The sequence below is a fragment of the Megalobrama amblycephala genome, linkage group LG1 (genome assembly GCF_018812025.1).
Source record: "Megalobrama amblycephala isolate DHTTF-2021 linkage group LG1, ASM1881202v1, whole genome shotgun sequence".
Taxonomy (NCBI): domain Eukaryota; kingdom Metazoa; phylum Chordata; class Actinopteri; order Cypriniformes; family Xenocyprididae; genus Megalobrama; species Megalobrama amblycephala.
This window is the reverse complement of record NC_063044.1, coordinates 32,999,513-33,143,691: the sequence shown is the minus strand read 5'-3', so window position 1 is coordinate 33,143,691 and position 144,179 is coordinate 32,999,513. Positions and strand designations below refer to the sequence as shown.

The window sequence follows — 144,179 nt, the reverse complement described above, 5'->3', positions numbered from 1 at the left end:
GACTAGTCTAGACTCTGGGCTCCTCTGTTGAAAATAGGGCTGCACAACGATTAATCGTTTGCAAAATAAAAGTCTGTGTTACGTAATATATGTGCGTGTTCTGTGTATAATAATTCTGTATATATAAATACATGCACATACATGTATAGATTTAAAAAAATATATATTTATATATAAAATATTTATATTTATATGTAATATAAAATATATATAAATATGTATATTTATTTATACATGTATATATTTCTTAAATCTATACATGTATGTGCATGTATTTATATATACAGAATTATTATACACAGAACACGCACATATATTACGTAACACAGACTTTTATTTTGCAAATGATTAATCGCGATTAATCGTTGTGTAGCCCTAGTTGAAAATAATGATAATTGAATTCAATGCATTCAATTCTAGTGAAATTCTGTAAGCTCCAATCTTGGATCCCCAATACTGATATTGGTATACTGACAAATTTCACAAGTGTCTATAACAGGGCTTGATCCGTTGCAGTATTGATTGTTCTGTAATACTACTGTGGGAGTCCTGAAACACAGACATAAACAGTTATGCAACATCTTATTTACAACATGAATTAAATAACATATTAGGTAAAACAGGGCAACTGACATTATTTTCCATGTGAGTAGTACATCTAAAACTCTAAAAAACATATTTAGTATTGAGTATTTGTATTATATGTTTCACCATCTCAACTGAAATCAATGGACCCTTAGCAAAATAACTACCCACTTTCACATTCAACATGTTACAGTGCACCTGATGCGATATCACATTATTTGATTAATAGATATTAAATAACACATGCATAACAATTGCTGCAATACTTATTTTACATGTTTACTAAATGTAACTAATATACAGGGCTCTACAGTGCAAGCATTTTACTCACATTTGCACCTGAAAATAACTGTGTGCGAGTGTGAAAAAATATTTAGGTGCACTGGTGCGAGTGACCCTATGGATTCTCATGAATAGAACAATAATACAATCGGAACAAAATATACGCCTCCTAAAATGCATCAACCCTGAACAACAGTTACGTTTCACACTGCAATTGGCTGCTTTTCATGCCTTTATTCAAAGACTTCACTTCAGTCAGTAGAGCAAACTGTGCAAAAGACGTGTGCAATGGACTAACATTACACTTCCAAAATTGTTTACATGGTGAAACGGGTGATGCGCAGTTATAAGACAGTCTTATGCTGCTGATGTTTCAGCCAAATTAACAAGAAATACTACATTTGGATTATCAAATTCACAAACCACGAGTGCGATTGCTGCTTTCACACTTGCCCAAACGACCCGCACCAAAGGAGATAACAAACTCTAGTACGATTCAACCAAACTAAATGAGGCAGGTGTGAAAGCACCCTTACTGCAGTGTCTGTATTCTCTAACTTAGTAAATTAATAATAATAAATAATTTAGTTAATTATTTTAATTACTATGAAAAATTAAAACGACAGTAGGGGTGGTGTTGGGGTCGCGGTAGGCAAGTGAAGTGTTGAATTAATATAAGTCAATCGCAGAAAGCCTAATATATAGCCTAAGTTAAGTAATATCACATGAGTATATTCCTGTTTCTCTGAGTATTGGCATGATTGCAAATGTGACACTTACTGATCTTATTGAAGGCCAATAAACAAGGAGATATTAAGTGATTTATCATTAGACACAATAATGTCTGTTTTTGCTCTACTTGGTAAAAACAGTTTCAAGCAAAGCCACACCAGAACTATTGCGCATCTCCAAGCAACGGTGATTACTGAATTAATCTTCTTTTGAATGACTGAATGAATGACTAACACATTAAGATTTACTGCCACCTACTGGCAGTAAATGTAAATATGTTTATTTTCATATACACACTTTACATAGATTGTTTTTACTTAAAATATCAAACTTTTAATTTTTACATATTTCTAAATTCCAAAAATTATATTTAAAAACATTTGTACAACATTATTTACCAATGAGCTGCATTAAAGGTGCACTATGTAGTTTTTCCATCCGCTAGGGGGCGCCTATTCAAAACAAAGGTGTAGCTTGATGATGCCAAGTTTAAGCGCGGAATCTTGGGACATGTGGTCTTCACCTCACAGCAGGTGGAAAAGAATAGAGATAAGACTCGGGAAGAAATCACGTTCATGGATGCTGAACTTTTATTATGCCACAGTCGCCGGCGCCGCTTCCCCTTTTCCGGTCATGAGTATGAGGTAACACAGCTCCGTTTATCATATTAGATACATTTGAGTGTGTTGAAAATGATGTTATAACGTTGCTCTGTGCGTTCGCTCGGCGGCTGCTGTAAGACACTGTTGCACACTGCAGTATAGATCGATTTTAGAATATCATATTAAATGCTGTATGGCTTGTGTTGATAAATGACATGCAATTAATTTTAAAACGTATTGTATGATGGAGAAAATGCTGTTACTAAAAATAAAGCTGAATCTGATTATGCTATGTTAGCTACTTCACAAAATAGTGTTTTTCTCTGAGGCATGGTAAAGCATGGTACTCGCAAAAAAATCAAGAAAATTAGATTTAAACAATAAGACTAAACGTGTTGAGCTATATAACAATAATTAGTTTTCTGTCTATAAAAATAACCAAACAGTTGTTCCCTTCTCTATTAAAACATGTATAATATTAAAGCGTCTTTGGTGTTTCCATGGTTTCTAAATAAAACCGGAAACCGAGGGTAACGCGGGTATGACGCAATTGACAGGATAAAATTGCAATTTTCTCACGATTTACAAATAGTTGGAAACATTTGGGATATTGTAAATACTCAAGTGAACAAAATATATAACACTGGCCTAGTGGTTTTTGGATATTTTACTGCAAAATTCTTACATACTGCACCTTTAAGCAACCTATGTAAATGTGTTTAAATAAAACCACTTCAGATGGAGCTTCTGTGCCACTTCTGCAGTGCAAAGATTCATTTTTTGATAATTTATTTTGATAGGTAACAGCCTGATAGGGTCTTATTATTCTAACTGAATTTATTGTTTAACATTTAAAAACAAATGTTCTATCTTAATTTAAGAAATTGATGAAATATGATGCATACACTTAATGAGATTAGAAAGAAAAATGCTCTTATAATGGTAAAAAAAACCCAGTGGAAATTAATTCAAAGGGGCAAATATTGTCTTGTAATCGGAAAGTTAGTGTCTGTTATTGATCCTAATTTTTTTTATTACATTTACATTTTTGGCCACTGAACATTGTAAACAAAAGTGAATTGATGCATATATAGAAACATATACAGGCAGAAAAGCAGTATGTATGTCAAACAAAGTTGAATACTGATCAAGTTTTGCTGTGTGTGTGAGATGAGATTCATAATGAGAAGCAGCATCTACAGTGCTGTGGTATAAGTGTACTTAATATCTGCCTGGTAAATAAAGCAATTACTCAAGAAAACATTTAGCTGTTTGATTTAGCTACACTTGGCTGAATAAATATTTGAAATGGAGGCATGTTCAGAGCTAGTGTCTGTTTAACTGTGTCGAGAGACTATTAAAAATATACTGTACATAAGGGTCATCAGACATTGGGATCACAGGTACCTTCTCTTAGAGGAACTCCAGCACTCTCATCTCGATTATGTTCCCGTGTGTTTCTGCTTCTGGAAGCTAATTTTCCAAAATTAGTACATTTTTTTTGTAATGTACAAATATGTTAAGTCCAAATTCTAATCTTATCAAAGTTTAAGCTTATTTTAGTCAAACATTATTAAAAGCTCATGGAAGGACACAACACTATAGAAATGCTCTGTGGGTCAGTGGGGTCACACTACTCACCAATAATCTTTTTCTTCATTAAGATTACTGACACTAAAACAACAACTGCCAGCAGAAGCACAACTCCAATCAAACCTCCAATCATGAACAGGACAGACTCTGATGGGCAGTCCTGGCACCTTCCATCTAATCAAATGCAAAAAGATATTGATTAATAAGGATATCATAAACAAAAAAAGGGATAACTGAAGTTTATAATTTTTTTTATTCCAATAGTCTATCAGTTGATCTCTCTATGTAACTTTTTTAATTACCCCATTTAATGATAACTGGTTCTTTGAAGGTACTGTGGGACACAAAACAATCATAATCTGCTCTTTCATCCTTCTTGATCTCCACACTCTTCCTCATCTGGAAGGATCCATCATGGTTTGGTCTGACTCCTGTGGATTCAATCTCATCTTCAGGCACAGATGTGTGATATTTCCTAATGTTCATCATCATGTCTTTGGGGTAGAAGTCAGTGGCCATACAGGTGAGTTTCAGCTTGCTTTTGTCACTGAGAGACCTTATTGCAGACATATGAACATCTGGAGGAGCTGAAAACACAGGTATTAGGTTATCAATCAGCTGCAGATCATCAACAAATACAAATACTGCTCATTTACTCACAGGTGTTTCTGAGCTCCTCGTCTCTATATTCTCTGAAATAGTTGAGCCAGTTCACACACTCTTTCTCCAGGTATCCTTTGGTGTATTGGTTTAGGATCGGCACATTGTCCCATTTTCTCTTGGTTGGTAGAGCTTCATCAACTACAGCAATCCATTGAGACTCTCTATCATCAAAAGACAAGAAGTTTTCTCCATCATAGCTGTACTCATCAATGCCTTTGAGAAACTTCACTTCATCTCCCTGCTGCTCAACTTCACAACCGTGTCTCCACTGAAGAACATGAAGATCTGAAATGGACACAAATCAAAATGTTTGTGAGATAACAAAAATAAAATGATTGTATGTATATACAAGTTAAACTGTATGAATGTTTCTCACCTGATTCATTGTGTCTCATGCGGTACATCAGAATATGGACGTTCACATTAAACCATTGTTCTTTACTCTTTCTGGACTGAGTGCCTTTTTCCCAGTAATCCTCCTGCATTTTCTCTTTCATCCAGGGCTGTGTGGGAATCTTTCTCCTTTCTTTACTATTGTAATAGTCAATCTGTGTGTCGTCCAGCAGACCCATAGCACTGAATTCATAGATGCCCGGCAGATCCACAGGTTTAGACAAGGCTGTGTAAATGTAATACAGCGAGTGTCTCTCTGAAATGAAGAGGGATAAAATATGCATGAAATAACTGTTTACTGAAGTGTGAATGTGATGAAAGTTGTACATTATTGAAGGAGAAAACAGTTAAAACTAGGGCTGCACGATATATCGCATGAGGTTGTCACGCGCATTTCGTCAGTAAAGCCGGCTCCCTGATTACCGCTAAATCGCCATCACCTGCTTTCAAATGGAGCGGCATTTAATAGACAGAACCGTAGTTCACTGAAAAGCCACGCAATATCGCGTTCATTATCGAAGGCGATTCATCTGCGATAATGAACCCGATATTGCGTGGCTTTTCAGTGATCTACGGTTCTGTCTATTAAATGCCGCTCCATTTGAAAGCAGGTGATGGCGATTTAGAGGTAATCAGGGAACCGGCTTTACTGACGAAATGCGCGTGACAATCTCATGCGATATATCGTGCAGCCCTAGTTAAAACATCAAAACACTTAGGATAGTCTCAATACATTTTTAGTTACAAAAAGGCACAAATAGATTAAATATATTATAATAGTATGCCTATATAAAGCTAGGCCTGTAAATCTCTGAGCAAGACATTAGTCAAAATCTCAAATCTGAAAGCATTTCTAATGTGATTAAACAAGATCCTGTTGGATAAACTAAAATTAAACATTTTCAGTTTATTTGGTCAGTATCTTGTAGGACATTAATCTTTAGATAAATTAAAAGCTGCTAAAAATACTGTTGATCCTGTAAATTAGCAAACATGTTTGACGTTTACCAAAATACACATAGGCTACTTCATTTATGTATTTCACTTAAAATGTTAGTAATAAAATTTCAGTTCTGTCGTTACAAACTCTGATCAGCAAGAGTAAACGTGTGAGTCATTCTATGAAACGGGTGCCATTTGGGTCCGCAACATTTGATCAGATGCATAAGGCACAAAAAAATGTCCCAAAGTCTGTTTCCAAAGCTTAAGGTCATTAATTCAAGTGTTCTTTTTAACATGATATATGATAAAATGCTTTTTTTTGAAGATTAGCATACTATTTTTAATGAATTTTCATTATTATATAGCCAATTTCACATGTCCTTGTTAACCAACATGACATTTGCATCTAAAATATCACCAAATAAGTCATATTTTTTTCAAACATATACTATTTTCAGGATTATGTGTGTCCCTGTTTACACAATATATATTTATTCACAATAAACCTTATTTTTTTGTAAATATTTTATGATTTGTGCGTGTCCCTCAGTTTGGCTTACCACCCTGTCACACTAACTTGTTTTATCTATAAATAATGCTCTGTTCCTTTAAATGACATCACAAAGCCTAAGTGACATCATTTGAGCCTTATAGCCACCAAGAACAAAAGAAGGCAACTATGTAATTTTTTTTTTATACATTGTTTATTTGTTGCTTTTTCATGTTAGGCAGGGCCCGTCAAGCTTAAACTTACCACCCCGTCACGCAAAATAGATAGGGGAAACTGTTTTTTATTCATTTTTTCACATTATTAATACAAAGAAAATTCAATTTCAGATTGAATGCATGTATGCTAGGTGAGAAACTTGACCACATGGGAGATTTGCGGACATTTTGTGATGAAATTTACCACCCCGTCACATACCACCCTGTCACGTTTTTGTGACGGGGTGGTAAATTTCATCCCAAAATGTCCCTCAATAAAAATCACATTCTTGGGGGTAAAACTTTTTCTTTTTGGCAAGGTTCCCTTGGTAAAATGTGTATTCCAAGGGCTAAATAGCATGTTTTTTGGGCTCACTTCAACCCGTGGACATGAAAAACAACCCACGGCAACAGTGTAAAAGTAGCCTAGCCCAATTTCGTGGGAAAACCGCAGACTTGGCAACACTGTTTGGTTCATTAATTCACTCACTCACTATATCACTCACACACTTTTTACTCAATTTGAATGTCTCCCCTCCCCCAGTTTTTAAAGTTTAACACCAGCAGATCATATAGAGAAACACTTTGTCCATACCACCCCGTCACATTTACCACCCCGTCACAGGGTCATTTTGTTAAAAGTTTATGGAAAGAAAATGAAATAGTACATAAATTAATGTTGAATTATGTTCGTGTTGTGTTGACTAATCAGATAAATTTAACTTTATTTGTATTTTTTCATTGTATTAATTATTTCAGTACAAACAATGAGGCCATTGAAAGGTCAAATTCATATTTCAAGACTAAAAATCTAAGAATAAAAAAAAAAAAAAAAAAAAATTACAGACTTTCTATTGATGGTTTCCAAAAAAGGGACATTTTACTATTAGGAAAACATTAGATTTAAAAAATCTATTTCTTGTTTTACTACTCCAATGGCATACATATTGTCAGTGACGGGGTGGTACAAGAATGGCTTCCTTGCCTGAATAAAAAGGATAATATTAATAAAGATTATGCCTGAGGTGGGAAAATGTGTTTTTTGGAGGATTAACATATCTTTCAAGTTGTAGGTTTGTTTAAAAAAAAGTTTGCTCTTAATGAAAATTTTGAAAAGTGCAAAGTGGAAATGGCACCCGTTTCGTAGAATGACTCGTTTTACTTTCACTTTGTTCTCTGATAAACGCAGCAATTTATTCATTTACCTGCTTGACGTGAACGCCGAAGGTTTATAAAGAAGAAAAATACAAAGCAGAGCGAAGATTTTCGCAAAACCAGTAAACATAATTGAAAATCCATGTGTGATATTTACTGAAGTTTACGTCGTTTCTTCTTCTTCTTCTTCTGCTTCTTCTTCTTCTTCTTGTGTAATTTTGCGGTAGCTTAGACGCTTCAAAGGCGTATTGCTGCCCTCCTCGGGTCATCTGAAGAACTTCATCTTATATTAAATCCTCAAATAAAGTCCAGTGTGAAGTAAAAAGTTTATAACAATCTTTGTTCTCTCATAATCCTTATTTTCAAGAACTGACTTAAAAGATATAGATGGGAATCCAGACTCCAACAGATCAGAAAACATGCAGATTCTTGCATCACAATGAATTACACACTCCATTACTACATGCTTCACAGACTCCAGCTCTCCACACAAACATCTGCCATCTGGATGCTTGCCAACCATTGCCAGCCCATAATTCAGTGCACAATGTCCCAATCTTAATCTTGTGAAAATCACACTATCCCTTCTCTCTAATCTTGTGAATGATGTGTGCATTAATGTAGGCTGAACTGAAAAATAATGCCTGCCCTTATTCCCTTCCTTCCATAGTTGTGATGTTTTTGCTGTACAATACTCTTGCACTCAACTCTTCCATATATTACATTCAAGTCAACTTCCTCTTGTGTGTAGCTTTTTTTATTGCCCTTTTTCTTTATTGCCATTAGCAGTCCCGGCGCCAGGACATTTTAACAGGGCGGTCTACCCCTTCTGCCCGGGGGTGCACACTGTGAGTGTCAGTGGGTGTTTGGTATTGACAATTTAATTTTTCCTATAAAACAAAGTGATTAGTATTACTAATTATGTCACTATTTGCAAAGAAGAAAAATGTATTATGATTTTGCACTGGCCCGATGCACATCAGAACTGGTTCAAACTTTAAACAAACATTTTTTAAAAAGTCAGGATTAAATAAGATGACATTATAAACAAACATTATAAACGCATTCTATAATAAACTATCAGTGAATATCTGCACACAATCTGACCAGTTTCCTTTTAAATGTACATAGACCAAGGCTACAGGATCACCATTATCTTCCTTCATTTGATCTAGCAATGAAAAATCAACTGTAGGCTCCAGCAGAATCCTTGGTGGGACTGGAGACCAGCAAACTGCAGGTACAATTATAAAATCTTTCATACACAATTCTTAAGCTTTTCATGAGCATCAATGTGGAGGGGCAAAATTACAGAGAGAGCGCCAAAATAAATAAATAAACAAAACTAAATTATTTTAATGTTGCCTTTATAAAGTCTAGTAACATCTTGAAAACTTGCAGGGAATTTCTTAATAAGAAAAATACTGAAGTGATAAACCGATTACACAATGATTTGATTTGATTTTCTAATAACCCCTTTGATTATTATATGATGCACTGACATAAAGCATGTTCAACTGTCTCTGGGTGTCCAGATATATTACAGAGGCTTGTATCTTGTAAAGTATACCTAAAGAATGATTGAGTGCAGTATGTCCTACGTGGAGATGAGAAATAACTGTATCTTCCCTTCTATTTCCACAAACCATTAAATGCCCTACTTCTGTAAAACTTATTTAAATTTAGTGGTTTCTTTAATTTGACGATAATGATTTAATGATGCACACATACACATAATTTATAGGTAAAATGCAGATTTTTTTTTTTTTTACAATTATTACAACAAAATAGATTAAAAATTACACAAACTAACTCTTTGCTCATTTTTCAGTTGTTTCATAATGTGATAGTATTACACGTATCCTTGTGTAATATGTATTGAAATAATACTGTTAAATAAATGTATTGTTTAGTAGAATTCACACAAAAATACCTAGGTCATGGGTCAACCCACATGGAAAGAACCTATATGTGGATATATGCGCATATATGAAACCTATATTCAGTGTATATGCACATATATGCTGCATATATGCACATATATGATAATATATATACTGCATATATGCTGCATATATGTGTATATATGCCACATATAGGCAAAATTGAGGTGCATATATGTGCATATACAGGAAATATAGGTCTCCTGTATTGCTTCTTCATATCCACATATAAGCCCTATACATACAAGATATGTCTTCTATATAGCTAATGGCAGGATCTGGTCATTTTGTAGCTCATATCTCATTTTTGACTGTCATACATGATGCCTAGCTCATATTTTCTATTATCAAGGCAAAAACTAAGAATTAATGAGAAAAATTATGCAAGAACTTATGTATGTGCGAACACGTGAAATTGGTATCACATGTAATTGGCATGTTATGAAATTTCACGCAATTCTAGATCAGGCCTGTGGGAGGAGCTGATCTGGCAAAATCAAAAAAAAAATCAGTTTGAGTTTGTTTTATAATAAATGACACTTCTAAGCATTTATGTTTTCTGTCTATTTATTATAAAGTAACTGATGCTAATAAACGTTTTTATTGCTAATAAACACAGTTTGTATATTTATGTTATTCTCTGATTCTTACCCTGCGCACCCGGATGCTCCTCAATAGCCTGGCATTTGCAAGTATCATTTGAACACTAAACGGCAATTTAGTATTAAGATTGTGAACCACTTTTTTAACAAAGGTGATTTATAGTACTGAAACTGATGGTTCGTCCAGCTTGTTGATTTACTCTTTTCATAGCTTCATTGCCCTGTTATGATATGGTTCAAATTAATAAATATCAGATGCATAAATATGCATATGCTACTAAAACAACACCAGTAGCAGCAATGGAGGTGGAGATTTCAGAAATACCTTTAAATTTGCTCCGTCAAAAACTATCTATGGCATATTGGATAAGTTTAAAGGGCCATAATAATAGTCATTTAGCTAGAATTCACTAATACTGTTTAATCAGCATTTATTCAGGTGTACATTGATGGTTCAAAAAACCCTGAGATAGGACGAACAGGTGCAGCATTTTATGTACCAGAATTTAAAAGTGGGAACAAAGCAAGACTATGGATCTTCAGTGTATACAGCAGAATTAGTCACCATTCAGATGGCACTTGAATGGTTTGAGGAGGAGAGGCCAAACTCTAAAATGAAAATTTTCATTTGTTCAGATTTATTGCAAACCTTTCAATCATCTAGGAAAGACATATTGACGGAAATACTGATGATTTTATTTCGATTCAGACAACTGTGAATTGTAGGATACAAGGAAACGAAACGGCAGATAAAATGGCCAAGGAAGCACTCAAAGTGGATAATATTAACAAAGCAGTCACTTTAAAGGTGCCCTAGAATTAAAAATTGAATTTACATTGGCATAGTTGAATAAAAAGAGTTCAGTACATGGAAAAGACATACATTGAGTTTCAAACATGGCAAATTCCTCCTTCTTATATAAATCTCATTTGTTTAAAAGACCTCAGAAGAACAGGCGAATCTCAACATAACACTGACTGTTACATAACAGTCGGGATCATTAATATGTACGCCCCCAATATTTGCATATGCCAGCTCATGTTTCCAACATTATGAAAGGCATTACACAAGGGCAGCCAGTATTTAACGTCTGGATCTGCACAGCTGAATCATCAGACTAGGTAAGCAAGCAACAACAACAGTGAAAAATGGCAGATGGAGCAATAATAACTGACATGATAACATGATATTTTTAGTGATATTTGTAAATTGTCTTTCTAAATATTTCGTTAGCATGTTGTACTGTTAAATGTGGTTAAAGTTAGCATTGTTTCTTACTGTATTCACGGAGACAAGAGCCGTCGCTATTTTCATTTTTTAAACACTTGCAGTCTGTATAATTCATAAACGCAACTTCATTCTTTATAAATCTCTCCAACAGTGTGTAATGTTAGCTTTAGCCATGGAGCACAATCAAACTCATTCAGAATCAAATGTAAACATCCAAATAAATACTTTACTCACATGACCCGAAGCATGCATGCAGCATGCATGACGAACATCTTGTAAAGATCCATTTGAGGGTTATATTAGCTGTGTGAACTTTGTAAATGCACTGTATTATAGAGTCGCGAGCTCTGTGGGCAGGGAGCACAAGATTTAAAGGGCCAGCAGCCCCTGAATTGGTGCATAGTTAATGATGCCCCAAAATCTGGCAGTTAAAAAAATTAATTTAAAAAAATCTATGGGGTATTTTGAGCTGAAACTTCACAGACACAAAAAAAAAAACGTTCAATGGCACCTTTAAGCAGGGCAGAAGGGAAGTCTTTGATTCAACAAGCTTGTGGGAGTAAATGGCAGAAATACTGGAACTAATGTAAGAAAGAAAGATATTTCTATAGAATACAAAATAATATAAAACAAAGTCAAATTAATCATAATATAAACAGAAAGGAATTTATTATATTTACAAGATTAAGAATGGGTCACACCAATCTTAATGCAACACTACATATCATCGGCAAACACAACTCTGGTTTTTGTAATGTATGTCAGGAAATGGAAACTGTAGAACAGGTTTTGATTAGATGTAAAAAATTTGAAAAGGAAAGAATTGAGCTTATAAGAGAAATGCAAGCTTTGGGTATTACAGATTTCACCATATAATATTTTAAAGACAGGAATAGAGTCTGGTAGAAAAATTACAGCATTAATTACGTTCTTGAGGAATAGTGGCCTGAAATACAGAGTAAATCTTTCATGTTTCATCTTCATCATACTCCAGCACAGTAGGTGGCAGTATGCACCTTTCCAGTTGGTTTGCAACCCACCAATAAATCCACAGAAGAAGACACATTTACTTAATGGAGTAGGATTTTTCTTAATCTCTGGTAAGATAGCAATCGTGATGATAAGTGTATTCTTTCAGTATTAGGTGTGCAATGGATCACAGTTAATCCGTGATACAGATAATATCCAATATGGTTTGGCACACGTGATTCGCGGATTAACTGCTAAATTTAACATGTTTTGTCTCGCCAACTATTACATTCAAATGATTTTAAAAGCGGAAGAAAAGGCGAAAATAGAGAGAGAGTCAGACAGCGCTCAAACACCAAATTAATTCCTCTTCCGTGTTTACTTGCGCTTGAACATTGAAAATTATGTCTCGGCAAGTATTCTCTCGGTTATGTCATAAGTGAACAGTCGAGAAAGAAACCGGATGTGTGTCAGTTATGCTGTGTTATGAAAATGTGCAGATATAGTATGTGAATTACTATTCTTATAAGAGGATTACAAAATCATGCAAATATATTTACAAATGGATTTACAAAATTTACTCCTGTGGGTCATGTGATCACTTTTTTGTACTTTCATTGATTAGCATTTGAGTTCTTGAGATTGGTGTCTTATTTAAAAACAAACTAATAGACTATGTTGCCTGATGGGAACGAGTGACATATTTCAATAATATACTTTCATAATGGCAATTTCTTCCCCAAACCTCAGACCTTTTTCAATCACATAATTTTTTTTTTAAATTAACGTTGCAGGAACAGATCTTAAGAATACTAGACACTAGCTACCAGAAAAATCCCAGAACGAATATCTATAATACTAATAAACTAATAAACTATAATACAAGGAACAGTACAAACAGCCAGTGAGTTATTACTCTTGAATAACATGATTCAGTGTAAACAGGACCCTGAATGACAAAAGAAAGTTAGTTAACATGTAGTGCATGTTGAGCTTAAACAATCAAAACATGTCTATATAACAGAGAGCCCAATACAAAACAGAACAGACAAGAGACAGAAAAACACATGGGTCACACTTATTTTGCCAGCATGACAATAAAAACTAAATGCTTGAGAGCAAAGTCATCATCACCTCCATTGATGCCAAGTATTTGTCCACTTCATATGGATGCTGGGACATGTTGGTTGTTACCCAGAGTTTGACTTTGAGAGAGGCAGGATAAAGCTGTGCAAAAGTGGTGACATCCGCCCTCAAGAAGTTACTTGACCTTCTCTGTACAAAATGACAGCAGTGAAATCCTGGATAATTTTCGCCTTAGAGTTTTCCAAGCCTTCGTCTCTCTAGCGTCTCCAGATTGTTGATTGTTGTCGTCTGTGATTTGTTTTTCATGGTTATAGAGTTTTTCATTTGGCTGATGCAGAAGTAGTGACAGCAGACTCAACTTTTCGTCAGTCAGTTTCTAAATGTTATCTGTGATTCCTGTAATAACCTGTGTTATTAGTGTTAGCATCCGAACTGACAGCAGCACTGTCCTCACCCTGACGGTTATGCTCCAGCTCTGATTTACTTGAGGTTTTAGTGTTTCTTTGATCTAGACAACTAATCAACTAACTAAGCAACTAATCTAGCCTCTGGCCTCCTCTGTTGAAAAAATACAACTGAATGCAATGGTTCTGCATTCAATTATAGTGATATTCTTTAGGTCGCCATCTTGGATCCCCAATACTGATATTGGTATATTGACAAATTTCACAAGTGTCTATAACAGGGCTTGATCTGTTGCAGTATTGATTGTGCTGTAATACTAGTGTGGGAGTCCTGAAACACAGACATAAACAGTTATTTAATTTATGTTGTAAATGAGATGTTGCATATCAGATTTAGGCTTGAGTATTTGCATTACATGATACACCATTTCACGTCAATGGACCCTTAGCAAAAACCCACTTTCACATACGACAAGTTTCTTTGCACTTGATGCGATATCACAAAATTTGATTTAAAGATATTTATATAGCGCTTTTCACAATACATATTGTTTCAAAGCAGCTTCACAGTGATGATAGGAAAATTACTTGACAGATATTGTTTTGGATTTATAGCAGCGCTAAGAAAAAAAATTGTGAATTGGTAAGTTTCGTCAGGGCGCAAAGAAATAGAGCTGAGTATCATCAGCGTAACAGTGAAATCTAACGCCATGCTTCCTAATATCTCCCAAGGGTAGCATGTAAAGAGTGAATATAAGTGTACTTAATGTTTGCCTGGTAAATAACAAACCAGTTGCTTGAGAAAGTATTTAGTGGTTTGATTTAGCTAGAATTAGCTGAATGAATATCTAAAAAGCAGGCATGTTCAGAGCTAAATGAGCTGGTATCTGTTTGACTGTGTCCTTGAGTCACTAGTAAAGAAATCTGAATGTACTAAGACTGATTAGATATTGGGATCACTGGTACCTTCTTGAAGTGGATCTCCAGCATTCTCATCTTCGTTAGGATTTGTGCATCTGAAAGCTAAACAGCATGGCAGATAAAGTCATTTTGATCATTCTTTGCACTCCAAATTGTTTGTAATGTACAAATACGGTATCCAAAACAAGTCCATATTCTGATCTTATATTTGTCCAAGCTTATTATAGTCAAGTATTATGAAATACTCATTAATCAGTCACTACTCACCAATAATGTTTGTCTTCCATAAGATGCAAATCACTACAACAGAAACTGCCAGGATAAACACACCGCCATACACTCCTCCATTTAAACCTGCTCTGACAGAATCTGACCTGCACTCTGGACATTTTCCATCTGATCAAGGCAAAATAAATAAATAAATACTAATAATACTAATAATAATTGATTTTGAATTAATACATTGATTGATAATCAACTGAACTGATTAATGAAGTATATAAAACAAAACAGGGAATACATGGAATTTTACAATTCTTTATTTTTATTCTGACAGCCTGTGGCGATATTTCTGTCTCTGTGTGTAACTGCTTTAATTACCCCATTTGACGACGATTGGTTCTTTGACGGTACTGTGGGACAAAAAACATTCATATTCTGCTTCATCATCCTTCTTGATCTCCACACTCTTCCTCATCTGGAAGGATCCATCATGGTTTGGTCTGACTCCTGTGGATTCAATCTCATCTTCAGGCACAGATGTGCGATATTTCCTAATGTTCATTATCACATCTTTGGGGTAGAAGCCAGTGGCCAGACAGGTGAGTTTCAGCATGTTTTTATCTTTGATACACTTTCTTGCAAAGAAATGAACATCTGGAAGAGCTGAAAACACAGGAATGAGTTCATCAATCAGTTTCATCAGCTGCAGATCATCAAAAAAATACAAATACTGCTCATTTACTCACAGCCGTTTATGAGCGTCTTGTCTCCATATTCTCTGAATTTGTTGAGCCAGTCCACACACTCTTTCTCCAGGTATCCTTTGGTGTAATGGTTTAGGATCGGCACATTGTCCCATTTTCTCTTGGTTGGTAGAGCTTCATCAACTGGAGCGACCCATTGAGACTCTTTAACATCAAAAGACAAGAAGTCCTCTCCATCATAGCCATACTCAAAAATGCCTTTGAGAAACTTCACTTCATCTCCCATCTGCTCAGTTTCACAACCAGTTATCCACTGAAAAACATGAAGATCTGAAATGGACAAAAAAAAATGTTTGTGAGATGATATCAAAAATAAAATGATAATTAAAATAAAATGACTGTTTCTCACCTGATTCACTTTGATTCATGCGCTTCATCAGAACATTGACGCTCACATTAAACCACTCTGCTTTTCTCTTTCTAGACTGAGTGCCTTTTTCCCAGTAATCCTCTGTCAATTTCTCTTTCATCCAGGACTGTGTGGGAATCTTTGTCTGTTCTTTACTATTGTAATAGTCGATCTGTGTGTCGTTCAGCAGACCCATAGCACTGAATTCATAGATGCCCGGCAGATCCACAGGTTTAGACAAGGCTGTGTAAATGTAATACAGCGAGTGTTTCTCTGAAATGAAGAGGAATAAAATATGCATCAAATAACTGATATATGTACAATCACCTAAAGGATTATTAGGAACACCATACTAATACTGTGTTTGACCCCCTTTCGCCTTCAGAACTGCCTTAATTCTATGTGGCATTGATTCAACAAGGTGCTGAAAGCATTCTTTAGAAATGTTGGCCCATATTGATAGGATAGCATCTTGCAGTTGATGGAGATTTGTGGGATGCACATCCAGGGCACGAAGCTCCCGTTCCACCACATCCCAAAGATGCTCTATTGGGTTGAGATCTGGTGACTGTGCGGGCCATTTTAGTACAGTGAACTCATTGTCTTGTTCAAGAAACCAATTTGAAATGATTCGAGCTTTGTGACATGGTGCATTATCCTGCTGGAAGTAGCCATCAGAGGATGGGTACATGGTGGTCATAAAGGGATGGACATGGTCAGAAACAATGCTCAGGTAGGCCGTGGCATTTAAACGATGCCCAATTGGCACTAAGGGGCCTAAAGTGTGCCAAGAAAACATCCCCCACACCATTACACCACCACCACCAGCCTTCACAGTGGAAACAAGGCATGATGGATCCATGTTCTCATTCTGTTTACGCCAAATTCTGACTCTACCATCTGAATGTCTCAACAGAAATCAAGACTCATCAGACCAGGCAACATTTTTCCAGTCTTCAACTGTCCAATTTTGGTGAGCTCGTGCAAATTGTAGCCTCTTTTGTCCTATTTGTAGTGGAGATGAGTGGTACCTGGTGGGGTCTTCTGCTGTTGTAGCCCATCCGCCTCAAGGTTGTGCGTGTTGTGGCTTCACAAATGCTTTGCTGCATACCTCGGTTGTAACGAGTGGTTATTTCAGTCAAAGTTGCTCTTCTATCAGCTTGAATCAGTCGCTAGAAATGGTTGTGTGTGAAAATCCCAGTAATTGAGCAGATTGTGAAATACTCAGACCAACAACCATGCCACGCTCAAAATTGCTTAAATCACCTTTCTTTCCCATTCTGACATTCAGTTTGGAGTTCAGGAGATTGTCTTGACCAGGACCACACCCCTAAATGCATTGAAGCAACTGCCATGTGATTGGCTGATTAGATAATTGCATTAATGAGAAATTGAACAGGTGTTCCTAATAATCCTTTAGGTGAGTGTATATTATAATAGTAGGCCTCAGGGGTGTTGCTAAACCCTTTTTACTGGAGCACCAGCAACATTTTCCTGATAAATAATTTTCTGATGAGGTAAATTACAGTAGATTAAAGTCTGAAAATAGGCTTTCCTTTTCACTGAATGTTCCCTTTCAGTCCGCCACGTTCAATATACGTCAGAAGTGAACCAACGAATTAGGATATCGCAAGAGAGCCCTGTCACCTTCGAGTGTAAACTAAACAAGCCAATGGATATTGCCGTGCGTGATTAATAGCACCTGCTCTGTCCTGCAGCGCAGGTATAAATACGGATGCAGAAACACGCACACTTTGTCTTTGTCTTCACTCATGAGAGCATGCTAAGATTGGCCCTGGTTTTTCAACTAAAATATCTTAATTTGTGTTCCTAAGATTAACAAAGGTCTTACGGGTGTGGAACGGCATGAGGGTGAGTAATAAATGACAGAGTTTTCATTTTTGGGTGAACTAACCCTTTAATGGTTCTCATTGTAGGACTAACACGCTTGGCAACCTGCTTATATTTGGGAAATAAAAACAAAGAGAGATGGTCTGACTGACCCAGGTGGGGTAGGAGAATAACCTTATAAGCATCAGGAACATTAGTGTAGACATGGTCCAAAATTGTATGTCCTCTTGTAGAATATAAGACATTCTGATGGAATTTAGGAAGCATACTACAATGTAGTATCAAGTTACAATGATTAATGTCCCCAACAACAATAAAGGCCCCATCTGGATATAATGTCTGCAGCCGACAAATGGCAGTATAAGATCTTTCATAGCTATTTTAGTGTTTTCATCAGGTGGAACATATACAGCAGCAATTATAAGTAGGAGGGTCTGTACTTGATAAACAAATATTTCAAGTCCATGGAACAGGGGGTATCAATGATAGAAGAGTCAGAACACCAGAATTTTGCAATTCTTCCAGCCCTGAAGACTGTTCACTCATTCAGTTCCAACTAGATTTGTGCCAATATTCAGTAATGCGATATATTACAATATTTTTATTGTGCGCACTTCAAAATACCTTAAATAACAATTTATAACCAATTATTAAAATATTTAAAATGCATTTAAAAACACTTTCTCAATCAACATTGTATTCTGCGTCAAAGGGACACGCGCTCAGAAGCACCATGTGGAATGAGTGAAAGAGACGCGCTGAATGAAATGCGCTGAATGACGTGCTGAATGAAATGCGCTGAATGACGTGCTGAATGAAAGTGCGCGTTCACTATCTGACAGCAGAGGGTGCTGATGGAACAGCAGAAATGTAGCGGTTACCCCGGAAACCCCGCAAACAAAGCAACCGTGCTAGTAAAGTTTTTAAAATGCTTCAAACAGCCATTTATTTTTTGTAATCTCAATGCAATCTCAATGTAAAACATGTTTATATTTTAATCTGAACTACAACATCCCCTAATGATTAGAAATGTTCTGATTATTTGTTATTGTTCAGTAATAACAAGGCTTCATTAGTTAACATGTTAATTCAGTATTACTAAACTGACAATGAAAAATACTAATAAATCATTTATAAATCTTAGTTAATGTTAATTTCTTAGTTACTGTTTAATAACATTACTAAAATCAAAAGAACTTATTTAATGGACCTGAGATAAAACTAACAATGATCAGGTGTGTTTCTTTACTAACATTAACAAAAAATAATACTTTCTGTAACAAATGTAGCTATTGCTTAGTTAAAGTACACATGAAATCAAAACTGACCTTATTTATTTTGTTAGCTCAAATTGCTAGTTTTGTGGTGAACAATTCATCCATGCAAGTCAATCCAAAAAAAAATAAAAAAAATAAAAAATAATCACAACATGAAAATTTGATACCATCACATGCCTAGTTCCAACACACTGTTTGGAGTGTCTCTATTCAGCCATGTCTCTGTAAAAACATTAAATTACAGTCCGCAAGCCTTCCCTGTATTGAAATCCAAGACTAATTCATCCAGCTTGTTCATCAGAGACCTCACGTTGGAAAAAAAATACTACGGCAATGCTGGTGTAGCCCCTCCAGTTCGCACCTGCCTGCTCCAAGCGGGGCACAAACCCGGGCCCATCCCCATGGGATTCAGATGCTCTAAAATGGAGGCTAAAGGCTGCAACCTCTAGCATCAGTCGCTAGAGCATCTATTAAGATCAGAGGAGTGAGGTTTACTTGCACAGCAAATACCAGCTGGCCGTCGTTACACTGGCCAGTGAGGATTTAGCCTTGGCCTAGCGCATAGTCCTCCATGCCTCCCCCGTCTCTGTTTACGTTCCAGACGCCGGGTCCCTCCGCGCAGGTTAAGTTTTCTGCCAGTCTGTCGCTTAAGTTGAGTGAGTAGCCCAAAACTGCGTTGCTATAACCGTATTTAATGTCCAAAAGTGACTATAAAACAAATTTGTGACTGAATTGTGCAAACACAAAAGCAACTACTAGGTAAATTACCACTATTTTTATCTACATTTCAGAGGGCCTTTATTAACCCCCCAGAGCCGTGTGAAGTACATTTATGATGGATGGATGCACTTGAGTTTCATACTCACTGGACCCGATCACTGCCATTATAAAGCTTGGATGCGTCAGGATATTTATTAATATAACTCCGATTGTGTTCATCAGAAAAAAGAAAGTCTTGGCTTGAGGGTGAGTAAATCATGGGGTAATTTTCATTAAGCTAAGCAATCACTAGATTTAATCAACATTGGTTGCGCGATTTATTTTAGGACTAATGCTTTTCCCCTCAGTTGGTCAGAACAAAAGTAGCAGACATGTTACTTGTTCAGATGACATTTTCCGGTGAAAATTCCTACTTTAGTCATACATCAAGACAATCTGTCATTCCACTCGACAAGCTGTGCCGATGTACAATGCACGTACAGATAATAATACCGCATATAGGCTTACTGCAATTGCAGGTTTCAAACAGAGATGGCGACTAAGAGGCAAATCTTATGGACAGCAGCTTTAAATATGGATATTTTTTTTTTACACAAACGCATCACTTAACTTCAGAAGGCCTCTATTAACCCTCCGGAGTCGTGTGGAATATGTTTATGATGGATGGATGTGGATGGAGTCATCTCATACCCTTTTCACTGCCATTATAAATCTCAGATACATCAAGGGGCCAGTTGTTCAAAAGTAATCTGATCGGATTTCGGCCATTGGATTGGATCAAATCTTGAAAATGGGTTGTTCAAAAGGAAAAAGGGATTCTGAAATCAGATGAGATCACGGAATCCAATCCTAGTTTTAATCTGGATCAAACCTTCAGTTTGTGTTGTTCAAAACTTGTCAGTAGGATTTGGATAACTTTGATCCAAAAAAACAGGATTATCCTGATCCCAACAGGGGGTAGGATTTCAAGGTGGATTCCAGGAGGAAAATTTTAAAACTGGTCAAAAAATACAACATTTATATCATGTAATATACATACACATTTTTTCATTTTGCTCTTGATTAGTTTAACTGTTAAATAAATTAGAAATAGACATTAGCCTACATATTTAGCCTTTTTGGTAACCTACTGTAAAGTAAAAAAGCCTTTTGGTGCCATAAAACAATTCCCAAACAGCTGTAAATATCCAACAAAAATAATATATTTAATTCAAAACCCATATTCTTTCTATCACCATGTCCCTTTAGGGGCTCCGTAGAGCACTTGAAATCCAGATTTGGTAATCTGGAAAAGTGTGTATCTGGAACACAGTGATTCAATCCCATTTTTCTTTGAAAAACCAGCACAAAAGTAAGATGGATTACCTGATCCTGGATAGCAAAATATGGGATTTCCAAATCCAGATCATTCTGATCCAGATTAAACTTTTTGAACAACTGGCCCCAGGATATTTATTAAAATATCTCTGGAAGTGTTTAGCCTATCAGAACATAAAAAGTAATACTCATAGGATGGCTTAAGAGAGAGTAAAGATTGGGCTAATTTTCATTTGAAAGTAAACTAATCCTTTAACATTTGCTAAAAAATAGAACTTTTTTGTTGTTATTAAAAACAAACAATCAAACAAAAAAACAAAAACAAAAAACAAAAAAAAAAAAAAACAAGCAAGCCCAGCCCAGCCCAGGTGAGAAAAAGCAATATAACACATTGCTTTTCTAAAAAAGTAACTTATGCAATTAGCCACTTTTTATGGAGTAACACATTATTATAATGCATTACTTTTAAAAGTTACTTTCCCCAATAATGTCAATAAATGACACATTTTGGCTGCAAAACGCCTGCTAATTACGATCTAATTATTCCGATCACTTATATTGGGCACTTTTGACACTTAAATTGTTTTATTCTTACTGCTGACAAAGAATATGATGCATATGTTGTTGTTGTTGTTGATTTTTTCTAGGGTTAGAAAGGCATAAGCAGGCCTATATAACGCCAGGCCTGTAATTCTCAGAGCAACACATTAGTCAAAATCTCAAATCTGAAAGCAATCTTAACAGGATCAAACAAGATAGGCTACGTTATATATACTTTCATAATTCATATACAAAGTTTGTAATCAAATTTCAGTCTGTCGTTAAAAAGTGTGCGCAGGAAGAGTAAACGTGTTACTTTCACTTTCGTTCTCCGATAAACGCTGCAAAAGTTAATGATTTACCTGCTTGAAGTGAATCCGGCGTCCCAAAAAAGAAGAACAGAGCAGAACAAAGATGTGGCCATAACTGAAAATCCATGTGGGATTTTTACTGATGTTTACATCGTTGATCGTTCCTTCCTTGTCAAGGTCTAAACGCCAAAACTTCCCAACGCCGACTAAAAGTTTTAACCAATAAGATAACATAACTATGACGTCATCAGTACCTGGCCAGGTGACACAAAACTAAACCAACCTAAATAGAGTCACACCCTTACCCTTACATAAACAAGGCAACAATGATGGACAATTCAGTGTTTAATGAAGTAGCATTTATATTTTCAATAATAATAAAAAAAATCTTCCACAGTTCGTTTGATGTTGGTTTATATACTGTCTTTAATATGTTCACAAAGACATAGGTAGTGTGTATTCATCAGATTGCTCAGTTTTCAAAGCATTTGAAACCCTGAGAGATACAGTATTTGTCAGATATTCATTAGCATTCAGCAAGTTTTAGCAAACAGCACCAAAACCTTTCATGAGGTTCAATTAATGACTCAAATAAACAAGACAATCCATAATTTTTTTATTTTTATTTTTTTTGTAAAAACTAACAGCTGTAATACTCATTGACTGTTTAGTCTCTTAAAAAGGTAAAAGTACTGTAAATGAAATCTGTAAAATTAGTCCAATGTACTAATAATTAGATCAGGCATGAATAACAGGCAGACATCCATTGATACCATAAATAATTGCTGCATACTTATACATAGTTTAACAAAACTGAATGAATAGAAAGCAAGAGTAAGATATTCAAGTGTAACATAACATAATTGTTCAATGATAGTCAGATATTACATGAAATAGATCCGCTTTTTTTAAATCAACCCCCTGAAATATGGTGATTATTAGTGAATATAGTGTCAAGACTGATAGTGACAACACCACAAATCTTTGCTCCAGGGTTCGTATTGTTGTTGTAGTAGTGATAGTAGTGTAATACTAGGAGTCCTGGCATTGAAACACAGACATAAATAGTTCTGTAATTTAATTCATTACTGGGAGAGGTTATCAGGTAAAACAGGACAACTGTCATTATTTTCCAGATGAGTAGCACATCTAAAGCACCGCTACAAGTACAAGAGCTTTTCTTACTCTAGCTTCAGAGGGCAGCATTGAGTCGTGTCATATACAAGACATTCGCTCAGACGGATAGAAGAAAAAAAAGTAGTGGATCCACCTTTGAGTTTAAAACAAGATGCAAAACAAAAATGCTGTTGAAGAATATGATGCTTTGCTTACTGTTCTCACGTTCACGTTTATCACGTTCTGTTGTTCTCACAAGATCTGTAACACATGATATTTAAGTTAAACAGCAATACAATTCACATGAGAGATTCTGAACTGATTCTGATGTAGTGAAATGTTCAATCTCTTTTGCATACAGTGTCTGGACAATATATGTCTGTTAAACATTTGAGTCCAGATTCAGTTTTAACTAAATGTGAACATTTGTTCATAACTTAGAGAGAACCTTGACCACAATGTTAGCCAAATTATGAGAATGTTCCCAGCTATCTAGGTAGCTATGCAAACAGTTACCTTCAGATGCACTTCAAAACTGGAAAACATCTCAGTTTTTAAGGGCCGACAACAGAAGCTGCTTTTGTGGACGGATGCTAACCCGCCACCCCTTCCAGTAGATTTTGGAGAGTTTATAAAAGTACAGTTTGAAGGCACAAGATCAGAAAAGGGACTCAAATCACCCACAGTCAGCCAAGTCTCAGTCACGAACAAGAAATCCAGATCGTTTGAAGTGAAAAAATAATGTAGAATAAGCGTCTTGTTTACCACAGATCGAGTGTTTACCAGTGCCATCTTGATTCGCGTTGGATCACCAACTGGCTGTACTGCATGTCTCAGTGGACGGAGATTGCCATGGTTAATTCCTCCTTATCGTAAACGAACAGAAGGCCTGCACCGATGAGAGTCATGTAAAGCATTCGGCATCACAGGCTGAAGACAGTGCTGGATACACTCCAGTGAATACACTTCTGGATACACTTCTGCATTCCTCTAGTGAAACTGAGGCTTCTGAAGCATTTGAGGCTTTCATCAAATTGTGCTATTACAAAATTACATTTTACTATATATTCACATAGAAAGCAGTTCTTTTAAATGATGATAATAGTTTACTGTTTGTCCTGTATTTTTGATTAAATAAACACAGCTTTGTCATTTAGTGTGTATTTGGCTGGAGCTTTTGAAGTGGTGTGACAGTGAGTTCAGTTATGATGGAGAAAACTACTTGTGTTTAGATATTAAAGTCTCAATGGGGTCACTCCAGTTGATGCAGCTCAAAAAACCAAGAGAAAATTGGACAATGTGTAGATCCAATACACCAAAGTCTATCTGGAGAGAGAGTGAGCGAACTGACTTAACAAATTCAGAGAATATGGAGACGAAACACTCAGAAACACCCGTGAGTAAATTTAATAGTTTTATAATCTTCAGCTGTTATAGAGAGAGAACTGATTGCTTAACTGATTCCTGTGTTTTCAGCTCCTTCAGATGTTCATGTGTTTGCAAAGAAAAGTCTATCAGACCAAGCTGAAACCTGTCTGGCCACTGGCTTCTACCCCAAAGATGTGAAGGTGATCATTAGGAAATATCACACATCTCTGCCTGAAGATGAGATTGAATCTTCAGGAATCAGACCCAAACCATGATGGATCCAGATAGAGAAGAGTTTGGAGATCAAGGGGGAGGAAAAGATGAATATGATTGTTTTGTGTCTCACCAATTGTATATGAAAGTAGGTTATTAGGGCTTAAACACTGAATGATTTTTTTACTATTATTTTTCAAATTTTAAATCATTTACATGGTTTTGAGCCCTGAGTTTTGCAGAGAAACCTAAAGAAACTAGTGGATTTGTTGGCTCTTGGGTCATAAACTAAAAGGGATTTACTTCATTGAAGGTGCCCTAGATTCAAAAATTGAATTTATCTTGGCATAGTTGAATAACAAGAGTTCAGTACATGGAAATGACATACAATGAGTCTCAAACTCCATTGTTTCCTCCTCCTTATATAAATCTCATTTGTTTAAAAGACCTCAGAAGAACAGGCGAATCTCAACATAACACCGACTGTTACGTAACAGTCAGGGTGTACGCCCCCAATATTTGCATATGCCAGCCCACATTCCCAACATTATCATTATGAAAGGCATTAGACAAGGGCAGCCAGTATAAATGTCTGGATCTGTGCACAGCTGAATCATCAGACTAGGTAAGCAAGCAAGGACAATAGCGAAAAATAACAGATGGAGCAATAATAACTGACATGATCCATGATAACATGATATTTTTAGTGATATTTGTAAATTGTCTTTCTAAATGTTTCGTTAGCATGTTGCTAATGTGCTGTTAAATGAGGTTAAAGTTACCATCGTTTCTTACTGTATTCACGGAGACAAGAGCCGTCGCTATTTTCATTATTAAACACTTGCAGTCTGTATAATTCATAAACACAACTTCATTCTTTATAAATCTCTCCAACAGTGTAGCATTAGCCGTTAGCCATGGAGCACAATCAAACTCATGCAGAATCAAAAGTAAACATCCAAATAAATACTCTACTTACGCGATTAGACATGTTGCATGACGAACACTTTGTAAAGATCCATTTTGAGGGTTATATTAGCTGTGTGAACTTTGTTTATAGCTGTTTAATGCAAGCACAAGCTCCGTGGGCAGAGAGCACGAGATTTAAAGGGGCCGCGCTGCATAAATCGGCGCGTTTATAATGATGTCCCAAAATAGGCAGTTAAAAAAATTTATAAAAAAAAAACGGTGGGGTATTTTGAGCTGAAACTTCACAGACACATTCAGGGGACACCTAAGACTTATATTACATCTTTTGAAAACATGTTCTTGGGCACCTTTAAAATGATACCTGGCAGATATGATATGTTAACATTTAATTTTAAAATATGTAATATTCCAATATTAAGTCAAAAGCATGGCACCCCTGATCATCATCAAATGATGAACTCCCATTTTCCCTTATTTGTTGTTGATATTCTAAATTAAAACAATTTATCTTTTTGCATGACAATTACAACCCGCCTGTCACAGGTTTGATTGGAGCATTGTGTCAGGGTTCTGTGTTTGTTTTCTGTGTCACATGTTCTTTATTCTCAGTTTTCCTGCCACTAGTTGGTTCCCTTAGTTACCCTGATTTGACTTCATTAGTCCCAGCTGTGTCTTATTAATTACCCTTGTTTGCCCCTGTTTGCCCTGTATATATTCCCTGTGTTCTCCCTCAGTCTTGGTCAGTTCTTGTCTGTATTATACGTCACTATTGTATGTTTGTGTTTGATGGTGTTTCCCTTGTTTCCTGGATTACCATTAAAGCTGCAGTACTGTAGGTAACTTTTGTAAAAATGTATTTTTTACATATTTGTTAAACCTGTCATTATGTCCTGACAGTAGAATATGAGACAGACAATCTGTGAAAAAATCAAGCTCCTCTGGCTCCTCCCAGTAGTCCTATTGCCATTTGCAGAAATACACCGCTCCCGGTAAGAAACAACCAATCAGAGCCAAGAGGAATGTCTTAGCAGTGTCAATCAAGCTCGTGTGCGCGCTGATCTCACCCCTCTCATGCACAGTGCGTACAGGCATTCAAATTCAAGATTGCCGGTGTGCCGCAGTTTTTATCCACCATGGCAGGTGACCGAAGAACCAACCATTACAACACCATCCTGGCTGAGGACCACTTCTGGGGATCCATCCATTGCTATCCTCCAGCAAGTCCTTAGTGCAGTGATGAGGCTGGCCGCCATTCCAGAACCTCGTCGCAAGATGGCCACCACTCCAGATCCTCATCACAAGGTGGCCGCCACTCCAGAGCCTCATCACAAGATGGCTGCCACTCCAGAGCCTCATCACAAGGTGGCCGCCACTCCAGAGCCTCATCACAAGATGGCCGCCACTCCAGAGCCTCATCACAAGATGGCTGCCACTCCAGAGCCTCATCACAAGATGGCTGCCACTTCAGAGCCTCATCACAAGGTGGCCGCCACTCCAGAGCCTCATCACAAGATGGCTGCCACATCAGAGCCTCATCACAAGGTGGCCGCCATTCCAGAGCCTCGTTGCAAGATGGCCACCACTCCAGAGCCTCATCACAAGATGGCCGCCACTTCAGAGCCTCGTCACAAGGTGGCTGCCACTCCAGAGCCTCATCACAAGATGGCTGCCACTTCAGAGCCTCGTCACAAGGTGGCCGCCACTCCAGAGCCTCATCACAAGATGGCTGCCACATCAGAGCCTCATCACAAGGTGGCCGCCATTCCAGAGCCTCGTTGCAAGATGGCCACCACTCCAGAGCCTCATCACAAGGTGGCCGCCACTCCAGAGCCTCATCACAAGGTGGCCGCCACTCCAGAGCCTCATCACAAGATGGCCGCCACTCCAGAGCCTCATCACAAGGTGGCCGCCACTCCAGAGCCTCATCACAAGATGGCCGCCACTCCAGAGCTTCATCACAAGATGGCTGCCACTTCAGAGCCTCATCACAAGGTGGCCGCCACTCCAGAGCCTCATCACAAGATGGCCGCCACATCAGAGCCTCATCACAAGGTGGCCGCCATTCCAGAGCCTCGTTGCAAGATGGCCACCACTCCAGAGCCTCATCACAAGGTGGCCGCCACTCCAGAGCCTCATCACAAGGTGGCCGCCACTCCAGAGCCTTATCACAAGATGGCTGCCACTCCAGAGCCTCATCACAAGATGGCTGCTACTTCAGAGAAGCAGAGTGACAATAGCAACTTTAAGAGTAGCAGGAACAGTGCCAGTTAAAAGGCACTTATTGAAAAAAGACAACATAACTGGCCCGGCAGTGTCAGCAATTAATTAAAAAAAATAAGTTTAGCAATGATGTCTTTGAGTGATTGTGAGGAGATGGATTCAAAAACATCACAAGAAACAGGATGCAGAAAAAAGGAGGGGGTTCAATATGGAGAATGGACTTTGGGTCTTTCAATTAGAGATTTTATCAATGAAGTGTCTCAATAAGCTTTCACATAGAGCATTGAAGGCAACAGGCACAGTGTTAAGGCCCCGATATACTTCACTTGAAATCGAAGAACGAACTGATGACGTCATTTCGAACAAAATCAAGCCAAAACGAAGTTCGTTTTGTTTTCTTTTTGGAAGTTTGAAATGACTTGCCAAAGCGAACCTTCAGGAAAAGTTCACTTCAGCTGCAAAACACCTTCGTACTACCATTGGTCTGTGACGATAACGTAATAGGAGGTGTGTGCAGAAACTCTGCCTTCATTAGCGTCAAAGTCTTCGGAGTCATTTGATCTGTTGAGTTCGTTGAGGCAAGAACTTTGTTTTACCCCTAAACAAAGAATGGAAAAAAAAAAAATTGTTTGAAGTACATCGGGGCCAGAAGGATTAACAACAGAATTAATAACTGAGAACAGAACTTTAGGAGTAAAATGTCTTTTTTAAAATTAAGGCGAGACACTACAGGTGAATAGGGATTTTTTTTAAATTAAAAGATATCACTGTGAAACTTCTCCAGTTTATTACTGGCATAAACATAAGAAAAAAATGTATTACAAATTTTGTGTAAATTTATGTTTTAATATGCAAATGAGGCCTTATATACTTAAATATATGCTCATTTGCATACATTTCCAAAAACAAAATCTGAAAATTGGAATGGTCCAGGTTTAAAATTTTTGGTTATATTTGTTGACATATTAGATGAAAGGGCTTTTACAGAAGGGATTCTGGATATCTTATTTTGTGCTTTAGTAAATTAGAGAATACTGACAATAGCCTTAAAAAAACCTATTTTCGCCATGTTTTTTTGAGTAAAATGACCCATAATTCAGGATAGGAATGATATATCAACAAATCCCTCTGCCTTCAGAATATAGTTAAGTATAAGTCTGGAAAAGTTGGTGCTTGTAGGTGCTACTGAAGTGGATATATCTGACTCTGAGAGTGAGAAAAAACTCATTTTGAGAAAACGGCCTTTAAAGTTTTTATATTGTATAAGTTCATTTATTTCTATTGAAACCCCCAACCTACAAACAAAATATATATTCAGTTTATTAATATCAGTATTATGTAATATTTAAAACACATGGAAATTGATAAATGAATAAATTATTAATAACAATAGCCTTAAGCTGAAGAGAACTACCATAACAAACACACATAACAGCAGTCACAAAAACTGCAAACTTCTGCAGTAGGCCTACCTATCTCTCTCACACAGACTACACTCCAGCAACACACTACTACAGAACCCATGATTCTGTGGATCGATGTTAATTTTCAGCCCTGATCCAGCACAGTTAGGACAACACAAACACATGACTACAGTAATTCATACAATCGTGTGACGTGAATTATGAGCCATATTCCTGTGTGGCGCGGATGTCATTCCCAATCCCTCCAACACACTCTTTCCCTTTCCAAACAATAGGTTACGCGATGAGACACTCGCTGATGGGGTTTCATCGTCTAATCTGTTGTTTACTTTCATTTTACTAGCTCTTGCAAGTGACAGCTGTTGCCGTATTTTGATTTCGGTGTTGTCGGCATTTTCTCTCAGGTGCAGAATAAACAAGGAAGCGTGACGCCTGAGAACCAATCACGTAGTCGGAAATTCACAGCGATCAATCAGATGTGGTTTTCGGCTGTAGATTCCCCGGCAAACTTTCACGGTTGGTTATTTCTACAAAGGAAATGTCCATATTTGGATTAGACAGCGCTGTTAATGAGACTGAGAGCTTTACAATGATACGAAGCATGACATGTTTCTGTGAATGGAGACGGCACGGGAGCTCGCGTTAGAATGCTAACTTTTGGTGATTTCCGATAGAAATCTAAAGGCGCAAGTTGACAAAATATAATGAAATAACCACCTTAATGTGTAATGTTGACATATTTTTTATTTTGACATGAAAGCTTACATGTTAAGGGAGCAAACTGGCCCAAAATCTCAAAAGTGACCACTGCATGAAAAAACAATGTTTTCACCTGCCGTGTCTTGCCTTAAATCAGAAAAATAAGTAGCCTTAGCAGACTTAGCAGCAGACTGATAGGCTGATAGACGTCTTTAAACAACAATCGAGCCAGGCAGAATTTAGAAGACTAAGATGTTGGTCAGCATCCAGACCAGGTAGCGGTAGATCCAGAGATAGATGAGAACAAGACTCCATAAAACACTCCATAAAACTCCCAATTGACCCAAACTTAGAAGAATAGGACAATTTGCATGGAAGACCAATTGGCAGAGGATTCACCCTCCACAGAAAGCAAAATATCTCTAAACTCTTAAAACCTTTATTACCTTTGGGTTAACCTCTGTGGGAATGAGACCTCTTACCAGTCACACTGAGACATTTCAAATTATACCAAACATGTATATGAATTTCAGATGATCTCAGCGTGGGGGGAGAAGAGATGGGGGAAGAGGCGACAAAGGGAAAGAAATGTAAATTAAGACAATATTGAGGTGATTGCGTCTTGGGTTGGGGATGCTAATTTTACAAGAGAGTTCAAATGTTAATTTACTTTGTTTTCTCAGAGAGTAGCCCTATCTTCCAGTTTCTCCAGTCTTATGTGTGTGGCGTCTTTCTGCTGTGTATCTTCTCATGTCTTTTCAGAATTTGACACACTGAATCTCTTGTCACACTGTGAACACTTGTAAGGTTTTTCTCCAGTGTAGATCCTCTCATGTCTTTTCAGAATTTCTGACACACTGAATCTCTTGTCACACTGTGAACACTTGTAAGGTTTTTCTCCAGTGTGGATCCTCTCATGTATTTTAAGAGGTGATGACAGACTGAATCTCTTGTCACAGTGTGAACACTTGTAAGGTTTTTCTCCAATGTGGATCCTCTCATGTCTTTTCAGAGATGCTGAACAATTGAATCTCTTGTCACAGTGTGAACACTTGTAAGGTTTTTCTCCAGTGTGGATCCTCTTGTGTCTTTTCAGATGTGCTGACAGACTGAATCTCTTGTCACAATGTAAACACTCATAAGGTTTTTCTCCAGTGTGAATTCTCTGGTGTTGTTTTAAATCACTCCCTCTAATAAAAGTCTTCTCACACTCAAAGCACATGTACTCTCTCACACCGGTGTGTGTTTTCTGATGTGCTTGTAAAGTTTGCAGCCGTGAAAAACTCTTTTCACACACAAAACATAAATATGGCTTCTGCTTCATATGAACTGACATGTGTGTCTTCAGGTTTGATAAGGTAAAAAATGTTTTGCCACATTGATCACACTTGAACAGCTTCTCTCCAGTGTGGATCTTCATGTGAATCTCAAGACTACGTTTGTATTGGAAGCTCTTTTCACATTGATCACACATGAACGGCCTCTCTCCGGTGTGGATCTTCATGTGTCTTTTCAGTTGTTGTGATAGCATGAAACTCTTCCCACACTGATCACATGTGAACGGCTTCTCTCCGGTGTGGATCTTCATGTGAACACCAAGACTTCGTTTGGTTGATAAACTCTTCCCACACTGAGTGCAGGTTGTAGATTTCTTGGCTCTTCTTTTGTTTAAAAGTGTCTTTTTAGTCTTTGAGTGACTCAAAGGTTTTTCTCCAGGTTTGTCATGATGTTTCTCCTCTACTTCACTCAGTTCTTCACTCTCCTCGCTCTCTTCCATCAGGTCTGAAATGAAAGAAAAAATAATTAATTTCATTTTCAGTACATCAAAATAATCCAAAGAGAGAAATATACATATATACATAACAAGCGAGCCCTGGCATAATAGCATAAACTACAAAATACTATATAGATATAAAATACTTTTTTTTATATATAAATATATGAATGTTAGGTAATGTCCCTGAAACTTTCTATGAATGAGGAAATTGATCTTCAATTATTTTTTTTTAAAACTTTATAGACAAATCCCATGTTTCTGCAATGAGAACTTAAATATATTTAATCAACGGCATGTAACGGTTACACGCCTAAACAAAAGGAGCTTAATTGAAATGTAGTTGAATTTTAGTTAATTTGGGTGCCAAGTAGAATTAGGTCTACCATTAAACAAACATTTAAGCCAGGATAACTCTTCAGCCACCGGTTACACAAATGTGAATTCATAAATTCAACTCATTCACACAAAAATAATTTGGTGTAAATCTCTATATTGTTATTTTAGGAAAGTTACAACACAACATAAGATAAACAATAGAACCGACAAGGGAGTGCAGTGAGTGAGTCCATTATAAGGGAGAGATGATGAGGTGATCCAGGTGTGGGGAACCCATGATGATGGTGAGCTGATAGGGAAGTACGTGCAGGTGTGAGACAGGGAGGATGATGGGAGTTGGAGTCCGGAATGGAAGGGAACTGTGACATTACCTCCCTGTAGATGGAACAACCGGGAAGGGGGGGTGGGCGCCCTGAAGACCTAACTGTGACTGAGGGGAGTGCAGGCAGATGCGGAGGTCTCAAGGGCAGATCCGAAGCCTTGGGCACCCATGGCGAGTCAGTGGCCAAAGGCGGCCATGGCGGGTCAGGGACCGTGGGCGGCTATGGCGAGTTAGAGTCTGTAGGCGGCCATGGATGAGCTGGAAACCCACCCACAGGTATATGGCCCCCCAAAAAATATTCTTGGGGGATTCTGTGCTGGCAGGTAGGGATTTGTGGACTGAAATATGTTGGGGGGGCAGGAGCTGGTTTGTCAAGGGCCGGAGAGGGCTCGTCGAAGGACAGAGAGGGCTCGTCGAAGGCTGGAGGAGCAGGCTCGTAGGCTGAGGGAGCGGGCTCATGGACAGGATTCACTGGAGACTTGGGCTGCTTGGTGGCAGGCTGAACTGGAGGCTCTGGTCAGGCAGCGACCATCTTTTTCGGCTGTCTGGGCCTCGCGGTGGACTTCTTCTTGGGTGGTTTGGGCTTAGGGCCTGGCAGAACCACAGGGGAATACCCACTGGAGGGGTAGGTGGAGGAAATCGGCGGCTAGGATATGGCTAGGAACTATACTTTAATTCCGGCATAATCAAGGAACTTTGCTATATATCGATTTCACAATTTTAATCAGTTCTAATTTTTACAAACTTATATCAATTTTTAAATCCCAAGAATCGATTAGTCAGGCATTGATGAATGAACAGAACATTGTAGCGCTCCTCCAATCCAATAAATGGCAAATCCTGTCCATTTTATTATGAAATTCAAAAATAACCGTTTTGGCGCTGTTTAATGTGGCATGACAGATCGCTGTAGTGCCTCAGTTCAAGAGAGGTGGCAACACGAACCGCACATGAACAGATAATATCCTCTGATTTAATACGGTTACAGCGTGAAATAAACCTGAATGAACACCCAAAGGTATGTTGCAAGATACAGTACAACTTAACAAAATCCGTATCCTGTCTCATGGAATCACTCAATCCGTGTTTCAACAGCAAAAGACGTCAATAAGCAATGTCATGTGATGTCACATTTACCTCAAAAAAACCATATTCAGTGACCATAACTCATTAATCTGCAATAAAACTCAACTCCAGAGAGGAGCGTTTTGCTAAATATATGCACAATATTACACATTCATTATAATTTTTAATGTTCTTCAATATGTAATGTAATGTTTTTATAACAACCACCATTTAAATAATGTATTTCAAAAAACGAATTGGAGTAGAAATATAATTACATTGTAATTGTAAAGTTAGTATTTTAACTTTATTAGTATAAAAACTTCCTTAACTTCAACTTTTGTATACAAATCAGTTAATTTTAACCTTCAATAGTAATGTAGAACTGATTCACATATAGGCTATATTTTACAGCATTAGTTTAGCTTGAGCTGTTCCTTATATATCCAAAATAATCATTATTAAATCGTAAATTAATGAAAATCAAATCAAATTGCAAGCTTGTGAATCAATGGAATTTTGAAATTTGTTAGAAGACTAGTTAGAAAGCTGCAAGTAAGTGTTTACAGGGAAATAACATTATGATTAGCATCTAAACAGCCTTGATAAAAACTCACATGACATGGTCTTACAATATGCTTCGTAAAATGCATAGTTGTAGAGATATCTTCCTCAGATTTGAAATGAAGCATGACCACACTTGTGGCTTTACTTTAGTTGTGGTTATAAGATGTTGTACTTCATTCACATAATATTTATACATTTAAAAATATATTATTAATTTATTTATTTTTATGCTTGAACTTATATATCTCCATATTAATAACAGTCTGAGTCTAGAACTGTAAACTCTCAAGTGTTGGCTTTAGTGTTGTCAAAAGTGAAAGCACTGAAATTTTGAAAAAGTGACAAAACCAGCATTTCTGTGGTATTGGGAGTACCGGGTTCATTTGGTACTGCTGATAGGGCTGTGCCAGTATTTACGTAAATATGACACAAGTGAAGCACAAATCTTTGTTTACAAAATAAATAATAGATTAGCAATTAAATGTGACATCACCATGGAAACATTTGGATTCATGCCGCATGACTCCATACATGAGTCCATAAATTTAAGCTTTGTCAGCTTTGTATTCTGTTTTGTGAACCGCAATCTAGTCACCCGATTATCAAAGAATTTATTCCATTAGTTATTCCACTGAACATGGAATCTCTTGTTTCCTTTTCCAAACCTTCACTCATGCTGGGGATTATAAACGTTTCTTCTTTTGGTTTGAAATAGGCCTATAATATTTGCATTCTTTACTGTGGCAAAGTAGAAAAAAACACTGTTGGACAGAAACCTTTTTGCTTGCAAATTCTATTTAACACAGTTTGTACTTATTATTAGACAGCAAGAGAGATTTAACAAAAGACTAATGAAACCTGTGAAAGGATCGGTTGCTCAAACTGGTTTTGAGGTCAAGCTGGGAAATGCCACAGGCAAGGTTGAGACTCTTACTATAGAGCCTCAGCGCTGTAACTGCAACTGACATCCTGTGGGTTCCAAAACAATGAGGCAAAAAAAGGGAACCAGTGCCTCTAGCTAGTTAAAATAAGTCCAAACGGCAAACTGCCATCAAAAGATGTATTTTATGCTTTGCAGCAAAGACTTATCCCTGTCCAAATACCCACACTTGCAGTCTTGGCAGTTGACCACTTGTCTACTTACATGACGTATTTCATGTATTTGGCTCTAGTTTTCAAATAGGTGTAAAGACTGCAAGTGTGTGTAGAACTTTTGATTACCCGATGGGACACATTTATAGTCTTGCAAATTATTTTTATTATTTTCAATACTATGCATTTTAAAATACACTTCTAAATATCTGTTCAGAAGACACAATTTTAAAAATGTGAGCATTTGCAAATGTTGTACACAATGCTCATAGCCTACTCATCTTTGCATTAATAAAAAGTTCAATACTTTATATATTACTACCAAATTATATGTACTATATAATTAATTTCAATGACACCTCATGATTTCGGGGCATGTGAGTTCCCAAACATAATGCATGATGGGATATGCTTAGCCTTGAACACTCAGAAGCAGAAGCAGTAATGTGTAATGTTTCTTCCTGGCGCTCTCAAGTGGCCAAGACCACAAGTGTGGTTATTTGGACAAGGCATTAATATAGAACACCAGAAAGAAATGACCTAAGATGAATATGTCTAAAGAGCAACTGGAATCTGGGGATGTAAAGTTTGATTTCTATACTCAAATAAGGAAAGCCTGTACTAAGTGAAACACTCTGTAACCCATGCAAACTATAAAATGTAAAGATTGTAACAGAACATTGTGGTGAAGACTTCTTGCTTGATCCGTTTTTTTTTTTTTTTTTTTTAAATGCAGGTATTGTATTTGGCGTAAAACTCTGAGTAAATTATTTCTTCATATATATATATATATTATGAGTGAGCAGAAGATACTGTAGATGAACAGTAGTGCATATGCATGTAAAACTGTGCATGTTCCACACGTTGTTCATGTATGTTTATGTTCCTCTTTCATCCAGTGCTGTTTGGAAATCTTTTCATAGATGATCCACAGTAGCCCGTGTAAATGTAATACAGCAATAAAATAATCATGTAATAACTGTTAACTTAAAATTGGTATGCTTCTGAAGGAGAAAGCAGTAAAAGATAAATATTTAACAGACCTGTAATTAAACTCTACTCAAAATCCCAAAACCTCTAATAACCTCTAATAGAAATCTTACAGTGTTGGTGTAACACCAAACTTCTATGACTCACTGGACAGACGAAGAATTAATATTAACAAACTTCATCATCTTTGGCTCTGTGAGCCACCGGACATCATCATCTCAGTTTAGTTTAGCGTGAACTGTTATTTTATGTAAGAACATTTATGAAACTTCACATGCTCAGGGTAGAAAACAGCTTTTAAAAAAAAACGGCACATCGGTGTAATCCCACATTGTAAATGAAGTTAAAACACCCCAAAGAACAGTTTTTAACATAAACATCAACTAATATGTAGAAATATTGTTACCTTTGGGCTTTGGCTCTGACCAACCGGACAATCCTCACCTCAGTTTAGTTCAGCGTGATCTGACTGACTGAGAGGAAAGAGCGCGCCTAAAGCAGTGTTTCCAGATCTCGCGAGACAAATAAGCAAAAAGGCCTGTGAAAACAAGCCCAAAACAAGCGACTTTTTCTACGGACCCCCCCAACCCCCATTGTTTATTAAAACTAATTTTGATGTCACCTACAGTATTCTGTTTGAACCTGTGTATCTTTAAGACGCTATTTTAATCATCGCAGTTTCAGTGTTCGTTTACCTAAAAATGTCACTCAATGTATAGGAAATATGATTTATAGCATATGTCATTTAATTCAGTGATAGTGTGTAACCTATTGTACTTTCTACATTTGTAGGAAACAACACACATAAACACCGTACATTTATTGAACAATGATTGATTAGCCTATATGTATTTATTTATTGTAAACTTTATAATTAAGTGAAGTAAATATTTAGCTGGCAAGATATATGAGCGCATGTTTTATCCGCCGATCAGATGCGCGTCAAAGTTGTGTTCGTTACTATAGCAACAGTAGAATCCGGGTACAGTGTGTTTCAGAATCAATCATTGTAAAAAGAACTTTTATGTCGTGATCACGAGAAAAAAAATGCTGTCTCCTGTGTGTATGGGGAAAGGGGAGGACAGAGAGAACAGGCTAGACAAACTCCTACATTTAAATAACATATAGAAAATATCTGCTTGACAACTTATTATGGAGCTGGGGATCAAGCCCAAATAAGCAACTACACTTTAGAAACAAGCCCAAAAAAAACGCGACCCGCGACTACCAATATTTGTAAGCGACTTTACAGAAAAACAAGCCCAAAGTCGCTTATAATAAGCGGACTTGGCAACACTGGCCTAAAGTTAACCGTCTCTTAAAGGGCCAGTACACTTCATTACCAATCGTATATAAACTCCAAAACTATGCATACCAGTGTAACTAAATCAAAAAGACAGTAGCTACAATGAAATCAAACAATCTATTTAAAATAATAGAATCATTCATATATATATATATATATATATATATATATATATATATATATATATATATATCATATATATATATATATATATATATATATACACACACAGAACAATTGAGGATTTTGAGTGAAAATAATAATGCTGTTTTTACACTCGTTACACTGGCATATAGGTAGGGTTGCCAACCGTCCCGTATAATATGGAATCATACCGTATGAAGCGTTCCATATGAAAGGCATACGGAATGCAGTTTGTCCTGTATTCTCATGCATATGCTCTAAATTGAGACTTAATCATTTCATTGCGACAAATTTGCGAACATAGCCATTCGCAGAAAGCTTTAAAGCCTGGGATACACTGCATGATTTTTGGCTGTCCCAGACAAAAGATTGCCATCGTGAAACAATCGTGGAGATTTCTGTTATCGTGGCTCTTAATTGGTGGTTCTATGTTGTACAGTGAGAGAGGTTCAAAGACGGCCGTTTTCCTGGTCTTTTGACCAAAGATAGCCTATGATCATGTCAGAAATTCAGCATGATCAACGCCCAGCGTGTTTGGTGCTACAACCTACGTCTACTGACCAGCCAATAAAAATGCGACACAAAATCAACACGACATGGTACTAAAATTTAAAACTGCTTACCTCAAACTCTTTTCCCTTCTTCTTTCGCTGCTTCCTTTTTTTTCAGCACACATACAAACTACTACCAAAGTGTGATTCAACATGGCCTTTTGTTTACCACTAGCACATGCTGATGACGTTTTATTCTTCTACAGAAACCTGCATCGTAGCTCACGAGTCAATAGGTGTCATCATCGTACAGTCTACATGCATGTCGTACCCAAGTTTATTAGATCCATGTCACACGGTGTGATTTGTAATGATCTTATAGGATTGCTAAAATCGTGCTGTGTATCCCAGGCTTAAGACCAAACTCTGCCGGCTGGTCGCTCCTGCATCACAGTGAGCGGGTCTAGTGCTAACGGCAAATCCCTTTCACTAGTCTGTACAATTTTTTGTCATTCCGATTAAAATCATTTTGATTGAAAGATTTGGTGGACTGTTCACATGAGACTTTATCTAATTTCAATCAAAGTGTGCACATTATGTCCTTGCTGCCTTGTAATTCTGTCAACATGGAGCTCCATTATTTCTTATGTGCGCTATTTTTATGTAAAGTGTTGCTCTTAATCAAGCAACAGCATGAATTTGTAGCATAGCCTATTACTGCTGGAAAGCTACAAAGCTACTAAAGCTACTAAAAACAGTTCATGTGACTACAGATGGTTCAACCTTTATATTATAAAGTGACAAGAAAACTTTTTGTGTGCCAAAACTAACAAAATAGCAACTTTATTCAACAATATCTAGTGATGGGCGATTTCAAAACACTGCTTCATAAAGCTTTGAAGCTTTATGAATCATTTGTTTCGAATCAGTGGTTCAGAGTGCCAAAGTCACATGATTTCAGTAAACGAGGCTTCGTTACATCATAAGTGTTTTCAAACTTCAATAGTTCACGGGACTTTGGCAGTTTGATACGTGCTCTGAATCACTGATTCAAAACAAAAGATTCGTAAACCTTCAAAGCTTCATGAAGCAGTGTTTTGAAATCGTCCGTTGAATTCTTAGGATATAATGCACACCCGAGGTGGAAATGCGGCCATTCATGTGGCCATTACACCTCGGTTGTGCGTTATTTTCTAAGAATTCAAAGGACCAGAGTCAATTATTCTGCTTATACTATGGTTACCACACCTCAAGACACTGTTCCAGTATTTCAAGACATTTGTCCTTAAAACACTCTTGTGTGTGGAACTAATTTCTTAAGCATCTCATCCCAAGCCTCTGTTGCTAATTTTAAAATGTAATTTCAGATCTTGTAACGGAGGCTTGAGCCTTGATAGCAGAATTATACCATTGATACAGTTATTAACACAGTTAAGAGAGAGAGAGAATAAGCAGCATACAGTATGTGAATTAGCCTACCAGAGTATAGCCTATGCATCTCTCACGGCAGCAGTGTCTCTACTAATAGCAATTATCTCAAGAAGTGTACAGTTATTACCTCACTGGTGAGTCATGTATCTGACGTTGCTAAACTATTTTACTGATTAATTTATCAGAGCAGGGCTTACCAAATGATCTGTGCGAGTGTGTGTACTATACAGTACGTGTGTACGTTTGAAAGAGAGAGAGAGAGAGAGAGAGAGAGTATGCGCTTTCAGGACACACACACAAAAATATTTTGTTGCAAAAAACATGGAAATAATTTGTATAATAATCTTTTGCGGTTGTAGGCTGTAAGGACCTATTGAGATAACTGAAATCATTTGGCGAAGTGATATGGAACTGTAATGCGGTCAAGACCTGCTAGAACTACTTTACCCGTGTTTTTCCCTGAAAATAACTGCACATCTTAGAACGTTGGTCAACCAGTCAGATTTGAGCATTCAACAGCCCTGTATACATATATATATATATATATATATATATATATATATATATATATATATATATATATATATATATATATCATAGCTTCTGCACACGTCTATATAAAGCCATGTACACTCATGTTGAGAAATTGCTAGCAGGAAGTAGTTTTATTTTAGAAGTGTTGTTGCCGTGGAGATAAAACCACAACTAAACCACACTAAACTAACCATCTGAAACGTACAAATGAGCAAATGAAACCGATTGCGCATTCATTTGTATTTTTTTCTTGCGCAGGTACCCCGTGCTGCCACCGGCAAGATGCCGCACTGGGCCGTTGCCCATGTCGTCCAGGCCTAAATACGTTACTGACTGGTTTTGAGGAAAAAGTTAGGCTACTCAGCTTAGTACATCTGGCCACGTCCAGAAATTTTACAATTTTATGCACAAAATGAGCTCATTTCAAATTTGATGCCTGCTATGGGTCTCAAAATAGTTGGGACGGGGTGTGTTTACTATGGTGTAGCATCTCCTCTTCTTTTCAAAACAGTATGAAGACGCCTGGGCATCAAGGTAATGAGTTTCTGGGATTTGATGTTGGAACTTGGTCCCATTTTTGCCTGATATAGGTTTCCAGCTACTGAAGAGATTGTGGTCATCTTTGGCGTATTTTTCGTTTAATGATTCTATAGGTGATCTGGACTGCAGGCAGGCCAATTCAGCACCCAGACTCTTCTACGACGAAGCCATGCTGTTGAAATAGCTGCAGTATGTGGTTGCATTGTCCTGCTGAAATACACTGCCTTCCCTGAAATAGACACCATCTGGAAAACGTTTATATACCTTTCGGCATTCATAGTGCCTACCAAAACATGCAAGCTGCCCATACCGTATGCACTTATGCACTCTCATACCATCAGAGATGCTGGCTTTTGAACTGAATGCTGATAACATGCAGGAAGGTCTTCCTCCTCTTTAACCCGGAGGACATGGCATCCGTGATTTCCATCAAGAATGAACCATGTTCACATATGGCTTCTTTTCTGCATGATAGAGCTTTAGTTGGTGTAACCCACCTATAGGTAAATACACAACTCTAGGTTTGTAAGAGGTTCAGACATTGCAACACAAATGAATGGACAGATTCACTGTAACAGTTTCAATGTAACTTTAGTAAGAAAATTATATTGTACAAAGTCACAACAGAATGTAGTCGGCTTACAAATAAAAATGAAATAAAACCCCCTTTTTAAACTAATGTTGGTGTGTGTGTTTATCAGTGTATGTGTATCATGCACGACCAGTGCACGATCAGTCTTTCAAAAATGGTCAAAATCAAAAATGTCCTCCGATGTCTGTAAGACTCTTTGTTGGTAACAGTCCTACCACGTAATGTTCCTCACGGTTTGAAGTTCAAGTTCACATAGACTCTAGAAGATCCGGTTTGGGTGACTTGCCATCTAAGGTTTCACATCCCTCACGATCAACGAACAGAATCCTCTCGTTACTAAAGACCCGACCTGAATTTACAAAACAGGTGACCGTAAAACATTTGTTTAAACATTAACATCAATTAGGCCTAATGACAATCATTTCTATGAAGATAACTTATATATGTTACATATATGAACATTGTATATGAAAACATCAATTAAATACTGATGCATTTCAATGAATTGGTCCGATAAAATAATCAAACGACATCATCTTAACTGAAAACATTGTACTATAGATCCCACAGTACAAAAGAATAAGAAATAAAACACTCAATATGTATTATTTTCAATATACACTTGCAAAAACTAGAAAAAATATTTTGCAGCCTCATTTAGAACATCAGTCTGCATAAATGCATACTTAAATCCAAATATTACAAATAATGAACATTCTAGAGCTTCATATAGAACAAAAAAAACATTTCACTGAAATTAGAGTAGTTGTTATGATTTCGAATGATTATGATGCAATAGCGCATGTTGCGCAATAACATAGCACATGGTTTAGCCTCGTAGGCTAATCAGATCAAAATCACTTAATATGACAAAATAATTAACAAAACTCACCAAGATATGCAGGAAACCTGATTGATTAAACTGATGAACAATCAATGCCGCTCCACTGCGATCTCTCTACAATATATTTAACTTTTTTCTGATCAGCAGTAAAATGTGCTCTCACTCTTTCTATCAGACGTGATCTGTTTTTGTACATGGATCGGCACTGAGCTGATTCAACCAATGGACAATGCAGCAGGGTGGGACAAAGGCAATACAACATTTTGATTGGCTTAGAAAGGGAAAGAGAGAAATAAAAGTGTTTATTTTACTTCTTAAAAATATTTTGTAACTGGGTTACACCGGCATCTGCAGATGGCACGGCGGATTGTGTTTAACGACAGTGGTTTCTGGAAGTATTCCTGGGCCCATTTAGTAATGTCATTGACACAATCATGCCGATGATTTGATGCAGGGCCCGAAGACCATGGGCATCTAGTAAAGGTCTTCGGTCTTGTCCCTTACGCACAGATATTTATACATTTCTCTGAATCTTTTGATGATGTTATGCACTGTAGATGATGAGATTTGCAAAGCCTTTGCAATTTGATGATGAGGAACATTGTTTTCCACAACCTTTTTATGCACTCTTTCACAGATTGGACAGCTTATGCCCATCTTTACTTTTGAGAGATTCTGCCTCTCTAAGACATCCCTTTTATAGCTAATCATGTTACAGACCTGATAACAATAAACTTATTAAGTTGCTAGATGTTCTCCCAGGTGAATCTTTTCAAAATTTCTTGGTTTTTCAGTCATTTGTTGCCCCCCAACTTTTTTGAGACCTGTAGCAGGCATCAAATTTGAAATGAGCTCATTTTGTGGATAAAACTGTAAAAAAAATTCAGTTTAAACATTTGTTATATGTTCTATTGTGAATAAAATATTGGCTCATGTGATTTGAAAGTCTTTTAGATTTCATTTTATTCAAATTTAAAAAAATGTCCCAACTTTTCTGGAATTCGGGTTGTATTTGCAAAGTACTACAGAAAAAGGGAATATATTTAAAAGACAATAAAGTATACTTTTTTTCACTAGGGTTTACAACCCACAGCTTCACAATTAATAGAGACGGTATGACTAATTCACACACGCAATCGCTCTCATTATGTACTGGTATTGTGTGCTAATTTATCTTTATCTGATTTACAATGAGCAGAAATCTGTAAGAAATGTTAATAAACAAAGATACAATAACTGAAACACAGTAATTGTTCATTAATCGTAATTGAGGCAAAATGTTCAATTAATTGAGGTTTTGATTTTAGGTCATAATCGTCCAGCCCTAACTTAAGTGTGCATCTTCTCTCTGCTGTGGATCCTCTCATGCGTTTTCAGATGTGATGACCGATTGAATCTCTTGTCACAGTGTGAACACTTGTAAGGTTTTTCTCCAGTGTGGATCCTCTCATGTGTTTTCCGATTTGTTGACCGATTGAATCTCTTGTCACAGTGTGAACACTTGTAAGGTTTTTCTCCAGTGTGGACCCTCTCATGTGTTTTCAGAGATGATGAACGACTGAATTTCTTGTCACAGTGTGAACACTTGTAAGGTTTTTCTCCAGTGTGAATTCTCTGGTGTTTTGTTAATTCGCTCCCTGTAGTAAAAGTCTTCTCACACACAAAGCACACAAACTCTCACCAGTGTGTATTTTCTGATGTACTTTTAAATTTGCCAGATGTGAAAAACTCTTTCCACACACAGAACATGAATATGGTTTCTCCTTCATATGAACTGTCAGGTGTATCTTCAGGCTTGATGCCCTATTAAATGTTTTCCCACACTGATCACATGTGAACGGCTTCTCTCCAGTGTGAATCCTCATGTGAATCTTAAGACTTTGTTTGGCTATGAAATTGTTTCCACATTGTCTGCATACATACGGTTTCACTCCAGTGTGGATCCTCATGTGAACATCAAGATGTTGTTTGGTTGTGAAACTCTTTCCACACTGAGTGCATGTGAACGGTCTCTCTCCAGTGTGGATCCTCATGTGAACATCAAGATGTTGTTTGGTTGTGAAATTCTTTCCACACTTATCACATGTGAATGGCTTCTCTCCAGTGTGGATCCTCATGTGACTCTTAAGATCATATTTAATTGTGAAACTCTTTCCACACTGATCACATGTGAACAGCTTCTCTCCATTGTGAGTCTTCATGTGACGCTCAAGATATTTAGCTGTGAAACTCTTTCCACACTGAGTGCAGGTTGTAGATTTCTTGGCTCTTCTTTTCTTTAAAAACGTCTTTTTAGTCTTTGAGCGACTCAAAGGTTTTTCTCCAGGTTTGACATGATGTTTCTCCTCCACTTCACTCAGTTCTTCACTTTCCTCCTCCTCTTTAATCATATCTAAAATGTAAGAAAAAAATCCTTTATTTTCAGTACATCAAAATAATCCAAAGAAAGAAATATACATATACAGGTGCTGGTCATATAATTAGAATATCATGAAAAAGTTCATTTTTTTATTGTAAATTATTTTTAAAAATGAAACTTTCATATATTCTAGATTCCCTACATGTACAGTAAAACATTTCAAAAGTTTTTTTTTTTTTTTTTTTTAATTTTGATGATTAGAGCGTACATCTTATGAAAGTCCAAAATCCAGTATCTCAAAATATTAGAATATTTCCTAAGATCAATCAAAAAATGGATTTTCAAAACAGAAAAGTTCAAGTTCTTTAAAGTATGTTCATTTGTGCACTCAATACTTGTTCGGCAGCACATATTACAGCAAAAGACTTGCTCCTAGCACAAATTACAGCATCGTTGAAGTGTGGCATGGAAGTGATCAGCCTGTGGCACTGCTGAGGCACTATTGAGCCTTCAGATTATCTGTATATTGTTGGATCGACTGTTTCTCATCTTTCTCTTGAAAGGCCAATAAAACAGTAATAATCATGGTCAGCAAACCACTTGGAAGTGGTTTTTGCACTGTGGGCAGGTGCTAAAGTCCTGCTGGAAAAGGAAATCAGCATCTCCATAAAGCTTGTCAGCAGATGGAAGCATAAAGTGCTCCAAAATATCCTGGAAGATGGCTGCATTGACTTTGCACTTGATAAAACACAATGGACCAACACGAGCAGACGTCACGGCCCCCCAAATCATTACTGACTTCAGAAACTTCCCACTAGACTTTAAGCAGCTTGGATTTTGTGCCTCTCCAGTCTTTCCTTCAGACTCTGGGACCATGATTTCAACATGAAATGCAAAATTTACTTTTATCTGAAAAGAGGACTTTCGACCACTGTTCACTGTCCAGTTCTTTTTCTCCTTAGCCCAGGTAAGATGCTTCTGACGTTGTTTCTGTTTCAGAAGTGGCTTGGTAGTCCTTTTCCTGAAGATGTCTGAGTGTGGTGACTCTTGATGCGCTGACTCTGGCTTCATTCTACTCATTGTGAAGCTCTCCCAAGTGTTTGAATCGGCTTTACTTGACAGTATTCTCAAGCTTGTGGTCATCCCTGTTGCTTGTGCACCTTTGCCTACCCAATTTCTTCCTTCTAGTCAACTTTGCATTTAATATGCTTTGATATTTCACTCTGTAAACAGCCACCACATTCAGTAATGACCATCTGTGACTTACTCTCTTTGTGGAGGGTGTCAATGATTGTCTCCTGGACCATTGCCAAGTCAGCAGTCTTCCCCATTAGTGTGGTTTCAAAGAACAAGAGATACCCAGAATTTATACTGTAGGGATGGTCATTTAATGAAACTCAAATGTAAATATTCTAATATTTTGAGATACTGGATTTTGGACTTTCATTAGCTGTACGCTCTAATCAACAAATTAAAAAAAAAAAAATAAATAAATAAACTTTTGAAATGTTTTACTTTACATGTAGGGATTCTAATATAAATGAAAGTTTCATTTTTTAAAATAATTTACAATAAAAAAATGAACTTTTTCACAATATTCTAATTATATGACCAGCACCTGTATACATAAAAGTGAGCCCTGATGTAATAGCAGAAACTAGATAACTGCTATATAATCACTTTGATGCCTTTTTATAAATTAATGAATGTTAAGTAATGTCCCTGAAACTTTCTATGAATGAGGATCATTGATCTTCAATTATTATTTTGAAAACATTATAGACAAATATCATGTTTCTGTAGTGAGAACTTCAAGGTGGAGTAAGTAGATTTTGAAAAACACAGTTTGGAAGTTAGTCGGGTGACACCAACAACAATCTCGTAACCAATCAGCATTAGGGGGCGTGGCTATAACATAGAGGAGAGAGAATGAGTAAGAGGGAGATTTGAGGAAAAAAAACAATACAAAAGAGCTCAAACGAACATCACTAGAATCCTGCATTTATATTATAAAAGATTTCCAGCGCTGTGTAAAAAAATATTAAATTAATAAAATAATAAAAACTGGGTTGGGCTTTCTGGGATGGTCCTTAAATGGTTCAGGTCTTACTTAGAAGGGAGAGGTTATTATGTGAGTATCGGTGACCATAAGTCTGAGTGGACATCCATGACATGCGGAGTCCCTCAAGGTTCAATACTTGCACCCCTCCTGTTCAACCTATATATGCTGCCACTGAGCCAAATAATGAGAAAGAACCAAATTGCATATCACAGCTATGCAGATGATACCCAGATTTACCTAGCCCTATCACCTAACGACTACAGCCCCATTGACTCTCTGTGCCAATGCATTGATGAAGTTAAAAACTGGATGTGCCTAAACTTCCTTCAGTTAAACAAAGACAAAACTGAAGTCATTGCATTTGGAAACAAAGATGAAGTTCTCAAAGTGAACACATACCTTCACTCTAGGGGTCAAACAACTAAAAATCAAGTCAGGAATCTTGGTGTGATTTTGGAGTCAGACCTGAGTTTCAGTAGCCATGTAAAGACAATAACTAAATCAGCATCAACAACTAAATCATCTTTTATGTATCATCTTGTTATTCTAACTTTTAATGCATTTTAAATATTGCTTTCTGGTTGAAAGAGATGGGAGAATTAGGAAGAAAGCATTTGTGATTAGGTTAAAATTTGTTAATTTGGATAAGGGAAAAAACCATGGGGAAATTTGAGCTGTGGTGCATGATTAAGATATCTCTGGATTACAGTCAGGACACTTTCCAAAGGGGAAATTTGAACTGCGTTGCATAGATAAGCTATCTCCGGAAGGGGGATTAGGGCTGTGTGGTGCAGTTTGAGGTGTCTTGGCAAAAGGGGAGATTGAAACTTTGTTTATCATTTTGAAGTGCCTTAACAGGTAGCAGTCCTGTCGTGTCAGGAAGATCCATTCAGATCTGCTCCGATGGATAGATCTGTTTAGATCCACTCTGATGGACAACAACAACAACAAAAAAAACTCCCTGAGATTTCCTAGGTCATCCATCCAGATAGCAAAATTCTCTGTTTTTACTGTTATTTCTATTCCTTATGTTCTATTTTTATTCTTCTTCTTTATGTAAAGCACTTTGAATTACCATTGTGTACGAAATGTGCTATACAAATAAAATTGCCTTGCCTTGCTTTGCCTAAATTAAATCATTATTTTGTTGTGCGTGAGCTGTGATAAACAGACAGACAGACCAGTGTTTTTTGCTGCTCAAAAGGTATTCTCAATATGCGTTCTTGTGTTTGTGAAACGTCATCAGTCGCTAATAAAAATAGTTATGAAGAGCTTAAATATTATTAGAAATGTAATTTATGAAACATCTTTATGAAAAAAATTAGCCTTGTTTCAGTCAAGAAATGCACTGCAGCTAAAGCAATATTCTATTTCAAATCTGAAGATAATTTTGAGAAAACATCTAAAATGCTAACTGATGTTTATTGTCATCCTCTAAGCATCTATTCAGTGTCTCTATTGTTTTGTGGTGCAAACTGCCCCATTCAGTTTCAGTCTCTCCTGCACACATTCACAGCTCTCCGTCTTGGTTATGGCTCTAATTATAATTCTTTTGTCATTATTGTAATTACTGATGACTCTCTATTCACACTGTTTTTTTGTTTCTTCTCACTTCACCTTCTTTCAAACATTCAAATGAGCTTTACTATTCAAACTGCTGCATAAGGGCTAGCTAGCATGTTAGCTTAGCACACCATCAAAACACGACAATTTTTATGAGATTAAAACCATGTTTTTGCTCCAAATTAACTCACTCTAATGCAAGTCAAGTGTTTTAAACCACCTTCTGTGATCAGATGTGGCTTCAGAACAAAAAAATATAATATAAAAATTTCTGCAATGTCATATAAATAATGAAAGTCTCACTCTCTGACTTTCTGCTCAAGGGTTCCCTCTGGCTTCCAGTATGAATGGAACAGACATAATAGCGCTCCATAATGCTCACATCGCCACATTTAAGAGTAAAAAATTGAATAACAGAAATTTGATGTAAACATATGAGAATATATCAATATTTCTCAAAATGTACATGCTTTTGAACTAAAAGCCACGAGGGACATTGTTTAGTCAATCGCTTTCATTAAGACCATTAGTTTTTTTCTCAGTGGATGCAGCTGAGGTTCATAATTCATATTAAAATATCGACTCACTTGGTGTTTCATTTTCATAACTCCTGACACACATTACTGTGAGACACTACTGTCACTATAAGATTTTCAGACTAAAACAGAAGCCAAAAACTGAAGCTTGAGGTAATTACAATATTTTATACTAAAACTAACTTTAAAACATTAAAACAAAGAACAAATTATTGTGCCAATTTCCTCCTGCTGTTATTATTGTTAATATTGACAATTAATATGAAAGTTTCTGAAACTCTCTTTACTGACCATTTGTTGAAAACAAACATTTGTACCCATTTCAGTTTGACTGTTTATCTAAATGTGCAGAAGTTCTTGAATCTTTCTAACATGAATGTTGTTCAGCATCATGAATGAATGAAGAATAAACACCAACCTCTTTGTTCTTCAGTATCTTCAGTGTGTTTCATTCTGCAGGGTTCTGGATCACTCATGTTCTCACTGTCCTCTTTAATAAACTCAGTCTTTGCAGATTTCAGCTCTTCCTGATGCTGGTCTGATGGGAATATCCCAGCATTTATTGGGGAATTACAGTGGGAGGAGCTTTGCTGATGACACGATTGCAGTGGGAGGGGCTTAACTGATGACATGGTTGCAGTGGGAGGGGCTTAATTGACTGTGAAGCCCAGTGTGGGAGGAGCATCACTGATGATGTGACTGTGATGGGAGGAGTCGATCTGCCAAAATCAAACATCAGTTTCAGTTTGTTTTAATAATAAATGACACTTGTTAGCATTTATGCATGTCTGTCTGTTTATTGTAAAGTAACTGATTATACTGTTGCAAATTATATTTATTGATGATCCTAACATTATTCTGCTTCTTTATTCAACAGTCAGATATCAAGAAATACAAAAAAAAAAAAAAAAAGAATACAAGTAATGTAATGTCACTTCTTGCAATTATAAATAATGGTAAGAAAAACAGTGGAAAGCATACCCTAGTGAAAAAAAAAAGTATGCTAAGTATACTTGCAGCAAGACTAATTATTAGTATATTTCAAGTGTGTTACTGATTAGTTAACTTAAAGTGTGCTATTTTGAAACAACCAATTATATTTTAGTTGTAATTAAGTTATATTAAAACACAACTTTAAGTATATTTAGTGTACTTTTGTGTGCTAAATTGGAACAACTTCAAGTATACTTAGTACACTTTAAGTATATGCCTGTGTAGGAACTAATTACATGCTTGATTAGTGATATTAAAGTCTATTTAATTTGTGTTATAACGCATAAAAGTATATGTGGCGAGGGGGGCGTGGTTCAGCGAGGTCTGCAACTGGAGAGAGTGTCGGGAGACGCGTGGTAAGCGAGTGGGTTAAATGTAAATTAAGAACACCTGTTTCTCATTCCAGTAATTGGCGCGGAGACAGGATAAAACGCCAGGAGAAGCAGGAGTGTGCGAGAGAGAGAGGGAGACGTTTTATCCTGTCTCCGCGCCAATTACTGGAATGAGAAACAGGTGTTCTTAATTTACATTTAACCCACTCGCTTACCACGCGTCTCCCGACACTCTCTCCAGTTGCAGACCTCGCTGAACCACGCCCCCCTCGCCACAGTATACTTATAAGTACACTTTATTTGTGATTTAAGTACATTATAAATTAAATACGAGTGTCTTCCGAACACACAAGCAATATACAATGAATAGATTATTTTACAGTAGTACTTTATGCTCAGTCCTTTGGCTTACTCCAAATACTAAAAAATACACACTTTGCAGTCAATAACAATACACTTTGTTATTACTTATATTTTGTTTAATATAGTCAACATCAAAGTTGTCCTAAAACCTTCTTATGACAACTTTGCTGAACTTTTTTGATCCACTTCAAATGTTGACTACTGTACTTTGAATTACATAATCTCACACAATACAGTATTATAATTGTGCTACTATTTAAATATAGTTTAACACATTCTCCCAAAGTTGAATGCATTTTTTTCCAAGGCCATTGAAATAAAATGTAACAGCATCACTAATGAAGAGTCATATTTTATTGACAAATCCAATGGTTTTTATTTAAACTTAACATAGATTCAGCAAAACTTACCATGTTTTTCATTAAAGAAAAAAAAATATTGGACCAATGGTGACCCTCTATACACAAATACAAATTACACATTATTTTTAATTTTCTGATGATCTTCTCATTATTGTGTTTGATGGCTGCTTACACAGTGACTGCAGAAGCTCATGAAGAACAGCATCTGTTAACAGAATATAGCCTACCAAAGATAGAAGACAGCATGTTCAACTTTTTATTCACGTATTCACATTGAACCAATACCATTTCTGAACAGTAAATGAGGATTAGCAGCAGGGAATTGTATCAGTACGGCATGTCGATATTGTTTTCCGTACATAGTCAAGCATACAACACTTTCTGAATTAATATCGTACAGAATACGGGCCGATTTGGCCAATCATACAAACATGTGCATAAACCACCGCACACAAACTCAAAAAGGAGATATCAAGCCGAAATCTCACTCTCCGATTGTTATAGAAAAAAAAACAAAAATTTTTTTGTTAACTGGTAGACTACAACTTACCTCCAACTAGCAGCACTTTTCTCCGGTTCTTTCAGGATCGTGTAGGACATTAAATTCCTAGCCGGTTGTTGTCGCCACCCAGCTAACACAGTTACGTTGTGATGACGTAACTGGACCGGACCATATTCGTAGCGATGTACCAAATAACGTTCTAGGGACGTACCTTTGTGATTCCCATATTCGTCGTGGCGACGTTATAGTGGTACGTCTCTGTAACGTGAGGAGTACTTAGTACTTACGATCTACTTGCCTGTCTCCAACATCTCCTGTATTGCTTCTCCATCTGTGTGTTCCCCGTCTCCTATGTCCAGATTCTCCAGTGTGGTTCAAAATCTTCATTCCTGTGTTAACAAGAAGGACAGTATTATCTATCTGCATTACTTCTGCCATTCAGACTTCACGTCATACTCACCTGCACAACTGTTTAACTCTGCTGGTATCAATAAACATCACTGTTTGTTTTACTCCTGCCTCCGACCCTTCTGTGTTGTAACAAAATACAGTAAGGGCATATTTCACGTAGCCTCAATGAATTGCGATTATGAAGTTTTTTTTTTCAAATTTTGATAGCATTTTGAAATCATTAAAATATCATGTACAGTATATATTATAAGATACAACATTATTTGTTTTTATCATGACATGAATTCATGTCGTTCCAAACCTGTTAAGACTTTCGTTCATCTTCAAAACACAAATAAAGATAAATTAATGAAATCTGAGAGCTTTCTGTCCCTCCATTGACAGTCTATGCAACTGCCACTTTGATGTTTAAAACAAAAGTTCATACAGATCGTAAATCTAATCTAATGAATTGAGAAGTTTAGTCCAAATTTTCTGAATAAACTCGATCACTTTATATAATGAACAAATTTAATACACAAGTGCATATACAAACAAGTACAGTTGAGCTTCCATTTACTGTATATTGCATTAAGCAAACAAGTCTCTTCAGAAAATTTGGACTAAACTGCTCCATTCATATGGATCAGTTTTACAATCTCTTTATGAACTTTTTGAAGTGTCAAAGTGTTAGTTGCATGGTCTGTAAATTGAGGGACAGAAAACTCTCAGATTTCATTAAAATATCTTCACTTATGTTTCGAAGATGAACAACACATTCTTGCATGTTTGGAATGACATAAAGGCGAGTCTTTTTTTTTTTTTTTTCATTTTTGTATGAATTAATCCTTTAGGCAGGCGTACACTGTGTAAGTTCGAACACTCAGTAGTTTGTTAACCCGATAATCATGTCAAAGCAGTTGGTACATTGCACGACTGCACTACACAGGCTTTTCTTTATTTTACAAACAGACTTTTATATATTATGGATCCAAATTAGGAGACGATGAGCACATTAAGCTTTGTGCCATGCTGTTTGTATTTATCAAGCAGTAAAAATGCCCCTTTCAACGCCCAAAACAAGAAGCTTGCGGATGAGATGATGAGTGGAAGGAGATTTTGGATTGTATTTGATAGTATCGAACAGATTTTAAAAAAGTTTTAAACATGCCCTTTCAATCCAAATGAAATGTCAATTGGACCCGGCCAATTCATTTCAACTAACGTTGTTACATGTGACTTTTTATTCCATCTGTGCTACTAGTCTGATTAAAGTCTGATTATTAGAGCCCATGTAAACACAGCTAATGTTGTTGTTATAGCTTCAGATTTAAAAAAGTTATAGGGTTGCCAAGCAGCCTATGTGATGTGATTGTGTATAATTTGGGACTATACAATAGCTGCATTTACATGGACCCTAATAATTAATTTGTAATCAGACTAGTTGTAGTCGAATTAAAGGGATAGTTCACCAAAAAATGAAAATTCTATCATCATTTACTCACCCTCAGCTTGTTCCAAAGCTATATAAAATAAGATATTTTAAAGAAAGTTTGTTACCAGGCTGCTTTGGGCCAACATTGACTTCCATAGTAGAAAAAAAACCTATGGAAGTCAATGGTGGTTTTTAACAGAAGAAATTTATACAGCTTTGGAACAAGCTGAGTGTGAGTAAATGATGACAGAATTTTCATTTTTGGGTGAACTATTCCTGTAAGTCACATGCAAAAATGTCATTCAGAATAAATTTGCCAAATCAGATTTTAAAATTTCATTCTGATTGTAAGGGGTGGTTTAAACCTTTTCTAATCTGTTTGATAGGACATGTAAACACTTGATCAGATTAAAAACTGAAATTTGAAAGCATGTGGAATGATGTAGAAATGACGCACGAAACTAACCATTGTTCCCATTCAGTCGGTCACGTTCGACGTACGTCGGACAGACCGACGAATAGGAATCTCGCTAGAGAGGCCAATCTACTTCGAGTGTAACTAAAACGAGCCAATGCACATTGGCATGCAATCATATGCATCAGCTGCTCGCCTCGCAGCGCGGGTATAGAATGAGCAGCAGGTGCGTTGCATCTTCAGCTTTTCGCTTCGGAGCCGAACGGTGTTTGTTCCTGTTCTCTGCAAGCGAGTGTCTGCTAGAAGACGAGTCAAGCTTTTTGGTTGAACTTCTCTTTTTTTTCCGAGTGCAGGCGAACAGCACAGCAGCGGGGTTGAAGTCCTCTCTTTTTCTGTTTTTTGTTTCGTTTGCCGTTTTTGAGCAAATAGCTGTTTTGAAAGCGTCGGAAGGCTGTTCTCACGGCCGGTACGGTGCGCTTTTGAGCGCTGAAAAGCCGTTTTTACGGCTGGTAAGAGTGAGCGCCTTCAAAGAGAGAGAGAGAGAGCACACGACAGGCTGCACACAATCCCTGTCTGTGTTGCGGCGGCCGTTCCCCTGCGTGCTTCAGCACTTTTAAAAGAGTAAAGTCCCTGAAAGAGCTTACACAAGTAGATTTGTGTCTTTTTAAAGATGACATCCTACTTGTGTTTCTGGATGCGGTCGTTCCTGTCCTCACTGACGGCCACGATCACTGTTTCACATGTCTGGGCGCGTGTTGAAATGATGTTCGTGGGTGTTTCATGTTTTCATATGAGAACATGATCACGTCGACACGCCGGTCGTGACTCTTCTTTCTCCGGGAAGCTTGAGTCCCCTCTGTTGTTGGCCAGCTGCCGCTTGTGTGTAAAAGCACAGCCGCGGGTCTGCCCGACACTCTGGGAAGACCGTGGAGATCAGCGAGAGCAAACCTCTCGCTCCTCTGCGTGTCGTGTGCCGTCGAGCTGCCGGGCTGCAGCGCGGGTTGTCACGGCAACCCAGCGCTCGCTCGGCGCTCTAGATGCGCGGTTCCCTTGCATAATCTCCATTGTAGCGCCCTCTCTGGTGCACCAGAAGAGGTCTACTTTGCTGATATGGCTTGGGTGACATGAGGTTGAGGGGTTCCTTCGGGGAACCAACCCCCTAGGGCCCCTCCCTCTCTAGCGCATTGCAAACTGTGCAGTTTCTGGAGTGGATTGCTGGTCCTTCTCATAGGGGAACCTAGCATTTCATTCAGAGCTCCAGCTGAGGGACAGACGTCGATTGCAGCATCGGAGAGAGTGCTGTTATGCTCTGGAAATGAGGGTGACGCTGCCCACTGTAATGGTGTGTGCTTATGCTGACTCAGATTCGGAGTTTACAGCCATGCTTTCCTGGGTCTTCCAGATGTGCATGGAAAACTTGGCAGTATGGGGGTATGTTGGTGCCATAAATATGGAATGCCAAAAGTGCCAAAATCTGCATAAGTTTTTCCTCTCTCACTACCCTCTTGGTTGGGGTGGCTGTACACAGACCACACCCACCCTGCATGTGAGGCCAAGGCACTCTTTTTGCATGAGGGTAGTTCTGTGCTGGGGTTGAGCTGCGCTTGTTGACTAACCGTGATCAAAGTCACGGCGCAGGCCCTCAGCCAGACGATGTCCACCTCAGTGGTCCAGAAGTGCCCCCTGGCTTACCTTGTGAGGTGCGAGAGGTTGTCAAGCTAAATGCTTTCTCAATGCTCCCATCTTACGAGGTGGCCTTTTCGGTGACACTGTCGAGGACTGAGCCCAGCGGTTCTCCTCAGTTAGTAGCGGATCGGGGAGCTTCCCATGACAAACCATTGAGTTCCTCTTGGGCCGCCCCTCGGTCTGCTCGTCGCCAAGGGTGTCGTCCCCTGCAAGAAACTCTGGCCCAGCAGGCTCTGCTGTGTCCATTGCGGGGAGATGACGCCTCCCGTCTCTGCAGCTGTTTAAGTGGTTGGTGAGAATCACCCCTGAGACGGGCGACCCAGAGATGGGTGGGGCTGCTCTTCCACCCCTGGAGGAGAGCCGGGTGGTAAATCCTTTTATTGGGTTTGTTTCTGTTCCGCCACTGACCCAAGAGGCAGTGGTACCCAAAATTAAAAGAGCAGTTCCTCCATTTCCAGGTCTGAAGAGGGTTTGGAGAGCAGTGGGAGGAGAAAAACCTCACCACTCTCATCCCCCTCTTCTGTCGCCAGCGGACAGCAGCGAGCAGCGGGCAGCCAAAGCCTCGACTGCTCCCTCTGTCCATCCGTGGAACCAGGTAAGTGTTGCCTAGCACACTGTGATGCCGCTTCGGGCCGCCTCACAAAGAGAGCCCCCCGAGCCGCGTCCCTGTGTTCCACCTCGCTGCCCCGCTGCGGGTACGCCGGTGGTCTCTTTGGTCCCGCTTGTACGGTCTCTGCGAGCCTGGTTAGCGCTTCCCAGTCCGTCTCGCTGGCTCATTCGGACCATCAGGCTCGGCTATGCGATTCAGTTCGCCCGGCATCCCCCCAAGTTCAGGGACGTCCTCTTCACTACAGTGAAAGATGTCGTTGCCCCTGTCTTGCGTGCGGAGATCGCAGTCCTACTGGCGGAGGACGCGATGGAGCCGGCCCCTCCAGCCGATATGAGGTCAGGGTTCTACAGTCCCTACTTCATTGTACCCAAAAAGAGCGGTGGGTTACGACCGATCTTGGACCTGCGAGTTTTGAATCGGAGCCTGTACAAGCTACCGTTCAAAATGCTGACGCAGAAGCGCATTTTTGAGTGCATCCGTCCCCGAGATTGGTTTGCAGCGATCGACCTGAAGGACGCGTACTTCCATGTCTCGTTTCTTCCGCGACACAGGCCATTCCTGCGCTTTGCGTTCGAAGGTCGAGCATATCAGTACAGAGTCCTACCCTTCGGGCTGGCCCTGTCTCCCCGCGTCTTTACGAAAGTCGTAGGGGGAGCCCTTGTTCCCATGAGAGAACAGGGTGTTCGCATTCTCAACTACCTCGACGACTGGCTCATTCTAGCACAGTCCCGGGGTTAGTTGTGCGAACACAAGGATTTGGTGCTCAGACACCTCAGCCAGTTGGGTCTTCAGGTCAACTGGGAAAAGAGCAAACTCTCCCCTGTGCAGAGAATCTCTTTTCTCGGTATGGAGCTGGATTCGGTCGAACAGATAGCACGCCTCACAGAGGAACGTGCTCAGTCGGTGTTGAACTGCCTGAATACATTCAATGGCAGGACAGCGGTCCCACTGAAATTCTTTCAGAGGCTCCTGGGGCATATGGCGGCCGCGGCGGCAGTAACCCCGCTTGGTCTGCTTCATATGAGACTGCTTCAACACTGGCTTCACGGCCGAGTCCCGAGATGGGCGTGGCAACGCGGCACGTTCCGGGTGCTAATCACTCAGGAGTGCCGCCAAGCCTTCAGTCCGTGGTCGGACCCTTTGTTTCTCCGGGCAGGAGTGCCCCTAGAACAAGTGTCCCGGCATGCTGTGGTATTCACAGATGCTCCTGCCACCGGCTGGGGTGCCACGTACAACGGGCATGCGGTGTCAGGGGTTTGGACGGGACCCCATCTGCATTGGCACATTAATTGCCTCGAGTTGCTAGCAGTACGTCTTGCTCTGAGCCGCCTCAAAGGGCCGCTACGGGGCAAGCATGTACTGGTCCGTACGGACAACACTGCGACCGTTGCGTACATCAACCATCAAGGTGGTCTACGCTCCCGTCGCATGTCGCAACTCGCCCGCCATCTCCTCCTCTGGAGTCAGAAGCGTCTGAGGTCGCTTCATGCCATTCTTGTCCCTGGTGTGCACAGCCATGTGGCCGACGAGCTATCACGAGCTGAGCTGCCAGGAGAGTGACGACTCCACCCCCAGGTGGTCCAGCTGATCTGGAGAGAGTTTGGAGAGGCTCAGGTAGACCTGTTTGCCTCACCGGAAACCTCCCACTGCCAGTTGTTTTACCCCGTCCGAGGGAACACTCGGGACAGACGCACTGGCACTCAGCTGGCCCCGGGGCCTTCGCAAATATGCGTTTCCCCCAGTGAGCCTACTTGCACGGACCCTGTGCAAAGTCAGGGAGGACGAGGAGCAGGTCCTCTTAGTTGCGCCCTATTGGCCCGACCAGACCTGGTTCCCAGAACTTTCACTTCTTGCGACAGCCCTCCCTGGCCCATTCCTCTGAGGAAGGACCTTCTTCTCAGAGACGGGGCACTCTTTGGCACCTGCATCCAGACCTCGGAAACTCCATGTCTGGTCCCTGGACGGGACGCGGAGGTTCTAGGTGACTTACCCCCTGAGGTACTTAACACCATCACTTCGGCACTTGCACTGTCTACGAGACGTGCTTACGCCTCGAAGTGGAACCTGTTCGTCGAGTGGTGCTCTTCTCGCCGAGAAGACCCCCGAGGATGCTCGATCGGAGTCGTGCTTTCCTTCTTGCAGCAAGGGTTGGAGCGTAGGCTGTCCCCCTCCACCCTCAAAGTCATACTGCTGCTATCTCCGCTTACCACGACCACATAGATGGCAAATCTGTTGGTCAGCACGACCTGGTCGTCAGGTTCCTTAGGGGGGCGAGACGGTTAAATCCTCCTTGTCCCCCCTCCATACCCTCTTGGGACCTCACTCTGGTGCTAAGAGCACTTCAGATTGCTCCCTTTGAGCCTTTGCAATCGGCAGACTTAAAGATTATGTCTATGAAGACTTTGCTGCTGGTTGCATTGGCCTCCATCAAGAGGGTAGGGGACCTGCAGTCATTTTTAGTCGACGTATCGTGCCTGGAGTTCGGGCCGGGTGATAGCCACGTGGTACTAAGACCCCGGCCTGGCTATGTGCCCAAGGTTCCTACCACTCCCTTCAGGGACCAGGTGGTGAGCCTGCAAGCGCTGCCCTCGGAGGAGGCAGACCCAGCCCTGGCTTTGCTCTGTCCAGTTCGCAATAAATGACTGTTGTCATAAAATTTCAAAATGCTTCTGTTTAGTTTTAAGCATTTTTACTGCTTGATAAATATAAGCAGCACGGCACATAGCTTCATGTTCTCTGCGTCTCCTAATCAGGACCTGGAATGATAAATATAAAGTCTGCTTTTTGAAACAGAAAAGAAGCAATGACAGGATGATGGTTAATATGCACCAACAGCGGGAAAGTCTGTAATTTTGGACAGAGAATGCATTTTAAAATATCAAATCCGATTTCTAAATAAATGTACACATCAACTATATTCAGATTCATCAATCACAATGATTTCATTCTATTAAATAAAAAGTGTAAATGTATCAAATAGTAAAATTGCTGACCCCTCAAATTCAGAATTATTAACATCTCTTTGTCTCTGTGAGTAATTGAATTGTGAAATTCAACCCTGTGAATTACCTGTTTGTCCTCCTGAGCCTTTTAACGAGAAGGCTGCTTTTATGGCTGGATGCTGATTGACACACCTTTTGACCATGTTCTGATGGAGTATTTTATCCATCCTATAGAAAACAATTGTAGAATTTGTTTGCTTACTATAAAAGCTAGAAGTGTTTTGAGGCCTCTTGGCCTTTGAAACTGTAAGGGTCAGACAAGTTTACTTGGCCACTAAGCATATTTTGTTGGTAATTTTCCACCAGACTACAGGTGGCTGTGAAATGAAAAAGACCATTATTAAAGGGTGTCACGTGAAGGCTTCTTGCCTCCTGGGAATATTGACTGTTTTGATACAATGTTTCATTTGGCCAATGGGAAAAGGGTTGACCATCAATTGGCAGAAGGCCCATGAGAAATGAAGTCAAAAGATGTACAGTAGTTGGAAGCTGGTCACCCTTACTAAGAAAATTGCCTCTTACATAAGCAACACCTGCAATTATATTAGTGAAGTGTCTATGGCAGAAAGGTCGGGGAGTACATGGGAAGGAGGTGTGGGAGAAGAGCCCCCGTAGATGATATCATGGAAAATAACTGTTAGGGTGAATATTACCAGCCAGTGATATTACTTTGGTGTATTTTAAGAGATAAGAAAAAGCCAATGATATTAATTTGCTGTGTTTTTAAGAGATAAGAAAAATGTATAAAAACTGTGCCCCGGCTTATGGAGCCTCAGACGTGAAGCTGGCATCTCACTTTATTGTTTGACAATAAAGTTAAATACTTCTGAGACCTGGAACTTCGACTCTGTGAGTTTTTCTGAGACCTGAAACTTCGACTCTGCGAGTTTTTCTTCGAGACCAGATCTGAAGGGACAAAGAAACATAGAATCTGCCACGACAGTTCTCACATCCAGGACAACAAAATGATCAAGCAGACCTGAAACAAATGACCCATGATTGAAATCACTTTAAATCCATTTAGTCTTACCTAAGTGATATTGGAAAAATGAGGCATAGTTGTTCGCCCATTATACGCTGCTTCTCCTGGAACATTGTCTGCATGATGAATGATCTCTTGATCCTGGACCCCTGCAGTCCACCTGGAGATTATATGAATGATATGTGGTTGTATATAAAGGGTAATTAATGACTGAATGTTACATACATACCGATAGCAGCACCATTAGTCCAGGACCTTATATCTATTGGTACTGAACAAGTCATAAACGAATTTAATACCCACCCCTGCTTATAATCATTGTTGTCTTGTTGTTGCTGCACAGGCTTTCTCTTCTCCAGCTGCTGAAAATAAAAAGTATGTTAGATTTATAGGAATGAATAGACTCACACATAACGTTAACGTTAAACCAGTAAGTGGCGACAAGCGAGAATATTTTGTTATAAACGACTCTAAATAGTTGATTTGGCTGGTTCATTGCCATTACAAAGAATTAAAGTAAACAAATCATGAAGTAATTAGCCGTGTCTGATTAACCGTTTTATACAGGTTTTACTGAATTTTCAATATGGTTCATGTGAGCTTCAGGGAGGCCAGGCAGAGTCTAAAATTAACAAACACTCTACTACAGTTGCCGTTTAACGAATATAAGTGATTATTCTGCCATTTATATAGCATTAAACAGTTAACGTTACATTTAAAATAAATAAAATAAAAATATAAAAATGTGTCTCAGCTTTTAATGTTACCTCAGACCACCTCACGGGGACAGCACTCATGCGCACATTAACGGAATTTATTTATGAAATAAATTTAGAAAACCAAAAACACTGCTCTAACATTACTCATCACAAGTGATATTTAGTGTCACATGGGCAAAAACGATAAATAAAAGCAGATTTGTAGGGCTTACCTTTTACTGCGTGTCCGTCTGCTGGAAGTCGACAGTTACAAAACAAAATGATGCGCATGTGCAGTACTCAGATTCTCCGAAAGTCCGTCTGACTTGTTTGTTTAAAATTTCGAATTTGTCTCGTGCGGGCCCCATCCAATAAATCTCCTTAATTCAAAAACACAACATATAATATATAAACAAGTCCGTAACTTTTTGCGCTCTAACGGTTAAACAGAACATCTTGCGGAAGAACATTGTAGCCAGTGCTACTTCTCTCTGTTTATGTCTATGACGAGTCACGCAGGTACTGTGATACTCCGCAGCGGTTCCTACTACCAGACCGGTCTAAAATAGTCAGAATATAAACACTTATTATAGGTGTACCATAATGATTCAGAGTAAGACAAAAACAAGGTTTGGAAAATGTATTCATGTTGTACATTCCCAATGTATAATTTTTGTACATTTTGAACACAAAAAGTTACATATCTGGAAAGATATCAGGAGACCAATGGACCACATCACTACAACGTTCTCTATGGGATTAACCAGCGACGTCTTTTGAGGACGTGCCCGCGACGTTTCTGGAACGTGAGCCAAGATTCTTATGGTTGATTCTTATGTGAAATCTATCTGGTTTAATGTGAACAATCATCAAAGAATGCTATACAATGTTTGGTATCGTTTGAAATGTCTCAGTGCAACTGGTACAATGGTCTCATCTACATGGAAGTAAACCAAAGGTATTAAAGGTTTTAAGAGTTTACAGATACTTTGGTTGCAATTGTGGATGTGCCCCTTTCCCAGGGTCTTTCATCCAAACTACCTCCTGTTCCACAGCAAGGTGTGAACCCCCTAGGTCTGTGGCCCTAGTAAATGCAAATTCTGATTGTAAGTTCATGCCCCACATTGGGGGTTGGTCTGAGTATTTAAAGAAATGTTGCAAAAGGCTCGGGGCGACTCCGTATTCAGATGACATTTTTTTAAATTTGAATAAAATGAAAACTAATAGACTTTCAAATCACATGAGCCAATATTTTATTCACAATAGAACATAGATAACATAACAAAATGGAGTTTAAATGGAGAAATTTTACAATTTTATGCACAAAATGAGCTCATTTGAAAATTTGATGCCTGCTACAGGTCTCAAAATAGTTGGGACAGGGTGTGTTTACTATGGTGTAGCATCTCCTCTTCTTTTCAAAACAGCGTGAAGACGTCTGGGCATTGAGGTAATGAGTTTCTGGAGATTTGATGTTGGAATTTGGTCCCATTTTTGCCTGATATAGGTTTCCAGCTGCTGAAGAGTTCATGGTCGTCTTTGACATATTTTTCGATTAATGATAACGCCAAATGTTCTCTATAGGTGAAAGATCTGGACTGCAGGCAGGCCAATTCAGCACCCAGACTCTTCTACGATGAAGCCATGCTGTTGAAATAGCTGCAGTATGTGGTTTTGCATTGTCCTGCTGAAATACACAAGGTCTTCCCTGAAATAGACACCATCTGGAAACCTTTATATACCTTTCGGCATTCACAGTGCCTTCCAAAACATGCAGGCTACCCATACCGTATGCACTTATGCACCCCCAAACCATCAGACATGCTGGCTTTTGAACTGAATGCTGATAACACGCAGGAAGGTCTTCCTCCTCTTTAACCCGGAGGACATGGCATCCGTGATTTCCAACAAGAATGGACCACGTTTACATATGGCTTCCTTTTTGCATGATAGAGCTTTAGTTGGCATCTGCAGATGGCACGGCGGATTATGTTTACCGACAGTGGTTTCTGGAAGTATTCCTGGGCCCATTTAGTAATGTCATTGACACAATCATGCCAATGAGTGATGCTGTGTCGTCTGAGGGCTCGAAGACCATGGGCATCCAATAAAGGTCTTCAAACTTGTCCCTTACGCACAAAGATTTCTCCAGTTTCTCTGAATATTTTGATGATGGTATGCACTGTAGATGATGAGATTTGCAAAGCCTTTGTAATTTGATGTTGAGGAACATTGTTTTCCACAATCTTTTTATGCACTCTTTCACAGATTGGACAGCTTATGCCCATCTTTACTTTTGAGAGACTCTGCCTCTCTAAGACATCCCTTTTTATAGCTAATCATGTTACAGAGCTGATATCAATCAACTTATTAATTTGCTAGATGTTCTCCCAGGTGAATCTTTTCAAAATTGTTTGGTTTTTCAGCCATTTGTTGCCCCCCAACTTTTTGAGACCTGTAGCAGGCATCAAATTTGAAATGAGCTCATTTAGTGGATAAAACTGTAAAAAATCTCAGTTTAAACATTTGTTATCTATGTTCTATTGTGAATAAAATATTGGCTCATGTGATTTGAAAGTCTTTTAGCTTTCATTTTATTCAAATTTAAAAAAATGTCCCAACTTTTCTGGAATTCGGGTTGTATTTGCAAAGTACTACAGAAAAAGGGAATATATTTAAAAGACAATAAAGTATACTTTTTTTCACTAGGGTTTACAACCCACAGCTTCACAATTAATAGAGATGGTATGACTAATTCACACACGCAATCGCTCTCATTATGTACTGGTACTGTGCGCTAATTTATCTTTATCTGATTTACAACGAGCCGAAATCTGTAAGAAATGTTACTAAACAGAGATACAATAACTGCTGAAAGTTTTATTAGTCAAGCATATTTACAGTACAAACCTTGAAAGTGAACTGAGGGCAAAAAACAAAACAAAACAAAAAAAACAAAACAAAACTCAGAAACACAATAATCGTTCATTAATCATAATCAAGGTAAAATGTTAAATTAATTGAGGTTTTGATTTTAGGTCATAATTGTCCATCCCTAACTTAAGTGTGCAGCTTCTCTCTGCTGTGGATCCTCTCGTGTGTTTTCAGATGTTCTGACCGGTTGAATCTCTTGTCACAGTGTGAACACTTGTAAGGTTTTTCTCCAGTGTGGATCCTCTCATGTGTTTTCAGATTTGTTGACCGATTGAATCTCTTGTCACAGTGTGAACACTTGTAAGGTTTTTCTCCAGTGTGGATCATCTCATGTGTTTTCAGAGATGATGAACGACTGAATCTCTTGTCACAGTGTGAACACTTGTAAGGTTTTTCTCCAGTGTGAATTCTCTGGTGTTTTTTTAATTCGCTCCCTGTAGTAAAAGTCTTCTCACACTCAAAGCACACAAACTCTCTCACACCAGTGTGTATTTTCTGATGTGCTTTTAAATTTGCCAGCTGTAAAAAACTCTTTCCACACACAGAACATGAATATGGCTTCTCCTTCATATGAACTGTCAGGTGTATCTTCAGGCTTGATGCCCTATTAAATTTTTTTCCACACTGATCACATGTGAATGGCTTCTCACCAGTATGAACACTCATGTGAACATCAAGATTTCTTTTTGTTGTGAAGCTCTTTCCACACTGATTACATGTGAACGGCTTCTCTCCCGTGTGGATCCTCATGTGAATCTTAAGACTTTGTTTGGCTATGAAATTGTTTCCACATTGTCTGCATGCATACGGCTTCTCTCCAGTGTGGATCCTCATGTGACGCTCAAGACGTTGTTTGGTTGTGAAACTCTTTCCACACTGATCACATGTGAACGGTCTATCTCCAGTGTGGATCCTCATGTGAACCTTAAGATCATATTTAATTGTGAAACTCTTCCCACACTGAGTGCATGTGAACGGTCTCTCTCCAGTGTGGATCCTCATGTGAATCTTAAGATCATATTTAATTGTGAAACTCTTTCCACACTGATCACATGTGAATGGCTTCTCTCCAGTGTGAGTCTTCATGTGACGCTCAAGATATTTAGCTGTGAAACTCTTTCCACACTGAGTGCAGGTTGTAGATTTCTTGGCTCTTCTTTTCTTTAAAAATGTCTTTTTAGTCTTTGAGCGACTCAAAGTTTTTTCTCCAGGTTTGTCATGATGTTTCTCCTCCACTTCACTCAGTTCTTCACTCTCCTCCTCCTCTTTAATCATATCTATAATGGAAGAAAAAAAATCATTTTATTTTCAGTACATCAAAATAATCCAAAGAAAGAAATATACATATATACATAAAAGTGAGCCCTGATGTAATAGCAGAAACTAGACAACTGCTATAAAATATTATCATCACTTTGATGCCTTTTTATAAATTAAAGGTGCCCTCGAATGAAAAATTGAATTTATCTTGGCATAGTTAAATAACAAGAGTTCAGTACATGGAAATGACATACAGTGAGTCTCAAACTCCATTGTTTCCTCCTTCTTATATAAATCTCATTTGTTTAAAAGACCTCCGAAGAACAGGCGAATCTCAACATAACACCGACTGTTACGTAACAGTCGGGGTGTACACCCCAATATTTGCATATGCCAGCCCATGATCGAGACATTACACAAGGGCAGCCAGTAATGTCTGGATCTGCACAGGTGAATCAACAGACTAGGTAAGCAAGCAAGAACAATAGCGAAAAATGGCAGATGGAGCAATAATAACTGACATGATCCATGATATCATGATATTTTTAGTGATATTTGTAAATTGTCTTTCTAAATGTTTCGTTAGCATGTTGCTAATGTACTGTTAAATGTGGTTAAAGTGACCATTGTTTCTTACTGTATTCACGGAGACAAGAGCCGTCGCTATTTTCATTTAAACACTTGCAGTCTGTATAATGCATAAACACAACTTCATTCTTTATAAATCTCTCCAACAGTGTAGCATTAGCCGTTAGCCACGGAGCATAGCCTCAAACTCATTCAGAATCAAATGTAAACAATATAACAGTATACAATACTCACATAATCCGACGCATGCATGCCGCATGCATGACGAACACTTTGTAAAGATCCATTTGATGGTTATATCAGCTGTGTAAACTTTGTTTATGCACTGTTCAAGGCAAGCGCGAGCTCCGTGGGCGTGGAGCACGAGAATTAAAGGGCCAGTAGCCCTGAATCGGCTCATTTATAATGATGCCCCAAAATAGGCAGTTAAAAAAATGAATTTAAAAAAATCTATGGGGTATTTTGAGCTGAAACTTCACAGACACATTCAGGGGACACCTTAGACTTATATTACATCTTTTTAAAAAAAAGTTCTAGGGCACCTTTAATGAATGTTAAGTAATGTCCCTGAAACTTTCTATGAATGAGGATCATTGATCTTTAATTATTATTTTGAAAACATTATAGACAAATCCCATGTTTCTATAGTAAGAACTTCAAGGTGGAGTAAGTAGATTTTGAAAAACACGGTTTGGAAGTTAGTCCACCGACACCAACAATCGCGTAACCAATCAGCATTAGGGGTCGTGGCTATAACATCGAGGACAGAGAACGAGTAAGAGGGAGTTTTGAGGGGAAAAAAAACAACACAAAAGAGCTCAAATGAACATCACTAGAATCCTGCATTTATATGATTAAAACTTTTCCAGCGCTGGGTAAAAAAATATTAAATGAAATCATTATTTTGTTGTGCGTCAGCTGTGATAAACAGACATCCACTCTCATTACCTGTGTAACAGTGGCCAGATAGAGTTGAGCAGGTAAACCACTTCACACTGACGACTGCTAGAGAATGAGGTGTTTAGCGTCATTGTTAGTGCTCTCAATAATCTAATCTAATATAAACATTTAAAAAAATATACAATAGTTCTATAATTTTAATTAGGGTGACCATATTTTGATTACCAAAAACCAGGACACTTGGCCCGGCAATACTCAAATGATACCTCAAAGTTTACTCAAAGATGCCTTATAATTTCAATACATTTAAAATATGCCTCCTCTGTATGGATATAAAATTGTTATATTACAAAACACTATCTATAACCAAATACACAAATTCAGATAGGCTTCTCAGAGGTTACTCAACATATTTTATTATGACAAGTTAATATCTCTTCTGTATTAGAAAAATAAATAAATAATAAATAACTAAAAAATACCTCAGCTATATTAGCAATACAAATTTAACAAAAATAGCTCTCACAAACGTACAAAAACTAACAAAAAGTGTCTATATATTTGGTTTTCTTCATCCTGTTTTTCTTCTTCTTGCTTGCCCTTCTATATTTTGCTGTAGAGCTGATCTTTCCCAGCATTTTTTTGTTTCTTATCAAATAGGCATGAAAGTTATAAAGAAATTTATATAGGCCTATCAGCTGTTACATCGCAAGGTACAAAGGAAGAGCCCAACGAGCTGAACTCATTGTAGACGATAGCTGTAGGTTGCTCTGCTGTTACACGAAGTATCTGTTATTCAGTTACAGATGACTGCACAAATCATGCATACTAATGAAAACATTATAAACTGTTACCTAGAAGTAACCAACTGTAGTTTAAGCATAAGTCAGCCGCGACGCTGAGAATATAGTTACTTTTATGGAATAATCCTGTCTTGGGATACAATGTGAACTAATATTCTCAGTTGCACGTGCAATCGCGCATGTCTGCGAAACTCATTAATATTAATGTATGCTCCACCTTCGGAAACCGAAAATCTCAGAAACCGAAAATCTGGTAACACTGGTCAATTTAATGGCCCAATGAAAAGTAATGAAAACCAGGACATTTTCATCACTTTATAAAAAAAACAACCAGGGGTGCATTTCCCGAAAGCATCGTTAGCCAACTATGGTCGTAAGTCCCATTGAACTCTATTGGTAACGACGGAACTTGCGACCATAGTTCGCTTTGGGAAACGCACCCCAGGACGGCCAGGACAGGATGTGAAAACAGGACATGTCCTGGGAAAAAAGGACGTTTGGTCACCCTAATTTTAATACCAATTTTTAGTTCAGCGTTTTTTGCTGCACAAAAGGTATTCTCAATATGCGTTCTTGTGTTTGTGAAACGTCATCAGTCGCTAATAAAAATAGTTATGAAGAGCTTAAATATTATTAGAAATGTATTTTATGAACCCTAGTGAAAAAAAAGTATACTTTATTGTATTTTAAATATATTCCCTTTTTCTATAGTACACTGAAAATATACTAACAAAAAATGTACTATCATTAAATATATAAAAAGTATATTAGTATCATATTTTCACAATGCAACTTTTAACACACTTTAAAATAATTGTACTTTAGTATATTTTCTAAAAAATATATTTTAGAAAAATATACTTGAAGTGTAAGTTCAGTTCATTTTTTAAAAGTGTATTTATTTGCACTTTATAAAAATATATTTGAGGTATATTTTAACAGTGTGCTGAACATGATCATTGTAACAATGCACTGAAAGTATATTTAAAAAATACATTATTTAATATCCTGAAGTTGTAGTGTATCTAATGTTAAATTTGAGTGTATTTTTAAGTTTACTTCTTCATCCTTGGAATTCATTATATTACTTGTGCTATTTATTTCAGTATGACTAATGCCTTACAAGCCCATTTAGTATATGCAGTGTAGCTTATACAATTTCCAAATATGTGTAAATGTTTATTAAGTTTACACTGGCAGAATCATTTTACAATCATACACAAATCTATATTAATCAACACACCAGCAGCTCAAGTAATGCGAAAAAATATGTCGAGTGGTTAAACTTATCGGAATTCAAATGTCTCTTCAACTTGGTCTGTGACCAATCAGATTTTGTTGCTCACTGCCTTCAGCCAATCAGAGCTGCTGACGTCACGGTCCTCGTCTGAATCCCCTCGTTCAGTCACTCAGGTGAAGTATAATGTCGCAATGTATAATTTATTTAATAAAACACTGAAAGCGCAATACATCGCTCAATCTTGGGGATTCTGACCAGTTCAATCAAGTGACATCGCAGCCTGACCGTGATGGCGACGACAACCGGCTAATCTAATGGCCTACGCGATCCTGAAAGAACCGGAGAAAAGTGCTGCTATTGGGAGGTGAGTTGTAGTCTACCAGTTAACAAACTTTATTTTATTTTCTTTAACAAACGGAGAGCGATATTTCGGCTTGATATCTCCTTTTTGAGTTTTTGTGTGGTGGTTTATGGCACATGTTTGTATGCAGCACCAAAACATTCATATGATTGGTCAAATCGGCCCGTATTCTGTACGATATTAATTCATAAAGTGTTTTATGCTTGACTATGTACCGAAAACAATATCGACATGCCATTCTGATACAGTTCCTGCTGCTAATCCTCATTTACTGTTCAGAAATAGTATTGGTTCAATGTAGGATTTAGACAGACTATTGTAAACGTGAATAAAGAGTTGAACATGCTGTCTTATATCTTTGGTATATTCTGTCAACAGATGCTGTTCTTCACGAGTCTCTGCGGTCATCATTGTGCCATCAGACACAATGAGAAGCTCATCAGAACATGGAATATAATGTGTAATTTGTATTTGTGTATAGAGGGTCACCATGGTCCAATATTTTATTTTCTTTAATGAAAAACATGGTAAGTTTTGCTGAATCTAAGTTTAAATAAAAACTATTGGATTTGTCAATGAAATATGTCTCTTCATTAGTGATGTTGTTACATTTTATTTATTTTAATGGCCTTGAAAACAAATGCATTCAACTTTGGGAAAATGTGTTAAACTGTATTTAAATAGTAGCACAACTGTATTGTGTGAGATTATGTAATTCAAAGTACAGTAGTCAACATTTGAAGTGGATCAAAAAAGTTAGGACAACTTTGATTAAAGGTTTTGATCCGCTTCAAATGTTGACTATATTATACAAAAGTACAAAGTGTATTGTTATTGACTGCAAAGTGTGTAATGTTTAATATTTGGAATAAGCCAAGGTACTGAGCATACAGTATATACTATTACCTGTAAAATAATATATTCAGTGTATATTGCTTGTGTTTTCTGAAGACACTCGTAATTATTTTGTAATGTACTTAAATCACAAATAAAGTGTACTTATAACACAAAGTGTACTCATAACAGAAATAAAGTATACCTATAACACAAATAAAAGTATACTTATAACAGAAATAAAGTATACTTATAATACAACGTATATTATAACAAAAAATATACTTTTAACACAAATAAAGTATACTTATAACCCAACTTAAGTACACTTTAATATCACTAATCAAGCATGTAATTAGTCCCTACACAGACATATACTTAAAGTGTACTAAGTATACTTGAAGTTGTTCCAATTTAGCACACATAAGTATACTAAATATACTTAAAGTTGTATTTTAATACTACTTAATTTCAACTTAAATATACTTAGTACAAAATTAGTTGTTTCAAAATAGCACACTTTAAATGAACTAATCATTAATACACTTGAAATATACTAATAATTAGTCTTGCTGCAAGTATACTTAGTATACTTTTTTTTCACTAGGGAAACATCTTTATGAAAATAAAATTAGCCTTGTTTCAGTCTAGAAATGCACTGCAGCTAAAGCCATATTCTATTTCAAATCTGAAGATAATTTTGAGAAAACATCTAAAATGCTAACTGATGTTTACTGTCATCCTCTAAGCATCTATTCAGTGTCTCTATTGTTTTGTGGTGCAAACTGCCCCATTCAGTTTCAGTCTCTCCTGCACACATTCACAGCTCTCCGGCTTGGTTATGGCTCTAATTATAATTCTTTTGTCATTATTGTAATTACTGATGACTCTCTATTCACACTGTTTTTGTGAGCTTTACTATTCAAACAGCTGCATAAGGGCTAGCTAGCATGTTAGCACCCCATCAAAACATGACAATTTTGATTATGAGATTAAAACCATGTTTTTGCTCCAAATTAACTCACTCTAATGCAAGCCGAGTGTTTTAAACAACGTTCTGTGATCAGATGTGGCTTCAGAACAAAAAATTATAAAATAAAAATTTCTGAAATGTCATATAATTAATGAAAGTCTCACTCTCTGACTTTCTGCTCAAGGGTGCCCTCTGGCTTCCAGTATGAATGGAACAGACATAATAGCGCTCCATAATGCTCACATCACCACATTTAAGAGTAAAAAAATCGAATAATAGAAATTTGATGTAAACATATGTGAATATATCAATATTTCTCAAAATGTACATGCTTTTGAACCAAAAGCCACGGGGGACATTGTTTAGTCAATCGCTTTCATGAAGACCATCAGTTTTTTTTTTAAGTGTATGCAGCTGAGGTTCATAATTCATATTAAAATATCGACTCACTTGGCGTTTCATTTTCATAACTTTCAAGACATTACTGTCACTATAACATTTTCAGAGTAAAACAGAAGACAAAAACTGAAGCTTGAGGTAATTACAATCTTTTATACTAAATCTAACTTTAAAACATGACCTGATGTTGACAATATGAAAGTTTCTGAAACTCTCTTTACTGACCATTTGTTGAAAACAAACATTTGTACCCATTTCAGTTTGACTGTTTATATAACTGTGATGAAATGTTTGAATCTTTCTAACATGAATGTTGTTCAGCATCATGAATGAATGAAGAATAAACACCAACCTCTTTGTTCTTCAGTATCTTCAGTGTGTTTCATTCTGCAGGGTTCTGGATCACTCATGTTCTCACTGTCCTCTTTAATAAACTCAGTCTTGGGAATATTCTAGCATTTATTGGGGAATTACAGTGGGAGGAGCTTCGGTGATGACATGATTGCAGTGGGAGGAGCTTCGTTGATGACATGATTGTAGTGGGAGGAGCTTCATTGACTGTGAAGTCCAGTGTAGGAGGAGCATCACTGATGATGTGACTGTGATGGGAGGGGTCGATCTGCCAAAATCAAACATATATCAGTTTGAGTTTGTTTTATAATAAATGACACTTGTAAGCATTTATGCATGTCTGTCTGTTTATTGTAAAGTAACTGATTATAATGTTGTAAATTATGTTTATTGATGATCCTAACATTATTCTGCTTCTTTATTCAACAGTCAGATATCAAGAAATACAAAAAAAATAAATAAAAATAAAAAAATACAAGTAATGTAATGTCACTTCTTGCAATTATAAATAATGGTAAGAAAAACAGTGGAAAGCATACCCTAGTGGAAAAAGTATACTAAGTATACTTGCAGCAAGACTAATTATTAGTATATTTCAAGTGTGTTACTGATTAGTTAACTTAAAGTGTGCTATTTTGAAACAACTAATTATATTTTAGTTGTAATACAGTTGTGTTTTAATACAACTTAAAGTATATTTAGTGTACTTTTGTGTGCTAAATTGGAACAACTTCAAGTATACTTAGTACACTTTAAGTATATGCCTGTGTAGGGACTAATTACATGCTTGATTAGTGATAATAAAGTGTACTTAATTTGTGTTATAAGTATACTTTTATGTGTTATAAGTACACTTTATTTGTGATTTAAGTACACTATAAATTAAATACAAGTGTCTTCTGAACACACAAGCAATATACAATGAATATTATTTTACAGTAGTACTGTATGCTCAGTACCTTTGGCTTACTCCAAAGACAAAAAAATACACACTTTGAAGTCAATATCAATATACTTTGGTATTACTTATATTTTGTTTAATATAATCAACATATAAAGTGGATCAAAAATCATCTTTTATCAAAGTTGTCCTAAATCCTTCTTCTTATGACAACTTTGCTGAACTTTTTTGATCCACTTCAAATGTTGACTACTGTACTTTGAATTACATAATCTCACACAATACAGTATTATAATTGTGCTACTATTTAAATATAGTTTAACACATTTTCCCAAAGTTGAATGTATTTGTTTTGCTTTGGTAAAGTTGGTTTTATTTTCGCACATTCGGATTCAGTATTCAATAGCCTTGTTAATCACACTACATTGGACATTCAGTGGACATTCACAAGTAAATATGCCATTAAAACAATATTTGCCTATTTTGATCGACTGTGAAAAATGTTGTAAGTTGACAATCGTTGGTTGTCAATATCATGTCGCTGCTTAAAATCCGCAAACATTAATTTATTGCACATTTATTGGAAAGTCTGAATGCATCAGAAGTCCGAATGTGCGAATATAAAACCAACTTTACCCAAGTATTTGTTTTCAAGGCCATTCAAATAAAATGTAACAACATCAGTAATGAAGAGACATATTTCATTGACAAATCCAATGTTTTTTATTTCTTAACATAGATTCAGCAAAACTTATCATGTTTTTCATTAAAGAAAAAAAAAATATTGGACCAATGGTGACCCTCTATACACAAATACAAATTACACATATTTCATTTTCTGATGATCTTCTCATTTGTCTGATGGCCGCTTACACAGTGACCGCAGAAACTCGTGAAGAACAGCATCTGTTAACAGAATATAGCCTACCAAAGATAGAAGACAGCATGTTCAACTTTTTATTCACGTTTCACGTATTAACATTGAACCAATAATATTTCTAAACAGTATAGGATTAGCAGCAGAGAACTGTATCAGTACGGCATGTCGATATTGTTTTCCGTACATAGTCAAGTTTGTTAACTGGTAGACTACAGCTTACCTCCAAATAGCAGCACTTTTCTCCGGTTCTTTCAGGATCGTGTAGGACATTAAATTCCTAGCCGGTTGTCGTCGCCATCTGTCAGTCTGCGATGTCACTTGATTGAACTGGTCAGAATTCCCAAGATTGAGCGATGTATTGCGCTTTCACTGTTTTATTAAATAAATTATACATTGCGACAAACAATATAATTCACCTGAAAACCCCTGAGTGACTGAGCGAGTGGGATTCAGACGAGGACCGTGACGTCAGCAGCTCTGATTGGATGAAGGAAGTGAGCAACAAAATCTGATTGGTCACAGACCAAGTTGAGACTTTTGAATTCCGAACGAAGTCTCAAGTTTAACCATAGACTGTAAAAAAAGATGGACGACGCGACGCCGCTTCCTTCCATTGTATTGAACTGAAGCCAAAATGGGCCATTGAATGGGCGCTGACACGTTACGCAATACGTCAAAAAAAAAAAAAGTTTGGAGCCTGGGCATGCGCAGAAGGAATCGTCAGTGGAGCCGGAGGCGGAGTCGCGGTATCAAACTTCCGCCCAGACGACTGCGTCATCATTCATGTATTTTAAATAGACTATAAAAATTATATACAATTTAAAATTCTACCTATAAAATAATAGGCTATTCTGTTTCTAGAGCAATAATATTTTTGAAACAGCGAATTCAGAAGATAAAATCAATATAATATGCCACTAGAAACAACTCTAAATCGTCAGAAATGGTCCTGCCATTTTAAATCAAGTTCAACTAACGTTACAGGAGATCGATTGCTGTAATTAGAGTAAGATGTCATTAGTTTTGTCCTGCTAATTATTATTTTATACCCATAAAAATAATAAGTAACTGCCAGATAACGATCACCTGCTTTTTCCCGACATGGTTAACATTAGGTGTGTTATCTTAACTAATAACATTTATTAATTAGCTTATAACGCCCACATTTAATGTGACTGAGAAAAGTTCAGTGATCCGTCAGATCCTGTAGGTCGGTTAGTACAGTTTACTGCTGAACAACTCATTTTGTTGGTGTTAAATAACAAAGAAATCGAAAAATAATAGTTAGTTAATACATCTTCAATCTCCCCTCGAAGCTCCGACAGTCCTCAGACAAGCTGTCAATCAACTTCGAATCATGACGACACGCCCCGTTTTTATAGCATCAAATTGCTAGCTAAAATCTAAATCATCACAAAAACGAACAATTGAATATATATCAGCGTGATAACAACTACCTTAAATGACCAAAACCATCTTTCAGAAAGTTTTATTTGAAACAGAATTTATTTTTAAGTTTTCACTGAAGTCTCATTCGACTGCATTGAGAGGGCGGGGTTTATGACCTGTACTGCATCCAGCCTCCAGGGGGCGATCAAAGAGCCCGCGGCTTCACTTTTCAGGACGTATGAGACACACCCGAGTTTAACCACTCAACAACATATTTTTTTTGCATGTAACGTTACTTGTGCTGCTGGTGTGTTGTTCAATATAGATTTGTGTGTACGATTGTGAAATGATTCTGCCAGTGTAAACTTATTAAACATTTACACATATTTGGAAATTGTATAGGCTACACTGCATATACTAAATGGGCTTTTAATGCATTAATCATACTGAAATAAATAAGCACAAGTAATATAATGAATTCCAAGGATGAATAAGTAAACTTAAAAAATATAATCAAATTTAACTTTAAATACAATACAACTTCAGGATATTAAATAATGTATTTAAAATAAATAAATAAATACTTTCAGTGCATTGTTACAACGATAATTTTCAGCACACTGTTAAAATATACTTCAAATATATTTTTATAAAGTGCAAATATACACACTTTTAAAAAATAAACTGACTTTCACTTCAAGTATATTTTTGTAAAATATATTTTTCTAAAATACACTAAAGTACAATCATTTAAAAGTGTGGTAAAAGTTGTATTGTGAAAATATGATTCTAATATACTTTTTATATATTTAAAGATAGTACATTTTTGTTAGTGCATTTGCAATGTACTATAGAAAAAGGGAATATATTTAAAATACAATAAAGTATACTTTTTTTTCACTAGGGTTTACAACCCACAGCTTCACAATTAATAGAGACGGTATAACTAATTCACACATGCAGTCGCTCTCATTATGTACTGGTACTGTGCACTTATTTATGATTTACAACGAGCAGAAATCTGTAAGAAATGTTACTAAACAAAGATACAATAACTGCTGAAAGTAAGCTGTTATGTCAGAGCACTCTTTCAATAGGAAACAATATCCCAACTTTATTAGTCAAGCATATTTACAGTACAAACCTTGAAAGTGAACTGAGGGCAAAAACAAAACAAAACTCAGAAACACAATAATCGTTCATTAATCATAATCGAGGTAAAATGTTCAATTAATTGAGGTTTTGATTTTAGGTCATAATCATCCAGCCCTAACTTAAGGCTACGTCCACACGAAGCCGGATCTTACCCTAAACCTATCTTTTTTTTCCCTCGTCTCAAAAAATATCTGCGTCCACACGAAACCACTGAAATGACTCAAAGTGATGTAGTATACATGCCAGACCAGTATGTGGCGCTGTAATTCTGCCGCAGAAATGCACTTAAAGCAGCGAAGAAGACTTGGAGCATGCTCATAAACCTTGCGCGCTGAATACAAACTTTAGCTAAGCTTAGAAATAACGTTTTATTTTGGTTCAGTAGCTTCTGCAGCACGAACGCAAGCATCCAGAGTCTGCTATTGCTGTTGTTGGTGCTGTTTTGTGCTGTTAGCGCGTCTGACTAGGGTCAACACGTGGGATGATGACATCATCGTTTCAGAAAATATACGGATTGCCCCGTCCACACGAAAACGCAAAGACGGCGTTTTCAAATTTTTCCACTCTGGGACCCGGTTTCAAAAAATAGCGGTTTCACCTTTTGAAAACGCCGGATCCTTGTGGACGAAACGCCTATCCGATAAAAAAAATTGTGCGGATTCACAGAAACGCGTCTCCGTGTGGACGGGGCCTAAATGTGCAGCTTCTCTCTGCTGTGGATCCTCTCATGTGTTTTCAGATGTGATGACCGGTTGAATCTCTTGTCACACTGTGAACACTTGTAAGGTTTCTCTCCAGTGTGGATCTTCTCATGTGTTTTCAGATTTGCTGACACATTGAATCTCTTGTCACAGTGTGAACACTTGTAATGTTTTTCTCCAGTGTGGATCATCTCATGCGTTTTCAGAGATGATGAACAACTGAATCTCTTGTCACAGTGTGAACACTTGTAAGGTTTTTCTCCAGTGTGGCTCCTCTCATGTGTTTTCAGAGATGATGAACGACTGAATCTCTTGTCACAGTGTGAACACTTGTAAGGTTTTTCTCCAGTGTGGATTCTCTGGTGTTTTTTTAATTCGCTCCCTGTAGTAAAAGTCTTCTCACACTCAAAGCACATGAACTCTCTCACACCAGTGTGTATTTTCTGATGCGCATGTAAATATTGCAGCAGTGAAAATCTCTTTCCACACACAGAACATGAATACGGTTTCTCCTTCATATGAACTGTCAGGTGTTTCTTCAGGCTTGATGCCCTATTAAATGTTTTCCCACACTGATCACATGTGAATGGTTTCTCTCCAGTGTGGATCCTCATGTGAATCTCAAGATTATAATTCTTTGTGAAATCTTTCCCACACTGATCACACTTGAACGGCTTCTCTCCAGTATGAACTCTCATGTGAACATCAAGGCTTTGTTTGGTTGTGAAATTGTTTCCACATTGTCTGCATACATACGGCTTCTCTCCAGTGTGGATCCTCTTGTGAATCTTAAGATCATATTTAGTTGTGAAACACTTTCCACACTGAGTGCAGGTTGTAGATTTCTTTGCTCTTCTTTTCTTTAAAAACGTCTTTTTAGTCTTTGAGTGACTCAAAGGTTTTTCTCCAGGTTTGACATGATGTTTCTCCTCCACTTCACTCAGTTCTTCACTTTCCTCCTCCTCTTTAATCATATCTGAAATGGAAGAAATAAAATAATTTTATTTTCAGTACATCAAAATAATCCAAAGAAAGAAATATACATATATACATAAAAGTGAGCCCTGATGTAATAGCAGAAACTAGACAACTGCTATAAAATATTATCATCACCTTGATGCCTTTTTATAAATTAATGAATGTTAAGTAATGTCCCTGAAACTTTTTATGAATGAGGATCATTGATCTTCAATTATTGTTTTTAAAACATTATAGACAAATCTCATGTTTCTGTAGTGAGAACTTCAAGATGGAGTAAGTAGATTTTAAAAAACACAGTTTGGAAGTTAGTTGGGTGACCCCAACATTAATCGCGTAACCAATCAGCATTAGGGGGCGTGGCTATAACATTGAGGAGAGAGAACGAGTAAGAGGGAGATTTGAGGGAAAAAAGCAATACAAAAGAGCTCAAACGAACATCACTAGAATCCTGCATTTATATGATAAAAGCTTTCCAGTGCTGGGTAAAAAAATATTAAATTAAATCATTATTTTGTTGTGCGTCAGCTGAGAGATCGCCTCTTATTTATCACAGACCAACGAATTTCTTATCAAACTGAGATGTTTCTTTCTTTTAGGTACGTCCGTGCGTGCCGCGAGATCGAGACACGTCCCACCCGCAAATGAAGCCAATACAATAAGCCTAGCCTACTTTGAGGAAACTATTCAATATTCCACAGAATGAATAGTCTTGTTTTATTTGTTATATATCATTATGTCGTTATATTAGAAACACCCTCGCAGCATTAACATTCTCAACATGAGTCAGGAGAAACTGTGCTTCTCTTTAGTTTACAGATTACATTGCAGGAGAATATTTGTTTTAAATGTGAATTGTTTGATTTAAAAAGTAGACATTTCATGTTTTCTTTAGACCTATGTTTTTTGTGTGATAATTATTCGCTGAGTTTCAGTTTACTTTTTAGACGTTTCAGACAGATTTAAAGACAAGATGAAAGCGCATTCTGTTTTTTTGGTTGTTTTTTCATTTTACAAAAGCAGAAGGTTTCGTTTTTACTGTGAGCATGCACACATAAAAGTAGACCATTTGTAGTTTGTGATGATGTCTTGCACTAATCTGTATCGCCAAAAATGACGGAGTAGGCCTATTTTAAGTTTCAGCTGTCATGAGGAAAAATCCACCAGAAAGCGCCGGCGCGATCGTCGGCCCGAGGGTCAAAAAACATAGTTTCATATTTATGTTTAAATATTAGACTATAGCCTAATATTAGTTTTTAATTTTCATTTATGTTGATTATGAAAAGTGAACAGTATGTTTAAGATAGGCTAATATGATGAGCAGTATGTCAGGAGACATGCAGTGGGTCAGACGTGATTTTCACCACTTCATTTTATAATAAGCCTTTCTTTAAAGTGAATTTCGTTTTGTATAAATTGTATCTTATTTTTAATCAATGTTTTATCAACCAATTGCCTGGATTTACTAAATAGGAAGAAAACCAAGAACGTCATAATTAATTGATAAGATATTGTTGGTCGAACAATATGTTTTAGTTGAACATTATCTGTAGACATACTGGAAACTAGCTGGAACCTTAAAATGGTCATTAATACCTTAATAGTCATTAAATGTTATACTGTTTAAGGTACTGAAGACTTTTATGCCCTTAAATTTATCTGAGCATGAGCGGAGTAAAATAATGAAAGTGATCAGCATGATTGATATTCAAAACGGTAATGCTGCATTGTACGGAAGAGGATTAGGGCCAAGCAATAATAAAAAAATAAAACCATTTTGAGAAAAAAAATCGTTAAATTTCGAGAAAAAAGTCGAAATAAAATGTTGAGAATAAAGTCATTAAATTACGAGAAAAAACTCGTTAAATTTCGAGAAAAAAAGTCGAGGTAAAATGTTGAGAATAAAGTCATTAAATTTGTTTTCGTAATTTAACGACTTTTTTCTCGTAATTTAATGACTTAATGGCTCAGTGAGGCCTCTAATGCCAGCAGGTTAATTTACACTTTCATAGCCCAGCATTTTTTTGCTGCACAAAAGGTATTCATAATATGCATTCTTGTGTTTGTGAAACATCAGTCACTAATAAAAAAAAATAGTTATGAAGAGCTTAAATATTATTAGAAATGTATTTTATGAAACATGAAAATAAAATTAGCCTTGTTTCAGTCTAGAAATGCACTAGAGCTAAAGCCATATTCTATTTCAAATCTGAAGATAATTTTGAGAAAACATCTAAAATGCTAACTGATGTTTATTGTCATCCTCTAAGCATCTATTCAGTGTCTCTATTGTTTTGGGGTTCAAACTGCCCCATTCAGTTTCAGTCTCTCCTGCACACATTCACAGCTCTCCGGCTTGGTTATGGCTCTAATTATAATTCTTTTGTCATTATTGAAATTACTGATGACTCTCTATTCACACTGTTTTTGTTTCTTCTCACTTCACCTTCTTTCAAACATTCAAATGAGCTTTACTATTCAAACAGATACATAAGGGCTAGCTAGCATGTTAGCACCCCATCAAAACACGACAATTTATGATTAAAACCATGTTTTTGCTTCAAACTCACTGTAACGCAAGTCGCGTGTTTAAAACAATCTTCTGTGATAATTTTTTGGCTTCAAAACAAAAAAAATGAGACAGAAAATATATTATTTTATATTATTCTGCACAGTGATACAGGCTATGTTGATTAGCATTGTGTTATAAATATAGACTATTATACTAAATATACTCTAATAAACTCTACCTGACATGGCTTGAAAACACAGATAATCTCTCTCTGCATTTTATTATCAAAGGGATTTCTGTCATATAATTAATGAAAGTATCACTCTTGCACTTTCTGCTCGAGGGTGCCCCCTCTGGCTTTTAGTATGAATGAAACAGACATAATACACGAGAGTGGTTAGAGCTCCATAATACTCACATCGCCACATGTAAGAGTAAAAATTGAATAAATATTACTGACAAAACATATGAGAATCTATAAATAATTCTCCAAATGTACACACTTTTGAACTAAAAGCCACGGGGGACATTGTTTAGTCAATCGCTTTCATGAAGACCGTCAGTATTTTTATCGTTGAATGCAGCTGAGGTTCATAATTCATATTAAAATATCGACTCACTTGGTGTTTCATTTTCATAACTTTCAAGACATTACTGTCACTATAAAGATTTTCAGACTAAAACAGACTCAAACCTGCCTTTTTTGTTGAAAACAAACATTTGTACTCATTTCAGTCTGACTGTTTAGAAATGTGCAGAAGTGTTTGAATCTTTCTAACATGAATGTTGTTCAGCATCATGACTGAATGAAGAATAAACACCAACCTCTTTGTTCTTCAGTATCTTCAGTGTGTTTCATTCTGCAGGGTTCTGGATCACTCATGTTCTCACTGTCCTCTTTAATAAACTCAGTCTTTGCAGATTTCAGCTCTTCCTGATGCTCTGATGGGAATATTCCAGCATTTATTGGGGAATTACAGTGGGAGGAGCTTCACTGATGATGTGATTATAGTGGGAGGAGTTTCATTGACTGTGAAACTAAGTGTGGGAGGAGCATCACTGATGATGTGACTGTGATGGGAGGAGCTGATCTGCCAAAATCAAACATATATCAGTTTGAGTTTGTTTTATAATAAATGACACTTGTAAGCATTTATGCATGTCTGTCTATTTATTGTAAAGTAACTGATGATAATTCGTAAATTATATTTATTGCTGATCCTAACATTATTCTGCTTCTTCATTCAACAGTCAGATATCAAGAAATACAAAAAAAGAATACAAGTAATGTAATGTCACTTCTTGCAATAATAAATAATGGTAAGAAAAACAGCTGAAAGCATAAAGTCTGTTGACAGCAATGAAATGAGCTTGAAGTGTCAATTTACAGCAGATCTGAAGACATCAGCATAATAAATGAGGTGAAAACAGGAACTATTGACATGAAATAAAGAGTGTTTTCAGCAGTTTCTCTGTTAATATTGATGATCCTCATACTATCAACACTCATTCAACAAAACATTCAGATCATCAGCTGAGCATCTCACTATAATATATTAAAATATATATTTTGTAGTACTTCATCTTTCAATCACTATGGCAAAAACTAACTTAATTTAGATTTTTTTTCTCCAGAAAAGAAGAAAAAGGATCTTATGTCATTTTACTTATCTAGCAAAAGCATCTAAGATTTTTCATATATATTTAGACTGAAAGCAAGACAAAAAATACTAAATAAGAAAAGCTTTTTTGTGTTTTTTTTTAGAAGGCAGCTGTCTGACACTGAGATGGTGAACGGGAGCAGATATCTTTCTTGGTGTGAACAGGCTTTAACAACAGAAAACTGGTTGCAGAAAATTAGCAGAAGTGGAACAGCTTAGAGTAATTTATTGATTTTAAAAACAACATGTTTAAAGAAACTTCCCTGTTCTATATATAATTACAATTAATTATATTTTTCATGATATACAACTCTCTGGTCAAGAGAGATTCTTGGATGTTGGTTTTATTGATCATTCTTAAAATTCTTAAAATCAGGCAGGATTGATTTGTTGGTTTGACTCTTTAAAGGTCAAACAGAAGAATTCACTATCAAAGGTTGGAAATGACTGCAGTAAAGTATTGGGTGTGAAATTGCCTGGGTTGCCAGATTTGTTTTTATATTCAGTAATCTGTTGCATGAAGCTGAACAAACTCTGAGTTTCACAATAGGTTTGGAGTTGACAAATCCAGATAAATCCAACCTGGTTTAGATCAGGATCAGATGTTTCACAACGCTCAGTATAAACCTTCTCTGTCAACTCAGGTTTAATCCAGAGTTTGCAAAGCGTGTGCATCTGAAAGAGTGATGAACAGCCAATCACACGGAACAAGGAGAACGTCAGTTTGATACACTTCTCGAGAGAGAGTCGCGCAATTCATGTCTCTTCTGAAGATTAAGAGATCTTTATGAAAAATATGAAATTAAACACATTTACAAAGCAGGAATAAACACTAGTGAAAATTTGAGAAAGAAAATATCTGACTATATCAATGCATGTGCATCAAACAAATATACTGAATAATTAATATAGTTTCACAAAAGAGCTCAAAAAAATACTTGTAAGCTTTATCTGTTTGAAAGATTTATATAATATGCATGTATTATATTTATTTTAATTTCAAAGCAAAGTTTAATATTGTCAATTACTATAATAGGCCTAATTATCATTTTTATTCCTGTTTCTATAAAAGTATGAATATGTAGGCTATCTTACAGCGACAATGATTTTGTCCTCCATTGTTGTTTTGGATTTCTGCCTCCTTCACTACTAAAGCAAGCTCCTGACTGGTTAAGGCAGTGCGAATTTGCGCCAAATTTACTAAAATATTTTTTAACTAAAATTTCAACTAAAATATCAATTTAAGTCTAGATTAAAGACACATCTCTTTAGTCTCTCTAAAATGTTTTCACTATAAACAGATTTAATTTGGAGATACAGGGGGAGTGGCTTTATTGCATCAGACACATGTCACTTACTCACAGCTGATTGGTCGAGTTTGGGTTTGTGATCTCTAACCCAGAATAAATCCTGCTCTGGAGCAGGTTAGCCGTGTGGCATAAGTTACCATAGCAATGAACCTCGCTAAAAACCAATCCACCTTCATGAGCCCGAAAAACCAGAGTTTGCTCAAACTAATCTTGAACTTACCTGGGTAGAAACTGAAACCGGCTTTGTGCAACAGGCCACAGGTGATAAAGAAAGCGACATATTCATTTCAGACCCTCCCCTCAGGATCTTTGTATAGGGTCCCTTTAGCTAAGACAAACAGATTTAATTTTTCAGTTGTACCATGTGCTATCCATTTGCTTAATTCAAAAAGGAAGAGGTAGGTTTTTTTTTATTATTATTATTATTTATTTCTAGGATATAGAAATTGGGCAATGTGCATGTTGATCCAGATGTTGCATCTTCTGAAGTCCTCGCAGGAGTTGGCGCCGTCTCTTCACAGGTGTTGGTCATCTGAGGTCTTCTTAAGAGGTTGGATCCAAACTGAAGCTGATGTACTCTCTAGTCACGGGCATCCCGAGATAAATCAGGAAAGCAAATGGAGAATAATTGTAGCTGCTGTTCATAACATTAAGTAAATATAGTCACTTGCAATTGATCTGATATTATTATGAGAATGCTTGGCTAAAGAGATGCGTCTTTAATCTAGATTTAAACTGATATTTTAGTTGAAATTTTAGTAAAAAAAAAAAAAAAAAAAAATTCGCACCGCATTAGCCAATCAGGAGCTTGCTTTAGTAGGCCTACTGACGGAGGCAGAAATCCGAAACAACAATGCTGTAAGATACATATTCATACTTTTATAGAAACAGGAATAAAAAATGATCTTGCTTGGAAGAAAGTGAGTGAGGAGGTCGGACAATCTGTTAAATAGTAAAAACGGTCTTTACTCGAGCTATAGGCTATATAAATATTGAGACTACACGCTTTTAATTGAGCTTATTCGCCGTATTTTACAACTACTTTCCCGCTGGCGAGTTGTGTATTTATTCAGAGGAAGTGTGTGGAAGAGTCTGGGACACATAAAGGAGCGGGAGAGCCCCTCTAGTGATGCGAATTCGCGTCTGTTGTGAAGTGAATTTCACGCGCGAATGAAGCGAGTAAACTCAAAATGTTCAAGCGTCCTACACGCGAATAGCGTGATTTATTCACGCATGTCGCGTCTGGTGTGAACAACTCATTAGCGGTTTGTTGTCACCATCAAGCTCAGGCTGCGATGCCACTTGATTGAACTGGTCAGAATTCCCAAGATTGAGCGATGAATTGAGCTTTCAGTGTTTTATTAAATTAATTAAATTAAGACTTTATACTTCACCTGAGTGAAGGGGATTCAGACGAGTGCCGTATTATGTAATATGTAATGTTACTTGTGCTGCTGGTGTGTTGTTTAATTTAGATTTGTGTGTGTGATTGTAACATGATTCTGCCAGAGTAAACTTATTAGATTTACACGTATTTTCAAAATGTAGACTGCACTGCATATATTAAAAAATTGGTTTTTAATGCATTAGTCACACATTTGAACACTTTCTGAAATAATTAAGCACAAGTAATAAAATGAATTCCAAGGATGAAGAGGTTGTTTGCAATCACGTGGTTCTGGTGACGCGCGAAATTCCGGTGGAGGGCAAGCAGTGAAAATTATAATGGAAGAGATGGAGAAAAGTCCTTTCTGTGCTGGTTTAGAAAGTTTTAAACAGAAAATCACAACATACGTTGGACATGATTCTTATGTTATGAAGAGGAGCGACTTTTTTACTGAATTGAAAGACTTGATTGCCATTGAGGAGGTAGATATAGAGAATGTGAAGCTGCCGTCACACCGTGTTCAGTTCTAGATTTGATTTGTTTATATCGCACTGCCTTTCTACTAGTGAAGTTATGGCAGTATTTTAATTTTCTGTCATGATTGTGAAAAATGTCACCATTGTTGGTCATTTATGCTGAATCGAGAATTGCAATAGGAACTCACTATCATTCGGGGAAAAAGACTGGACGGTGTAATAGCTACAATTTTAGTCTTGGTTGAGGAGACTAGGGTAAAGTTGGTTTTATATTCGTACATTCGGACATCCGTATTCAATAGCCTTGTTAATCACACTACATTGGACATTCAGTGGACATTCACAAGTAAATATGCCATTAAAACAATACTTGCCTATTTTTATCGACTGTGAAAAATGATGTAAGTTGACAATCGTTGGTTGTCAATATCATGTCGCTGCTTAAAATTCGCAAACATTAATTTATTGCATATTTATTGGAAAGTCTGAATTTATCAGAAGTCTGAATGTGCGAATATAAAACTAACTTTACCGAAGTGTTGAGGAGGTGAGGGAAGACGACTAGCAAATGTAATAATGTCACTAAATAAACACACTGCCTTTCACTCAAAATAATCACATACTTAGCTGAGTTTTGTATTTGGTTTTTGTGTAATAATTAACGTTAACGTTAACGTTTGCGAGTATGACTCACTTGCTTGTGAATGATTATAACTTGCACACAGCCACTTCAAACTGTTCACAAGCTTCTATGGGTTTAATTTTGGTTGTCAATTGTTGAGATTAATACAAAAATACAGCATGTCACTGTCTGTCCCCTGATCATGACCCTCCGATTCTCCTTCGTGGCCATATGGGAAAGTGAATATTTACAAAGACAACATTAAAACTACAGTTACATTTACACGCTTCCAACAAATAAATGCATCGACTTCTGTCAGCTTGTTAAACACATTTATTTTATTTGGACATTGAAGCAGCAGTGCGTGACTGTTTTCATGGTAACCACATCAACATGAACTGAGTTCTACAAAACTGAAGTGAAAACACAAAATTATCATTCAATAGGATAAAATAACTTCTCCTCCCTGCAAACGACAGCATAAAGAATGTGAATATTTAATCAAGTCAAAAACAAAAGGTAAGCAGGTATCCATATTCATTTCAGTATCAGCAGACGCAAAACGCTATAAAAGGCGACAACTTTTAAAGTAAAAAAAAAAAAATGAGTTATAAAAAACGGTATATGTTATGTAAACGATATAAACACTTTCTGGGTTCTCGATTTTATCGATTTGAGCAACCATAAACAACATGCGAATTTTGAGTTTTTATTAGGATATAGTAACATCACTCCCTGCCCTCCAGACTCATTCGCGCTGCTGCTGTGACATCATGTGCAAACAACCTATAAGTAAACAAAAAATGTAACTTTAGATACACTTAAGGATATTAAATAATGTGTTTTTAAAAAATCCTTTCAGTGCATTGTTAAAATGATCATTTTCAGCACACAGTGGATGTGCTGTGGTTCCTCTCATGTGTTTTCAGGGGATGTGACAGATTGAATCTCTTGTCACAGTGTGAACACTTGTAAGGTTTTTCTCCAGTGTGGATCCTCTCATGTCTTTTCAGATGTGATGAATCACTGAATTTCTTGTCACAGTGTGAACACTTGTAAGGTTTTTCTCCAGTGTGAATTCTCTGGTGTTTTTTTAAATCGCTCACTGTAATAAAAGTGTTCTCACACTCAAAGCACATGAACTCTATTACACCAGTGTGTATTTTCTGATGTGCTTTTAAATTTGCCAGCTGTGAAAAACTCTTTCCACACACAGAACATGAATGTGGCTTCACCTTTGTATGAACTCTCAGGTGTCTCTTCAGGTTTGATGCCCTATTAAATGTTTTCCCACATTGATCACATGTGAACGGTTTCTCTCCAGTGTGGATCCTCATGTGAATCTCTAGACTAGAATTGGTTGTGAAACTCTTTCCACACTGATCACATGTGAACGGTTTCTCTCCAGTATGAACTCTCATGTGACGCTCAAGATATTTAGCTGTGAAACTCTTTCCACACTGAGTGCAGGTTGCAGATTTCTTGGCTCTTCTTTTCTTTAAAAACGTCTTTTTAGTCTTTGAACGACTCAAAGGTTTTTCTCCAGGTTTGACATGATGTTTCTCCCCCACTTCACTCAATTCTTCACTCTCCTCCTCCTCTTTAATCATATCTAAAATGGAAAAAAAAAAAAAAAAAATATATATATATATATATATATATATATATATTTTTTTTTTTTTTTTTTCAGTACATCAAAATAATCCAAAGAGAGAAATATACATAAAAGTGAGCCCTGATGTAATAGCAGAAACTAGACAACTGCTACAAAATATTATCGTCACTTTGATGTCTTTTTATAAATTAATGAATGTTAAGTAATGTCCCTGAAACTTTCTATGAATGAGGATCATTGATCTTCAATTATTATTTTAAAAACATTATAGACAAATCTCATGTTTCTGTAGTGAGAACTTCAAGGTGGAGTAAGTAGATTTTGAAAATCACAGTTTGGAAGTTATCTCATTTAATCTCATTCATTTAATTACGTCAACGCAGCAAATTATGTGATAGGCTACTGGTCACAGAACATGCAAATAACTGCAAATTCACAGTCATAAAGTGCGAATTTGTATGCAATAATATCACTCGCAAATTTACATTTTTAGTCACCAATGTGACAGTTTCAGGCGCAGTCTGGAGCCCTGGCTTAGTTCACCCAAAAATGAAAATTCTGTCATTAATTAACCGTAAGACCCTCGTTCATCTTTGGATTATAAATTAAAATGTTTTTGATGAAATCTGATGGCTCAGTGAGGCCTCTAATGCCAGCGAGTTAATTTACATTTTCAGAGCCCAGTGTTTTTTTTTTTTTTGGTGCACAAAAGGTATTCTTAATATGCGTTCTTGTGTTTGTGAAACATCATCAGTCACTAAAATATTATTTTATTAGAATATTATTAGCTTAAATATTATTAGAAATGTATTTTATGAAACATCTTCATGAAAATATAATTAGCCTTGTTTCAGTCTAGAAATGCACTGCAGCTAAAGCCATATTCTATTTCAAATCTGAAGATAATTTTGAGAAAACATCTAAAATGTTAACTGATGTTTATTATCATCCTCTAAGCATCTATTCAGTGTCTCTATTGTTTTGTGGTGCAAACTGCCCCATTCAGTTTCAGTCTCTCCTGCACACATTCACAGCTCTCCGGTTTGGTTATGGCTCTAATTATAATTCTTTTGTCATTATTGAAATTACTGATGACTCTCTGTTCACACTGTTTTTTTTTTGTTTCTTCTCACTTCACCTTCTTTCAAACATTCAAATGAGCTTTACTATTCAAACAGCTACATAAGGACTAGCTAGCATGTTAGCTTAGCACACCATCAAAACACGACAGTTTATGAGATTAAAAAAGTTACTTAGTTCTGCTTTAACTCACTGTAACGCAAGTCGAGTGTTTTAAACAACCTTCTGTGATCTGATGTGGCTTCAGAATAATAGAGTTACTTCAGAATAATAAATGAGACAGAAAATACATTTTTTATAGTATTCTGCACAGTGATACAGGCTATGTTTCTGTCATTTAATTAATGAAAGTCTCTTTCTGCCCTCTGGCTTCCAGTATGAAAGTGCTCCATAATGCTCACATCGCAACATTTGAGGATAAAAATTGAATAAATATTACTTCTCTATATAGAAAACTGACAAAACATATGAGAATATATAAATATTTCTCCAAATGTACACTATTGAGTATTTTATACCGTCAGTATATTTTATACCGTCAGTATTTTTCTCAGTGCAGCTGAGGTTCATAATTCATATTAAAATATCGACTCACTTGGTGTTTCATTTTCATAACTTTCAAGATATTACTGTCACTATAAGATTTTCAGACTAAAACAGGAATTAAATACTGAAACTTCAAGTTTAGACCTTTTTAATGATGTAGTTTAGGTAATTACAATATTTTACACTAAAACTAACTTTGAACTAATGTAAACAAAGGACAAATTAGTGCGCCAACTTCCTCCTGCTGGTTAATATTTAGTTTGACCTGATGTTGACAATTAATATGAAAGTTTCTCAAACCTCCCTTTACTGACCATTTGTTGAAAACAAACATTTGTACTCATTTCAGTTTGACTGTTTATCTAAATGTGCAGAAGTGTTTGAATCTTTCTAACATGAATGTTGTTCAGCATCATGAATGAATGAAGAATAAACACCAACCTCTTTGTTCTTCAGTATCTTCAGTGTGTTTCATTCTGCAGGGTTCTGGATCACTCATGTTCTCACTGTCCTCTTTAATAAACTCAGTCTTTGCAGATTTCAGCTCTTCCTGATGCTCTGATGCTCATCTGATGGGAATATTCCAGCATTTATTGGAGAATTGCAGTGGGAGGGGCTTCGCTGATGACATGCTTGCAGTGGGAGGAGCTTCATTGACTGTGAAGTCCAGTGTGGGAGGAGCATCACTGATGATGTGATTGTGATGGGAGGAGCTGATCTGCCAAACATATATCAGTTTGAGTTTGTTTTATAATAAATGACACTTGTAAGCATTTATGTATGGAGAACCAAATCACTCAAAATGAAATAATTAAATAAATAATGAATTCAATAAAACAACAATTTAATGGAACAGTTTATTCTGAAATAATTAATGTATTTAATTAATAATTCAATTATTAAATAAATCAATAAATAAATGTATCTATTTTGTAAAATTCCATAAAAACACAACATTTATCGCTTAATATATTTCACAATATCCTCTTTCACACTGTTATTTTGTTCAAATATATATTTTTTCATAATTAAATGTGCTTTTTCAAAAAGCTGTTTTTCATAATAATATGCTGCATTTGTTACGAATGACAACTATTTGACGAATCATGCATTTCCAAAGCACGATTTTCCCAAAGATTCTTTTCATAATAATAGAGGGCATTTCACAAATGCCAATCAACTGGCAGTGGGCTGTGCTTGGCGCTAATTGGTTTAAAGATGGAGAGCGGACAGACAGGACAAATCGATCTTCGAGTGGTTGATGACATGTTGGTGACATTATGCTGCGTTCACGACACCTCATATTTACCGGAATGTTGAAATGACAACACGTGACGTTATATTCGGAGCTGTTTACGTCCTTTTGGTCCTTGGACTGGGAATTATGTGTTTCCATGGCACCACTATCAACGCCTAAATAAATCTACTGCATAGATCTACAGCGGCATAGACGTTGGAACGGGGGGCGGGGGGTATATATATATATATATATATATATATATATATATATATATATATATATACATATATATATACCTTGGTCTGTTTAAATACTCGATTCTGATTGGCTGGAAGGTGTGCAGTAAAACCGTTTAATGCACAGGTAGTTCCAGTCTGTTTGATTACAGATCGAAATTAATCCGCCACTATAAACATTGGTAACCATAGTAACACAGTTACGCTTGCAATCTGAGTGAGAGGCATATATGAAAGCGTTTATTTAGGTAGGCTAAACGGATGATTTTTGCATATCGTTTCATTTGCATGGTGGTGAATATGGCAATTTTAAGAAATGGGTCCAGGCACAAGATGAAATAGAAGACTTGGAGAAGACGTTGAATGACAAAAAGCAGCACAAAGAATTAACACCGGCAGAGCAAGACCGAAGACGAAAAAGATGAGGTCAATACGAAAAAGACAACTTGGGCAGTTAACTCTTTCAGTGACTTTTTGCGCCAAAGACAGAACAATTGTGATGTGGAGACCTACTCTGCTTCTCTTTTACATGAGACATTGCGGGAGTTTTATGCCTCTGTTCAGTCTACCGCTGGACGTGCTGCAAGTTTGATGTGTCTCAGAGCAGGTATAAACCGTGATTTCTTTTTTATTATTATTATTGTTTTCATTTAATTTAATGCATTTCAATAAATGTAATGTGTCTTTATATTTATAGTAAACGGAGACGCCGGTTTTATTTCACACTCTACATAATTAGTAATGTAAATAAATTATATGATTAGTTAAAATAAAGATTGCCTTGTCACTGTCAGTGTTGTCTGTCATTCATAAATAATTTTAATAAATTCATTAAAGAATCATTAAGTTAGCCTATGTTATCTAAGTTATATGCTTAAGCAACGAGGGGATTTAGACTGTTAAAGAAGAGACGCACACAGGTAGCCTATCGCGCACGCATCTCTCTCTCTCTCGCTCTCTCTCTGATCTTTCTCATTCAGTTCTCTGACTCATTCTTTTAATAATGAATTTAAATAAATGTGATAATTCGTTAAAATAAAAGCAATCCGATGGCTCTACTTTAAAGCGGAGTGCTAGAACTAACGAGCCGTAACTTAAGAAAATAACCGTCATTTTTACCCGTCTGTTAAAAATTACACTGTAAACATCAGTTACAGCTTTAACTTGTTTTTAACTTGGCAAATAACCAAGGTATAAGCGGGATAATCCACTGAAGTGTATATATATATATATAAACGGAAAACAAAAAACAACGAAAAAAACAGCTGGCTGACCCCTTTTCCCCACCCTTCTAGGGGTCAGCCAGCTGTTTTTTTTCGTTGTTTTTGTTTTCCGTTTATACAGAATCTGAATTAAAATGTGTTTGATTTAAGCCTACATTTCAAAATTGTGTGTCATAAAATTAAATCGCGCATACAGCTCAACTAACTTGATCGTTATAAAGGCGAGTGGATGATAGCCCTGAAGACGCCTAGCAATGATATACCTTTAGTGGTAGTATATCTTTAGTTAAGTTATACCTTAAGAGTCTTCGTAGCGCGCTAAGAGACAATGTTATCGGGAAACGCAGCCCAGGTATGATACGTTTCATGCGTAACGGAGATTCCAAAGCGCTCTTCTTTGGTCAGAACCATGGAGAGCGATCGCGGATAGGTCTGTCCTATGCACCGAAACTTTTAACAATGCAACAAAATATTTAAAGAGCATCAAGCTATTAAAATCTATATTATGTATACGCACAGATAATATAAAAGTATGCTATATTAGTCAATATTTTTTATTAGGTTAAGCAGTGATTGGATAACGTTTTTTTTTTTTTAATTTAACAATCCCGCCCCCCTCTCACAATATTTCCCACGTCCCTGTACAGCGGTCAGGTGGTACGGCGGCCACGTGGTGCATGTAGGAGCTTTCAGAAAACTCCCAACTTACAAGCTGTAATTACGAGCTCTACGGGGGACATGAACGTTTTTTACAGGCTAGAATCTCGCAACTACAAGAATTACGGGGCTGCGTGAACGCACCTTTAGTCACGGAACGTCATGTTTCACTGTCATCACGTTTTTTCTCCTCATTAAAATTAAATGATCAGCAATGATGTGTATCAAGAGCGGGGACACGTTTGTGTGCATTTTGTTTTGTGATTACACCGGAAAGAATAGACCCTGCGCAGCGGCATTAGCGATAGATTGACGCACGCGCTCGTCTGTTGAAGACTGCACGAACCAAAATAGAACGTTCCGCCACTGAAAACAGCAGCAACGAACACTCAGCATATCAAAATCAACACATCCCTGCACAAGATTGCCTCTTTTTAACACAAATTAATGTCAATTGGATAGGTTTCATTTGCATTAGGTATATATACGTACAGTGAGATTTAAAAAAAAAAAAAAAAGTGGTAGGGACAATATCGACCCTGGCAATGTGGTGGGGACATCATATGTCCTACCTGCAAATTGTACCTGTCACATTACTAACTTACTCATTTACAAGAACTCTGCGTTAAGTTCTGGTAAAGTGTTCCATATGTAGGCTAATCATCAATTTCTAGATTTATTTAATGCACTTATTTCCATTAGCAGATCCCTTATGTCGTCTGATCCAGATACCAGAGCATCACCAAACAAAACATTCCCTTCTACTTCATCTGCAAATGAAAACACTGCGTTTTTAACTTGATAAAGTCCTTCAGCCATATTCATTCCCAAGGCTTGTTCCAGATGCATCAGCGCTGTACAGGCCGATAGCAGAATGCGTTTGGAGAGCATGTGACTCGTTATGCTTTTGAATCGCTTTTGCGGTATGTTGATGTCATAGTATGACAGTCATACACCGATTGGCCTGCATAGTGCCGAATGCCGATGCATATCAAAGAGCTTAAAACTTAATGTATATTCTTTGTGCATATCGAACGTTCAGTTCACCACGCCAGACCTAAGTAATTCATCCAAAAGGATTAGCCAATTAGCGCCAAGCACCGCCCACTGCCTGTTGATTGGCATTTGTGAAATGTCCTCTATTATTATGAAAAGAATCTTTGGGAAAATAGTGCTTTGGAAATGCATGATTCGTCAAATAGGCGTCATTCGTAAAAAATGCAGCATATTATTATGAAAAACAGCTTTTTGAAAAAGCACATTTAATTATGAAAAAATATATATTTGAACACAATAATAGTGTGTGAAAGAGGATATTGTGAAATATATTAAACAATAAATGTTGTTTTTATGGAATTTTACAAAATAGATAATTGTATTTATAATTTAATTAATAATTAAATTAATTATTTAATTAGGCTATTTCAGAATAAACTGTTGCATTAAATTGATGTTTTATTGAATTCATTATTTATTTAATTATTTCATTTCGAGTAATTTGGTCCCCCATATTTATGCATGTCTGTCTGTTTATTGTAAAGTAACTGATGATAATTCGTAAATTATATTTATTGGTGTTATTCTGCTTCATTATTCAACATATAATAACATATAATAACATAACATATAATTTCAATTTCAAAACAAAGTGTAATATTGTCAATTTACTATAATAGGCCTAATTATATGAATATGTCATGAATTATTCATAATTTGATTTATTTAATATAAATATAATGAATAGTTAACAGGAAAGGTTGAGCAATTTTGTCTCTAAAATGTTTTCACTATAAACAGATTTAATTTGGAGATACAGGGGGAGTGGCTTTATTGCATCAGACACATGTCACTTTACTCACAGCTGATTGGTCGAGTTTGGGTTTGTGATCTCTAACCTAGAATAAATCCTGCTCCGGAGCAGGTTAGCCGTGTAGCGTAAGTTACCATAGCAACTCCGCTAAAACCCAATCCACCTTCATAAGCCTGAAAAACCAGAGTTTGCTCTAACTAATCTCGAACTTACCTGGGTAGAAACTGAAATGGGGTTTGTGCAACAGGCCACAGGTGATGAAGAAAGTGACATATTCATTTCAGACCCTCCCCTCAGGATCTTTGTATACGGTCCCTTTAGCTAAGACAAACAGATTTAAATTTTCAGTTGTACCATGTGCTATCCATTTTCTTAATTCAAAAAGGAAGAGGTAGTTTTTATTTTATTTTATTTTATTTTGTTTATCTTAATGTGCAGTTAATGATGTGTATTTCTCTTTTATGTGGTGTGAATAATCCATCATGCCACTGAAGAAATTGCCCTTGAGTGGTACAATAAAGTTTTACAATACAATAAAATACAATATTCAATTCAATTCACATTTATATGTATAGTTCTTTTCACAATACATATCGTTTCAAAGCAGCTTTACAGAGAATGCATGTCAACATTACAATTTAAAGAATGCAGTTAGCTAATAATGTAATAATTTAGGCAATTACTTTACAAACACTGTTAGCAATTTAATTGAAGGTACAAACAATAAGCTCCTGGAAAATTAATTGCATATTAACAATAATTAGGATATAGAAATTGGGCAATGTGCATGTTGATCCAGATGTTGCATCTTCTGAAGTCCTCTCAGGAGTTGGCGCCGTCTCTTCACAGGTGTTGGTCATCTGAGGTCTTCTTAAGAGGTTGGATCCAAACTGAAGCTGATGTACTCTCTAGTCACGGGCATCCCGAGATAAATCAGAAAGGCGAATGGAGAATAATTGTAGCTGCTGTTCATAACATTAAGTAAATATAGCCACGAGCAATTGATCTGATATTATTATGAGAATGCTTGGCTAAAGAGATGCGTCTTTAATCGAGACTTAAACTGATATTTTAGTTGAAATATTAGTAAAAAAAAAATTTAGTAAAAAAAAAAAAGATTTTAGTAAATTTGGCACAAATTTAATATTGCATTTGTATTTAATATTGGGGGCATTCAAGTTATTTGACATTTTTTTTATTTATTTTTTATGCAATAGTTACTTTCCCTGGTAAATAGTTACTTTTATAATGATGTAACTCAGTTACTAACTCTGTTACTATTTGTGAGAAGTAACTAGTAACTATAACTAATTACTTAATTAAAGTAATGTGCCCAACACTGGTGAGGAGGTCGGACAATCTGTTAAATAGTAAAAACGGTCTTTGCTCGAGCTGTAGGCAATATTGAGACTACATGCAAAAAAGCAGGCAAATTGAGTTTATTGGCCGTATTTTACAACTACTTTCCCGCTGACGAGTTGTGTATTTATTCAGAGGAAGTGTGTGAAAGAGTCTCTCATGACACGAATTTGTGTCTGTTGTGAAGTGAATTTCACGCGCGAATGAAGCGAGTAAACTCAAAATGTTCAAGCGTCCTACACGCGAATAGCGTGATTTATTCACGCATGTCGTGTCTGGTGTGAACAACTCATTAGCGGTTTGTTGTCACCATCAAGGTCAGGCTGCGATGCCACTTGATTGAACTGGTCAGAATTCCCAAGAATGAGCGATGAATTGAGCTTTCAGTGTTTTATTAAATAAATTATACATTGCGACATTATACTTCACCTGAGCGAGGGGGATTCAGACGAGTGCCGTGACGTCAGCAGCTCTGATTGGCTGAAGGCAGAGAGCAACAAAATCTGACCAAGTTGAAGAGACGTTCAAACCGGGGGTGTCTCATCCGTCCTGAAAAGTGAAGCCGCAGGCTTTTTGATCACCCCCTGGTGGCTGGATGCAGTACAAGTCATAAACCCGCCCTCTCAATGCAAACGAATGGCACTTGTCAAAATAACAAAAAATGAATTACACTTACAATAAAATTTTCCAAAAGATGGTTTTGGTCATTTAAGGTAGTATTAATATATATTCAATAGTTCGTTTTTGTGATCAGTTTGATTTTTGCTAGCAATTTGGTGCTATAGAAACGGGGCGTGTCATCATGATTTACAGTTGATTGACAGCTTCTCTGAGAACTGTTGGAGCTTCGGGGGGAGATTGAAGATAAATAAATAACTATTATTTTTCGATTTCTGTGTTATTTCTCACTGACAAAAGGAGCTGTTCAGCATTAAACTGTCCTAACCGACCTAAGATCTGACGGATCACTGAGTTTTTTTTCAGTCACATTAAATGTGGGCTTTATAAGCTAATTATTAAATGTTATTAGCCAAGATAACACGGCTAATGTTAGCCATGACGGAAAAAGCAGGTGATCATTATCTGACAGTTACTAATTATTTTTATCGGTATAAAATAATAACTATCAGGACAAAACTAATCCTACTCTAGTTAATTAAAGAGCACTGTCTACAGCAATCAATCTGCTGTAAAGTTAGATCAACTTGACCAAGGTTTCAAAAATATTATTGCTCTAGAAACAGAATATTATTTTACAAGTATAATTTTAATTTGTGTATAATTTATATATTTAAAATACATCAATTACGATATGTTGTTTTGACCTAGTTATTAGTAATTTAGTTTAAAAATGAACAATGTGCATTAATAAACATTCAAATAGATGTAAATTCCTTATTGCCAGATGTAATTAAGCCATCGTTTAAGCCAAATGAAAAAGGGAGGAGGAAAAGAAAAATATAATAAACAATAGATAAAACAAATAGGTGATCTGATCTTGATGACGCAGACGTCTGGGCGGACGTTTGATACCGCGACTCCGCCTCCGGGCTCCACTGACGATTCTTTCTGCGCATGCCCAGGTTCCAATATGTCAACGCCCATCATCGTCCGTTTTACCCTCGGTTCATTACAATGGAAGGAAGCGGCGTTGCGTCGTCCATCTTTTTTTACAGTCTATGGTTCAACCCCTCAACATATGTGTTACTTGTGCTGCTGGTGTGTTGTTTAATATAGATTTGTGTGTGTGATTGTAACATGATTCTGCCAGAGTAAACTTATTAGATTTACACGTATTTTCAAAATGTAGACTGCACTGCATATATTAAAAAATGGCTTTTAATGCATTAGTCATACATTTGAACACTTTCTGAAATAATTAAGCACAAGTAATAAAATGAATTCCAAGGATGAAGAGGTTGTTTGCAATCACGTGGTTCTGGTGATGCACGAAATTCAGGTGGAGGGCAAGCAGTGAAAATTATAATGGAAGAGATGGAGAAAAGTCCTTTCTGTGCTGGTTTAGAAAGGTTTAAATGGAAAATCATATCATATGTTGGACGTGATTCTTTTGTTATGAAGAGGAGCGACTTTTTTACTGAATTGAAAGACTTGATTGCCATCGAGAAGAAAGATATAGAGAATGTGAAGCTGCCGTCACACCGTGTTCAGTTCTAGATTGATTTGTTTATATCGCACTGCCTTTCTGCTGAAGTTATGGCAGTATTTTAATTTTCTGTCATGATTGTGAAGAATGTCAACATTGTTGGTCATTTATGCTGAATCGAGAATTGTAATAGGAACTCACAATATCAATCGGGGAAAAAGACTGGACGGTGTAATAGATACAATTATAGCCTTGGTTGAGGAGGTGAGGGAAGACGACTAGCAAATGTAATAATGTCACTAAATAAACACACTGCCTTTCACTCAAAATAATCACATACTTAGCTGAGTTTTGTATTTGGTTTTTGTGTAATAATTAACGTTATGTTTGCGAGTATGACTCACTCGGCTTGTGAATGATTTTAACTTGCACACAGCCACTTAAAACTGCTCACGAGCTTTTGTGGGTTTAATTTTGGTTGTCATTTGTTGAAATAAATAAAAAAATATAGCATCTGTCCCCTGATCGTGACCCTCCGATTCTCCTTCGTGGCCATAGATATTTACAAAGACAACATTCCAACAAATAAATGCATCGACTTCTGTCAGCTTGTTCAACATTTTATTTGTACATTTTCTACCATATGATGGCTGAAGCAGCAGCATGTGCCTGTTTTCATGGTAACCAGATCAACATTGTGAATGGAATTCTACAAAACTGAAGTGAAAACACCAAATTATCATTCAATAGGATAAAATATCTTCTCCTCCCTCCAAACGATAGCATAAAGAATATGAATATTTAATCAAGTCAAAAACAAATAAGCAGGTATCCATATTTATTTAGATGCAAAACGCTATAAAAGGCGACAACTTTTAAAGTAAAAAAATGAAATCAGTTATAAAAAAAACGGTTTAAGTTATGTAAACGATATAAAACACCTTCTAGGTTCTCGATTTTAACGATTTGAGCAATCATAAACAACGCAAAAACATGCTGTGACGTCATGTGCAGTAAACTTACTCAAATTTAACTTTAGATACACTACACACTTTGCAGTTGTTTTTCATTTGAATTCTAATCTAAAGATTTAATTTCAAGATTTAAAGCAAAAACAGAACGGTCTGACTATCTTTGTAAAATTATATACCACCACACACACACATAATAATAATCGAAATGTTTCTGAAGACAATAATTCCTATTAGAGATTAATTCATAACCCCTCACCCCCAATTCAATATTTATTGCATAGATTAATTTTTTTAATCTAGAATCTCACTGTAATCTTGGAATTAATCTAGATTAAAATGGTTCATTTAAATTCTGCCGAAAACATTCAGAATATGTATGCTACCCAAATAATGACTAAAAGTAATCTGCCATTTTGTCCGACAAAGCAGTCAGGCGTTAGAAGATTAACCTCGGTGGAGTTAAACTTGAAAAATTGTGTATATTGACATCTTTCCGCGTTTGAAACAACATTCATTCTCATGTTCATTCATGTTCATTTATAGCATCAAATAAACTAGTAGTAAGAGATAATCGGTTGATCTCTTGAGCTGAGGCCCTACAGCAATCTGTCACGACCATGGTCACGACACATTAAAGAGCAACAAAACGGTTTTATTGTTTGAATTTCTTAAAAAACTACAGTTTTAAAGCTGGGACTTTGTTTAATATCATAAGTAACCTGCTCTGTCTTGTCTGTCGACGTGTTGTCAGTGTCCTCTTTGCTCCGTGATGCATTATCACTGTGTATGGAGTGACAGCGCCAGGGCTTGTCGGACAAAGCAACAGTAACTAAGGGGGGGCGGGTCTTTGCGAAGGGTCAGTTCGGCTAGGTATACATCCGCGCTAAAATATCAAGGTGAAAGTCATCATAGCTTGCGTAGTGTAGACCCAGCTCCCAACCCAACTTTGAGAATAGATTAACGCTGATATTTTTTTTATCGCCCGATAAGAGTCTCAAGTTAACGCAGCACGTTAACGCCGATAACGGCCCACCACTAATATTTATATTTGAAGACCTCAGATGCAAAAGCCTCTAAGTGCCATCTTGTAATGAATCGTCACATAGGCTGGGATCCATTTGCATGCTTTATAGAACAGAAGGGTAGTCGTACAGGCAGGGTAAATCAGGAGCAGACAGCTATAACACAGGGCAGGCAGAATCGTAGTCAGAACAGGCACTAGTCGGGGGCTGGCAGCAAACACTCGCAGAACAGAATACAAAGCACAGGTCAGGGATAGGCAGCAGAGGTTCGTAGACGATAAACAACAGGTTCAGCAACGGGTAATCAGACAGACAGAATAATAACGCTCAGAATTGTACACCACACTCTAAAAAATGCTGGGTTAAATATGGACAAAACCAGGTATTGGGTTGTTTTCACCCAGCCATTTTTTTTAAACCAATGTTGGATTTATTTTTTTATCCAGCAATATATTATAGTAAAAGGCATGTTTTTACTCACCCTCAAATAGGGGCAAATTTGTGGGGTATTTTAAGCTGAAACTTGACCAGACCAGAGACTTATATTACATCTTGTGAAAGAGGGCATAATATGTGTCCTTTAACCCAACCTGCTGGGTTTGTCCATATTTTACCCAACTTGGGTCGTTTTAACCCAGCATTTTTTTAGAGTGCATGGCAATACAAGACCTCACTATTGACAGTGGGCAACGTGAATCCTTAAATAGTCCAGTAAATGAGCTACACCTGGCAGGTGATTAGTCCGGGATGAAGGCTGATGGGAAATGTAGTGAAAGAATGTCAATACTCAGGTGAAGGTTCCCTCCGATTGCCAGAGGAGGGAGCTACGGAATTCATGACGCATCTAATATTCTCGTATGTTTATAGCTCGTATGTTTAGGTTCAGTAATTTCACTTTAATGACAATTAATAACTGAACATAAACATACAAGCTTGATAAAAATGCTCATTTTCGAAGAGAATTTCAGATGGCACTTTTGCATCTGAAGTCTTCATTTTCTTCCTATATTTCGAGCATCGTGAACAGTGAGCTGCTCTGCCTGCTACATAATTTTCTCCTTTTCGCGTCCGTCTTCAGCGTCTCGGGCCTCTTGTTAACGGCCGTTTACAGACTCAGACATGATGTAGGCTATTTACCTTTATCACTGTCCCAGTAGCTCCCGAAAATAACATAAACAATTAAAGCAAAAATACAGTACAAAGACTGGAGAAATGTAATGTTCTCTTAAATCGGCAAGTTAGGAGCTACTTTTAGCTTTAAGATGTTTTGTGAATGTGTAAGAAATGTTACTAAACAAAGATAAAATAACTGCTGAAAGTGAGCTGTTATGTAGGATCACTCTTTCAATAGGAAACAATATCCCACCTTTATTAGTCAAGCATATTTACAGTACAAACCTTGAAAGTGAACTGAGGGCAAAAAAACAAAACTTGTAATCGAGGTAAAATATTCAATTAATTGAGGTTTTGATTTTAGGTCATAATCGTCCAGCCCCAGGGACGGATCTAGAAATTTTTTTATAGGGTGGCAAAGGGGTGGCATGAGGTCTATGAGGGGTGGCAACACCAAAGCAAGCGCTCATGCATAGTTTTTAGAGATTTATGGCCTGACATACACAATTGTGTTCACAAACATTGCATTACCAAAATAAATAACAAGATTTCAATATCCATCATGGCACCAAGTAAAGGCACTATATGAAAAACATCAACAGATTTAAAATGAGTCTGAGCTTGTATCACTAAAGGAGATGAGCAGTTTTATTTTTTTTGCAAACAATTTTTGAGTTTCTGTTCTTAACAGAGGTGGGCATGTCTGTGTGTGTTCACCCAGAACAGCCTATCAACTACATACTCTAGCAACACCCCAGCAATTGCAGCAAGAGCCTAGCAACCACCCAGAATCTCCTAGCAACCACCTTGCAACACTTTAGCAATCACCCAGAACATCTATATTCTGGCCTAACTGACCAAACTATTTATGTTTTTTAAACAAGACTTTAAGTTGGCTTTATGACAAGCCAGCATAAATTTGTCTTTCAAACTTTTAATCTATTTAAAATGAAACAGTTCAACATTTTCTTACAACTGTAAACAAAATCTCAGAACTATGCACCAACTTGTACAAACCTCAAACTTCCAGGTCAAAATAAAATGTTTTAGTCAAAAACTTATTCTTGTCTGACAAAATCAAACTTTGGCCTCAGATGACACACAAAACTTAACAAATACACAGACTACTGCACTGCCCAGTGAACACTAGTGAGATCAATTCATGTAACACTGTAACAAAAATACCGCTTACTGGGATTCAGGAATTATTTTGCAGCTCACTGTCTACTACACTATACAAAAATAAATTTACAGATACAGATACAGATTCATTTTACTATTGTAAATTGATCTGGAAGTAGATATGTACAGTATGAACTTGGTATGCACCACAATACAGTATGCTGTCAATTACAGTAAAACTAAATTCAGCATCCTCTGCACATTTGGCCAAATTTTATTACAGTATATAAGGTACTATAGCAGTGTATTGGTCTTCTGACACAAGACAGTCATCTCTCAGTTCTGCAAAAATACAGTATAACAAATGGCTACAGAGAAAGTTGACAATCACAAGTTTGAGGGTGTACAGCGTGCTACAGTTTACTGTACATAATGAAATTTCCCTCATTTAAAGTACTGGCAGCTACTATGTAAGTTTAAAACCCCTGTAAATTATTCATTCAGCTCTCTCTCAGATTTTGACTGGTGTGTCATCAGTTTTGCTATCTAATGTAGTCATTGTTAAACGTTTTGAGAAATGAGTCTTTGTTTTGAGAACTGAACGAAAGGTTTGGGAAACTGGGCCAACTGAATCACTTATAACGTGTTAGCAATCGAGAAAAGCTAAAATACATTTAGATTCTTACCTAACTAGTTTCTGTGATCGGGATCTTCTTATTGATTTCATGTTACCGTTTCGTCGGATGACAAAAATACCTTTATCCATGATGAAAGTGGAAAAAATTAAGAAAATTCGAGGACTTCTGAGTTAGCCGAGAAGCAGTAATTTTCCGATTCACGAACAAATGGAAAACAATTCATAACTGAACTTGGCTGCGCTGTGTTTTTGACTCCCAAAGAACCGGTTCATAAAAGTCATTTGTTAATGAAGCTGACTACACTGGGCGCGCTGCGTGCGCGTGCAACCGTCATGCAGCTTATTGAAAGACGTGTTTTCTTGCCATTATTTTGCAATACGTTGTCTTTTTTATGTCATCACATTGAAGCGCCGCTGCTGAAAAGCAGTAGTACTTGAAACACTGCTAACATTTATATTTTATTCTCTGATAATTTTGGGGTGGCAGACGGGGTGGCAAAGCTTTTTCTTAGGGTGGCAGTTGCCACCCCGTGCCACCCCGGTAGATCCACCCCTGTCCAGCCCTAACTTATGTGTACAGCTTCTCTCTGCTGTGGATCTTATCATGTGTTTTCAGATGTGATGACTGATTGAATCTCTTGTCACAGTGTGAACACTTGTAAGGTTTTTCTTTAGTGTGGATCCTCTCGTGTGCTTTCAGAGATGATAAATAACTGAATCTCTTGTCACAGTGTGAACACTTGTAAGGTTTTTCTCCAGTGTGAATCCTCTGGTGCAGTTTTAAATCGCTCACTGTAATAAAAGTCTTCTCACACTCAAAGCACATGTACTCTCTCACACCAGTGTGTATTTTCTGATGTGCTTTTAAACTTTGCAGCAGTGAAAAACTCTTTCCACACACAGAACATGAATGTGGTTTCTCCTTCGTATGAACTCTCAGGTGTCTCTTCAGGCTTGATGCCACAAGAAATGTTTTCCCACATTGATCACATGTGAACAGCTTCTCTCCTGTATGAACTCTCATGTGAGCATCAAGACTTTGTTTGTATGGAAATTTGTTTCCACATTGTCTGTGCATACATACGATCTCTCTCCAGTGTGAATATTCATGTGAACATCAAGATGTTGTTTGGTTGTGAAGCTCTTTCCACACTGATCACATGTGAACGGTCTCTCTCCTGTATGAACTCTCATGTGAACCTCAAGAATACCTTTGGTTGAGAAGCTCTTCCCACACTGATTGCATGTGAACGGTCTTTCTCCTGTATGAACTCTCATGTGAATCTCAAGATTACATTTGTACATGAAACTCTTTCCACACTGAGTGCAGGTTGCAGATTTCTTTGCTCTTCTTTTCTTTAAAAATGTCTTTTTAGTCTTTGAGCGACTCAAAGGTTTTTCTCCAGGTTTGACATGATGTTTCTCCTCCTCTTCACTCAGTTCTTCACTTTTCTCCTCCTCTTTAATCATATCTAAAATGGAAGGAAAAATAATTAGTTTTATTTTCAGTACATCAAAATAATCCAGAGAGAAATACACATATATACATAAAAGTGAGCCCTGGCGTAATATCAGAAACTAGACAACTGCTATAAAATATTATCATCACTTTGATGCCTTTTTAATTAATGAATGTTAAGTAATGTCCCTGAAACTTGCTATGAATGAGGATTATTGATATTCAATTATTATTTTGAAAACATTATTGACAAATCCCATGTTTCTGTAGTGAGAACTTCAAGATGGAATAAGTAGATTTTGAAAATCACAGTTTGGAAGTTAGTCCACCGACACCAACAACAATTGCGTAACCAATCAGCATTAGGAGGCGTGGCTATAACATCGAGAAGAGAGAACGAGTAAGAGGGAGATTTGAGGAAAAAAAACAAACAATACAAAACAGCTCAAACGAACATCACTAGAATCCTGCATTTATATTATAAAAGCTTTCCAGCGCTGAGTAAAAAAATATTAAATGAAATCATTATTTTGTTGTGCGTCAGCTGTGATAAACAGACATCCACTCTCATTACTGTGTAACAGTGGCCAGACAGAGTTGAGCAGGTAAACCACTTCACACTGACCACTGCTAGAGAATGAGGTGTTTAGCGTCATTGTTAGTGCTCTCGCCTCGCCTGCCAGCAGTGATCGGCCGGGGTTCAAGACCGACTCTGAGCAACATTGGAGTGTCAGTTTTGGAGGCGGAGCAATGAAGAGAGGGGTGGGTTTGTTTGGGTTGATTTCTAATATCAACAATGTCCAATCTACTTATCCCATCTTGAAATATATTTGAGCAACAGCACAATAATCTAACATAATATAAGCATTTAAAAAATATACAATAGTTCCATCATTTTAATACCAATTTTTAGATTTATATTTATTTTACCAAAAGCTTTTTCATTATTAAAGGGTTAGTTCACCCAAAAATGAAAATTCTGTCATTAATTACCGTAAAACCCTCGTTCATCTTTGGAATTATAAATTAAAATGTTTTAGATGAAATCCAATGGCTCAGTGAGGCCTCTAATGCCAGCGAGTTAATTTACACTTTCAGTGCCCAGCGTTTTTTTTGTGCACAAAAGGTATTCATAATATGCGTTCTTGTGTTTGTGAAACATCATTAGTCGCTAATAGAAAAATAGCTTAAATATTATTAGAAATGTATTTTATGAAACAGCTTTATGAAAATAAAATTGGCCTTGTTTCAGTCTAGAAATGCACTGCAGCTAAAGCCATATTCTATTTCAAATCTGAAGATCATTTTGAGAAAACATCTAAAATGTTAACTGATGTTTATTATCATCCTCTAAGCATCTATTCAGTGTCTCTATTGTTTTGTGGTGCAAACTGCCCCATTCAGTTTCAGTCTCTCCTGCACACATTCACAGCTCTCCGGTTTGGTTATGGCTCTAATTATAATTCTTTTGTCATTATTGTAATTACTGATGACTCTCTATTCACACTGTTTTTTGTTTCTTCTCACTTCACCTTCTTTCAAACATTCAAATGAGCTTTACTATTCAAACAGCTGCATAAGGGCTAGCTAGCATGTTAGCTTAGCACCCATCAAAACACGACAATTTGTGAGATTAAAACCATGTTTTTGCTCCAAATTAACTCACTATAATGGATGTCGAGTGTTTAATGAAAGTCTCACTCTCTGACTTTCTGCTCGAGGGTGCCCTCTGGCTTCCAGTATGAATGAAAGTGCCCCATAATGCTCACATCGCCTCATTTAAGAGTAAAAATGTAATAAATATGACTCATCTCTATAGAAATTTGACATAAACATATAAGAATATATAAATATTTCTCCAAATGTACACGCTTTTGAACTAAAAGCCACATGACATTGTTTAGTCTATTAGTTTCATGACGACTAATTTTTTATCATTGGATGCAGCTGAGGTTCATAATTCATATTAAAATATCGACTCACTTGGTGTTTCATTTTCATAACTTTCAAGACATTACTGTCACTATAAGATTTTCAGAATAAAACAGAAGTTATACTGAAGCTTGAGGTAATTAAAATCTTTTACACTAAAACTAACTTTGAACTAATGTAAACAAAGAACAAATTAGTGTGCCAACTTCCTCCTGCAGGTTAATATTTAGTCTGACCTGATGTTGACAATTAATATGAAAGTTTCTCAAACTCTCTTTACTGACCATTTGCTGAAAACAAAAAGTTGTACTCATTTCAGTTTAACTGTTTATCTAAATGTGAAGTTCTTGAATCTTTCTAACATAAATGTTGTTCAGCATCATGAATGAATGAAGAATAAACACCAACCTCTTTGTTCTTCAGTATCTTCAGTGTGTTTCATTCTGCAGGGTTCTGGATCACTCATGTTCTCACTGTCCTCTTTAATAAACTTTGCTTTAATGCTTGTCTGATGGGAATATTCCAGCATTTATTGGAGAATTGCAGTGGGAGGAGCTTCAGTGATTATGTAACTTCAGTGGGAGGAGCTTCATTGACTGTGAAGTCCAGTGTGGGAGGAGCATCACTGATGATGTGACTGTGATGGGAGGAGCTGATCTGCCAAAATCAAACATATATCAGTTTGAGTTTGTTTTAATAATAAATGACACTTGTAAGCATTTATGCATGTCTGACTATTTATTTAAAAGTAACTGATGATAATTTGTAAATTATATTTATTGCTAATCCTAACATTATTCTGCTTCTTCATTCAACAGTCAGATATGAAGAAATACAGAATATAATACAAGTAATGTAAAGTCACTTCTTGCAATTATAAATAATGGTAAGAAAAAGTTGAAAGCATAAAGTCCATTGACAGCAATGAAATGAGCTTTAAGTGTCAATTTACAGCAGATCTGAAGACATCAGCATAATAAATGAGGTGAAAACAGGAACTATTGACACGAAATAAAGAGTGTTTTCAGCAGTTTCTCTGTTAATATTGATGATTCTCAGACTATCAACACTCATTCAATAAAACATTCGGTCCCACTTTATATTAAGTAGCCTTAACTACCTTGTACTTACATTTAAATTAATAATTTGATACAATGCACTTATTGTGTACATACATGTTTTTACATTGTACTTATATTTTAAAAACACCTGTATGTAATTACATCTGTAATTAATTTCTGTAATTACATTTATAATTACACTGTTGACCCATCCTTTACACCTTACCCCTACCCTTAAACCTACCCATACCACTAAAGCTTTCCCTAACTTTACCCATATCCACCTCAATAGCTGCAAATGTGTTTTGCAATTCAATATGAACCCAATAAGTACACTGAACTTATTTGTTGATGCAAATGTAAGGCCACTTAATATAAAGTAGGACCAAACATTCAGACCATCAGCTGAGCATCTCACTATAATATATTAAAATATATATTTTGTAGTATTTCATTTGGTTTCAATCACTATGGCAAAAACTCACTTAATTTAGATTTTTTTTCTCCAGAAAACAAAAACAAAAATATCTTATGTCATTTTACTGGCATCTGTATTTAAGATTTTGTTTTTTTATATTTGGACTGAAAACAAGACAAAAATACTAAAAAAGATACTAAATAAGAAAAGCATTTTTTTGTGTTTTTTAGAAGGCAGCTGTCTGACGCTGAGATGGTGAACGGGAGCAGATATCTTTCTTGGTGTGAATAGGCTTTAACAACAGAAAACTGGTTGCAGAAAATTAGCAGAAGTGGAACAGCTTAGAGTAATTTATTGATTTTAAAAACAATATGTTCCCTGTGCAATAAATAATTACAATTAATGATAATTTTCATGGTATACAACTCTCTAGTCAAGAGAGATTCTTGGTTGTTGGTTTTATTTGTCATTCTTAAAATCAGGCAGGATTGATTTGTTGGTTTGACTCTTTAAAGGTCAAACAGAAGAATTCACTATCAAAGGTTGGAAATGACTGCAGTAAAGTATTGGGTGTGAAATTGCCTGGGTTGCCAGATTTTTTTTTATATTCAGTGGTCTGTTGCATGAAGCTAGTTTAACAAACTCTGAGTTTCACAATAGGTTTGGAGTTGACAAATCTAGATAAATCCAACCTGGTTTAGATCAGGATCAGATGTTTCACAACGCTCAGTATAAACCTTCTCTGTCAACTCAGGTTTAATCCAGAGTTTGCAAAGCGTGTGCATCTGAAAGAGTGACGAACAGCCAATCACACAGAACAAGGAGAACATCAGTTTGATTCACTTCTCGAGAGAGAGTCGCGCAATTCATGTCTCTTCCGAAGATTAAGAGATCGTTATGAAAAAATATGAAATTAAACACATTTACAAAGCAGAAATAAACACTGATGTAGTGAAAATTTGAGAAAGAAAATATCTGACTATATCAATGCATGTGAATCAAATATACTGAATAATTAATATATTTTCACAAAAGAGCTCAAAAGAATACATGTAAGCTTAACCTGTTTAAAAGCTTTATATAATATGCATGTATTATATTTATTTTAATTTAAAAGCAAAGTGTAAAATTGCAATTACTATAATAATTATATTAATTATAGCCTAATTATATGAATATGTCATGAATTATTCATAATTTTAATTTATTTAATATAAATATAATAAATAATTAACACAAAAAGTTGAGCAGTTTTGTCTCTAAAATGTTTTCACTATAAACAGATTTAATTTGGAGATACAGGGGGAGTGGCTTTATTGCATCAGACACATGTCACTTTACTCACAGCTGATTGGTCAAGTTTGGGTTTGTGATCTCTAACCTAGAATAAATCCTGCTCCGGAGCAGGTTAGCCATGTAGCGTAAGTTACCATAGCAATGAACTCCGCTAAAAACCAATCCACCTTCATGAGCCCGAAAAAACAGAGTTTGCTCAAACTAATCTTGAACTTACCTGGGTAGAAACTGAAATGGGGTTTGTGCAACAGGCCACAGGTGATGAAGAAAGCGACATATTCATTTCAGACCCTCCCCTCAGGATCTTTGTATACGGTCCCTTTAGCTCAGACAAACAGATTTAATTTTCAGTTGTACCATGTACTATCCATTTGCTTAATTCAAAAAGAAAGAGGCCCACTTTAATTTATTTGTTTATCTTAATGTGCAGTTAATGATGTGTATTTCTCTTTTATGTGGTGTGAATAATCCATCATGCCACTGAAGAAATTGCCCCCGGGTGGTACAATAACATTTTACAATACAATAAAATACAATATTCAATTCAATTCACATTTTATATATATATATATATATATATATATATATATATATATATATATATATATATTTCCCTTTCAAGGGAACTCGGGCTGTGTAGTCGCTATGGGAACGCCTCTGCGTGATGTCGTCATGAAGTACGTATGAAATCTGTCCAATCAGGAGACGAAACGTCATAGGCGGGTGACGTCACTGACCAGGAACCATAAAGCCAGCTCGAAAACACTCTCATTCAGCTTCTGTGTCTTCAGCAAGCGCTACGTGTGATCTTGTCTGTCCTATTTATTGTTGTCTGGCCCTTTGATATATTGTGAGTTATGGCGAGCAAACAACCGTTCAGGAAGTGTGTTCATCCCTGCCCGCGTTTCATCCTGGGCGGGGATACACATGAAATGTGTGTTGTTTGTTTGGGAGGGGGCTGCCTGTGTGCATTGTGAGCAGCTACCGTTAAGAACGCTGGGCTCGGCTCGTGTTCCTCAGGGCTCGGGTCTGAGGCAGGGCGGCGCCTTATGTCCTGGGGTTCGCAGATGGATGTAGCAGAGGGGTTAGAGACGGGCCCTGCCTTATCTCTGCCTTCACCTGCTGCATCCAGTGTATCTATTTGGAGGCAGGAAGCACGCATTGCGGTTTCTTCTGCTCCGGTAGATACAGTCACGTTGATGGCGTCTAGTAATGAGGAGCTGGATGTTGTCAGCGTGGCAACGGGAGAATCTGAAGACCCACCACTTCAATCTCCCACGAGCGAGGAGCTCATGGAGGTGCTTTCTTGTGCTGTTGCTAAGTTAAACATCGACTGGCCAGCCGAGAAGCAGGAGTAGCATGTTAAAAGCAAACTAGACGAACACTTCTTACTGTCTAGATCTGCTCAGCCTCCACATCGGGCTTTACCGTTTGTAGGAATCAACCCAAATAGTTAATGAAAAGTGTAATTAAATTACACTAAATAAGAACTGGATTAACCATAACTGATTCAGAATCAATATCTTACTACTTTATCAATTATTCGTCCACCGAAAAATTGAGGTTACAGTAATTTTACCAATTCTGGAAAAATTATTATCCTGTGATCAGCAGTAATAATATTTGTTATTATGATTATTAATTATGATTATGATTATAAGCAAGGTAGCCTGAACTTTGTTTAAGGCAGCAATTTGGTAAGTATCAAAAATCAAACATGACTTTATTGAACTAAATCTACGCACAAACTAATCTAACGAAAAACATATAATCACACATACACACACACACACACACTTTCATTCTGTTTTAGGGAAATGGTGAGATTATTGTCTGGAGGTTGATGGATTCCCCAATAGATTAGCTTTTAACAAGTTTCTCTGACCGTAACCTGAGAGAATTAATACACTAGCAATTCAACAATAGTTTCATTTGCTTAATAAAATTGCACTAGCTCAGCAAAATTAGGAGACCTTGTTTTACTTGCTTGGGCTGCTCCTTTAAGCATGTGTTCCCTTCGTGACGAAGTTGAAGGAAGCAGTGTTGCTCGGTCAAGAGTTCTGAAGGACGACATGCTGTGGGGAAATAGTTGGCTTTGCAGAAAATGGGGTCTTCGTCGATTAGTTGCAGGGTTTACGCGTTGCTGCGTGGGTGTCTCTCTGCATCTCAAGGAGTTGCTGGAAACAAAGGACTTTTGGTGAGTCCACGTCTGCGAAGTTCAACGAAGGTTCTTGCAGGGGTTTGAGTTCTGGAAGGGGTTTTAGCTTGCAGGCAGGACGAATGTTCGGTCCGCTGACTCAGCGAAGTGTAAGCAAGGCAAAAGCGGAAAGCAAAAGCCATTTTACGATGCGTGGTATTGAGTTTTGAACTGTTTGTTGGTTCCGCCTTTCCGATTGTTTTAGCAAATCAGGTCCTGTTTTGGGGTGGGTCCAACGCCCAGTTCTTCTGTCCTTACAGCCCTTTGTTCTCAAACAAATTTTGGTCAGAACTTCAAGAAGTTATTTTTGCTTTTTCAAAAGTCATACATCTTACATAAATCAATTTTACACCAAAATATTGACAAACATTCATTCATCACAACCATACCAAACAGCGCACACTTTCTGTAATTGAGGTAAATTTCCTTCAAATTTACCTGTAATCAATGTTTAAAAATACACAGAAAGAATTACATAGGTTTCATAAACAAAATAAAAGCATACTTGATACATATGAAATGTTAGAGGCTGTTTTGGTGATAAGTTCATGTCTTTTGGCAATATTTCCTAAATTCTCTTTGTTACACAAAGAGTAGCTATGCTGTCAGCCAGGGAACTTTGGAATGTCTTTGAAATGCAAAGCTGGGATGTTTCTTGGAGAAGATTCCCCCGATGACCTGCTGTGATTTTCACCTTGCGAGGTGTCACAAGTCTGAATTTCCTGATAACAGTGGGAATTTACGCTTTGTATCTTGGAGTTTGTTGATCCATCTGTTCCTTAGTCAACAAAGTGAGAGTTCGTCTTTTTGATCTGTACCTACAGTAAATGGTCCCCAAACGGCAGGCAATTGGAGAACAAGGGTCTTTCAGTAACATTGTGATTAATGCAGGACTTGGTGGGGGAATGAGTTGATTTTCTTTGATCTGATTTGAATGTGGAGTGTTTTGGTCATTTAATGTGCTTCGTTCAGTAATAATACTACACGTTTTTTCCCGACCTCCACACCGAGGTATCAAGGTCATGGTCCCGTGTTTACACCCCTCAGACTTCCGTTTACAGCAATGTTGCGGGTATGAGGAAACATGGGTATGGGGCGATGCCAAGAGCGGAAGAGACACTTGCGAGCCATCTCTCTCCACAGGCGGCATAGTCCCTTAAAGCACCGAACGTTGCCCACTAAGGCCACTGAAAACTACATCAGCGCTAGTGGGCAAAGCATACTCGGCAGCAGGTCAGGCTGCGGCGTGCTTGCATACTATGTCCATCATGCAAGCATACCAAGCTGACCTGCTGAAGGACTTGGGGGAAAGTGATGAGGTGGTGGCAGATCTTATTCAGGAGTTGCGTCTTACTGACGGCCAAGTCAGTGGGCCATTCTATGGCAGCCCTAGTGGCCACGGAGCAGCATTTGTGGCTTAATCTCACTGAGATTAAGGACAAAGATAAGACATTTCTCCTGGATGCCCCACTAAATCCTTCCAACCTGTTCGGTGACACTATTACATCAGTCACTGAAAGGTTCCAAGAGGCTAAGAAACAGCCTGCAGCCTTGCAGCAGTTTCTGCCTCGACGGGCACAAGTCCCTTCTGCTGCTAGGCAAGAGCAGCAGAAGCCGAGTATGAGCTCCTCGCAATACAGACAACAGCAGAAGCAGAGCGTTGCTACCCATACTCCCCCTCCAAGGAGCTGGGATGCAGGGTAAAGCTCTCAGGCGAAGCCTTCGAAGGGCAAGGCGGATCTGAGGGCCATCATTGCTGCTATGAGGGCTTCGTCTAAGAAATCCTGACGCCAGAGCAGTCAGGATCCTGAGGGTGGTCCCCTCTGGAGGCAATCGGCGTTCACCTCTTTCTACGGTGCCCGTTTGTCTTCAGTGCCCTCAGGAGGGCACTCTGCTAACCCCGCCGCAAAGCCGGGGCGCAGTAGTTCCCCGAGTGTCACCCGAGGGTGGCGCACTCTCTCTGCAGCCACGCCAGTCGTTCCCTGCCGGGGCTCCGCTTCAGGGCACTGTGCTGGCTGCCCATATACCACCAGAGGTAGTATGCTCTTCTCTTAGTAGAGTGGAAAAATCTGTCAAAAGTATCTCAATGGGTCCTGCACACAATAGAAAAGGGGTAAGCGATTCAGTTCAGATCACACCCACCCCGATTCAACAGGGTCTTGACCACTGTGATAGACCCCGAGCAGGCTCTGGTGTTGGCACAAGAAGCAGAGACACTCTTGAGAAAGGAGGCCATAGAGAGGGTTCCTCCTCCCAGCAGGGAGTCCGGGTTTTACAGCCGTTATTTCATTGTGCCAAAGAAAGACAGGGGATTGCGTCCGATTTTAGATCTATGTCAGCTAAATCGAACGGTAGCAAGGCTCAAGTTCAAGATGCTGACAATAAAGCATATTGTGTCACAGATCAGGTCCAAGGACTGGTTTGTGGCAATAGATCTGAAAGACGCGTACTTCCATGTATCAATCCTTCCGCATCACAGGAAGTTTCTGAGGTTTGCTTCGGGGGCGAAGCATTCCAATATAGGGTTTTTCCTTTCGGCCTAGCATTGTCACCCTGCACCTTCACCAAATGTGTAGACGGGCTCTCAGTCGTCGCATCACGCTAATGCAGATGCATCCCTCATGGGCTGGGGGGCGATCATGAGTGGTAATTGCCTGGAAATGATGGTGGTATTTCTAGCATTTAAATATTTCCTTCCAGATCTCAGGGACCATCATGTGTTAGTCCGTACAGACAACACATCGGTGGTCTTATATATAAATCATCAGGGGGTCTGAGATCACGCCCGCTTTACAAACTGGTGAATCAGTTCCTCCTGTGGTCCCAAGGGAAACTGCTGTCCCTCAGAGCAGTTTACATCCCGGGGTACCTGAATGTGAGGGCAGACATCCTGTCGAGGCAGGGGCCGAGGCCCGGGGAATGGAGACTTCCCCCCGAGGTGGTGAAGCTCTTATGGGAGAACTATGGCGAAGCCCAAGTGGATCTGTTTGCATCTCGAGAGACGACTCACTGTCCACTGTGGTTCTCAATGTCAAACCCAGCACCTCTTGGGCTGGATGCTATTGTACAGCCGTGGCCGAGGCTACCGCTGTTCGCATTTCCCCCGATTGCTCTGCTCCTGGGAGTTCTGGAGAGAGTTCGCCGGGACGGGGCCCATCTTCTATCAATTGCCCCCTCTGGCCGGCCCAAATGTTGTGGTTCTCAGACCTGGTATCTCTCCTCGACGGGTCTCCAATGGAGATTCCGATCAGGAAGGACCTTCTCTCTCAGGCGGGTGGTCTTATATTGCATCCCCGCCCGGAGTTTTGGAATCTGTGGGCGTGGCCCCTGAGGGGGCACGACTCATAGATTCCTGTCTCTCAACCGAGGTTGTTGAGACTATACTCCAGTCCAGAGCTCCCTCCACGAGGAAATTCTACACCTTGAAGTGGAGATTATTCACTTCTTGGTGTGAAAATCACCAGTGAGATCCAGTTGACTGCCCGGTTAGCACAGTTACTGGAGTTCCTGCAGGACAGATTTTCTTCAGGGTTATCCCCCTCCACACTAAAGGTGTACGTGGAGGCCTTAGCTGCTTACCACGCTCCTTTAAGTGGGGTATCTTTGGGGAGACACCCACTTATTACTCGTTTCTTTCGTGGCACTTTGAGGCTTAGACCTGCAGTATGCATGAGAGTTTCGACTTGGGATTTGGCCATTGTCTTGCAAGGCCTTTCTATGGCTCCCTTCGAACCTAACGAAGAGGTGTCAGAGAAGTTTTTAACATTTAAGAAGCAAGTGGGTGGTCGAGGCCATCTCACTTGCTTACGAGTCATTTGGACAGCCTTCACCATTGGCTGTTAGGGCTCATTCTACTCGGAGTATGGCTACCTCCTAGGCTTTGATTTCAGGGGTATCCCTATGTGACATTTGTGATGCGGCAGGCTGGTCCTCACCGCATACATTTGTGAGGTTTTACGAACTTGAACTCGGCTCCACTCCAGGGGCACAGGTGTTACTGTGAGTTATGCGCTTCGCCCTCACACAAACGGTCACTTGCTCATATGGCGACGTTGGGATTATCGTTCCCATAGCGACTACGCAGTGCGAGTTGTTATGTATATGTTATTATGTATGAGTTGTTATGTATATTGTTATATATATAGATAAGATGAATCAGTGTGTCGAATCTGCAGTTCGGAGCGCCAAAGTCACATGATTTCAGCCGTTGGCAGTTTGACATGGGATCTGAATCATGATTCGACTCACTGATTCATTTATGCTCCGATGCTTCATGAAGCAGTGTTTTGAAATCGGCCATCACTAAATAAGTCGTTATTTAGATTTTTGGCGCTCCAAAAATATTCTCGCTGCTTTATAATATTAATATTGAACCACTGTACTCACATGAACCGATTTAGATGTGTTTTTACTACCTTTATGGATCTTGAGAGAGGAAGTGTACATTGTTCTCTATGAAGGCCTCACAGAGCTATCGGATTTCAACTAAAATATTTTAATTTGTGTTCTGAAGATTAATGAAGGTCTTACGGGTGTGGAAATGCATGAGGGTAAGTAATAAATGACAGAATTTTAATTTATGGGTGAACTAACCCTTTAAGATGTTTTGTGAATACGACCCCTGTAAGAAATGTTACTAAACAAAGATACAATAACTGCTGAAGTGAGTTGTTATGTCAGATCACTCTTTCAATAGGAAAAATATCCCACTTTTATTAGTCAAGCATATTTACAGTACAAACCTTGAAAGTGAACTATAGGCAAAAAACAAAACAAAACTCAGAAACACAATAATCGTTCATTAATAGTAATCGAGGTAAAATGTTCAGTTAATTGAGGTTTTGATTTTAGGTCATAATCGTCCAGCCCTAATTTAAGTGTGCAGCTTCTCTCTGCTGTGGATCTTCTCATGTGTTTTCAGATTTGATGACTGACCGAATCTCTTGTCACAGTGTGAACACTTGTAATGTTTTTCTCCAGTGTGGATCCTCTCATGTCTTTTCAGATGTGCTGACACAATGAATCTCTTGTCACAGTGTGAACACTTGTAAGGTTTCTCTCCAGTGTGAAACCTCTCATGTGTTTTCAGAGATGATGAACAACTGAATCTCTTGTCACAGTGTGAACATTTGTAAGGTTTTTCTCCAGTGTGGATCCTCTCATGTGTTTTCAGATTTGCTGACCGGTTAAATCTCTTGTCACAGTGTGAACACTCATAAGGTTTTTCTCCAGTGTGAATTCTCTGGTGTTTTTTTAAATCGCCCCCTGTAGTAAAAGTCTTCTCACACTCAAAGCACATGAACTCTCTCACACCAGTGTGTATTTTCTGATGTCTCTGTAAATTTTGTAGCCGTGAAAAACTCTTTCCACACACAGAACATGAATGTGGCTTCTCTTTCGTATGCACTCTAAGGTGTATCTTCAGGCTTGATGGATCAAGAAATGTTTTCCCACACTGATCACATGTGAACGGCTTCTCTCCAGTGTGAATCCTCATGTGTACATCAAGACTTTGTTTGTATAGGAATTTGTTTCCACATTGTCTGCATACATATGGCTTCTCTCCACTGTGAATGTTCATGTGACGCTTAAGATTTTGTTTGGTTGAGAAACTCTTTCCACACTGATCACATGTGAATGGTCTCTCTCCATTGTGGATCCTCATGTGAACATCAAGACTTTGTTTGTATGGGAATTTGTTTCCACATTGTCTGCATACATACGGTCTCTCTCCGGTGTGGATCCTCATGTGCTCATCAAGATGTTGTTTGGTTGAGAAACTCTTTCCACACTGAGTGCAGGTTGTAGATTTCTTTTCTCTTCTTTTCTTTAAAAAATTATTTTTAGTTTTTGAGCGACTCAAAGGTTTTTCTCCAGGTTTGACATGATGTTTCTCCTCCACTTCACTCAGTTCTTCACTCTCCTCCTCCTCTTTAATCATATCTAAAATGGAAGGAAAAATAATTAATTTTATTTCCAGTATCAAAATAATCCAAATAGAGAAATATACATATATACATAAAAGTGAGTCCTGATGTAATAGCAGAAACTGCTATATAATATTATCATCACTTTGATGCCTTTTTATAAATTAATGAATGTTAAGTAATGTCCCTGAAACTTTCTATGAATGAGGATCCTTGATCTTCAATTATTATTTTTAAAACATTATTGACAAATCTCATGTTTCTGTAGTGAGAACTTCAAGGTGGAGTAAGTAGATTTTGAAAATCACGGTTTGGAAGTTAGTCTGGTGACCCCAACAACAATTGCATAACCAATCAGCATTAGGGGGCGTGGCTATAACATTGAGGAGAGAGAACGAGTAAGAGGGAGATTTGAGAAGAAAAAAAAAAACAATACAAAAGAGCTCAAACAAACATCACTAGAATCCTGCATTTATATTCGAAAAGCTTTCCAGCGCTGAGTAAAAAGATATTAAATTAATTCAATTATTTTGTTGTGCGTCAGCTGTGATAAACAGACATCCGGGGTTCAAGACCGACGCTGAGCAAGATTGGAGTGTGAGTTCTGGAGGCGAAAGCAATGAAGAGAGGGGTGGGTTTGTTGTGGGGTTGATTTCAAATATCAACAATGACCAATCTACTTATCCTACTTTGAAATATATTTGAGCAACAATAATTGAGAATCAACAATAATCTAACATAGTATAAACATTAAAAAAAAATATACAATAGTTCCATAATTTTAATAGCAATTTTAGATTGATATTTATTTTACCAAAAGCTTTTTCATTATTAAAGGGTTAGTTCACCAAATTCTGTCATTAATTACCCGTAAGACCCTCGTTCATTTTTGGAATATAAATTAAAATGTTTTTGATGAAATCCAATGGCTCAGTGAGGCCTCTAATGCCAGCGACTTAATTTACACTTTCAGAGCCCAGCGTTTTTTTTTTTTTTTTTTTGGTTTTTTTTTGCTGCACAAAGGTATTCTTAATATGCTTTCTTGTGTTTGTGAAACATCATCAGTCACTAATAAAAAAAAGTTATGAAGAGTTTAAATATTATTAGAAATGTATTTTATGAAACATCTTCATGAAAATAAAATTGGCCTTGTTTCAGTCTAGAAATGCACTGCAGCTAAAGCCATATTCTATTTCAAATCAGAAGATAATTTTGAGAAAACATCTAAAATGTTAACTGATGTTTATTGTCATCCTCTAAGCATCTATTCAGTGTCTCTATTGTTTTGTGGTGCAAACTGCCCCATTCAGTTTCAGTCTCTCCTGCACACATTCACAGCTCTCCGGCTTGGTTATGGCTCGAATTATAATTCTTTTGTCATTATTGTAATTACTGATGACTCTCTATTCACACGTTTTTTTTTTTATTTCTTCTCACTTCACCTTCTTTCAAACATTCAAATGAGCTTTACTATTCAAACAGCTGCATAAACTAGCATGTTAGATTAGCACACCATCAAAACACGACAATTTATGAGATTAAACCATGTTTTTGCTCCAAACTCACTGTAATGCAAGTCGAGTGTTTAAAACAATCTTCTGTGATCTGATGTGATCTTAAAACAAAAAATGAGACAGAAAATACATTATTTTATAGTATTCTGCACAGTGATACAGGCTATGTTTCTGTCATATAATTAATGAAAGTCTCACTCTCTGACTTTCTGCTCGAGGGTGCCCTCTGGCTTCCAGTATGAATGAAAGTGCTCCATAATGCTCACATCGCCTCATTTGAGGATAAAAATTGAATAAATATTACTTCTCTATATAGAACTGACAAAACATAGGAGAATATATAAATATTTCTCCAAATGTACACACTTTTGAACTAAAAGCCACGAGGAACATTGTTTAGTCAATCGCTTTCATGAAGACCGTCAGTATTTTTATTGTTGGATGCAGCTGAGGTTCATAATTCATATTAAAATATTGACTCACTTGGTGTTTCATTTTCATAACTTTAAAGACATTACTGTCACTATAAGATTTTCAGACTAAAACAGAAGTCAAATACTGAAGCTTCAAGCTTAGACCTTTTTAATGATGTAGTTAGTTGAGGTAATTACAATCTTTTACACTAAAACTAACTCTGAACTAATGTAAGCAAAGAACAAATTAGTGCGCCAACTTCCTCCTGCAGGTTAAAATAATATTTAGTTTGACCTGATGTTGACAATTAATATGAAAGTTTCTTAAACCTCCTTTTACTGATCATAACAAACAGACATTTGTACTCATTTCAGTTTGACTGTTTATCTAAATGTGCAGAAGTGTTTGAATCTTTCTAACATGAAATGTTGTTCAGCATCATGAATAAATGAAGAATAAACACCAACCTCTTTGTTCTTCAGTATCTTCAGTGTGTTTCATTCTGCTGGGTTCTGGATCACTCATGTTCTCACTGTTCTCTTTAATAAACTCAGTCTTTGCAGATTTCAGCTCGTCTGATGGGAATATTCCCAGCATTTATTGGGGAATTGCAGTGGGAGGAGCTTCACTGATGATGTGATTGCAGTGGGAGGAGCTTCATTGACTGTGAAGTCCAGTGTGGGAGGAGCATCACTGATGATGTGACTGTGATGGGAGGAGCTGATCTTGCCAAAATCAAACATATATCAAGTTTGAGTTTGTTTTAATAATAAATGACACTTGTAAGCATTTATGCATGTCTATCTGTTTATTGTAAAGTAACTGATGATAATTCGTAAATTATATTTATTGCTGATCCTAACATTATTCTGCTTCTTCATTCAACAGTCAGATACGAAGAAATACAGAAAATAATACAAGTAATGTAATGTCACTTCTTGCTAATTATAAATAATAGGTAAGAAAAACAGTTGAAAGCATAAAGTCCATTGACAGCAATGAAATGAGCTTTAAGTGTCAATTTACAGCAGATCTGAAGACATCAGCATAATAAATGAGGTGAAAACAGGAACTATTGACATGAAATAAAGAGTGTTTTCAGCAGTTTCTCTGTTAATATTGATGATCCTCAGACTATCAACACTCATTCAGCAAGAACATTCAGATCATCAGCTGAGCATCTCACTATAATATATTAAAATATATATTCTGTAGTACTTCATTTGATTTCAATCACTATGTGGAAAAACTCACTTCATTTAGTTTTTTTTTTCTCCAGAAAACAAGAAAAAATATCTTATGTCATTTTACTTGTAAAAGCATCTGTATTTAAGATTTCATATCATATATATATATATATATATATGATTTAGACAAGACAAACAATACTAAATAAGAAAAGCTTTTTTTAGAAAGGCAGCTGTCCTGACACTGAGATGGTGAACGGGAGCAGATATCTTTCTCGGTGTGAATAGGCTATTAACAACAGAAAACTGGTTGCAGAAAAATTAGCAGAAGTGGAACAGCTTAGAGTAATTTATTGATTTTAAAAACAACAAGTTTAAAGAAACTTCCCTGTTCAATAAATAATTACAATTAATGATAATTTTCATGATATACAACTCTCTGGTCAAGAGAGATTCTTGGTTGTTGGTTTTATTGATCATTCTTAAAATTCTTAAAATCAGGCAGGATTTATTTGTTGGTTTGACTCTTTAAAGGTCAAACAGAAGAATTCACTATCAAAGGTTGGAAATGACTGCAGTAAAGTATTGGGTGTGAAATTGCCTGGGTTGCCAGATTTGTTTTTATATTCAGTGGTCTGTTGCATGAAGCTAGTTGAAGAAACTCTGAGTTTCAGAGTACGTTTGGAGTTGACAAATCCAGATAAATCCAACCTGGTTTAGATCAGGATCAGATGTTTCACAACGCTCAGTATAAACCTTCTCTGTCAACTCAGGTTTAATCCAGAGTTTGCAAAGCGTGTGCATCTGAAAGAGTGATGAAACAGCCAATCACACGGAACAAGGAGAACGTCAGTTTGATACACTTCTCGAGAGAGAGTCGCGCAATTCATGTCTCTTCTGAAGATTAAGAGATTGTTATGAAAAAATATGAAATTAAACACATTTACAAAGCAGAAATAAACACTGATGTAGTGAAAATTTGAGAAAGAAAATATCTGAATATAATCAATGCATGTGAATCAAACAAATACTGAATAATTAATATAGTTTCACAAAAGAGCTCAAAAGTAATACATGTAAGATTAATCTGTTTTAAAAGATTTATATAATATGCATGTATTATATTTATTTTAATTTCAAAGCAAAGTGTAATAATTGTCAATTACTATAATAGACCTAATTATATAAATATGTCATGAATTATTCATCATTTTAATTTATTTAATATAAATATAATGAATAACAGAAAATGTTGAGCAAATTTTGTCTCTAAAATGTTTTCACTATAAACAGATTTAATTTGGAGATACAGGGGGAGTGGCTTTATTGCATCAGACACATGTCACTTTACTCACAAGCTGATTGGTCGAAGTTTGGGTTTGTGATCTCTAACCCAGAATAAATCCTGCTCCGGAGCAGGTTAGCCGTGTAGCGCAAGTTACCATAGCAATGAACCCCGCTAAAAACCAATCCACATTCATGAAGCCCGATGAAAACAGAGTTTGCTCAAACTAATCTTGGGTAGAAACTGAAACTTACTTTGTGCAACAGGCCACAGGTGATGAAGAAAGCAACATATTCATTTCAGACCCTCCCCTCAGGATCTTTGTATAGGGTCCTTTTAGCTCAGACAAACAGATTTAAATTTTCAGTTGTACCATGCCACTTAATGGTTTTATATTTTATTGATATTTTAACCTAAACGTGACAATTTCAATCTGGTAAATTGTATAAACGGTCTTTACTCGAGCTATATATAAATATTTAGACTGAAGCTTTAAAGCAGGCAAATTGAGCTTATTCACTGTATTTTACAACTACTTTCCCGCTGACTAGTTGTGTATTTATTCAGATGTAATGACTGAGACAAATCAGACACAATTATTTGTTATAGTTGATGCATAAACTTGGGAAAAGAAGATCCAGGCAGAAGATAAAGTTGAAGAAAAATTATGTATTCATTACAATTCAATTTAGCCTCACACACAAACTTTAATCGATAATGAAAATATTTAATTAAAACCAGAAGGTAAAATACAATCAGAAAGAAGTAGTTAATAGTTAATAATAAAATTTAGAGTACAGTAATTCCAGAGTATTGTATCCAATAGATGAAGATGAAATACCAAAAAGAAAGAACAATAATTAAACATTCGCAGATGAGAGAGAGAAGCAGAAGCCAAGGAGAGCAAAGGAAGAAAAAGCTAAATTATCAACGACTCAGTCCATATTATACCATAAGCATATAGGGAAATTTACTCAGACCTTGTTTTCGTTAATCAGAAAGGTCAATGGATTTATCCGAGACGTCATAGGGGCCTTTCCCTTAAGGGTATTTTGCAAATATTACACTTTCAAATATCAGGAGAAATAATAACAGACATATTTTGACCTGTCACACTGAAACACTTAAAGAATAATTGAACATAACAAGCATACATACTCTGAAATATAAAAGAATAATGACCATAAGAGTACAATAGTGTAAATACTTGAAAATATGAGAATTAATATATATAAAGTAGGAGTACATAAATATATGAAAGCAAAAGTAAAATTGATAAATCATAAGCCATAAATTATTAAAATAAATATGAATAAAATGCATGAATATGAATATTGACCATTTTGGATCCATCATAGTTAACCACTAGTTGTTTTAAGCTCACTCTGGGGTCTGGCCCCCAACATGCATATCCCCAGGAAATGGTATCCATTCTTACTGTTTGTTGTATTGGACTCAGTGCATTCACATGTTTTATGATACATTTAATGTAACTTCAATTATGCCATGTTTAGTGTCTATGGGTTTGTATCGAGAAGATTTAAATGCTTGTGTAATGTGGTATTTCCATACCTGTGCAATACATCAGTATTACAAGAATTCTTTTATAGTTCTTCTTCAAAACTCAGCCAGTTAAATCGTCACGTCTACACTGATCGCCCAGAGTCACGTCACATCTCCGCTGATCGCCCAGAGTCACGTCACGTCTCCGCTGATCTTCCAGAGCCACGTCACGTCCCTGGAACCGACCGAGAGCAGAGAGGATTGTTGTCCAGTGTGAACGATCCTCCACTGACTTCAGCATGTGCAACTGGCATTCCGAAACCTCCGCCGACTTCGCACTCAAGCCCGTCGGCCGCTCCGCACTCAAGCTCGCCGGTTGCTACGCACTCAAGCCCGCTGGTTGCTACGCACTCAAACCCGCTGGTTGCTACGCACTCAAGTCCGCCAGTGTCTACGGACAAGATGGCCGCTCCGCCAGTGTCTGCCATCCACAGCGCAAGGATGACCGTGGCTGCCCGAGGCTCCTGACCCACCGTGGCTTGCCAGAGGCTCCTGACCCACCGTGGCTGACCGAGGCTCCTGACCCGCCGTGGCTGCCCGAGGCTCCTGACCCACCGTGGTTGCCAGAGGCTCCTGACCCGCCGTGGCTGACCGAGGCTCCTGACCCGCCGTGGCTGACCGAGGCTCCTGACCCACCGTGGCTGCCCGAGGCTCCTGACCCACCGTGGCTGCCCGAGGCTCCTGAACCGCCGTGGTTGCCAGAGGCTCCTGACCCACCGTGGCTGACCGAGGCTCCTGACCCGCCGTGGCTGCCCGAGGCTCCTGACCCACCGTGGCTGCCAGAGGCTCCTGACCCACCGTGGCTGCCAGAGGCTCCTGACCCACCGTGGTTGCCAGAGGCTCCTGACCCACCGTGGCTGCCCGAGGCTCCTGACCCGCCGTGGTTGCCAGAGGCTCCTGACCCGCCGTGGCTGCCAGAGGCTCCTGACCCACCGTGGCTGCCAGAGGCTCCTGACCCACCGTGGCTGCCCGAGGCTCCTGACCCACCATGGCTGCCAGAGGCTCCTGACCCACCGTGGCTGCCCAAGGCTCCTGACCCACCGTGGTTGCCAGAGGCTCCTGACCCACCGTGGCTGCCCGAGGCTCCTGACCCGCCGTGGCTGCCAGAGGCTCCTGACCCACCGTGGCTGCCCGAGGCTCCTGACCCACCGTGGCTGCCAGAGGCTCCTGACCCACCGTGGCTGCCCAAGGCTCCTGACCCACCGTGGTTGCCAGAGGCTCCTGACCCACCGTGGCTGCCCGAGGCTCCTGACCCGCCGTGGTTGCCAGAGGCTCCTGACCCACCGTGGCTGCCCGAGGCTCCTGACCCACCGTGGTTGCCAGAGGCTCCTGACCCACCGTGGCTGCCCGAGGCTCCTGACCCACCGTGGCTGCCCGAGGCTCCTGACCCGCCGTGGTTGCCAGAGGCTCCTGACCCACCGTGGCTGCCCGAGGCTCCTGACCCGCCGTGGTTGCCAGAGGCTCCTGACCCACCGTGGTTGCCAGAGGCTCCTGACCCACCGTGGCTGCCAGAGGCTCCTGACCCACCGTGGTTGCCAGAGGCTCCTGACCCGCCGTGGCTGCCCGAGGCTCCTGACCCGCCGTGGTTGCCAGAGGCTCCTGACCCACCGTGGCTGCCAGAGGCTCCTGACCCACCGTGGTTGCCAGAGGCTCCTGACCCGCCGTGGCTGCCAGAGGCTCCCGACCTGCCTTGGCGCCTACAGTTCCTGGACCTTCCCTGGAGACCTCCATACCCGTCTGCACAACCAGTATCATCTGCCCGTAGGTCTCCAGGGCACCCACCCCCCCCCCTCCCCTGTTGTGCCATCCACAGCACATTCTGTCATGCTTCCAGCCATTCCTGGACTCCAATTCCCAGAATCCTCCCTGACAATCACCTGCACTCACTCATCCAATCAGAAATCACTCAAACCCAGCTGTAGCACATTACCCGGACTATATAAGTCAGTCACACACAGCCACACATTGCAAAGTCTTGAGTTTCCTATGGTTGTCATTTCTGAGCTTCTCCCTGTTTGTTCTGCCTGTTACCATTTGGACTGTTACCCTGGACTCTGATGTTCGCCGCCTGCATAGTTTACATGCCTGTTCTTGTTTATCCCTGTCTGCCCCCTGCCTCGACCTCTTGCCTCTCTTTGTTTACCCAGTGTAAATAACCATAAGTGTATTTTTGTTATAGAAAATGTAATTCTCTTGTATTTTGAAATGTATAAAGTGAAATGGTTGACTTCCGGTTTTAAGCCACACGCATTTCCTCTTCCTTTGGCAAGCGCATGTGCCCTGGCTAGCGCAGTTTGCAGTATATAGCTTGTTAGCCCAAATACGGCAGTGACTTCGACACGGAGCAGTGATAAACGTTAAATTCATATTTGCAGCCCCTCCACAGAGGCAAAAGGTATATAAATAAGGTTGAGATATGATCATTTTGTTTGATAATGTGTTCGTTTTTGCATCAATGTAAGACAGCAGTATGTGAACAATGGTAGCTAATCAGTCACATGTTTTGTATGCATTTCAGCTCTTACGTTGGTGAACCATTAGTAAAAGTCTAATCCTTGTACGGGGGGCCTGCTACACCCAGTCTGCCGCCTGCCTCGATCCTCTGCCTGTTAACTGGTTTTATGATTCCTGTACTGCCCTTAATGTTGAATAAAATTTGCAGATGGATCTTACCTTGAGTCCCGCTTCGTCACAAGTGAACAAAGTGCAAATAAATACTTTTAAAAAATAAACTGAACTTTCACTACAACTATATTTTTCTAAAATAATTTTTTTTCTAAAATATACTAGCTAAAGTACAATTATTTTAAAGTGTGTTAAAAGATGTATTGTGAAAATATGATGCTAATATACTTTTATATATTTAAAGATAGTACATTTTTGTTAGTATATTTGCAATGTACTATAGAAAAAGGGAATACATTTAAAATACAATAAAGTATACTTTTTTTCACTAGGGTTTACAATCCACAGCTTCACAATTAATAGAGACGGTATGACTAATTCACACACGCAATCACTCTCATTATGTACTGGTTCTGTGCACTTATTTATCTTTATCTGATTTACAACAAGCAGAAATCTGTAAGAAATGTTACTGAACAAAGATACAATAACTGCTGAAAGTGAGCTGTTATGTCAGATCACTCTTTCTGGAGGAAACAATATCCAAGCTTTATTAGTCAAGCATATTTACAGTACAAACCTTGAAAGTGAACTATGGGCAAAAAACAAAACTCATAAACACAATAATCGTTCATTAATAGTAATCGAGGTAAAATGTTCGAATTTCAAGGTTTTGATTTTAGGTCATAATCGGCCAGCCCTAATTTAAGTGTGCAGCTTCTTTCTGCTTCTTTCTGTGGATCCTCTCATGTCTTTTCAGATGTCCTGACACACTGAATCTCTTGTCACAGTGTGAACACTTGTAAGGTTTTTCTCCAGTGTGGATCCTCTCATGTGTTTTCTGATGTGATGAACAACTGAATCTCTTGTCACAGTGTGAACACTTGTAAGGTTTTTCTCCAGTGTGGATCCTCTCATGTTTTTTTAGAGATGATGAACAACTGAATCTCTTGTCACAGTGTAAACACATGTAAGGTTTTTCTCCAGTGTGGATCCTCTCATGTTTTTTCAGAGATGATGAATAAATGAATCTCCTGTCACAGTGTAAACACATGTAAGGTTTTTCTCCAGTGTGAATCCTCTGGTGTTTTTTTAAATCGCCCCCTGTAGTAAAAGTCTTCTCACACTCAAAGCACATGTACTCTCTCACACCAGTGTGTATTTTCTGATGTGCTTGTAAAGTTTGCAGCTGTGAAAAACTCTTTCCACACACAGAACATGAATGTGGTTTCTCCTTCGTATGAACTGTCAGGTGTCTCTTCAGGTGTGATAGATAAAGAAATGTTTTCCCACATTGATCACATCTGAACGGCTTCTCTCCAGTGTGGATCCTCATGTGAACATGAAGACTTTTATTGTATGGGAAATTGTTTCCACATTGTCTGCATACATACGGCTTCTCTCCAGTGTGAATTCTCATGTGATGCTCAAGACTTTGTTTGGTTGTGAAACTCTTTCCACATTGATCACATGTAAACGGCTTCTCTCCAGTATGAACTCTCATGTGACGCTCAAGATATTTAGCCGTGAAACTCTTCCCACACTGAGTGCAGGTTGTAGATTTCTTGGCTCCTCTTTTCTTTAAAAATGTCTTTTTAGTCTTTGAGTGACTCAAAGGTTTTTCTCCAGGTTTGACATGATGTTTCTCCTCCACTTCACTCAGTTCTTCACTTTCCTCCTCCTCTTTAATCATATCTAAAATGGAAGGAAAAATAATAACTTTTATTTTCAGTACATCAAAATAATCCAAAGAGAGAAATATACATATAAACATAAAAGTGAGCCCTGATGTAATAGCAGAAACTAGACAACTTGCTACAAAATATTATCATCACTTTGATGCCTTTTTATAAATTAATGAATGTTAAGTAATGTCCCTGAAACTTTCCATTAATGAGGATAATTGATCTTTAATTATTATTTTAAAAACATTATTGACAAATCCCATGTTTCTGTAGTGAGAACTTAAAGATGGAGTAAGTAGATTTTGAAAAACACCATTTGGAAGTTAGTCCGCCGACACCAACAACAATCGCGTAACCAATCAGCATTAGGGGGCGTGGCTATAACATCGAGAAAAGAGAATGAGTAAGAGAGAGATTTGAGAAGAAAAAAATACAATACAAAAGAGATTCGAGAAGCTTTCCAACGCTGGAGAGCTAAAAAAAAAATTAAATGAAATCATTATTTTGTTGTGCGTCAGCTGTGATAAACAGACATCCACTCTCATTACTTTGTAACAGTGGCCAGATAGAGTTGAGCAGGTAAACCACTTCACACTGACGACTGCTAGAGAATGAGGTGTTTAGCGTCATTGTTAGTGCTCTCGCCTCGCCTGCCAGCAGTGATCGGCCGGGGTTCAAGACCGACTCTGAGCAACACTGGAGTGTGAGTTTTGGAGGCGGAGCAATGAAGAGAGGGGTGGGTTTGTTTGGGTTGATTCTATCAACAATGTCCAATCTACTTATCCCGTCTTGAAATATATTTGAGCAACAGCACAATAATCTAATAATCACTTACTTAGTCATCCTGTTGAGTTTGTATATCTCCCCTTTACAGTATGAGCATTTTCATCTTATCATATCTGATTTTTCTGGGAAATAAATGTCACTATTTTCACTTATGTTAACAATAACATATTAACAATAATAATAATAAGAAGAAATAATACGTATTTCTATAACTTTGTTGTTGAGTTATGGAACAGTGTTTGTCATCGTTTGTAACACATTTTTTGTACAATAAATTATTCAAAGACCATCAACCTGAGAAAGTTACAGAAAGAACAAGCTGAATTCAACATTGCTTAGTTCTGGTGAGTTGTACTAAACTTCGATTCCGATTTCTTTAGACATTGTTTTTCAAGAAGTAACAGCCAGGATAAACGCACTTGTCCAAACCCAACTTATTGAAACTTTGTTCAATTCCGTCCTTGTAGTTTTTTTTTCTCATTAAAACCAAAGGTGCTCATCAGTGATTGTATATCAAGAGCAAATACATATGTGTGTGCATTTTGTTTTGTGCTTTTAGCAGAAAAATCGCTCGATCTGTGTGAAGACTGCGCATTGTGCACGAGCGCCAAGAGAACTGATAACGGCAACGAGCAAAAACAACTAACGCCAGCAAGAGATCGCCTCTTATTTATCACAGACCAACGAATTTCTTATCGAATGCCTACAATAAGCCTAGCCTACTTTGAGGAAACTATTCAATATTCCACAGAATGAATAGTCTTGTTTTATTTGTTATATCATTATGTCGTTGTATTAGAAACACCCTCGCAGCATTAACATTCTCAACATGAGTCAGGAGAAATTGTGCATCTCTTTAGTTTACAGATTACATTGCAGGAGAATATTTGTTTTAAATGTGAATTATTTGATTTAAAAGTAGACATTTCATGCTTTCTTTAGACCTATGTTTCATGTTTGTGTGATAATTATTCGCTGAGTTTCAGTTCACTTTTAGACGTTTCAGAAAGATTAAAAGACAGATGAAAGCGCATTCTGTTTTTTTTTTTTTTTTTTTTTTCATTTTACAAAAGCAGTAGGTTTCGTTTTTACTGTGAGCGTGCACAAATAAAAGTAGACCATTTGTAGTTTGTGATGATGTCTTGCACTAATCTTTATCGGCTAAAATGACGGAGTAGGCCTATTTTAAGTTGCAGCTGTCATGAGGAAAAATCCACCAGAAAGCGCTGGCGTGTTCGTCGGCCAGAGGGTCAAAAACATAGTTTCATATTTATGTTTAAATATTAGACCAATTGGCTGGATTTACGAAATAGGAAGAAAACCAAGAAAGTTGGGTGTGAAGGTCATAATTAATTGATAAAATATTGTTGGTGGAACAATATGTTTTAGTTGAACATTATCTGTAGACATACTGGAAACTAGCTGAAACCTTAAAATGATCATTAAAGGTCCCGTTCTTCGTGATCCCATGTTTCAAACTTTAGTTAGTGTGTAATGTTGTTGTTAGAGTACAAATAAAATCTGTAAAATTTTAAAGCTCAAAGTTCAATGCCAAGCGAGATATTTTATTTAACAGAAGTCGCCTACATCGAACGGCCAGTTTGGACTACATCCCTCTACTTCCTTCTTTAATGACGTCACTAAAACAGTTTTTTGACTAACCTCCTCCCACAGGAACACACAAGAGTTGCATTTGTAGAGTGTGTTTGTCGCCATGTCGTCGAAACGCTGTTATTTTCATCCCGCAGTCCAATCACCGGGTCTGATTCCGGCTCAAATTGATAGGGTAAAATTAAAGACATGTTTACAATAACACTGAGCGCATGCATCTCCACGTTATGGTAAGAGGCGTGACCTTTCCGGGCAAGATGCGCTAAGCTGCTGTCGAATCACAACACAGGAACCGCTGGCACAATCAGAACTCGTTACGTATTTCTGAAGGAGGGACTTCATAGAACAAGGAAGTCATCAGCCCGTTTTTATGACAGTGGAAACAGCGGTATACAGATAAGTAAATTATGTGAAAAATACTGTGTTTTTTTACACGCGAAACATGAACACATGTTATATTGCACACTATAAACACAATCAAAGCTTCAAAAAACCACGAAAAACGGGACCTTTAATACTCTTGTTATACTATTTAAGGTGCTGAAAACTTTCATGCCCTTAAATTTATCTGAGCATGGGCGGAGTAAAATAATGAAAGTGATCAGCATGATTGATATTAAAAACAGTAAGCACGCGCTGCATTGTGTGTGTATCTGCAGTCTGTGAACTTATATGAAGAAGTTGTCTCCTTTACGCAGGAGCAGAACTGTGTGTTCAAATGCAGTGTTTTTCACCAACGCGAGGCGACAACATAGTCGGCTTTCATTGGCGTCTGTTTGGTGTGTGATATTTTCCCTACCAGTTCATATTTAACTCAGTGAAACTTTCACATACAGCATCTCATTTAATTACGTCAACGCAGCAAATTATGTGATAGGCTACTGGTCACAGAACATAAAAATAACTGCAAATTTACAGTCATAACCTGTGAATTTGTAAAGTCGCCAATGACGACCTCAGCAAAAATATCACTCGCAAATTAATATTTTTAGTCGCCAATGTGACAATTTCAGTCGCAGTCTGGAGCCCTGGCTTAGTTCAGCCAAAAATGAAAATTCTGTCATTAATTATAAGACCCTCATTCATCTTTGGAATAGAAATTAAAATATTTTTGATGAAATCTGATGGCTCAGTGAGGCCTCTAATGCCAGCGAGTTAATTTACACTTTCAGAGCCCAGCATTTTTTTTTTTTTTTTTTTTTTTTTTTGCTGCACGAAAGGTATTCTCAATATGTGTTTTTGTGTTTGTGAAACGTCATCAGTCGCTATTAAAAATAGTTATGAAGAGCTTAAATATTATTAGAAATGTATTTTATGAAACGTCTTCATGAAAATAAAATTGGCCTTGTTTCAGTCTAGAAATGCACTGGAGCTAAAGCCATATTCTATTTCAAATCTGAAGATCATTTTGAGAAAACATCTAAAATGCTAACTGATGTTTATTGTCATTCAGTGTCTCTATTGTTTTGTGGTGCAAACTGCCCCATTCAGTTTCAGTCTCTCCTGCACACATTCACAGCTCTCCGGCTTGGTTATGGCTCGAATTATAATTCTTTTGTCATTATTGAAATTACTGATGACTCTCTATTCACACTGTTTTTTGTTTCTTCTCACTTCACCTTCTTTCAAACATTCAAATGAGCTTTACTATTCAAACAGCTGCATAAGGGCTAGCTAGCATGTTAGCTTAGCACCCCATCAAAACACGACAATTTATGAGATTAAAACCATGTTTTTGCTCCAAATTAACTCACTCTAATGCAAGTCGAGTGTTTCAGAATAATAGAGTTACTTCAGAATAATAAATGAGACAGAAAATACATTTTTTATAGTATTCTGCACAGTGATACAGGCTATGTTGATTAGCATCGTGTTATAAATATACACTATACTATACTAAATATACTCTAATATACTCTCCTTCTGCATGTTATTATGAAAGGGATTTCTGTCATATAATTAATGAAAGTCTCACTCTCTGACTTTCTGCTCGAGGGTGCCCTCTGGCTTCCAGTATGAATGAAAGTGCTCCATAATGCTCACATCGCCTCATTTAAAGAGTAAAAATTTAATAAATATTACTCCTCTATGTAGAAATTTTACGAAACATATGAGAATATATAAATATTTCTCCAAATGTACACACTTTTGAACTAAAAGCCACGAGGAACATTGTTTAGTCAATCGCTTTCATGAAGACCGTCAGTTTTTTTTATCATTGATGCAGCTGAGGTTCATAATTCATATTAAAATATTGACTCACTTGGTGTTTCATTTTCATAACTTTCAAGACATTACTGTCACTATAAGATTTTCAGACTAAAACAAAGTCAAATACTGAAACTTCAAGTTTAGACCTTTTAAATGATGTAGTTAGTTGAGGTTTATTACAATCTTTTACACTAAAACTAACTCTGAACTAATGTAAACAAAGAACAAATTAGTGCACCAACATTCTAGCAGGTTAAAATAATATTAGTTTGATCTGATGTTGACAATTAATATGAACATTTCTTAAACCTCCCTTTACTGACCATTTGTTGATAACAAACATTTGTACTCATTTCAGTTCAACTGTTTATCTAAATGTGATGAAGTTCTTGAGTCTTTCTAACATGAATGTTGTTCAGCATCATGAATGAATGAAGAATAAACACCAACCTCTTTGTTCTTCAGTATCTTCAGTGTGTTTCATTCTGCAGGGTTCTGGATCACTCATGTTCTCACTGTCCTCTTTAATAAACTCAGTCTTTGACAGATTTCAGCTCCTCCTGATGCTCGTCTGATGGGAATATTCCAGCATTTATTGGGGAATTGCAGTGGGAGGAGCTTCACTGATGATGTGATTGCAGTGGGAGGAGCTTCACTGATGATGTGCTCGCGATGGGAGGAGCTGATCTGCCAAAATCAAACATATCAGTTTGAGTTTGTTTTATAATAAATGACACTTGTAAGCATTTATGTAGGTCTGTCTATTTATTGTAAAGTAACTGATGCTAATTCGAAAATTATATTTATTGCTAATCCTAACATTATTCTGTGTCTTTATTCAACAGTCAGATATGAAGAAATACAAAAAATACAAGTAATGTAATGTCACTTCTTGCTATTATAAATAATGGTAAGAAAAACAGTTTAAAGTTTAAAGCATAAAGTCCATTGACAGCAATGAAATGAGCTTTAAGTGTCAATTTACAGCAGATCTGAAGACATCAGCATAATAAATGAGGTGAAAACAGGAACTATTGACACGAAATAAAGAGTGTTTTCAACTGTTTTCAACAGCTAACCTGTTTACAGCAGCGACGCATTGTAGGATTGGTGGATGCCAACCACTGTAAACATGAAGACGCACTGTGGACGTGTTTCCGTTTATTCAAGTCTGGTGGCAGTCATGGCGAGTCAATGCGAGAGCAAGACGAGTTTCTCAAAGTGGAAATATGCTCATTATTTCACTTTAGTTGAGCATAAAGACAAAAACCTTTTAGTCAAATGTAAGCTGTGTCTTTCTGGTTCGAAGGTCCTATCTACTGCGATAAACAGCAACTCCAATCTGTCGAAGCACCGCCAGAAACGTTATTCATTTAAGCCATTAGTTGACTAATCACATTTATATTAATGTAATTTCTTAAATACTGGAGAGAATAAACTATAATAATGATCTTAATATAGGATAGCGCACGCATAAAGCTTGCCATAAAGAACCGGCAAAATTAATGATTATGAATGTGACCAAAACTGCAAGGAGACATTTAATTGTTTATTAATAAAGTAATGTTTTCTGAATCAGTGTCGGCTGCGAAGATGAAGTTGACATTGCTGACTCTCATCATCTCCTAAGAGTCCTCCTGACTCCAGCATACTGGACACGCTTAGAGAGAATTGCACATTTCATTCGGATTAGGCTACATAATCAGAGTAGCCTATTTCTTTTCGTTTTTAGATATTTCAAACTTTCTATAGATATATTTCTCATGTATGTGAGGCAAGCAGCCGCTGAGTTTCGGTTCTGTAGCCTATAAGTCGCGCTCCAGTTCACGCGCCAGTGATCGCGCCCGCGCCTGCCATATTGTCTGCTATATTTGCTTCTTTTTTATTAAATCCATGCAATTGGCTGATGAAACATTGATTAAAATTAAGATACAATTTTTTTACGAAACGAAATTCACTTTAAAGAAAGGCTTTCTACAAAACAAAACTTAATGAAGTGTTTAAAATCATGTCTGACCCACTCCATGTCTCCCAATATATTGCGCATCTTATGATGCATCAAACTCATGCTTTTCACTTTTCATAATCAAGTAAATGAATTTAAAACATAACATATTTAAACATAAATATGAAACTACATTTTCTTTAATGGCTACCAACACGTACTATACAGTACAGAGAAATTTCATAAGCAAGAGCGGATCATGAGTCACGAGACGGATCAAGAATAATTTATTCCCAGCTAACACAATTACGTTGTGACGACGTAACTGGACCAGACCATATTCGTTGTAGCGACGTTCCAAATAACGTTCTAGGGACGTAACTTTGTGATTCCCATATTCGTCGTGGCGACGTTATAGCAGTACGTCGCTGGAATGTGACAGTAACGTCTCAACTACCAAACTGGCACGTTGTAAAAACGTAACTGGATCGGCTCATATTAGTTGCAACGACGTCCCGAATAACGTTCCAGCGACGTAACTTTGTGATTCCCATATTCGTTGTGGCGACGTTTTAGTGGTACGTTGCTGGAACGTAACAGGTACGTCCTAAAGACCAAAATACCAAAATACCACCTCGACCTTTATCTTAACTCTGCTTCTCACCTTTACTCCGGGGAATGGAGATGTGCTCCGTCCATGACCTTGAAATCCATGCAGAACTGATAAACACTTCATTTTCTGCTATAAAACCTTATAAATTCTAATTGTTATAGGGAATTGTGTTGCTTTGGTTAATACATTTGCAGATCAAAATATGTAATGGAAACCAATAGAAACCCTCATTAAATTCTGATAGAAAATGGCTAGAAACACACTGCATCCATGAAATCATCAGCATTGTTACTTTGTACAATTACTAAGCCAGTACATTTGAACATTACCATGTAACCATGTTTTAACCATGTAAAGTGTTAACACATGAATTCATAAATTGAACACATTCATAGATCAAACAATACAATCAATAAATAAATGTAACAGTGATTAATATGTTTTATTCTTTTAATTGACAAAGTGTTTTATCATTAGATGGGTATAGTTAAATAATGATTTTATCAATTATATTTATAGATACTCTTATGATTACTACTAACCATAATTTGGCACAAAAATGACAAAGATATGAAAAAGATTCAGCAGATATTTATTACTTTATTTGCAAAAATATATATTTTAAACCATTTCCTAAGTGTCCTATATGAGGCAGCTGCTACAAATATACTGAGGTAATGTGCTTTAATACTGCTTTACTGACAGACAATATCACAATTATCAAAGATATACAGTCCTTGAGCTTCTCAAAAGCTAAAAAAATTCAGAAGATGACATTCATAAAAGAGTAAGATATGTATAAAGAACAATATAGAAGATTTTTAGCATTTCTTCAAATAATAGTTTGGCCCACCCAAAAATACATGTACAGTTTTTGTTCAAGAAAATGAACATGCGGACTTTCTCAGGAAGAATTTGAGATCTTTCATTACCGTGTCCTCAGCTGTGTATAACACTCTTTCCAACAGTGTTGCAGAGGTAGATGATGGAGAGCTGTGAGAGAAGAGGAAGAGGGTCTTTCTCAGGTTCTTCTGAGGCAAGGATAGGAGGATGTCTCTATATGTTCACTTTGGATTTTTGCAAACTGGAAGATAAAAAAATATTTATCGTAGTAGTTATTGTAGTCAGGTTTATTGTTTGTTAGAAAGGTATGAGGAAAGCATCTTTAACTTACATGTTCCTCCTCTTCTTCATCCTGAGCTGCACAGTCACCTCGGTCACCACTGCCATCATCATCCTCCTCTGGCAGCTGAAAAAGAGGATTACATTGCTTTCAAAAGTAAAAATGCAACTTCTAACAGTCTCTCCTACCAAGGCTGCATTTGATGAAAAAATAAAGTAAAATAATAATATTGTGAAGTAAATTTACTTTAATATTCTAAAATAGTTTTCCTATTAACTGTATTCTACTTTAATCTATTTTTAAAAGTAAGTTATTCCTGTGATCAAGGCTGAATTTTCAGCATCATTACTCCAGTCTTCAGTGTCACATGATCCTTCAGAAATCATTCTAATATGATGATTTGATGCTCAAGAACACAACAATATGAAGCAGCACATTTCAAAAGAAATGTTCGAGCATCAATTCAGCATATTAGAATGATCAAAGATCAAGTGGCACTGAAGACTAGAAAAATGATGTCGAAATTTTTCCGTCAAAGGAATAAATTAAATTTTGCAACATCTTCCAAATCTCAATATCTTTGACTGGCAGTGTACATTATTACATTTAGATAATAAACAGTGCACAAATTCTCAAAGAACTTAAATTTTAACGATTACTTCCCTCACTGCTGACTCCTTCAAGCTGGGGACACACTGAACGACAAGCTGAAACATTCTAAGACTGAAATTGACACACTTAAAAACTGTTTCCTTCGACTGAAGTGGATTTAAATACTTACAGATTATAAACAGACTGAACGCAACTGGCTCTAACCTGACGTGTTTGGGCAAGATCAGTTGAAAGTATCAAATTACATTTATAATCTGCCTTACAGTTAAGTGTTACAGTTACAGTTAAGTTACGTTAAGTGTGTCCCTGGCTTTAGTCATTGTTGCAGCCTCCTCAAAAAATATCTTTCTTTACACGAAAGCACGAATAATTTTAAGAAAAATATTTTAAGAAAAAATACAGTAAGGGCATATTTCATGTAGCTTAAATTAATTGCGATTATTAAGTTTTTTTTTTTTTTTTATAGTATTTTGAAATTATTAAAATATCATGTATATTTTGTAAGTTACAACATTATTTGTTTTTATCATGACATGAATTCATGTCGTTCCAAACCTGTCAAGATTTTCGTTCATCTTCAAAACACAAATAAAGATAATTTAATGAAATCTGAGAGCTTTCTGTCCCTCCATTGACAGTCTACACAACTGCCACTTTGATGTTTAAAACAAAAGTTCATACAGATCGTAAATCTAATCTAATGAATTGAGAGGTTTAGTCCAAATTTTCTGAATAAACTCAATCACTTTATATAATGAACAAATTTAATACACAAATGCATATACAAGTACAGTTGAGCTTTCATTTATGTTTGCTAATTAATGTTTATATGTGAATAAGTCTAAACTCAAACTGTATATTGCATTTAGCGAACAAGTCTCTTCAGAAAATTTGGACTAAACTGCTCCATTCATATGGATCACTTTTACGATCTCTTTATGAACTTTTTGAAGTGTCAAAGTGTTAGTTGCATGGTCTGTAAATTGAGGGACAGAAAACTCTCAGATTTCATTTAAATATCTTCACTTATGTTTCGAAGATGAACAACACATTCTTGCATGTTCAGAATGACATAAGGGTGAGTCATTTTTTTTTTCATTTTTGTGTGAACTAACCCTTTAGGCAGGCATACACTGTGTAAGTTTGAACACTCAGTAGTTTGTGGGCCCTTGCATACAAGTTAGTTAACCCGATAATCATGTCAGAGCAGTTGGTACATTGCACGACTGCACTACACAGCTTTTCTTTGTTTTAAAAACAGACTTAAAATTTATCTATTATGGGTCATAATTAGGAGACGATGAGCACATTAAGCTTTGTGCCATGCTGTTTATATTTATCAAGCAGTAAAAATGCCCCTTTCAATGCCCAAAACAAGAAGCTTGCGGATGAGATGATGAGTGGAAGGAGATTTTGGATTGTATTTGATAGTATCGAACAAATTAAAAAAAAAAAAAGCTTTAACCCTCTGGAGACTGAGGCTGATTTGGGGCTTGGAGAAGTTTTGACATGCTCTGACATTTGTGCTTTTTTCAGTTGTTCATAAACATATTAATGGAAAAAGTGTCATTACACTGTATTCAGCACAAACTAGGCTACAATAATATGTGAGGAACATGTATGTACATGTTTGTGTTTTTGAAGGAATAATGTTTATGCGTGGTTATTGAAAAAACAAAAAACTTAAGTCACTGAAATAAGGCCAAAAAAAGTATATTAAATCTGTGTTCACAAGACTTCTGGTTATTGGGGGTTGTAGACTAGAGTTTTTGCTTAAGAATTATGTAAAGATTATGCTGACTACTCTTTCATATAAAACAATAGAGAGATTTAAATTTTGTAAGACACTTTTTGTCAAGAAACACAGTATGCGAGGAGGCGTGAATCTGCATAAATAATGGGCCATTTACACCTGAGAAGACAAAAGAATCACATAATAATGACCTGAAATTACTTGCATATTAATGAGGCCTTTCAGCCAGGTAGGCTGTGAAAAAAACCTCTGTAATCATGTCTCAGCTCATCATAAACAGCAATACTGTGAAATATTATTACAATTTAAAATAATGGTATTCTATTATATTCTTTAAAATATAATGTATTTCTGTGATGCAAAGTGTCTGAACAATTATGTTACCTCTGTGGCATTTCATATAGGCTTTTAGCTTAAAGGCATGCACATTTGGAGAAATATTGATAGATTCTTATATATGTATGTCAAATTTCAATACTTAGAAGTAATATTTATTGTCATCACTATGAGTGCTGGATACTGTGTTTTCAATTCATACTTGCAGCCGGAGGGCGCTCTCTGTGCACATTTAGTCCACAAATTATTCTAATGAAGAAGAGGACATTTCAGGAATGGTGTTTTTAATTCATACTTGCAGCCGGAGGGCGCTCTGTACACCTTTAGGCCACAAATTCATATAAAGAAGAAAAGGAACTAGGAACTAACGGCATGTCTTCTAGAGATCGCTAACCATGGCTTTACCATCCAAATAAACACTTTTCAAGACAATAAATACACGATTGAGACGATGAATGCATGTATTGCCTCTGAATTTGTGTCTGAATAGTGCTGGCTCCGTGGGCGTGGCCGCATTAGCGGGTAATGAGCTGAATCACAGACTTCTGACACGGCTCTCTTTTCATACAGATTACATAAACACAGAATGTTTGTTTTCGATTTGACTTGCACGATTTAAAACCTGACATTTCAACGTTTCTTTAGATGTAAGTGTCATTTTTTTTGTCATTAGTATTCATAAGTTACAGTTCATTTTCTGAGAACTATCAGATTGGACTTCGTTCAGAGGGAAACGAGAGATCACGCATCATGTTAGTTTTCTTTATTTTACAAAAAGCACAACATTGTGTTTTTACTCTGAGTGTACACAAATAAAAGAAGACATTCTATAGTTTCAATTGATATATTACTTATGTCTCTATGACAAGAAATGACGGAGTATTTTAAGTCTGTTTTGCTGCAATGTGAAAAAAATCCTACAAAACACGCCGACGCGTTTTCAGACCGCAGGGAGTTAAACATGCCCTTTCAATCCGAATGAAATGTCAATTGGACCCGGCTAATTCATTTCAACTAACGTGATTACATGTGACTTTTTATTCCATCTGTGCTACTAGTCTGATTAAAGTCTGATTAAAGTTATTATTAGAGCCCATGTAAACACAGCTAATGTTGCTGCTATAGCTTCAGATTTAAAAAAGTTATAGGGTTGCCAAGCAGCCTATGTGATGTGATTGTGTATAATTTGGGACTATACAATAGCCATTTACATGGACCCTAATAACTAATTTGTAATCGGACTAGTTACACAGTCGAATTAAAGGGATAGTTCACAAAAAATGAAAATTCTATCATCATTTACTCACCCTCAGCTTGTTCCAAAGCTATAAAATAAGATATTTTAAAGAAAGTTTGTTACCAGGCTGCTTTGGGCCAACATTGACTTCCATAATAGAAAAAAAAAACTATGTAAGTCAATGGTGGTTTTTAACAGAAGAAATTTATACAGCTTTGGAACAAGCTGAGGGTGAGTAAATGATGACAGAATTTTCATTTTTGGGTGAACTATCCCTTTAAGTCACATACAACCATGTCATTCAGAATAAATTTGCCAAATCAGATTTTAAAATTTCATTCTGATTGTAAGGGGTGGTTTAAACCTTTTCTAATCTGTTCGATAGGATATGTAAACACTTGATCAGATTAAAAACTGAAATTTGAAAGTTTAAAGCATGTGGAATGATGTAGAAATGATGCAGTGACATACAAAACTAACCATTGTTGTTGAATGAATGCAGTGTAATAAATGACTGTTGTCATAAAATTTCAAAATGCTTCTGTTTAGTTTTAAGCATTTTTACTGCTTGATAAATATAAGCACCACGGCACATAGCTTCATGTTCTCTGCGTCTCCTAATCAGGATCTGGAATGATAAATATAAAATCTGCTTTTTGAAACAGAAAAGAAGCAATGACAGGATGATGGTTAATATGCACCAACAGTGGGAAAGTCTGTAATTTTGCACAGACAGTGCATTTTAAAATATCAAATCTGATTTCTAAATAAATGTACACATCAACTATATTCAGATTCATCAATCACAATGATTTCATTCTGAATTAAATAAAAAGTGTTAATGTATCAAATAGTAAAATTGCTGACCTCTCGAATTCAGAGTTATTAACATCTCTTTGTCTCTGTGAGTAATTGAATTGTGAAATTCAACCATGTGAATTACCTGTTTGTCCTCCTGAGCCTTTTAACGAGAAGGCAGCTTTTATGGGTGGATGCTGATTGACACACCTTTTGACCATGTTCTCACATCCAGGACAACAAAATGATCAAGCAGACCTGAAACACATGACCCATGATTGAAATCAATTTAAATCCATTTAGTCTTACCTAAGTGATATTGGAAAAAGGAGGCATATTTGTTCACCCAGGATACGCTGCTTCTCCTGGAACATGGTGTGCATGATGAATGATCTCTTGATCCTGGACCCGTGCAGTCCACCTGGAGATTATCTGAATGATATGTGGTTGTATACAAAGGGTAATTAATGACTGAACGTTACATACATACCGATAGCAGCACCATTAGTCCTATTGGTACTGAACAAATCAGAAACTAATTTAATACCCACCCCTGCTTATAATCATTGTTGTCTTGTTGTTGCTACACAGGCTGTCTCTCCTCCAGCTGCTGAAAATAAAAAGTATGTTAGATTTATAGGAATGAATAGACTCACACATGACGTTAACGTTAAACCAGTAAGTGACGACAAATGAGAATATTTTGTTATAAACAACTCTAAATCATTGATTTGGCTGGTTCATTGTCATTACAAAGAATTTAAGTAAACAAATCGTGAAGTAATTACCCGTATCTGATTAACCGTTTACAGATTTTATTAAATTTTCAATATGGTTCATGTCAGCTTCATGGCAGGCCAGGCAGGGTCTAAAATTAACGTCTCGGTTACAAAGGTAACCCTAGTTCCCTGAAGGAGGGAACGGAGACGTACGTCGGACAGACCGACGAATAGGAATCTCGCTAGAGAGGCCAATCTACTTCGAGTGTAACTAAAACGAGCCAATGCACATTGGCATGCAATCATATGCATCAGCTGCTCGCCTCGCAGCGCGGGTATATAATGAGCAGCAGGTGCGTTGCATCTTCAGGTTTTCGCTGAGGAGCCGAACCGGATAGGCGGCAGCATCAGCGGGGTACAGCGACTGTGGCGACGGGACGTACGTCTCCGTTCCCTCCTTCAGGGAACGAGGGTTACCTTTGTAACCGAGACGTTCCCATTCAGTCGGTCACGTTCGACGTACGTCGGACAGACCGACGAATAGGAATCCCTACCAAAGCGCCACAGGAGCTGCCCCCTTCCAGCGCTCTGTTGTAAGCCACCTGAACCCCTTTGCCTGAGGATGGTGGGACAGGGCTAACACAGAGAGTGTCGATCACTGCTGTTCCCCAAAACCCATTCAGTGAGACTATTGGATAACGCTGGGAAAGCGTACCCTTTCGCTGGGAAAGGAACGCTGCGGAAGCCACATCCTTCCCCGAAGGAGTTATGTGGAAAAGTACATATGGACTAACCCTGTAGGGCTGTGCTACATATCGTTAGCCTCATAGCATAATTGCTAAGTCATTCATTTTCAAATGATACTTAGGCAATTATGCTATGAGGCTAACGATATGGAAGAGCTGGGGTGACTCCAACCCGATGAAGGGTAGGTTCTCCCAGAGGGAAAGACACAGGCTTCGTTTAGGAGCAACCATGGAACCAACCATATGGGATCCCTGTAGGGTCACACATATGGAACCCAGCCTAAACCCGGTTCTCAAGGATACAACGGAGTATAGGCCTAGCGCCAGACGCTCCACCACGTCGGCTGCCGAAGGGATATCGGAGGACTCGACAGGGTCTGCCTTGTAGGGACTCTCTGGAGAAAAGAAGCGCATGTAGCGCAGCAAGCCGAACACTAAGCCGGGGCCTCTCCGTGCCTCTGACCTGTGGCGAGAACACAGGAGGAGACCGGCTCGACACGAAGGCTATAGTATCTAGCGAACGTGTTAGGTGTCGCCCAGCCCGCAGCTCTACAAATGTCTGTCAGCGAGGCGCCACGAGCCAGCGCCCAGGAGGATGCGACACCTCTCGTGGAGTGAGCATGCAACCTGAGCGGGCAGGGCACGCCCTGAGCTTGGTAAGCCAGGGCGATGGCATCCACTATCCAGTGGGCCATCCTCTGCTTGGAGACAGCCTTTCCCTTCTGCTGGCCTCCACAACAGACAAAGCTGAGGTCCTGAGGCTTTGGGTTCTGTCTATGTACAGTCGCAAAGCGCGAACTGGACAGAGCAAAGCCAGGGCTGGGTCTGCCTCCTCCGAGGGCAGCACTTGCAGGCTCACTACCTGGTCCCTGAAGGGAGTGGTAGGAACCTTGGGCACATAGCCAGGCCGGGGTCTCAGTACCACGTGGCTGTCACCCGGCCTGAACTCTAGGCACGATTCGTCGACCGAAAACGACTGAAGGTCCCCTACCCTCTTGATGGAGGCCAATGCACCCAGCAGCAAAGTCTTCATAGACAGAATCTTTAAGTCTGCTGATTGCAAGGGCTCAAAGGGAGCAATCTGGAGTGCTCTTAGCACCAGAGCAAGGTCCCAAGAGGGTATGGAGGGAGGACGAGGAGGATTTAACTGACTCGCCCCCCTAAGGAGCCTGACGACCAGGTCGTGCTCACCAACAGACTTGCCATTTATGTGGTCGTGATATGCGGAGATAGCAGCAGTATGGACTTTGAGGGTGGAAGGGGACAGCCTATGCTCCAACCCTTGCTGCAAGAGGGAAAGCACGACTCCGATCAAGCATCTTCGGGGGTCTTCTGGGCGAGAAGAACACCACTCGACGAACAGGTTCCACTTCGAGGCGTAAGCACGTCTCGTAGACTGTGCATGTGCCGAAGTGATGGTGTTAAGTACCTCGGGGGGGGGTAAGTCACCTAGAACCTCCGCATCCCATCCAGGGACCAGACATGGAGTTTCCAGAGGTCTGGACGCGGGTGCCAAAGAGTGCCCCGTCTCTGAGAAAGAAGGTCCTTCCTCAGAGGAATGGGCCAGGGAGGGCTGTTGCAAGGAGTGAAAGTTCTGGGAACCAGGTCTGGTTGGGCCAATAGGGCGCAACTAAGAGGACCTGCTCCTCGTCCTCCCTGACTTTGCACGGGGTCTGTGCAAGTAGGCTCACTGGGGGAAACGCATATTTGCGAAGGCCCCGGGGCCAGCTGAGTGCCAGTGCGTCTGTCCCGAGTGTTCCCTCGGACAGGGAGTAAAACAACTGGCAGTAGGAGGTTTCTGGTGAGGCAAACAGGTCTACCTGAGCCTCTCCGAACTCTCTCCAGATCAGCTGGACTACCTGGGGGTGGATTCGCCACTTTCCTGGCAGCTCAGCTCGTGATAGCTCGTCGGCCACATGGTTGAGCACACCAGGGACAAGAATGGCACGAAGCGACCTCAGACGCTTCTGACTCCAGAGGAGGAGATGGCGGGCGAGTTGCGACATGTGACGGGAGCGTAGACCACCTTGACGGTTGATGTACGCAACGGTCACATTTTTACCAGTACATGCTTGTCCCGTAGCGGCCCTTTGAGGCGGCTCAGAGCAAGGCGTACTGCTAGCAACTCGAGGCAGTTGATGTGCCAATGCAGATGGGGGCCCGTCCATACCCCTGACACTGCCCGCTATACGTGGTGCCCCGGCCGGTGGCCGAGGCATCTGTGAATACCACAGTATGCCGGGACACTTGCTCTAGGGGCACTCCTGCCCGAAGAAACAAAGGGTCCGACCACGGGCTGAAGGCTTGGCGGCACTCCTGAGTGATTGCCACCCAGAACGTGCGGCGTTGCCACGCTCATCTCGGGACTCGGCCATGAAGCCAGTGTTGGAGCGGTCTCATATGAAGCAGACCGAGCGGTGTTACTGCCGCTGTGGCCGCCATATGCCCCAGGAGCCTCTGAAAGAATTTCAGTGGAACCGCTGTCCTGCCATTGAATGTATTCAGGCAGTTCAACACCGACTGAGCACGTTCCTCTGTGAGGCGTGCTATCTGTTCGACCGAATCCAACTCCATACCGAGAAAAGAGATCCTCTGCACAGGGGAGAGTTTGCTCTTTTTCCAGTTGACCTGAAGACCCAACTGGCTGAGGTGTCTGAGCACCAGATCCCTGTGTTCGCACAACTGATCCCGGGACTGTGCTAGAATGAGCCAGTCGTTGAGATAGTTGAGGATGTGAACACTCTGCTCTCTCATGGGAACAAGGGCTCCCTCCACGACTTTCGTGAAGACGCGGGGAGACGGGGCCAGCCCGAAGGGTAGGACTCTGTACTGATATGCTCGACCTTCAAACGCAAAACGCAGGAATGGCCTGTGTCGCGGAAGAATCGAGACATGGAAGTACGCGTCCTTCAGGTCGATCACTGCAAACCAATCCTGGGGACGGATGCACTCAAAAATGCGTTTCTGCGTGAGCATTTTGAACGGTAGCTTGTGAAGGCTCTGATAAAAAACTCGCAGGTCCAGGATCGGTCGTAACCCACCGCTCTTCTTGGGTACAATGAAGTAGGGACTGTAGAACCCTGACCTCATATCGGCTGGAGGGACCGGCTTTATCACATCCTTTGCCAGTAGGACCGCGATTTCCGCATGCAAGACAGGGGCATCGACATCGACAGTGAAGTGGATGTCCCTGAACTTGGGGGGACGCCGGGCGAACTGAATCACATAGCCGAGCCTGATGGTCCGAATGAACCAGCGAGACGGACTGGGGAGCACTAACCAGGCTCGCAGAGACCATACAAGTGGGACCAAAGGGACCA

The 144,179-nt window shown here is 37.8% G+C and overlaps 6 protein-coding genes, 1 long non-coding RNA gene and 1 pseudogene across 7 annotated transcripts; all 8 read right to left on the bottom strand.

Moving 5' to 3' along the window:
* Positions 1-303: 303 nt before the first annotated feature.
* On the bottom strand, positions 304-7,859 carry LOC125268149 (H-2 class I histocompatibility antigen, Q10 alpha chain-like). Its single transcript, XM_048190250.1, has 7 exons — positions 7,703-7,859; positions 4,834-5,106; positions 4,455-4,742; positions 4,097-4,381; positions 3,843-3,968; positions 3,609-3,674; positions 304-549 (listed from the first exon to the last, which is right to left on the bottom strand). The coding sequence occupies exons 1-7, from the start codon at positions 7,794-7,796 to the stop codon at positions 536-538; spliced, it is 1,146 nt and encodes a 381-aa protein (XP_048046207.1). The 5' UTR covers positions 7,797-7,859; the 3' UTR covers positions 304-535.
* Positions 7,860-12,068: 4,209 nt separating this feature from the next.
* LOC125268156 (H-2 class I histocompatibility antigen, Q10 alpha chain-like) lies at positions 12,069-22,360 on the bottom strand. The gene is made up of 7 exons (XM_048190255.1): positions 22,211-22,360; positions 16,144-16,416; positions 15,777-16,064; positions 15,409-15,693; positions 15,076-15,204; positions 14,854-14,910; positions 12,069-14,218 (listed from the first exon to the last, which is right to left on the bottom strand). The coding sequence occupies exons 1-7, from the start codon at positions 22,284-22,286 to the stop codon at positions 14,205-14,207; spliced, it is 1,122 nt and encodes a 373-aa protein (XP_048046212.1). The 5' UTR covers positions 22,287-22,360; the 3' UTR covers positions 12,069-14,204.
* A 7,649-nt stretch (positions 22,361-30,009) lies between these two features.
* LOC125265921 (gastrula zinc finger protein XlCGF52.1-like) lies at positions 30,010-34,253 on the bottom strand. The gene is made up of 3 exons (XM_048186504.1): positions 34,247-34,253; positions 32,839-33,005; positions 30,010-31,864 (listed from the first exon to the last, which is right to left on the bottom strand). Exons 1-3 carry the CDS (start codon positions 34,251-34,253, stop codon positions 30,878-30,880), a joined length of 1,161 nt encoding a protein of 386 aa, XP_048042461.1. The 3' UTR covers positions 30,010-30,877.
* A 9,236-nt stretch (positions 34,254-43,489) lies between these two features.
* LOC125265842 lies at positions 43,490-44,505 on the bottom strand (annotated as a pseudogene).
* Positions 44,506-63,404: 18,899 nt separating this feature from the next.
* LOC125265783 (zinc finger protein 91-like) lies at positions 63,405-86,159 on the bottom strand (the record flags this gene model as incomplete). Its single annotated transcript, XM_048186292.1, has 5 exons — positions 63,405-64,661; positions 71,217-71,341; positions 76,120-76,512; positions 76,597-77,081; positions 85,959-86,159. Coding segments are annotated over 5 exons (2,355 nt in total), but the record flags the coding sequence as incomplete, so codon positions are not given.
* Positions 86,160-86,193: 34 nt separating this feature from the next.
* LOC125265727 (protein krueppel-like) lies at positions 86,194-88,805 on the bottom strand. Its single transcript, XM_048186158.1, is given in 3 exon segments — positions 86,194-86,267; positions 86,270-86,531; positions 88,758-88,805. Coding segments are annotated over 3 exon segments (384 nt in total).
* A 10,866-nt stretch (positions 88,806-99,671) lies between these two features.
* Positions 99,672-131,576, bottom strand: LOC125265649 (zinc finger protein 184-like). The gene is made up of 8 exons (XM_048186040.1): positions 131,428-131,576; positions 116,011-116,112; positions 115,053-115,893; positions 111,450-111,558; positions 107,369-107,461; positions 102,887-103,132; positions 102,536-102,809; positions 99,672-99,688 (listed from the first exon to the last, which is right to left on the bottom strand). The coding sequence occupies exons 1-8, from the start codon at positions 131,483-131,485 to the stop codon at positions 99,672-99,674; spliced, it is 1,740 nt and encodes a 579-aa protein (XP_048041997.1). The 5' UTR covers positions 131,486-131,576.
* Positions 131,577-134,660: 3,084 nt separating this feature from the next.
* Positions 134,661-140,070, bottom strand: LOC125268234. Its single transcript, XR_007184847.1, has 4 exons — positions 139,946-140,070; positions 139,741-139,826; positions 139,540-139,652; positions 134,661-134,784 (listed from the first exon to the last, which is right to left on the bottom strand). It is a non-coding gene; the product is annotated as an uncharacterized LOC125268234 (long non-coding RNA).
* Positions 140,071-144,179: the final 4,109 nt, after the last annotated feature.

Coding starts and splice junctions, on each gene's coding strand:
- LOC125268149 (XM_048190250.1), bottom strand. CDS start 7,796: ATGGATTTTCAATTATGTTTACTGGTTTTGCGAAAATCTTCGCTCTGC. Junction 5,107..7,702: donor TCGGCGTTCACGTCAAGCAG/GTAAATGAATAA, acceptor TCTTCATTTCAG/AGAGACACTCGCTGTATTAC. Junction 3,675..3,842: donor AATGAAGAAAAAGATTATTG/GTGAGTAGTGTG, acceptor TTGGAAAATTAG/CTTCCAGAAGCAGAAACACA.
- LOC125268156 (XM_048190255.1), bottom strand. CDS start 22,286: ATGGATTTTCAGTTATGGCCACATCTTTGTTCTGCTCTGTTCTTCTTT. Junction 16,065..16,143: donor CATGAATCAAAGTGAATCAG/GTGAGAAACAGT, acceptor TGTCCATTTCAG/ATCTTCATGTTTTTCAGTGG. Junction 15,694..15,776: donor CAAGACGCTCATAAACGGCT/GTGAGTAAATGA, acceptor CTGTGTTTTCAG/CTCTTCCAGATGTTCATTTC.
- LOC125265921 (XM_048186504.1), bottom strand. Junction 31,865..32,838: donor TTTTGGGGGGCCATATACCT/GTGGGTGGGTTT, acceptor AGTGAAGTAGAG/GAGAAACATCATGACAAACC.
- LOC125265649 (XM_048186040.1), bottom strand. CDS start 131,485: ATGAGTGATCCAGAACCCTGCAGAATGAAACACACTGAAGATACTGAA. Junction 115,894..116,010: donor GAGTCGCTCAAAAACTAAAA/ATAATTTTTTAA, acceptor CCGGAGAGAGAC/CGTATGTATGCAGACAATGT. Junction 107,462..111,449: donor TCCTTCAGCAGGTCAGCTTG/GTATGCTTGCAT, acceptor TCACTCTTTCAG/ATGCACACGCTTTGCAAACT.